The 144,000-nt window shown below is 42.3% G+C and overlaps 1 protein-coding gene across 1 annotated transcript; it reads right to left on the reverse strand.

Annotated features, from left to right (window-relative positions):
* Positions 1-26,758: 26,758 nt before the first annotated feature.
* Positions 26,759-117,715, reverse strand: MYH15 (myosin heavy chain 15). Its single transcript, XM_063953636.1, has 42 exons — positions 117,593-117,715; positions 116,224-116,327; positions 115,236-115,379; positions 113,606-113,762; positions 112,323-112,350; positions 100,332-100,428; positions 94,678-94,698; positions 92,038-92,130; positions 91,231-91,294; positions 89,188-89,286; positions 87,961-88,064; positions 87,709-87,847; positions 86,466-86,584; positions 85,606-85,755; positions 84,722-84,892; positions 84,428-84,607; positions 84,209-84,341; positions 83,584-83,651; positions 73,925-74,012; positions 72,099-72,216; positions 71,626-71,749; positions 69,848-69,984; positions 68,429-68,684; positions 67,783-68,025; positions 65,556-65,732; positions 65,319-65,464; positions 62,974-63,064; positions 62,140-62,529; positions 61,463-61,589; positions 59,914-60,032; positions 52,197-52,393; positions 50,689-51,038; positions 50,306-50,430; positions 48,944-49,059; positions 46,819-47,011; positions 44,554-44,757; positions 44,042-44,167; positions 42,002-42,172; positions 41,327-41,431; positions 29,014-29,109; positions 27,654-27,785; positions 26,759-26,896 (listed from the first exon to the last, which is right to left on the reverse strand). The coding sequence occupies exons 1-42, from the start codon at positions 117,681-117,683 to the stop codon at positions 26,879-26,881; spliced, it is 5,811 nt and encodes a 1,936-aa protein (XP_063809706.1). The 5' UTR covers positions 117,684-117,715; the 3' UTR covers positions 26,759-26,878.
* Positions 117,716-144,000: the final 26,285 nt, after the last annotated feature.

The following is a 144,000-nucleotide window of genomic DNA, read 5'->3' on the forward strand; positions in this document are numbered from 1 at the left end:
GTATCTCTGATAATTTGGTTCAAACTGAGATTGAGATCACCAAAATGGCGGTAGAGTTTTAGAACAGGGGCTATGACTGCTCTATGCTGATGGCTACCAAGGAAAAGGTACTAGGTATGGATAGAAGGGAGGCCTTACAGCCTGTACGGCCTAAGAATTCTTCTATGATACAGAAAATTCCTTTTGTGCAAAAATATAGTTCGAGTAGCAGTGAAATCAATAAAATTGTGAAGCAAAGTTGGTCCATCATAGCCACAGACAAGGATTTACCAATGTTCAAGAAGGAAACCATATTGCCCTCTTATACACGCAATAGAAATCTCAAGGATTGGTTGGTCCACAATGATATTTCAGGATATAAACCGGGACCCCCCTTGACATTTTTATCTAGAAAACCAGGGTGTTATATTATAAATGCATGGGCTGCACTACGTGCAGTTACATGGAGACAGGTATTGGTTTCCCACACCCACATACAGGTAAAATTATCAAGATTATCAAGATTGATAAAATTCTCACGTGCACCACCACTATTATGTTGGAAAGACCTCCAGGCAGTTCCGGGAGAGGATGGCGATGCATAGATCCGCCATTCGGGCTGCCCTGGAGGGTGACCAACAGTCTCAACCCGTAGCTCGTCATTTTAAAACCTTCAAACACAATTTAGCTTCTCTTAGATATAAAATTATTGATCAGCAACCCTTAAACATTAGGGGTGGAGATAGGAATCAGGCATTGTTGAGAAGAGAGGCTAAATGGATCTACCGTCTCAATACCCTTGTCCCTGCAGGTTTAAATGAACAATTGGGTCTGCATTGTTATTTATAATTGTGTTGGTAACTAACGATTATATACAACAAGTGTTTACTTAAGATCTATATGTGTTGCTGTGTTAACTATATCGATTTAATCGTGAATGTGGATCCCTATGAATTCCTGATGCTCATTTTTAATTCATTTCACTATGGTGATTGTCTGTTATGTTTATATGTTTCCCAGGTAACCGGCGCTAGGAGGGGCGAAGGAGCGCGTCTGACGAGTGAATGGGTGACGTCATCCAGACCCGCCGCGCTGCTGAACCAGGGAAGCGGAGAGGAGACTGGCACCGTGACGGGGAATGGAGCGCGCCGTATGCCCAGCAGACGCCGTCATCCGGACCTGCCTAGCAGCCGCACCTGAGACGCAGAAAGGTGATTGGTGATGGTATAAAGGTATGTTTATGTCTTTTGTATGTTTGTTCTGATGAAAGTTGAAAAACTGAAACGTTAACAACTGACAGGGGCGTCCGTCTCTTCATTTTTGCGTTGGTAAAAGGTCTCAAGGAGTGCCGCCGTTTGGAGTAACATATTGCATGCCTAATTGGTTGGATGGCACCTGGGGCAATCTTTTCTACAAAGGTGGAGTGCCGGTGGTAATTGGTTGCATATATATATATATATATATATATATATCGTCAAAATGTATAAGTGTGCGCTCATGTGGATCAAATATAATCTGTAGTAAAATATTAAAATATTTTCTTATAGTTTAAAATATTTACACATGCATTCCTCACAAACGTGGGTGGCAGCTGATAACAAATTATGGCGATTAGAATGTGTAAAAAATAGAAGTAATCAGCGCCTAATAATGCCCAGAAAATGACGGTGGGGACATAGAATGAAATTTAGTGAAACAAATGGGACAAGCACTTATCTCAAATAGGAATCTTCGGTCCTCAGACCAATATCATCACAGTGATATGCAAAAGAGAAAAAGAAACTACCAATAGTGTGTACTGTTTAAACCTATATGTACTTATAGCATTTTTCTGCTTAGTGTGTGTTAATTGGAAACGCTCCCAGAATATCACACTCCACAATAGCGTAGTAGAAAGATAATTTTTCACATTTAATTAAGTACATAAAATATATCCACGGTTTAAAATGAGCAAGTATCGCACGTACAAGAAACAAATGATATAGAAGCTTATCTGTCCATAAATATAGGGTCCAGGATATCTCCCTTCACATTTACTTTAGTACATAAATTAAACCCACGGTTTAAAACGAGCAGGTATCACATGTACAAGAAACAATTGATATAAAAGCTTATCTGTCCATCAAAAGAGGGTCCAGGGTAACTACCGACGCGTTTCGTCCCAATGCAAAGGACTTCTGCACTCCTGAGAATATATATATAACTTAATATATGTTATCCCTATTTTGTATTTAGGGTGCAGGAAACAATCTCCTTTGTAAGTGTATGTGCGTAGGGACTGTAAAGGAGGGGCACAAGCTAACTTAGCCCACTCTTGGTTAATAACACCCCTGAAGTTCCAGCTTCTCCCATCAGAAAATGAGAAGTGTTCTGTTTCATCCCCAAACACTCCAACATTTTAATTCCAGGCACTTTGCTTACAAATCATAGTAACATAGTAACATACTGTAGTTAATGAGGTTGAAAAGAGCAACCTTCGGGTTCAACCTGTATTCTGTATTAAGCTGAGGTCATTATAATGTCCCTGCTGAAGTATTGTTTTATGACTAATTACCAAATATAAATCATGTTCCTCCCAGATTATCAATGTCAATATTTTAAATGCTATAACCTTGAATATCTTTTTCAGTCAGAAATGTATCCAATCCATTTTTAAATGCATTTACAGAGTCCGCCATTACCACCTTCTCTAGCAGGAAATTCCAAATCCTTATTGCCCTAACTTTGAAGAACCCTTTCCTATGTTGTGTACGAAATTTTCTCTCCTCCAGCCTCAGCGAGTGCCCACGTGTCCTATAAAGAGTTCTTTTAATAAACAATTCCTCTGATACCTCTTTGTAATGTCCCTTTACATATTTGAAGATATTAATAATGTCTCCTCTTAGACTCCTCTTTCCAGTGTATACATATTCAACCTAGTAAGCCTTTCCTTGTAATCCAGTCCCTCTAGCCCTTTGATCAATTTAGTAGCACGCCTTTGAACCCTTTCGAATTCCAATTCCCAGATATCTTTTTTATAATGCGGTGCCCAAAATTTAACACAATATTCCAGGTATACTGTTATTAAGCCTATTATCAATGAGCACCCTCAAATCTTTTTCCAATACTGTTAACCCTAGATTTTCCCCATTTAATGTGTAGGATGCAAGTTTGTTTTTAGACATAAAATGCATAACTTTGCATTTTTCTATATTGAACCTCATTCTCCATTTAGATGCCCAGATTTCAAGTTTAGATAAGTCATTTTGTAGACTCCACATCTATTTCCGAATTAATTACCTACGCAGTTTAGTATAATTTGCAAAGATTGACACTGTGCTTTCCAGGCCTATTTCTAGGTCATTGATAAATAATGGCCCGAGTTTGGAACCTTGTGGTATTCCGCTGACTACTGATGCCCAGCTGGAGGACATCCCCTTGACCACTACTCGCCGTACCCTGTTATCCAGCCAGTTACCTATCCATGTACAAATAGTTTTTCCTATGCCAAGCTCCTTTAATTTGATGATCAGTCTCCTGTAAGGCATTGTATCAAAGGCTTTTGCAAAATCTAAGTAGACCACATCCACTGCTTTTTTCTAGTCAAGATTGTCGCTCACTTCCTCATAGAAGCTAGCTAAGTTAGTTTGACATGATCTTTCCCTCACAAACCCATGCTGGTTCCTGCTAATAATCTTAGCAGTCTGCAGATACTCCTGTATGCTATCCCTTAAAATTCCTTCCAATATTCCCCCCACTGTATATATCAAACTAACCGGTCTTTAGTTACCAGAATGATTTTTAGCTCCCTTTTTAAATAATCGCACTACCTCAGCTATACGCCAATCCTTTGGTACCATGAAACTATTGAAAATCATGTATAGGGGTCTTGCTAGTTGTGACCTAAGCTCCATAAGAACTCTCGGGTGAAGTCCATCTGGGCCAGGTGATTTATTAATCTTAATTTTGCTTAGTCTCTTCAGGACTAGTTCCTCACTTAAACAAGTATCTAGCCACAAATCATTACTGTCACTGTCATTATGCACTACTCCCACCGTCAGTTCTTCTCTGGTGAAGACTGATGAAAAAAATGTGCTTAGTATTTCCGCTTTTATTTCGTCTTCATTTATCAATACTCCCAGTTCAGCTTTTATTGGACCTACATTCTCCTTTTTTAACCTTTTACTGTTTATGTATTTAAAAAACTTTTTAGGATTGGTTTTACTCTCTATAGCGATTTGGTTTTCAATTTTAGCTGATCTTATTGCTTTTTTTCATCTTTTATTGCATTCCTTGTAGTACTGGAATGATTCCTCCTTTCCATTAGATTTAAATGCTCTGAAAGCACATTTCCTTTTATCCATTTCTTCCTTGACCTTCTTATTAAGCCACATCGGTTTGAGTTTAGTGCTCCTGCGTTTACTGCCCATGGGAATGAATTTGTGAATATTGCTATCTAGCAACCCTTTTAAAGTATCCCACATTTCCGTAGTGTTTTTTCCATGAAACAAAACTTCCCAGTCTATGTCATTTTGTGCACGTCTCAGCATATTGAAGTTAGCCTTTCTAAAGTTAAATGTTTTGGTTGATCTCTTATAGCTGTGTTTCTTGAAACTGTTGTCGAATGTGATCATATAGCGATCACTGTATCCCAAGATCTCCCCAACTTTAGTGTTTGATATAATGTCCACTTATTGGTAATTACTAGATCCAGAATAGTTTTACCTCTAGTTAGGTCCTCGACTAATTGAGACAAGTAGTGATCATTTAACGTATTTAAGAACCTGTTGCCCCTAGCTTTAACACATGAATTGTTTCTCCAATTTATATCAGGATAATTAAAATCCCCAATTACTAGAATGTCCCCCAATCCCGCAGCCCTTTCGATTTGCTGAAAGAGTTGTTCTTCCTCATGTATACTAATATCCAAATGTTTGTAGCACGTGCCTACTAGTTTTTTTGCATCAATACCCCCACTTGAGATTTCAACCCATAGTGACTTCACATTATCTCCAGTACCCTCATAAATAACCGCCTTTAAATCAAGAACATTAATGCAGAATAGAACCACAACTTCAGAAATATTTTCCCTATGGGCCGACAATACTTACATAAATGACTCATACTGACATAATAGAATCTGATATTGGTGAATTAGCCCTTTCTGGTAAGGTTGGTCATCTGTCATCAATGTATAGCAAATATCAATGGTTGGAGTTCAAGAAATATGCACTTTACATCTACAGCAGAAATCTTATATATATATATATATATATATATATTAGTGATGAGCGGGTTCGGTTCCTTGGGATCCGAACCCCCCGAACTTCACCCATTTTACATGGTTCCGAGGCAGACTCGAATCTTCCCGCCTTGCTTGGTTAACCCGAGCGCGCCCGAACGTCATCATCCCGCTGTCGGATTCTCGCGAGATTCGTATTCTATAAAAGGAGCCGCGCGTCTCCGCCATTTTCACTCGTGCTTTGGAGATGATAGCGAGAGGACGTGGCTGCGTTCTCTCAGTTTCTGTGTTCAGTGTGCTGCAAATATCTGTGCTCAGTGTGCTGCAAATATCTGTGCTCAGTGTGCTTGCAAATATCTGTGCTCAGTGTGCTGAAAATATCTACGTTCTCTTCCTGAAAAACGCTCCATATCTGTGCTGCATTGTAGTATATAGTAGGAGGACAGTGCAGAATTTTGCTGTGACCACCAGTATATATATAGCAGTACGGTACAGTAGTCCACTGCTCTACCTCTGTGTCATCAAGTATACTATGCATCCATACCTGTGCTGCATTTTAGTTGTGCGCAGTATATAGTAGGAGGACAGTGCAGAATTTTGCTGACCACCAGTATATATATAGCAGTACGGTACAGTAGTCCACTGCTCTACCTCTGTGTCGTCAAGTATACTATGCATCCATACCTGTGCTGCATTTTAGGTGTGCGCAGTATATAGTAGGAGGACAGTGCAGAATTTTGCTGACCACCAGTATATATATAGCAGTACGGTACAGTAGTCCACTGCTCTACCTACCTCTGTGTCGTCAAGTATACTATGCATCCATACCTGTGCTGCATTTTAGTTGTGCGCAGTATATAGTAGGACAGTGCAGAATTTTGCTGACCACCAGTGTATATATATATATATATATATATATATATAAATAGAGGAAATCCACGGCACTCACAATGTCCAAAAATTGGTATGCATATATACGTGCCGGTGCCCTCCCTGGTAACAGCATGCGCTGTGTCCAATATAAAAGTGTAACAATGGGCGGCACTCACGGCATGGAAAAAAAGACAGACAAGCTGGTCTGATGTTAAATACAGTAGTCCATTGCTCTACCTCTGTGTCGTCAAGTATACTACAAAAGTTCAGTAAAATGACCCAAAAATCTAAATTAAAAGCGTCTGATGAGAAGCGTAAACTTGCCAATATGCCATTTACGACACGGAGTGGCAAGGAACGGCTGAGGCCCTGGCCTATGTTCATGGCTAGTGGTTCAGATTCGCATGAGGATGGAAGCACTCATCCTCTCACTAGAAAACTGCACTGCCACTCCTAGATGGGCCAGCTGTTTGTGTCGGCCACTTGGGTCGCTTAGCTTAGCCATCCAGCAACTTTGGTGCACCTCTTTTTTTCTTTGCATCATGTGCTGTTTGGGGAATATTTTTTAAATCGGCCATCCTGTCTGACACTGCAGTGCCACTCCTAGATGGGCCAGGTGTTTGTGTCGGCCACTTGTGTCGCTTAGCTTAGTCATCCAGCGACCTTGGTGCACCTCTTTTTTTCTTTGCATCGTGTGCTGTTTGGGGACTATTTTTTAAATCGGCCATCCTGTCTGACACTGCAGTGCCACTCCTAGATGGGCCAGGTGTTTGTGTCGGCCACTTGGGTCGCTTAGCTTAGTCATCCAGCGAACTTTGTGCACCTCTTTTTTTCTTTGCATCATGTGCTGTTTGGGGACTATTTTTTTAAGTGCCATCCTGTCTGACACTGCAGTGCCACTCCTAGATGGGCCAGGTGTTTGTGTCGGCCACTTGGGTCGCTTAGCTTAGTCATCCAGCGACCTCGGTGCAAATTTTAGGACTAAAAATAATATTGTGAGGTGTTCAGAATAGACTAGAAATGAGTGGAAATTATGGTTATTGAGGTTAATAATACTATGGGATCAAAATGACCCCCAAATTCTATGATTTAAGCTGTTTTTGAGGGTTTTTAGTAAAAAAACACCCGAATCCAAAACACACCCGAATTCGACAAAAAATTTTCAGGGAGGCTTTGCCAAAACGCGTCCGAATCCAAAACACGGCCGCGGAACCGAATCCAATACCAAAACACAAAACCCGAAAAATTTCCGGTGCACAACACACACACACACATACACACACACACACACAAGGAGCGGTCCTTGGTGCGGACAAGCAGTGCCTTTGCCCGGGACGCTGCGGCCTGGGGGCGCGGCCGCAGTCACCCCGGAGGCACCGCCGCCTGCCCGCACTCCGCTCCCCGCTCCACGGCTGCAGCAGACGCCGTGGGCTGTGTGGGCGTCCGCTGCAGCCGGCTCCAGGCACAGACACTAGAGGTCGTTATTGACCTCTAGTGTCTGTGCGGCGCTATGGGAGAGACGTCATTGACGTCTCTCCCATAGAGAGGAGCGGGCGGCCAGACTGACGGAGCAGCAGCAGCAGCAGCAGAAGAAGCAGGAGCGGGGCAGTGGTAAGTATTGTTTTTATTATTTTGTGTGTGTGTGTGTGTGTGTAGAAAACAAACAAATACCAGGTCGGCGCTTGAAAATCCAATAATACTGCCAAATATAATAAAACAATTTATTTAGCTAGCAAAAAAATATATAAAACACAAAAAGAAACATAGAAAAATAAAAACTAATAATGGACCACAATAATATATAACACATAAAACTTGGGTGTAATTACACCTCAGATAATAGCATATATATGCCTATAATAAAAACATATAGGAGTGGGTCACCGGTTTTCACCTATATAGCTTTCAATATACTGGATTCTAAGTTGTTCAGTCTCTCACAGTTCAGAAAGAATATGTCCTCCGGCTAATAAATTCAGCCTCTGTAACCATATATGTAAAGTATAATTTTCCACGTGATGGATATGATATGAAAGAACCGTACGGTTTCAATTACTCACTGAATCGCTGTCCTTGCTTTCCTATGCACGGTGGGTAATGCAAAGCCGCTCTCTATCACCCTTTGCACGGGTGAGACATCCGTCGGCGGCGCCCGCAGGGATGGATGTTTTCTTTAACACAGCACAGAGTTGGTAAGCTAAACTGCCGTGTATTATTCCTGATTGGAAATAGCCATGCTCAGCAAGACAGGCTGATGGTGTGAAAAATTGTGAAGAAATGAAGAGTCCGGTCTCTTCACAAGCAGGCTGATTGCCGGCAACAGGTTACAGACAACTTGATATTATAGAACAGCAGGTGTATTTCTCCTGTGAGCACTTGGATGGTCTCGGTGATATTCTCAGTGACCCGTCCTCTCTGTGTCCTCAACGCGTTTCTCCGCACCCCAGGCGGCTTCTTCAAGAGGCAAAGTATTCCCTTCTGAGCACTTTCTATCTTTTATACCCTGTGCTTTGTAATTAGTGAGAATAGGTGTGTACAAAATCACAGCAGGTGCCTCATTTATCAATCTCTTACAAGGCTAGGGGTTAGCTCAGGGAATCAGTTAATAAGGTCCATTACATAAATTATTATAGTTCTACCTATAATAATAATATATATAACCTAATACAATTTAATCATAATAATTAATATAAAAGAAAAAATGTGTTGCTAAGCGGACAGAACAAAATACTACATAACTCCATCAGTCTGTAGAAATCCATAGTGCCACCTGTTTAAAAGCACATATATCTCATAAAGGATAGAAATATATTCATTACATTACTTTAATCACAGTAATGGCATAACCATAAAGTAGTGAAGCACCTAGAATACTTAAGGTGTTATTTAATAAATGTTATATTAATATAGAAAAACCTTTAGAATCAAAATAATTAGCCAAAACACAACATAATATTATAAAAAAATATTATAAAAAAATTATAAAAATATATATACACACACCCGCCCTTTAATAGTATAATGCCTATAGATCTATATAGCGGGGCCACAAATTAACCATATAGTAATATAATTATTTGAATTCATTAAAAGAATACTTTATAATCCGGAACCAGAGATCTCAAATTGGAAATGTTCTATAGCTGAGCAACCAAAAACGCGATCAGACCTGATAAATGACATGCCTCTAGCTATATAGAGGCAATGCCAAGTAAGATCGCGGTTATGGGAGCCAGCAATATACATTGGATTAGCCACATCAATCAAACCATATAGCAGAAGCCAGTGAACTATCGTTTAATCAGTGCACAGGCATGGTCCGCTCTCACCCACATGTGGGATCGGGACTGAGAAGATGAATCTAACCAACATGAGAAATAATAATAAACATAGATAAAAATGAATCTAAATGAATTCTAGATCGATTGTTTCATTCAGCCCTTGTGGTTTCAGTGTCTGTAATTTCCAAATCCATGCAGCTTCTTGACGACAGAGTGTTCTAAATCTATCTCCACCTCTGGGGGTAACCTTAATTTGTTCAAGCCCAATTATTTGGAGACAGGCAGGATCATTAGCATGAGCTTCTGCATAGTGACGAGAGACACTATGATTCATAAAGCCCCTGAGAATATTTCTCCTATGCTCCATAAAACGTAATTTAAGTGCCCTAGTTGTTCGCCCAACATAATAAAGCTGGCACGAGCACCGCAATAAATACACTACAAAATGCGTACTACAATTAATAAAGGTTTCTATTTTAAATTCCTTTTTTGAAGCAGACGAGGAGATATATTTGGTTTTATTAGCAACGTGAGTACATGTTGTACACCTGTTGTGATTACACCTAAAGAAACCGACTACCTGTGAACCCACTAATGTTTGTTGCTTACTCGTCTCAGTATCATCACGCGACCTCTTAAAAAAGCTAGGAGCCAGTATGTTTCTAAGATTCTTTGCCTTTTTAAATATAATCGTAGGATTTGTAGGAAGAGAAGTACTCAAAACCGGATCAGTTAACAGTAACTTATAATTACGTTTAATTATGCAAGAAATTTTATTTGCTTTTACATTATATTTGGATTTAAAAGCCAATTTATATTCATTGATTTTATGAGTTTTTTTCTTATCATTTTTGGATCTAGAGTTCTCAATAGGTTTTTTTATTATTATAGGGAGATCTTGTGCCCTTATATTACATGAATTTTCATTCACATCTCCAACCTCATTATCTAGTGATATATTATTTATCTTAAGAATATTCTCCCTATTCAATGTTTGTGAATAAGCAATAGCCTCTTCTAATATGCCTTCAGGATAGTCACGTTCCCTTAAGGAAGTAATAAGTTCTTCAGCTTGTTCAGCAAATGTACAATCTAGTGTACAATTACGTCTAATCCTATACAGTTGACTTTTGGGTACATTATTTAACCAGCTTTTCTTGTGATTACTCGTATATGGAATATAGCTGCAGGTGTCAACAGTTTTTTTATAAGATGACACTAACAATTTTTCCTCCACCACCTCCACCGTAACGTCCAGAAAATTAATACGTGTGGGATTGTGTGTACAAGTGAAGGATAAACCATATTTATTATTATTAAGAAATTCAACAAAATTAGTAACTGTGTCAACATCCCCTTTCCAAATAAAAAACAGGTCGTCGATATAGCGACAGTAAAGGACCAGGTTCGCAGAGTAGGGGCCTTCCCAGATAAGTGTCTGTTCAAGGTCACCCATGTAGATATTTGCGAAACTCGGTGCGAACCTGGTCCCCATCGCTGTACCGAGTACCTGTAGATAGTGACAGTGATCAAACAAAAAGTGATTGTGTGTTAAAATAAAATAAATGGCAGAAGTGATAAAATTGCGTTTCATCTCTGAGTCCATTCCGGTTTTAATAAGTGCAGTATCCACAGCTTGTACTCCTTGAGCATGTGGAATATTAGTGTACAAAGCTTGCACATCACAGGTGATTAGTATATAATCAGAGGTCCATTTGTGACCTTCAACTAATCGAATAAATTCAGTGGTATCCCGGATATGAGACCTCAGAGATGTTGCGCAAGGTTGTAAAAAGTGATCAACATAATAGGATAAATTAGACGTAAGACCCCCAATCCCAGAAATAATAGGTCGCCCTGGGGGATCGTGAAGTGTTTTGTGAATTTTGGGGAGGTGATAATAAGTCGGGACGATAGGGTGGAGGGGGTAGAGGAAATTAAACTCATCCTGAGTAATCACACCCTCAGATTTAGCATTTTCTAATAACTTTTTTAATTCTAGCTGATATTTACGGGAGGGGTCTGCAGTTAATGCTTGATAAAAATTTTTATCCGATAATTGGCGTTTAGCCTCCTTTAGATAATCACATGTATCCTGGACCACTAGTCCCCCCCCTTTATCTGCTGGTTTGATTGTAAGTGTCATATCATTAGCTAATGATTTAAGGACTCTCCGTTCCTCACTATTTAGATTATATAGACACGAATGTGTCTTAGTGTCACATAAAGCTCGAAAATCATTCAAAGATTGAATATAAAAAGTTTCTATAGCACTAGTCCTATGTTGTAAAGGATAAAATTGAGATTTATTTTTAAACACAGGTTCTGAGGTGTTATTAATGTCAAAAATCAAAGTTTCTGATATAGTCTGGGTTTCACAAGCTGCACTCTCTATAAGTAACTCATTAAGTATCGTCAGACCTGATTGGTCATCTCGATCTAGTATTACTTGTGTTTCAGGTTTTGATATATTATTAGTGCATGCAAAAAACCTTTTTCTACATAGACTCCTAACGTACCTATTGAGTTCTATAAATAATTCAAAAAAATTGGGCTTTGTAGTTGGGGCAAAATTCATACCCTTAGCTAATACCTTGGTTTCCAATTGATTAAGGGGTTTGGAGGAGAGATTAAAAACCGTATCGGCACCTAATGGAATCGTTGGTTCTTTCTTCCTCCTCCTCTGTCCCCCTCGTCTTCCTCTTCTGGTTCCCTTGCTCTTTTTGGGGTTCCTGCTAGGGGTTCGTATCTGTTGTGATGTTGAAAATGAGGGGAGGGGACTAGATCCCCTAATCTCCTGTTTGGATCTAAAAAAGACTCCTGTCGGTTTCTAGACTCATAATTTGATTTAGTATAATAATTATTATGGGGATGTTTTTTCTCCCATTTATTATAACGAACTTCCCTCCACCCCGGTGATCCTGATGGATAAGGATGAGATTTTCTCATCTGATTCCTTCCACGGTTTTGATATTGAACAGTGGACCTAGGGGAATAGTATTCATCTCTTCCCCCATGTTCTGTTCTCCTATCATATTGAAGCTTTTCTTGATTGGAATTCAGAGGATTGAGTGGTTTTTCCCGTTTCCGATTTTTGGAAAAACTTCTTACACAATCAGACTGATAATCCAATAAATCTCTGGCAAATTTCTTTTCTTTCCTCTCAATCGTCTCTCTCTCATACTCTTCTATTCTCTTGTTGACTATTATTTCTCTTTCTTTATAATATGGCTCCTCCTTATGTTTAACCAATTGTTCTTGTACCACCTTAATCTCTTTTTCAATCTCTATAAGTTTGGATTCCCTATAATCAATTAATAATTGCATTAATGCCATAGAACATTTATCCAAAACATTCTCCCACTGTATTCTCAGTTCCGGATTATCCTGAAATGATAGACTCTTAAAGATCCGCAGACCTCGAGGAATTTTGTTATTTTCAATATATTTAGTAAGGGTGGTTTTATCCCACCAATGTCTACATTCTGCTTTCAATAATTCCTCGAGTCTGCTAGAATCCTGAAAGAATCCATCATACACTGGATTATCTTTTTTCTTATTAACATTCTCAGAAGTGTATTTCTTAAGTACTTCATGTCTACGTTGTATTCTGTCCGCATAGCAAGCAACATTCATTTTGTATAAACACAGTGCTGTGTTTTGTGTGTGTGTGTTTGTAAGCGGGGGCACAGCGACAGGGGGCAAATAAAGAGGGGGCACAACAACTGGGGGCAAATAAGGAGGAGGCACAAATACTGGGGGCAAATAAAGAGAGGGCACAATTACTGGGGGCACAATTACTGGGGGCAAATAAAGAGGAGGCACAAATACTGGGGACACAACTACTGGGGGCAAATAAAGAGGAGGCACAAATACTGGGAGCAAATAAAGAGGGGGAACAACTACTGGGGGCAAATAAAGAGGGGGCAAATCAACTGGGGGGCACAGCTACTGTGAGCATAACTGGCCACGCCCCTCCCCTATGAAGCCATGCCCCCGCACACTAACTGTTTTGCCACGGAGAGGGGGGGGGGGCGCCAGTGGAAACTCTCGCACTGGGCGCCACAAGGGGTAGAACCGGCCCTGACACACACACACACACACACACACACACACACACACACACACACACACACACACACACACATATATATATATATCACACCTCTACCAATGGTTTTGCTACAATGTTCATATAGATTGGTAAATGCTCAATTAGCTTAGTGATATCATTCAGGTGCTCGAAAGGAAGGGGTATTTCTGAGCAAGAAAAAAAGCAATTGGTTTCCCCAGCACCCTGAATGATAACAGTAACCAGATATAAATCCCACATGATAATAGAATTCAGAGATCTTCGTTACACATATTTGCGCAAATGTGTGGTTAAGCCCCAAAGCCGCATCAAGGCCTCTCTGTATATTTGGGGTCCCTAGCGCTATATCTAGGTGCAGGGTGTGGCACCCCAAAACACCAGAATGAGCCAGAAAGCCCAGCGTGGCATACCAGTGTAAAAAACTATAGTGGTAATAAATTAGTATTTAGGAAGCCGAAGCTATAGAGAGGGTGATACAAACATGAAATGTAATTAAAATAGAGAAATAGTGTTAGAAAATTAATAAGTGAAAAGTGTTAATAGAATGTAAAGGTATGCCACACTAAAGCCATCCAGCTCAGCCAGTCCAGAGGCACCACACCTCACACCTCCATTACCCCAATCTGGGTCTAATATTAACCAGCAAGGAGCCACATGATAATGGCTCCTTACTAAAATATGTCTAAGCTAAGAGCTACCTACCTTGGAGCAACCCCATAATGCTCCATGTGGCATGTCAGGGCCTGCACCTCCTCCTAATGCAGGAACCTCTCTGCCTCTTACAACAGACATATAGACTGGTAAATGCTCAATTAGCTTAGTGATATCATTCAGGTGCTCAAAAGGAAGGGGTATTTCTGAGCAAGAAAAAAAGCAATTGGTTTCCCCAGCACCCTGAATGATAACAGTAACCAGATATAAATCCCACATGATAATAGAATTCAGAGATGCTATTTGCTATTTGCCACAATGTTAACATCAATACTTTTTATTCCCTATCTTAAACCAGGTTGGTCCCTGACAAGCATGTGGAAGTTCTGGCTGACTTGGTTCAGGATGGGGTGATCTTTAGTTCTTTCTAGATGCAGAAGTACAGTGTCTGTTGAGTTACTAGTATACATATATTTCCCAGGCATGTGGTGTGTCTTTCCTTTCAACAGTGACAGGGTTTATAATCTTTCGGGTTGACCCCTTCAGCATGCAGATTAAACTAGTTATAGTTAGCAAAGTCAGGCCCATCTACTAGTAACAGTGTGACAATGTAATCCCCTACTCTGGGACTGAGGGGATGCTGGCAGTGTGGTTACTGCCTGAGTGTAATAATTTGCTGTGCTGCATACACATGTCACTGTGAGCCTTGGTGTGCATTCATGTTTTTTAGCTTGTATGTGCTGTCTGTGACCAGAGGATTGGCTGGCTAATAATAAGCTGGTAGCTATACCATCTCCATAAGTGCCACCCAACCCGTCTTCTCACATTACTACTTCTGTCTGTTAGTGGAGAGAAGCAGTCTCCTGTGTGTATGTGTGGACCATCAGTGTTCCTAAAATATTGATGGGCTTTATCGTTGTCAAACCTAATTTGAGGAACTGGAACATTACTGTCCATGTCCAATCTACTGTGTACAGGATCCTATTCAGAGTCGTCCACTAATGCGGGTGCATCATTGTTTGCTGTACATCGACAAAATCGTTGTTGGGGGGGTGTTGGCAGCATTTTCAGGGGTTACCGCATGATGTCACATGCAGCCGCTCTAAGGTAAAAAAATGGCGCCAGACTGCGCAGGCAGGGGACAACCTCAAATCAATGCATTTGAAATTAAATTGCAAACGCATCGCAGGGTGGGTTATCATATGGACCCACCCCCACATGACAGGCAGCCCACCACACTCAGTACACTGCATTGTCCTCTTTTCATTCTGTTGTTCCATCTCTGCAGTACAGCAGCGCTGCCATCCAATGATACATGGTATGTTATACCTCTTGGGCTGCTTACAAAATTTTACAGAGCCATTTTTAGTTCCCAATCTGCCCCTGGACACAACTGCAGCAAAAGACGCAAGGAAGGCCGCAATTGCGTACAATCAAGCCCTATGAGGAGGGATGCCGTCCCCCTCAACAGACCCCACTCCTTCTTTAGACCACACCCCCATTAGTGCTGCTTCCATAAATTTTCCGGGCTGGTTCTCCATTCCAATCCGCTCCTGCAGTCACATTTACTTCAGATTGGCATTAAACTTTAATGCGTCCATCTCTGCACAAGCTACAACTATGTGATCATTAAAGTAATGCTTATGTTGCAGAGCACACAAATCTCCCAGAGGGTAAAGATGAAAGAAGGGCAAGTATGGTCTTGAGGAAGTCCCGAGAATTCATGGGACGAAACGCGTTAACGTCACTATTTGGAGTACCGCCCGATTCAAACGCTCTTGCCACTCCTGCCACCTACACTGCTGATCATGGCCTCTAGCCGTTCCTGCTGCCGCATTGGTAATTGTGGTCTCCAGCCGCTCCTGCCGCCGAGCTGTCTATTGTGGTTTCCTACCACCTTTGATGCTGTGCTGCACATTGAGGTGATCAGCTGTATATGCTGCCTACTGCTCACGGTGGTCCATAGCTGCTCCGACAATCGTGCCGCCCACCGTTTGGAAGCTTGCCAATACACCCGCCAGTATAAGATCTTTGCACTAGTGATAAGTGCCGGTGGAGGAAACACATATTCAGAGGGGTAAATATCAACTCCCTAACCAAAATCCCGCTTGAGCAGGTAAAAGTATACTGGAAATTATCCTGTACTGGGACGCCAGTGACAGGTTGATCTGAGACTGTATTACCTCTGTGGCTGTGAGACTTTACCATTTCCTATTACAGGCATCAATATACGTAATACAGGTTGAGTATCCCTTATCCAAAATGCTTGGGACCAGAGTTATTTTGGATATCGGATTTTTCCGTATTTTGGAATAATTGCATACCATAATGAGATATCATGGTGATGGGACCTAAATATAAGCACAGAATACATTTATGTTACATATACACCTTATATACACAGCCTGAAGGTTATTTTAGACAATATTTTTTATAACTTTGTGCATTAAACAAAGTGTGTATACATTCACACAATTAATTTATGTTTCATATACACCTTATACACACAGCCTAAGGTCATTTAATACAATATTTTTAATAACTTTGTGTATTAAACAAAGTTTGTGTACATTGAGCCATCAAAAAACAAAGGTTTCACTATCTCACTCTCACTCAAAAAAGTCCGTATTTCGGAATATTCCGTATTTCGGAATATTTGGATATGGGATACTCAACCTGTAATAATTAACGGTTATTCTAAATGGTATTGAGCATTTTTACAAAGAGCTATTCACTTTTATAATCTGATTATTATTGGCTTAATTATTTGCCAAATTTATTGGTATTTTATCAGTTTTTATTTGTGGCACAAATGTACTAAATGTATGTGCTGACATCAGTGTGATAAATGTTATCAATTGTGGCTGCTACAACTGTTTCAGAATCTTATTTAATTGTAACTATGTATGTGTTATAGTAAACATTTTGTACTTTAAAGTCTCTTGGAATTTATGAGTGAATGCAAACACCTGATAATTATTTACTCTGGTCTGATCCGCTTAGCGCACTTACTCCTTATATATAAAGCACACTTTGCCTACCTGACCCTCTCCATGAGGGAGAAAATGCTGTGTTCCTGGACTTTCCTGGTAATGTATGATTGCCATCACCTGTGGTGAAACACCTTTCTTATCAATTAACTAGCTCACCACAGGTGATGGCAATCATACATTACCAGGAAAGTCCAGGAACAGAGCAATTTCTCCCTCACGGAGAGGGTCAGGTAGGCAAGTATGATAAGTATGGCCTATTTATCAAGACTCCCTTGACTGTGATGACTATCGCTGCTTGTAGCCTTCGCTGGGCCTCCTTTAATGCTTCCCCCTGCAAGCAAGACAAAGCTTATTTAGCATCAATAACCCATAGGCATATCTACAATAAGCAGGATGTGTGGTGCAGACAGGCCCCTGAGTCCACACTCTGCAATCAGAGCATACCTAACTAGTATACATACATTTCCCAGGAATAACATTTGAACATAGTGATGTCAAGTGGTCCCCCTCCTACAATAGTTTCATTGTGGCGAAGCATAAATGGGCAATAATAAAATCTAGCAGTGATTTGCTTTAAAGCAAAATACAATTAATTTTAGTTTCAATTTTAGCAAGTGTGTTTTTTTGTTTTGTTTTCCAGGATAACCTATATAAATAAAAAAGAAAAGTGGCACACTGCTTGGACACGTCAGTGAGATTACTTTCATAAATTTATTTCTGTAATTAATGTCACTAAAATCACATCAAACTTTAACTTTGTAATGCATACGGCTATACATGAATGTACCTCTTATCTTCTTCTTAATATAATTGTGTTTAAAAAAAAACACAAAAAAAACTTTAACCTTGAGCTTTCAACTAACTTTATTTCACTCAGTAATGACACATTACTAGTCACAGCGTAGTCGAAGCAGGAACAGGAACAGTGCGGGGTTGACTACTGCGCAGGTACAGCTGTTCCCTCTTTGCTGCCTGCCCTGACCTTGCAGTGTTTAAATGTTATACTTTCTCCAGCCTTTAATCTTGGTTGTACTGTTGGATCTGTTTGAATATGGGCCTAATTCTGAGTTGATCGCAGCAGCAATTTTGTTAGCAGTTGGGCAAAACCATGGAGGTCATTCCGAGTTGTTCGCTCGCAAGGCGATTTTAGCAGAGTTGCTCACGCTAAGTCGCCGCCTACTGGGAGTGAATCTTAGCATCTTAAAATTGCAAACGAAGTAATCGCAATATTGCGATTACACACCTCGTAGCAGTTTCTGAGTAGCTTCAGACTTACTCGGCATCTGCGATCAGTTCAGTGCTTGTCGTTCCTGGTTTGACGTCACAAACACTCCCAGCGTTCGCCCAGACACTCCTCCGTTTCTCCGGCCACTCCTGCGTTTTTTCCGGAAACGGTAGCGTTTTTTCCCACACGCCCATAAAACGCAGTGTTTCCGCCCAGAAACACCCATTTCCTGTCAATCACACTACGATCGCCTGAGCGAAGAAAAAGCCGTGAGTAAAAATCCTAACTTCATAGCAAATTTACTTGGCGCAGTCGCAGTGCGGACATTGCGCATGCGCACTAAGCGGAAAATCGCTGCGATGCGATGAAATTTACCGAGCGAACAACTCGGAATGAGGGCCCATGTGCACTGCAGGTGTGGCAGATATAACATTTGCACAGAGAGTTAGATTTGGGTGGGGTGTGTTCAAACTGAAATCTAAATTGCAGTGTAAAAATAAAGCAGCCAGTATTTACTCTGCACAGAAACAAAATAATCCACCCAAATCTAACTCTCTCTGCAAATGTTATATCTGCCCCCCCTGCAGTGCACATGGTTTTGCCCAATTGCTAACAAACTTGCTGCTGCGATCAACTCAGAATTAGGCCCATCATCCGTATGCACTTGGAAATCTAGTATTTTATGTTATCTGCACTCAAACATTGGGCAGGATGCACTGAAGTCCATGTTTGGCATCCATGTGGGATGCCTGCTGAACTCGGACATTTTTTTAAAGGGGCAATCATTTACAAGGCTAAATCATGCCTTGTAAATGATTCTGGTCCTGATTGGTAGACCTTTATATTATCATTATACAGGGCTGTTGAGAGCCATTCCAGGCCCCAGTAAAAACCTAGAGGTGTGGCTTATTAAGTGGGCGTGACTATGCTCTTTAGTTTAAAATTATTTGAATTATAAAATAATTGCGGGGCCGCATGGCGCCCCCACGTGCTCCACATCAGAGGGCACCATTTTAACATAGGGGGGCACCATTTTAACATAGGGGGGCAGCGGGGAAAGCACCCGCTTCCTACCTTACTTGATCTGGAAGCGGATCCCTCTTCCCCGTCCAGCTCCACCTTCCCAGTGATATTTGGGAAGATGATGCTGGCCACTAGAGAGCAAAGACTTTCTATGCTTTCTATGTACGGCGTTATCTTCTGAAGATATCACCAGGTGGATGTGACCATTGCCGGCCACAGTACAGGTATCCTTGGGGGTGTGGTTAGCGCCCCCCCCCCCCCCCCCCCCCCCCTGGGCCCCACCAGCAGCCTGGGCCTGGTTAATTTGTACCTGCTCCCCCTGCCTCTCGGCTCCACGATATACAGCTAAATACCACCAAAGGTGGGTTTTCAAATATAAAGGCCAGTACTTATGAGTTTAATCACTCAACTGTTTTCCACCGTACAGATGTGTCCTCATATACCATTGCCGGAGTCGCTCCAAACACCCTCTCTTGGCACGTCCTGACCCATGTGACTGAACCTCGCAGAACATCTTATTAGCTCAAAATGCATGATTTATTGCTCTATAATAACAACCAGAAGCAACAGAACTACTTTGCTAGATTACAGTAATCACTGTGCAACATTTATACATGTGTGTGCACCTTAGTCTATGTAATTTATTTACTAAGTGTTGGGTTCTAAAATCTGGCACTTCCGATTATGTTCATGCCTGAATTTTTAAAGGGCAATGATATTACTAGCAAACAAGGCTAGTAAAAGCATTTACCTTTTAAATTTTGGGCATAAACATGATTGGAAGAGCAGGGTTTTAGAACCCGACGCTTAATAAATAAACCACTGAATCTGTAAACAAAGTGTTATGTACAAAGCGGCAATCACAGTTTTTTGCTATGTCAAGTTCTCTTGTGTCTTATCTGCGACTTTGTACAAATGTAAACGAATTTCTGTGTGGTTAAAGTCACACTGTGTGGCGTATTGAGGCTTGGCATATGAGAACACATCTGTACAGCTATACACTGACTGCTGCATTATCATTTGCCATATGTGCATTAATAGATATTAGTACATTTTGATAATGTCCATTCTTATTCTTAAATTCTTTACCTGTGCTGATTTAGGTCTGATACATCTCAGTACATACATTAAAACTTGTATATTGCCATGTCTAGATATAGGGCCCAATGCAGCATGGGTTGTAGTTGTGCGACAAATCAAACAACTACTACCCTTTACTCTAACATGCCGGGTCCTGCCCCCCCTCCCAGCTAACATGCGAGCACATTGCTATACAGCGATGTGCTCACATGATAAGGGTTGCCCCCTGCGCGAAGGCAGATGGAGGACCGCCATTTTTTGGGTCTCAGCGGCTGCATGTGACGTCATGTAGCCACTGCGGCCCGCCCCACAATTGGTCCAGACGTGCCCCAAACTGTGCGTCAATAATTGCCTCCACTACCTAGAAATGAAGTCATGTACGTACTGCTCAGCCTTAAGGGGATGGTGGCTGATTTTAGTGGTTCTAGAGGTCTTATCAGTTCTTTTCAGTGTTACCATAACACAGGTTGATAAAGGTTATGCCAATAAATGTTATGTGAATGTGCTAACAAGATGGGCTTTATTATGATTTTCTGTGTAAACCTTCAGTATTGTTATATTGCTACTTGAAATGCTAAGAGGATAAAGGTGGTCATTCCGAGTTGATCGCTCGCTAGCTGCTTTTAGCAGCATTGCACACGCTAGGACGCCGCCCTCTGGGAGTGTATGTTAGCTTAGCAGAATAGCGAACGAAATATTAGCAGAACTGCTACTAAATATTTTGCTGCAGTTTATGAGTAGCTCCAGACCTACTCCTAGACTGCGATCACCTCAGTCCGTTTAGTTCCTGGTTGACGTCACAAACACGCCCTGCGTTCAGCCAGCCTCTCCCCCGTTTCCCCAGCCACTCCTGCGTTTTTACCTGGCACGCCTGCGTTTTTTAGCACACTCCCTGAAAACGGCCAGTTTCCGCCCAGAAGCACCCACTTCCTGTCAATCACACTACGACCACTCGAGTGATGAAAAAACGTCGCTCGAGCTTGTGTAAATCTACAAAGTTTTGTGTGAAAGTACTTAGCGCATGCGCGCTGCATACCATGCGCATGCGCATTTTTGCAGTTTTTTTACTTAATCGCTGCACTGCGAAAATCGGCAGCGAGCGATCAACTCGGAATGACCACCAAAGTCAGGCATTTATTGAGGAATCAATTGATCATGCCGTTGCTTTATATTTTTTGTGTCTTCTCACCACAACTGGGCCGTCTTGCCGAAAATACTACCGTCCTGCAGAGAAACTGATTCATTGGAGGTCATTCACTATCATACTTAATATGTGTAGTTCAAAATGCTTTGGTGTTGCTTTGCTGTGTCTGGACATTTCTCCCAGCACACATCAATGTGCATGCCTGTTCTTTGCTTTCAGAACACATCTGCAAACTAGAAGTGTTACTAGTGGGGGAATTCAGTTGTGGTTGAAGAGGGCGGCTTGCCACAGGAGCCCGATTCGCACCCTTCGCCCGGCCCAATTCGCAGTCTTTCCCATGATCCCATAAAGTGTAGTGGGTGTTGTGTGAAGTCGGTCGGCCAAACAAGTCACCAGCAACTGAATTGACCCTTAGGTATGTACAGTGGTTAAAAATTTGGGATCAGTATGAAATACCTACAATCAAAATCCAGACAGTCAAAATCCCGACAACAATTGACGAACGATCAAAATCCCGACAAGGGCAAAATACTGACACGGTCAAAATACCGACATTTAAAATGTCGACAGGTCAAAAAGTTGACAAATGTTTTCATATTTTTTTGGTGTGTATGTCGACATAGGTTGACATGGACACCGTATAAGTGTACTGAGTCCCCTCACACCCTCGGCACACTATTATATTCCCCCTCCAGGTCCACTGGGATGGTAAAGTATGAACAAGTCAGTTTCAATAAAAAAAAAATCATGAAAAACTCATGTCGACTTTTTGACCTGTCGACTTTTTAAATGGCGGGATTTTGAGCATGTCGGGATTTTGACCGTCGGTCAATGGTTGTCGAGATTTTGACCGTCGGGATTTTGATTGCAAGTAAATTGACTGTATCCTGAAAATTTGCCAGGTGTGCACTGTGCAGAAGAGTAAACAGCACAACACCCTGCCTCCTGCCATTTTAGTACCAACTTTTCAATAGAATGAGGTTTTCAGTTTTTGTAAAATACTGAAACTGGCATATGAAGACTGTTTGTTGTGTGCACGTCAAAATTTTTGTTACATTACTCGGAGTGTGCCTGGAAATGTTCTTGTGCATCAAAGTCGAACACAAACATGCAACACAGGTCCTATTAAAAGTATTAATCGAAGAAAAGTAGCTCAATATTCCTGGTGCAAATTACTGTGCATCGCTCTACACAGCAGGGAATAACCATAAAATCAGCCCTCTTCTTCCCTTTTTCACATTTTAATCACCTTCCTCCTCAAAATGAATTGTCTTTATAGCAGTACTATGTATAATTGGGTGCAGTGTCTGACTACTCCGTACTTTGCAAGGATCACCCTAACTCCACCCATGCCCCACCGAGCTTGTTTAAAACTTTTGCTCCTCCTCAAATCCTGCCATCTCTGCAAACCCAGCGCTTTATAGGTCCAAAGCTGATTATTCTTTGTGCCAATTGTTTTATGCTTCATAGAATGAGGTTTGGAGAGAGATAAAGCATCGACCAACTGGCTCCTGTCATTTTTCAAACACAGCCTGTAACATTGCAGGTTGGTACTTTGTCTTCATCCACTTTATTTCTCTCCAAGGGGTCTATTCATGAAGCAGTGAAAAGTATGGAGAAGTGAGCCAGTGGAGAAGTTGCCATGGCAACCAATCAGCATTAAAGTAACATTTATAATTTGCGTACTATACAATTGTACGGAGCATCTGATTGGTTTCCATGGTCAACTTCTCCACTGGCTCACTTCTCCACACTTTTCACTGCTTCATGAATAGACCCCCTAGGCTTAGTGCAGAGACCCTTAAATAAATTATCAGTAATGGGTCAGAATTCAAACTGTTAAGGTGGGTACACACTAGGATGAGATCCCCAGATACCGGACTGTTCAGAACGATATCACCTAGTGCGTGCAGACTATGGGGGTCATTCCGAGTTGATCACTCGCTGCCGTTTTTCGCAGCACAGCCAACAGGTTACTACTGCGCATGCGTATTCACCGCAATGAGCAGGCGCGTCGTACGGCTACAAAGCGGATCGTTGCTGGGTGATGGATTTAACGAAGAATCCATTCGCACAGCCGATCGCAAGGATATTGACAGGAAGAGAGCGTTTGTGGGTGTCAACTGACTGTTTTCTGGCAGTGATGCGGCGAACACAGGCGTGTCGAAGCGTTTGGAGGGCGGATGTCTGATGTCAATTCCGGGACCTGCAACGCTAGATTGATCGCACAGGGTAAGTAACTCTTACCCTGCTCTTGTTCTACACAAAACATTTTTTGCATAGCAGGGCTGCACAAGCGATTGCAGCCTTGCTATGCAAAAATACACTCCCCCATAGGCGGCGTCTAGTTGATCGCACAGGCTGCAAAAAGTCGGAATGACCCCCTTTATATGTCGCTTGACGTGCCTTCCGCAGGTCGTCTGCTACGGGCTTCGGGCACAGACGAGGGCCATGCTGCCACATGCAGCATGGCTGCCCCCATCGCACCCGACATCGACAAGTGTGTATGGACTTGCTGATGCCAGGGGCCCATCGTAAACGATGTTGCATCGAGCGCATATCGTTTTAATGTGTACATAGCTTTAGAGATGGTTACAGATGACTGCATGCTTGATCAGCTCCGTCTCATAAATGTAAAACATTTAAATATTTGTGAAGGCCGTGGAAATTACATAGTAGTACCAAGGAGTTATCATACTAAGGTAGATCTACCACCTCAATTCAGCTGCTGGACCCAGTGAGTTCAACTGTCATTGAGGCAGATGAAATAAACCTGGAGAAGGGAAAAAGCAGTGATAAGTGCAAGGTGATAACGCACCAGCTAGTCAGCCCCTAACTGTCATTTTTCAAATCCATAATGATTGGCTGGTGCGTATAACCTTGCGCTTATCACTGCTTTGTCACTTCTTTATCCCTTCTCCAGGTTAATACATTTGTCCCATTGTTTTCTATGGTCATTGGGGGTCATTCCGATCCGTTCGCACGCAGCGGTTTCTCGCTGCGGTGCGAACGGGTGCGGAATGCGAATGCTCGGTGCCCGCATTGCGCGGGCGCGACGTTGCCCGGCGACAGGGGTCGCCGGCTTACGATGCGTCCAAAGAACAAAGCGGTCGCAGAGTGGACCGCTAAGAAGATTGACAGGAAGAAGGCGGTCCTGGGCGTCTCCACAGCATTGGCGGTCGTTTTTGGGGGAGTGGATCGAAAAACGCAGGCGCGTCCAGACCAACAGAGGGCGGATGTCTGACGTCAGAAGCAGCTTCAGCATCGAAGGGAGCATCGCACAGGGTAAGTATGTCCAGGGCTACTCTGACACTGCTTGAATTTTTTTTCGCTTAGCAGGGCTGCACAAGCGATCGCAGCCCTACTAAGCTAAAATACACTCCCCCATAGGTGTGGACTATTGATCGCAGCAGCAGCTAAAAGTTGCTGGCTGCGATCAACTCGGAATGACCACCATTGTTTTGCCATCTCTATGGCTACTTTAAGGAACTTTACTTTTTCCTTGGTGACAGCAGCTGCTACCAGACATTGGGGGTTATTCAGAGATGGACATAGATTGCTGCATATACAGCAAGATTTACGTCCCTGTCCTCACTTGCTGGGGGCTGCCCAGCTCAGGACAAGGCATGTGTGGCGCCAACTACCGATTGCGGATGCACCGAATTAAAGTTGACCCCTGCCAGCACAGCCTGGCTGCGCTGTCAGGCAGTGTGCCACCATTTTTTTAATTGGAGCAGCTGAATGTGGCATCACCCGCAGCTGTCCCAAAAAAGCTCCCGGCATGCCCCCATTCGGCCCACCACGCCCACGAAATGCCGCATCTCTGCCCACCCAACGCCCGCCGCTGTCAATCACATTTTTCTTTTTTCCTCATTTTGTATTTAACCACATTTACACCAATATTTTCTGGACCAATATTTTCTGGACTGTTGAATGTACTGGACTGGGGGAATTCAATTGTTTTAAAAGTAGGTTGGGTGTCTGTTTTTTTCCTGTCTATTAGATAGACAGACAACCAACCAACTGACTTTTCAAACAATTGAATATCGCCCTCTGTTTCATTATCTGTTCTCACTCATGGGTAATTAATCTATATGAAATATTATTTAAATAGAAATGAATGCACCCTTGTCCATCAAACACCTTATGTAGTACTCCAAGGTCCACTTAGGCATAATTGCATAGCAATTGAAAGATGTACCCACCCAGCACCATGGTGTACTTGCAAAAAAAGTATATTATGCTGCTCATGGCTGGATCACCTGTAGGCAATATAGGGCAGGACCAGATCACACATATATGTGTCTAGAAACTGCACAGTAGAGAACTGCAGGAAGGGATATTGCTATTTGATGACCACACTAGCTGGCGACCCGAAGACAGCTCTGTGGGAACTGTAAGTGCTTGACACCCAACATTTCTGCTGCCGTAGCCGCAAATCATATCTGTGCATGCCATTTTTTTTTAGACATATGAGAAGTAGGAGGTAACGCAAGCACACCCAGTCATTTTGAAAAGTGGCTTTGGGCAACTCACACAGTTTAGTTGAGCCTGGATGTGTTTATTTAGTGCCAGGGCTGGCTGGAAGGAAATGAGACTATATATTAAATGCAATTTTTTTTTAAATTTAATTGGGTTGGTTATGTGTCAATGGGATCTCGGCAATTAGATGGCCGGTGGGGGTGGGGGGCTCGCCACAGGTTCTATTCCCACTCTATGGGTGTTGTGGACACGCAGGAGTGGGAATAATCCCTGTTGGTTGGCATGCCGACCGTCGGGATAGTGAGGGGTCGGGCTGTAGATGCTGGTAATGTGACCGGTGGTAACTACATCCCATTTAATGTTGGGGTTAGTTGGGAGGAAATTGCTATATTAATTACATGTGGTTGCTGTTAATTTAACACAAGCTGGTTAGTGGGAAGGAGTCCTGTATATTGAATATAACTGCTATTCATTACATGTTGGAACTTGCTGGGAGTATGAGGCATAATTATTAAATGTGTTTGCTACTGATTTAATGTTTTAACTTGTTGGAAAACAAATGATTTAGGGCTGGGTTGGACTCTACTGAATTGTATGCTAGTGAATTAGTTTAATTGCTTTAGTAAAACGAGTCCATCTCCAACTATATAACCTATCCAGAAGAATTTATCAATACAGTTTTGATTCTGAAGTGTTTAATTGAAATAATAGATAACACAAATACAAAGCTACTGTAGATTATATGAGTTGTATGCCCCACAGTTAGCAGCTAGCAGTTGCAGTACAGTTTCCGGGAGTGTATTCCTCTGAGTCCAGTAAAGTCTTCTGACTGTTTATTCTTCTTCACGAACCTATATGTAAAATATACACCATGAAAAACACATTATCCTTACAGCACCTTTACACATGTCCACTAAAGGGGTGTCCCTGCTGGTGTGGACAGGAAGGAACAGTCAGTGGCGGACAGGGACATGAAGGGCCCACCAGGGAATTCAGTGGTATGGGCCCAAGAGATGACACCAGAGGGGGTGTGGCCAGCCACTACAGAGGGACTTGGCCAATCATTAGAGAGGTCATGCAAACAACAGGGCCCCATTATAAAGGAGGGGGCAGAGATGTGTCAGGGCCATACATTTTTATTGATATGAGAGCTAGTTTTGGTGATGTTGCCATAGAAACAAATCAAGCACCCAAGTTCATACATGATCATGTTCCACCAAGTTACTGACCTCTAGATGGGGGGTGGGGGTGGGGGGGGGGATTTCCTTGTACACCTATGGGCCTGTCCGACCCTGGGAACAGTCCTCTCTAGCAGTGCCCCTTCTTGCATAAAAACACATGCTTCAGTGATCACAGTCTGTGGTAGCACACATTAATACATGATTTTAAGGGTGTACTACATTTTAATGTGTACAGTTCTAAAGTTAGTATTTTAGAACACAGTGGTGGGAATTTCCTTAAAGAAATACAGTTGAAATACAATTTCCATGCATTCATTAACACATGGAAGGCGAAATAGAAGTGAATAGATGTAAATGAGCTACAGTAAAGTCCCTTTACAGTGTGATAGTATGCTGAAGTATACTGGGACACGTCATGCTGTCTCACCTTTCCTCCATCTCTTGTTTTGCTCCTTAACTTATTCACTTGAGATTCAGCAATATCGGCCCTTTCATTGGCATCATCAAGTTCATGCTGCAGTTTCTTGTATTTTGTTAGATACTGATTGGCTTGTTCCTCCTGTGGAAGACAGCAGATTATTTTTTAGGGTAATTTACTAAGCATGCATAAACCATATCTACATAATTCTGGACCAAGATGAACACCAAGGGATAAAGAATTACTAGAGGGGGGTATCCAAATGCTTGATTTTAGAGCGAATGTGGCCAGCCCATGAAATTGTCATAATTAGACCTTAACAATCTACAGCCTGCCCCAGCAGTCATAATAAGCCCCTAGATGCGGCAGCAGAGCCAGCAAGCTTCAGCTGAATGGGGTTTTGTTTTCAGGATGTGGGTGCCATTCTGCACTACAAATCCCCTGCTCTGCAGAGCATTGGAGCAAGTCCGGGAGTCTCAGAGAGCGGTAAAATAACTTAGCACCAGCTCTGGACATATATGTATATATGAGGGGGGCCTGGGGGGGGGGGGGGGGATTTGGGCCACACACAGACTTGTAGTCCCACACAAAAATAAAATGCAGATGCACACTCTGAGCACTAAGAACACTGGTTATCAGAACAATTATAATAAACTATGCATTTTAAGATGGAGTAATATTGAGGTTCATAAACTTGCCAAAAATATGAACCCACTTATGGTGGCCAGGTGACCGTATCAGGTGGGTCCCACTCCCTAAAATTCCTAAGGTTCAAGTACATAAAATCCAACCACCCCAAGGCATCACACTAGTAAGAAGTAACAGTTTAAGTGGGATATTCAATTACCCTAACAGCAAATCGGGTACAATGTATCACCACCGGGGGCTATCTAATTAGCAGCACGCGCCGGCTTATCTGGGATTTTGTTTCACCTGCCTCCGGCAGGCGAAGCAAAATCCCCGATAACAGCCCCGTTTTCATCTGTGTAAATGCACTTGTTACCGGCCGAGCTAATCAAATAGCCCGACCACAGCACCCGAAGAAACATCGGGGGGTTTTACTCCCGATGTCTCTTCAGGGCAAACTGAATATCCCTTTAAAAGTTCTACATAGGTAAGAAGTAGCAATTCCAATGTTAAAAAGTGTTACCCATCTGTCCCAACAACGCCTATCAGAAGCGAACACAATGCTGTTTCACCTGACAAAACACAATGTAGTGCTAGTGCAGGAGGCCTGACTATGGTATAATCACAATTCTGCTAGAAGGGGTATATAATGTAGATGTTAGTCAACCGTGTATTTATTTTATTCCTCCCGTGCATGAATTTGGTTATATATAATAGAAAGCTTAAAACACTTAACACTTACAGTTTCTTCAGATTGATGCTTATAACTCTTAACTTTCAGTTGTAGCTTATCGATCAAGTCTTGCATTCGGATAAGATTTTTCTTGTCTTCTTCTGCCTTCAGAAACCAAAGAAAAATAGCATTTTGCAGAAAATCCTTAAATGTTTCTAGATAGTCCTGAACAATTAACACAAGTTTGCAAAATTTCATTTCACAATTATATATATATATATATATATATATAAAAGCAGAAAAGGAGATTGACTCACTGATTGACTCATCACAAAATCTCTTAAACCACAAGGCCTACAATCTTGAAACTTGTCAGGTAGCTTCTCCTTAGGTCCCAGGTGCTTGCTAAAAACTGGTTTTACAAATGTCACTGTCCATCCACGAAAATCGACGATAATGGATGTGTGTGTGTTTGTATGTATGTATGTAAGTGTGTGTGTGTGTGTGTGTGTGTGTGTGTATGTATGTATGTACTGTATGTGTATATGTGTGTTCCAGCATAACTCTGGAATGCCTGCAGAAATTTACACCAAACTTGGTACACATATGACTTGCAATCTGGGAACAAACACTGTGGGGTAACACACCCCTAGTACCCCTGGGGGGGACAGCGACACAGAGTATATCAGGAGACAGCATAAAACCCGAATGCCTGGACCAATTTACACCAAACTTGGTACACATATGACTTACAATCTGGAAACAAACATTGTGGGGGTAAGACTCAATATTAGATTTAATTCTTACAAATGGTGATAGGATATCCAACATATATGTGGGTGAGCACCTGGGATCCAGTGTTCATCAAGTAGTATGGTTTAGTATAAAAACAGGATCCAACTCCTGTCACACAAAAACAAAGGTGTTGGATTTTAGAAATGCTGACTTTGCAAAAATGGGGAGATGTTTAAGTGATTAATTGGCGGACTGGAGGAACTTGGAATGAGTGCAGAAGAGGTGGGAAAATCTAAAAAGTGCAATACTAAGTGCAACAGACCTTTGTATCAAAAGGGTTAGGAAAAGCACCAGGAAAAGGAAGCCAGTGTGGTTCACAAAAGAAGTATCAACTAGTGTGAAAGCAAAAAAGATGGCTTTTAGGAAATACAAACAGACTCAAAATAATAACAACAAAGAGGTGTATCTTGACAGATGTAAGGATGCTAAGAAAGTGATCAGACGTGCAAAGGCAGAAGCTGAGGAGAAAATGGCTCAGTCAGTAGATAAAGGGGGCAAAACTTTTTTTAAGTATATAAGTGAAAGGAGAAAATCAAATGGAGGAATAATAAGACTTAAGACAGAGAGTGAGCATTTGGTGGAGGGAGACAAGGCAATAGCAGATCACCTAAATAATAATTTTTGCTCAGTATTTACTACAGAAGAAGGGATGGGGCCACAGTTAAGTTGCAAGGACATTCATAAAAATAAGGTAGATGAAAGTACATTTACAGAGGAGAAGGTCCTAACAACTTTCAAACCTAAAAGTGGATAAATCAATGGGACCAGATGGGATACACCCAAGGATACTCAAAGAGCTAAAAGATGTGCTGGTTACACCTTTAACAGAATTATTTACCAGTCACTAAATACAGGTGCCATTCCAGAGGACTGGAAAAGAACAAATGTAGTTCCACTGCACAAAAGTGGAAGCAAGGAAGAAGCAAGTAACTACAGACCAGTAAGCCTTACATCAGTAGTAGGGTAAGTAATGGAAAAACTATTAAAAGAAAGAGTTGTGGAACATCTTAAATCAAACAACTTACAGGATCCAAAACAGCATGGATTTACTGGTGGGAGATCATGCCAAACAAATCTTATTGACTTTTTTGACTCTGTTACGAAAATAATAGATCAAGGGAGAGCTGTAGATGTAGCATATCTAGACTTTAGTAAGGCATTTGACACTGTCCCACATCGCAGATTGCTAAATAAATTTGAAAGCGTGGGGGTGGATAATAAAACAGTTAAATGGATAAGAACCTGGTTGCAGGATAGGAAACAGACAGTTGTAGTTAATGGAGTACAATCTATGGAGGGAAATGTTACCAGTAGAGTACCCCAGGGATCTGTACTTGGTCCAGTTCTCTTTGATATCTTTGTTGGTGACATTGCAAATGGTATTGAAGGGAAGGTATGCCTTTTTGCAGATGATACAAAGATATGCAATAGGGTAGACACACCGGGAGGGGTTAAACAAATGATTGATGACCTAGGTAGGCTTGAGAAATGGTCAAGAACATGGCAACTACAGTTTAATGCTAAAAAATGCAAAATCATGCACTTGGGTCTCAAAAACCCAAAGGCTAAATATAGTATCACGGGTACTATAATGGAAACTACTGAGGAGGAAAGAGATTTAGGAGTCACTATTTCAAGTGACTTGAAGGCAGGAAAGCAATGCAACAAAGCAATGAGAAAGGCAAGTCAGATGCTTGGTTGCATAGGGAGAGGAATCAGTAGCAGGAAAAAAGAAGTGATAATGCCACTGTATAGGTCATTGGTACGGCCCCATCTGGAATACTGTGTCCAGTTCTGGAGACCATATCTCCAGAAGGATATAAATACATTAGAGAGTGTACAAAGAAGGGCAACTAAAATGGTGCATGGCCTACATCACAAAACATACCCGGAAAGGCTAAAAGATCTTAACATGTATAGTTTGGAAGAGAGAAGGGAAAGGAGGGACATGATAGAAACTTTCAAATATCAAGGTTCTTAAAGTTCAGGAGGGAAACATTCTTCAAAGGAAGAGAAGTATTAGAACTCGAGGACATACACTGAGACTGGAGGGGTGGGGGGAGGTTCACGGGAAATTTAAGGAAAAATTACTTCACAGAAAGGGTAGTGGATAAGTGGAATAGCCTCCCATCAGAGGTGGTAGAGGCTAAAACTGTACAGCAATTTAAACATGCTTGGGATAGGCATATGAATATCCTTACAAAGAATTCAGGTTCAAAAAGGGTTGAGATTGCCTAAAGGATAAAAAAAAGGAGCAGACTAGATGGGCCAAGTGCTTCTTGTCTGCCGTCAAATTATATGTTTCTATGTTTAAGACACCCCTAGCACCCCTGGGGGGGACAGCGGCAAAGAGTATTTAAATGGACAGCATAACTCTAGAATGACTGCAGCAATTTACACCAAACTTGGTACTCAGATGACTTATAATCTGGGAACAAACACTGTGGGGGTAAGTCACCCCTAGTACCACTAGGGGTGAGGCAACAGCACAGAGTATTTAAGGAGATAGCATAACTCCGGAATGCCTGGACCAATTTACACCAAACTTGGTACACATATGACTTACAATCTGGGAATAAAAGCTGTGGGGGTAAGACACTGCTAGCACCCCTAGGGGTGAGGCAGCAGCACAGAGTATTTCAGCAGACAGCATAACTCTGGAATGCCAGGAGCAATTTACACTAAACTTGGTACACATATGACTTACAATCTGGGAACAAACACTGTGGGGGTAATACACCCCTAGCAACCCTAGGGGTGGGCCAGCAGCACAGACTATATCAGAACAAACATGACCTGTCAGTGACGACAGGGCTGCGTGTGACAGTGGTGACATGATGTGAAGAGGGGAATGGAGGTAGCAGGAAGCCACACACTGAGAGTTATATAGTGGGGGAGCAGGGTCCCTAGCAGAACATAGTATATTAGGAGATGCATAATATGTCAGACAGGACAGGGCTGCATGTGACAGAGGCATTGACAAGATGTGAGGAGGGGAATGGAAGTAGCACGAACCCACACACTGAGAGTTATATAGTGGAAGTAGCAGGGTCCACCAGCAGCACAGAGAATTCCAGGAGGTGCATAATGTGCTGCGCTATATAAGAAACTGTAAATAAATTGATAATTTCACAGGGGCACTGACATGATGTGAGGAGGGGAATGGAGGCAGCAGAAAGCCACAGACAGAGAGTTGTATAGTGGTAAGAACAGGGTCCCTTGGGGGACCAAAAAGGGGTCCGGACACTACACAAAGTGGGTCAGGGAAGCAAGATATGCCTATATACTAGATCTCCAACCAACGTAAATTAACGAACAACTATAATTCTAATTTACCATCCTCACCCCGTAGCTAAGCATGGGTATTCGGCTAATATATATATATATATATATCACACACAGAACGCCGGCACTCGGTCCGCCCCCTGGGCTAACTTGCTGCTGGTGCTTTCCACTAGGGTGTTACCCCCATATTCATCCATAAAAAACGAGGCGGCACTCAGAGACTTCAAGCAGCAAACGAATTTAGTGCAAAAACTGCAGTGAAACAATCAACGTTTCGGGGTATTTACCCCTTCATCTCTGAGTGCTGCCTCGTTTTTTATGGATATATATATATATATATATATATATATATATATATATATATATGTATATATACACACCGTATATAGTTATGTATTTTATATTTAATTTACAAGACCGTGGGCACTTGCCAATCTTTAAAATGTACTGTATTTCAAAATCTCACTTTAGGAGTAAATGCTGGTCTCCTTTCCAGGAAATTGATACTTAGCGTGACAGCCGAGCAAAGAAGCCCTCACCCACATCATGTATATATATAAGATATGATACTTTTCCTGAATTTGCTTATGATTGTTGCAACATAATTATAATAATAATTATTACTATTATTTATGCATTAGCATATTACATTATTAAATATGTGTTTCAAAGTATTATTTACAGTATTTACTTGTCAATTATCTGTTTTAATTACTTTCACTTGCAGCTTTCCCCCTCTTTAAAGCCCAACATTTCCTAACTACCGCTGTCTCCTACCCTGACCCCTTCTGTCACTAATACCTATACAACATTCATCAACTCAACTTGAGATAAGTCTAACTATTTGAAGCTTACCTTCTACTTTGCGACAAAATGATCAGCATTGCAGCTGAGCAGATCTTTGTGTGGCTGCAAGGGACTGGATGTGCGCCTGCACACTACATACATTTGCCCAATTGCAATGCTGATTAAGTACCAGTAGCTTCATATAGTGTTCATAGTTTTTATGCAGGATCAAATAGCTCAATGAGTAGGGTGTCTGATTACAATTCAAAAGGTTATAGGTTTAAATCGGGTATGGGTCATTAGGTCGACCACACTTAGGTCGACAGTCATTAGGTCGACCCCTATTGGTCGACATGCATTAGGTCGACGTGGTCATTAGGTAGACATGAACAAGGTCGACATGGGCAAAGGTCGACATGAGTTTTTTTACTTTTTTTGGTGTTGTTTTCTTCGTAAAGTAACAGGGAACCCCAATTGGTGCACCGTGTCCCCTCGCCATGCTTTGGGCAAGGTGCCTCGCTCCACTACCGCTGTGCTCGGCACAGGTTGCTATTCCCAATCGTAGTCCACATAGATCGGAAAGTAGAAAAAAGTGAAAAAAAGTGAAAAACTCACGTCGACCTTGTTCATGTCGATCTAATGACCATGTCGATCTAATGACCATGTCGACCTAATGACTGTCGACCTAAATGTGGCCATATCCCGTGTGAATCCTGGGTATGGCAGTATATTGAAATGTGTTATTTAATCAAGGGTACTGTAACTGAATAACAATGAGCTTTCAAGTTAAGTGCATGAATGTGGTATAAAGAGGGTGTGTGCCCAAATACATTTTCTTAAAGTAGTCTATAAGTGTGTGTGTGTGTGTGTGTGTGTGTGTGTGTGTGTGTGTGTGTGTGTGTGTGTGTGTGTGTGTGTGTGTGTGTGTAATATATATATATATATATATATATAGAGAGAGAGAGAGAGAAACAAACAGAAGGGGCGCTCCATAGTGCAGAATCACTTTAATTAATTAAGAAGCATGGCATTGCTCTCAACATCAAGACCACAATGCTAGTGCTCGTACCAAATGACAACATGCTGTGGGCTCAATACCACATGGCTTAACAGTAATTATCCCCGGCAAACCTCCACTCCTCAGATGCACATCTCGGACGGGACCACGGACCCGAGCTGCTAAGCTACCTCAATAGACGCCTACGGGACACCTTCACTAGCTGGCAACCAAAGGAAGCAGGATGGGGATCAGACACGCACGCCAGCAGGCCAAGCCCCTACGCATTTCGTCACAGACTTCATCAGAGTGCTGGCCTGCTGAACGTGGCTCACACCTTTTATGACGGCTGATCACCATTCCGCTATATCTTTAAACATACAGTACATATATTTGTAATGAATCCATAGTAAGCTGTTTTTATCATCACCAATAAATTCATATATTCAGATGCACATTAAAATATTGTTAAAAAATTGTTAATATTAATTAATCAATAGATATATATATATTTTAAACATTTTGTTACAAGACTATATAATTTAATATTACATGGAATTATATCAGTCGGGATAGAAAACCCAGAAGCAATATGTATATAAATATATAATATCATTTAGTATAACATACAGACCAGCGCTAGGATCTTGTGAGTACACTTCCCCCCAAACCAAAGAGTTTGGCTGGTGACCTGTGCACATGTACATATTAGAGTCTGTACAAACTTCCTAGTGGATTATAGTAAGAAAAGTCAGTAGTAAGAAATTTTATCACCTATATTTGGGCATTTTTAGATGCCATATATTATTTTCCCTTAGGGACTTTTTATCCAGTGGATTATGCAACTTCATACCAAATGAACCTATGCTAAGCCTCCAAAATTAAATCTGAGGAATGACTGCTCTTACATAACCTTTTTAGGATCTTATTGACTTATGCCCCTGATGAAGTCATAGAGACAAAACGCGTAGGGTTCACTAACTCATGTCCGTTATTCATTGCAATTATAATCTCCACCTAAAGCTCACACCTTTGCTAAGGTGAGGGGAGATATATACCACCTATTGTACTGTGGCATTTATATGGATTTGTTTGGTATTATACATTTTATCACATTTTCACAAAATCATTGAATAAAATATCATTGTTTGATATTAATTGCCATTATCTTTTGGGTGATACTTCTTGGTGAGAAGGTATTCTCTTAGGGTGTTACGCATCAAAGAAAGACCTCGAGTATACTGAACACACGAATGGCCAATTGAGGTGGATCCATTCTTAATCATACCATACACTGAATCTACAGTTTTATATGTATTAGCAGACTGGGATATTTTTCTTGTTATGTGATTATTTAAGGTCCTGACTAACAGAGGTCCTATCCATAGTGATGCTTCTTAGCGCAAACTCAGGTGTACTTTTTTTGTCATTTGATATATATAAATATAGAGGGGACGGCACTCTGAGGATTTTTCAAAAGTTGTATTCAGACAAAAAACTTGATAATATCCATCATGATGGATAATATCAAGATTTTTGTCTGAATACAACTTTTGAAAAATCCTCAGAGTGCCGCCCCCCTCTATATTTCTAAATTGGTGGGTACCTGCGTTGGACAAGGTCACCGGGGTAAGAACATTTATTGATTGAGTGCCGGATCACGCAAAGGCGTGACCAGCAGGACTTGTGACGTGGACCCAGTGCCCAGATTAGCGGCGTGTGAGGTCCGTTTGTTGTCCGTGCGGCTGGATGTCCAGAGCGGCTATTGGTATTCCTAGAGCAACGTTACACATCGGTGTATGCCATCCGGAGGCTACACGAGCTGTCTACACTGCGCTGATTACCTTTTACTTTCAATGTATGTGAGTGAATACTTTGCCAGTAAAGCACTTCTGATGATTACACTCACCATTGCGCCCTCCATTGTTTTCTCTTTTTTCACATATGCTGAGGAGTACAGGTTTACTCCTGAAGGAGGATTGCAGCAATAATACATTTGGACGGATATATCTGGGAGACTATATTGTTCTAAATGCGCGACTTTATCTTTTTCATTCGTATATATATATATATATATAAATATAAATGCGAAAGACCTCACTGACTCATCACTAAAGGTCCATACACACTGGGCGTTTTTGCCCAGCGTGTATGCACAGCGATGATCGCTGACATCGCTGGGCTGAAAAGCACTCAGTGCATACACACTGAGCGCTTTTCCGTCCTGCCCAGCAATGTCAGCGGGGGTGAGCGGCTTTCCATAGCAGGACGCTATGGAAAGCCGCTCACCCCGCCGTTCATCTACTGGTAATACCAGTAGATGAACGGCGGCCACTGGCGATGAAGCGGGAGTGCGCATCAGCGCTCACCGCTCATCGCTTGAACATACACACTGGGCGGCTTTGAGCTGAAAGCAGCTCAACACACCAAAAGTGAGCTGCTTTCAGCTGAAAATCGCCCATTGTGTATGGGCCTTAATTCTCTTACTTTCTGATATCTTGGGAAGCTGAAATTCAACATAGGTATTCTACAGGTTGGAAATAGGAAAACTACATAATTAGAATTTTAATAAACATCCCCTAAGGGGATGAAAATGGGGTTGACATAATGACATCATTACCGATGCGTGGCTTGCGTAGCGTAACGATAATGCCCAAATGGACAATCGGATGAAAATTTGGATTGCACCTCCAGTGTGTACAATTTCATTAACTACAGAAATTGTCCTGTCACTTTTTACTGTATCTCTCACTCAGTCACTGACTGACTCATCACTAATTCTCTTACTTCCCGATATTATAGATGCTGAAATTTAACATAGGTACTGTATTCTTCAGGTGGGAAATAAGAAAAGTATGTATCAGAATTTTAATAAACCTCCCTAAGGGGATGAAAAGGAGGTTGACATAATGACGTCATCACTGATGCATGGATTGTGTTGCGTGAACGATAACACCCAAATGGACAATTGGATCAAAGTTTGGATTGCACCTCTAGTGGGTAGAATTTAATAAACTACAAAAATGGTCCTGTCACTTTTTACCATATCTGCTACGGGTGCTCCTCGGGTAATGCCAAGAACCATGGATAAATATTTACTTACATTAAGACGTCTCAAATTTACATCTCTATAGATTTTCCAAATTTTTAACACAATCAGAAACTCCCATGCGAAGAACGGGTAGAACAGCTAGTCTCTAATATAAATGCATTTTGTCCGCATTGAGTTACTCTGCTTCGCAAGAGGATTGATTTACAAGAGAGTTTAAAAGGCCATCTTCTGTATGCTGCTGCACCTCTGTATCAAGCTGCAGGTGTGGGGATATCACAGCACCACACTCCCACACTGTTATATATATGGAGAATCAGCACTCTGGGTCTATTTACTAAGCATTGGGGAAAGATAAAGTGGATGGAGATAAAGTACCAACCACCCAGCTCTGAATTGCTATGAACTGCCTTGAGTGGTAAAGCTATCGGACAGGTAAACAGGTGAATGCAGGTTATAAGCAGCCAGCGGACTCTTCAAAATGCAAATGATTCCAGCCAGACAATCTCTGATATGCGAGTTGTTTTTAATTGAATGTATGCTCATTTTTTATTGTTTATTATATGTATTGTGATTGTACTTCACTATTGTTCTTCCTTTTTATATTTTTATGCAGATACAACTGTTACATTGAGGAATGGAGAATGGAGGGGCGCTGCCTAAAGGATTATTCTGCTAACATGCATATTGGACTAACTCTGCCCATGGTGATATCTACAACATGACTGCAGCTGCAAGTCAGGTGAGAGTGAGTGAATGAGTGAGTGAGTGAGTGAGTAAGTGAGTGAGTGAATGTGTGTGTGTATATATGGACGTATATGTGTGCAATCATGTATGCAGGCATGGCCAACCCATGGCACTCCAGCTGTTGAAAAACTACACATCCCAACATTTCCTGCCACAGTTTAAGCATTCTACAATAGCAAAACTGTGGTAAATCATGCTGGCATTTGTAGTTTCACCACAGGTTGGCCAATCCTAATGTCTGTGTGACTCTGTATGTAATGTATGTGTGACTTACACATGTGTGTTTTTTTTTTTTTTTTTTTAGAAAATGTTATTGGACATACTTTTAAATGTTCTTAACGTAATTCAATTCTAAAAAAAAAGGACAATTTCTGAGCAGTTTTTGGAAAAAATATGAATCAGTTAAGTGGTTAATGAACTGTAATAACTGACAGAAATAACCATTTTTTCAGTGACCTGAAATTACTTGATAGAAATGGAGGTGGGAAAACACAAAATATTGTCTACCCAAAAGCCTTGGAATAGTAACATTGATTACAGTAGGAAAACCCATCTCGCAATGTAAAAGTGATTATAAAACTGAACAGAAATGAAAACTGGGGATTAGGGCTCCTGGCGATACCCCAGAAACAAAAACGACACTGGGCAGCCACCTCATGGGTGTGTTGGAAGAGCTGCTAATAATTTTTAGCTGTTGACAGGTACATCCAACTCATTGATTATTTAATTCTCTGGGTGAATCTTGTCATGTAGCATGCACCTTATGTCCCTATTAAAATAAATGGGGGGAGGGGCGACACCAATGCTCCCTCTGGCACAGGGCACTAAAAAGTCTAGTTACAGCTCTGCTCACATGTATCAGTGTAAAGATGAAGGATGAGTAAAGATCATAGTACTGTTTTAAGGATGAAATTGAAGCTGACACAAAGCAGCAGTTGCAGGGAACAGCCTGGTACAGTATATGCATCACTTGCAAACAGATAAATGTCATATGTTTCTAAGGAGGGTGCTGTGTGTAGCACCCCCAGGTAGGGGTCTAGCCCAGGGCAGCCATCAGGGGGGACTGCGGGGACTGGTGTCATGGGCCCGTAAAGAGAGAGGGGCCCTGGCTCCTACTGCCGATACTTTGAGAGCAGCACCAGGTGTGTACACACCTCTCTGCAGCAGTTGTAAATTGTGTGCCCCATAATAGTGCCCTAGTTCATTTTCTGAAGCATATTAGTGTCCTTGTTAATGTTTTGCCCCATAGTAGTTGCCTATGTCACATAATGTCATATTGTAGGCACACATTATACAACACAATACCCTCAACTCACATTATGACATACAGTGTCCTCAGTTCATATTATGTAACATTATAATGTTCTGCAGTTCATTTTATACCACATTGCAATCAGCAGGTCAAGGGGCATTAATGGATAGTGGTAGTAGTCTGCAAAGTGGACTTGAGGGCAACTCTGAATCAGGCCCTTTGTGTCCATGTGTCGGCTTCAGGTATTATTTTACTAGTGATAGCATTTTTATTGTATACTAGTCCACACCAAGCACAGTAATATGGGATGAGTCTGGGTGACTCTTGGGTGGTGGAGTGAGACATCTAGAGGAGGAGAGGTCAAGAGGGGGACCTGCATGTATGCGGATTACTAGCATGGAGTTCTGTATAGTGTACACATCACCAGAAAGAAGCATAATGGTACACTAGCCATAATGTGGGGCTCTCTATTTGTGTACTGGTCATTACTGGTCTCTAGGCATCCGGTCTTTAGGTCGACACTCATTAGGTCGACCACTATTGGGCAACATGCATTAGGTCGATATGGTCATTAGGTCGACATGGTCACTAGGTCAACATGGCAAAGGTCGGCACATGAAAATGTTGGCTTGAGTTTTTACAAAAAAAAATCTAATTTTTTGAACTTTTTCATACTTTACGATCCACGTGGACTACGATTGGGAATAGTAACCTGTGCCTAGCGCAGTGGTAGCTGAGCGAGGCACCTTACCCGAAGCATGGCGATGGAAGCGAGCCATGCGAGGGGACACTGTGCACTAATTGGGGTTCCCGGTTACTTTCCGAAGAAAACGACACAAAAAAAATGTAAAACTCTCATGTCAACCTTTTTCCATGTCGACCTTTTCTATGTCGATCTAATGACCGTGTTGACCTATTTCAGGTGTCGATCTAGTCACTGTCGACCAATAGTGGTCGACCTAATGTTTGTCGACCTAGTTACTGTCGACCCAGTGATCCACACCCGGTCTCTATGCTAACATTCAGGGGTATGGTCTGATATATTGACATTCAGATTGTTGTGAATGTCAACATTTAACATGTCAACAGGCACAATGCTGACACTGATATTATATCCTAAAACGAACCCTAATCCTAATTGCGTGTGTCAGCATTCACAATGTTGGCATTTTAAACATGTTAATATTATGTCAGTACATTAACTGTATATTCTAAATATATCAACATTATGAACATGTTGACATCCTGACTGGAACCTGAGCTCCAGAATAGGACTAGATCTGATTTTTGTTTGATGTACCCGTCTCTACTGCACCTAACTAAATACAGCATTAAGAAGAAAACAAAAATGAAGGCCTTTAACAGTTGATCCTCCTCCTTACTGTCCTTTAGCATCTGATATTTCAGAGATAAGCCTAATAGTGGCATATTTAGTCTCTTACCCCATGTTTCTAATACTTTCCCATAATACCTGATATGATAGCTCCTTGATACGCCGTTCAAACTTGCGGACTCCCTTCAGCGAGTCTGAACTGCGACGCTGCTCTCCTTCCAATTCATTTTCTAGCTCACGCACCTACAGCCATGGATAAGGATTGTCAGTGAAAACAGAATACTGACTTTATAATTAATAGACGCTTGAATATATAGATTTTGTACGATATGGGTATAAGCAGGGCTTGCTTTCACATTTACAGCATATACAAAATAGTGTGTGGAATGGGACATCTCAAGTAAGGGGTGCTTTTATTGCTGTGGCTGGCAGTGATTTCAGTGTGGGGATAAGGACAGGGCTCCTGTGAGAGGATGCATGGGATGGGGTCTGGTTCATAAGATAGAGCCTGAGTGGTACAAAGTAAATTGTGTCACTGGTAGTCAGCGACTTCAATACAAACATAGTGAAATGACCCCTTGTATGTGTAATATGCGTCTGTAAACAAAAACAGCTGGAAGAGGTTACATCAAAATTCCTGTCCGTGTTGTGTTCGCTGCACAAGTGGACCGTTCACCACAAAGGATGGTGATATTGATAAGTGTCCTGGTCATATTACAACCAGTTTTGTCTGTGACTCCCTTGTATTGATCTACATTTCCCAGAAATGCAATATATCCGTTAAACATTTATTAAATAGCTAAGATACTGTACCCGGGACTCCAACTTTTGAATCTGCTTTTTGCCTCCTTTTAGTGCAATTTGCTCTGCTTCATCCAGTCTCTTCTGTAGGTCTTTAATGGTCTGCTCCATATTCTTCTTCATTCTCTCCAGGTGAGAACTGGTATCTTGTTCTTTCTTTAGCTCTTCTGCCATCATGGCAGCCTTTAATATAAATAATCTGTCATTGCCAATGGAACACGTGCGCTATAAGCAGTATAGCAGTTCCCACAATAATTTCAGAAAAACTTAGTTGTCTGTAAAATTATTTTTGCTGAATATTTTAGAAAACATGGGGTAACAATTCCACTAAATTGTAAATTGTATTGTTTGCAAAAGTAATTCAAAAACAGTTATATATTTATTGCTGATGAAAATCATCCAAAAATAATATAAAACATGTCTTATTACTTGTAAATGAGCTGTCTTAAGAGGTACCAATTCCCTTCATATGGCTATGCAATGTATGCATGCATATGTGAAAATAAACCACTACTGTCAGTTAAAGCTCCTATTGTAGTAAATTGGGTGATTGAGGGGTTCATCCTGCAGTATGCAGTTTTAGAGCATTTGGGATATATTTACTAATTCAGAGGTTTTACATTTTCAACAGTATTCTAGCGGGTTACTGGCAGGATTGCATCCCACTGATTTACTATAGGCCAAACCACCATAAAACCACAGCGAATCCAGATTTAAGAACACAACAGAACATCAAAGCACCTTCAATGTTGTTTCTGTTACACAAATAGGAACCCCAGATTTATTAGGTGGAGGATTTTAAACTGCCACAAAACTGCCACTAATCTCACCCAAATAAACAAACTGCCTCTGGTAGGCATGTCTATAGAAAGCATTGTACAGAGCTCTATGATATTGGGGATCTGTGCAGGCTTTCAAAGAATAGAGGGTTTGGCTGTGGCTTTTTTTTGTGTGTCAGGATAGAACTTTAGAAATTGATGGGGATTGATGGCAGGTTTTGTTGAGACAGTCAAACTGACACGTATTATTCCTTCATGTAGGATTAATTTTACTTGTGATTTTATGTTATTTAACTCATGCTGCAATACAGTAGCTCAGATTGTATTTTTCCCTCATTTACTTGAGCTGTGTTAATAATTTGTCTATAAATCAACTCAAGTGTAAAATGCTTTTTATGAGTTATTCAAAGCAAATATATGGCCTGATTCATATCTGTTTGGTATTGCTGGTATGGAACTGACTGTGTAATACTGCACAATAAATCTTTTAACATTGTAGGAGGTGTCTGTATGAAATAGTCGCCTCCTGTCTACATCTGTGAGTGCAGCATCCAAAGATAGACCATTGCAAAAATCGTTGGAGCTCCTGTACCAGGTATAGGCAGTCTGCGTCCTGTGATATAGACCATGGACTCTGGATGCCTACAAAGCGGGAGCGACATGTTGCCACCCCGCTGCGGCTAAGGGGGACTGCGAGCAATCATGCAGAACCTGTTCTGCATATTCACAGAACGGGTCATGCGCATGTTCAGACACCCAAACATCGGATTTGTACGTAAACCATCGGGATTGCATATAAATCTGAATCAGGCCCATTGTCCCCATCTAGAATTCACTACTTAGTGAAATCACAAAGAACATGGTTTAGTGTGATAATTATAAGATTCAATCGGACGTAAAAAAAATTGTGTGCTCTTAGTATGAACTATATGAAAGAAACGTGTACAGAAAAGATGGAGACAGAAAGAATATATGAAGTATGGTCTGCTGACACTACTCTAGTTGAATTAAGTAACAAATTGTATTTTACTGATTCATTTGCATTTCTAAAATGTAGTTAATTGAACCATTATGTATAATGCAGTTCTCATAACAGCATATGAAAACACTGTTAGTATTATTAATACTAATCTACAGGGTTGAAGTACTGTCTCATAAACACTAATCACAGTGAACTAATGTCTGTTAAGCAAGTGACGTGGTCATAAACAATGCAAAAGATGTCTCCAATCTTGGAATATACGAGTATGTCTTGGATGTGGCCGAGACTCACATCAGTGATGGCTTTCTTGGCTTTATCTTCTGCATTTCGGCATTCCTGAATGGCCTCCTCTACTTCATTCTGCATGTGAGACAAATCACTCTCCAACTTCTTCTTCTGGTTAATCAGGCTTGTGTTCTGTGCATGGATGGAGACCGAAATGTATTAGACCAGTGCAGTAGTTTGTGAGTTCTACAAAGGTAATGTTTTACAAATACATGTAATGGTAGTCAATCTACTAAACATTATTGCCTAATATCTAAGGTCCTTCAAAAGTGGAAACAAGTAACAACATAAGCTAAAAGCCAACAGGTTCAGCTTTTGTTAAAATGATTCAGTGTGCATGGATACTCATTCCTAGTGGAAAAGTGTGACATAAGTTTCTTGACTAAGACTCAAGCTAAGGGAAAGCGTGTCCTAAAACCCATCCTGAGCCTTGAAATTTGGTTTATTGACAGATATCAAAGTAAATTTGTCCTGTAATGTATATATATTATGTTGATAGAAAAACACTTATTGTAAACCTGTGAATGAAGCAAGTTGACCCTTTCTGTAGCTTCTAGGAGCTCATGCTCTGCCAGTTTCCGTGCACGTTCTGTTTGATCCAATGCTCCCCTCAGTTCTTCAAGCTCAGATTGAAGCAAACTGCTCCTCCTCTCATTGACTGCAGACTGTTCCTTCAGGTCCTCAGTAAGGTGAATAGAATCATCCAGTTGGACTTGCAGATCCTACATACAAGAAATGGCATATCAAAAGAAAAAAAGCACTGAAAATTACAGCCAATACCTGAAACAACTTGAATTGTGTATTTATAAAGAGACTGAGTGATCCACACAGCTGTAACGTGGAGGCTTCCCAGTGGTGCAAGTAGAAATATTTTCTTAGTGGAACTGAGTGCCGAAAAATGGGCGTGGTCCAGTGCTGTGAGGGGGCGTGGTCACATGCTGCTAGTGGGAGTGGCTACATGACACTAGCGGCTTGGCCACACGACAGCCCCTATTTTTTTGGGAATCTGGAGGCAAGGCTAAAAATATATACTAATGCCTCCAATATAATAGAAATATATAGTAATGCCCCCAATTTAATAGCAATATAATGCCTCCATTATAACAGGAAAATACAGCCAATGTCGCACTGACAGAGGGGAGGAGCCGACATGCTGCCAAGCACCATTGTCTTGTTGCTTTGTGGCACATTATAACTGTGGTAATGGCAAAGTGTGTGGCAGGTGGTACTGCGTACCCGCTGCCAAATTCTTAAGGGTACTCCGTACTCGAGCGTACCCGCATACTTGCACCGCTGAGGCTTCCTTAAATTGAAGCTAAAGGGTCCACAGAAGAACCATTGTACTTAATATATGTGGATTATTTAGCAACAAATGGTATATCTCTATGACAAATATAATCAGGAAAACATATAAATAGGAATGGCTTTTTGCAGCATATCTAGTGTTTTTTTTTTTGTTTTTTTTACTATTTATATATTTTATAAATATTTATATTTATACATTATTTATATATTTTATGAGCTCTTTCAATGGAGTACTGTCTTTTGCATTTGCGAAAGATGGCACTAACAGGCATCAATGTTGCATCTGCGCAGTGCAGCCGTGTGACGCACCTCTTGTGACATCACACAGCAATACTCCCAGTGGATTTTTGGAGAAATCGAGAAGAGATCATTATCCGCAGTACCGGCGAGTGAGTACACATAATGCCATCTTCAGATGGCGTCATTTAAAAAAAAAGGTTGCAATGCGATACTATGCTTTATTTTTTAGATTGCATAAAAGCCTGGATCCCATTATCATCTATAGTGCCAGCAATTGCAATCTGTGTAATGTGAAACAGCGGTGAAATGACTTTCACCACTGTTTCTTCACAATTAAAATTAAGAGAAGCCCTTTTTCCTGATAATAAGCAGGATAAAAGCTCCCCTTTACTTTTCTAAACAGACCCCTAAATGTAAGTTGTTTATGTTCTCAGTAATTAATTAAATTGCTGTCTAGTAATTTGTCTATTTGAGAACATCAGAAAAGAAGCCAAAGTAATACAAATATATAGAGAACTGCAGTACAGCAACATTGTGCCACTTTAAATGTACAGTATGAAGATCTGTTGTTGAGACATTAATGCAGGGCCAGATGAACAATGGGGCAGATAGAGCTCCAGCTCTCCACATAAACATAGGACCATCATAAGGGCAGCATGATGATGACTAGCCACCCAGGTGGACACACAGTCAGCCATAAATCATTTAAAAGTGTAAAATAGTTTTTCTAGTTTTCACAGAAATTATGCAATTTTTGCATTTGATGTACTTAGGGAAACAGGCTGATAGTGTAGGGGGTGACCACACCCACACAGCACGGGTCACAGCTCCTCCCCTTCTCACAGTAGGCCCTTGAACATTTTCAAATCCAGGCCCAAATGGCTTTTAATCTGGCCCTGGATTAATGAACTATTAAAAACATAAATTACCCAATGCCACATGAGGCGGCATACATTATAGAGCATAGTGTCATGTGGTAAGAAACACATCACGCATCAGCTAGCTTGCATTGGGCAGCTGAAGACCCTCCTTAAATTGGAGAAGCCACTGATATGATAAACAGGAATAATGACTGCTTTTGCTCCCTTAACCTCAGCATTTATTCTCTGGAATGTATTTCTTATTCTTATTTGCTCTGGAAACTAAATAAAAATATGTGTATTGATGGTCCATTCACTTAACCAGTCAGATGTCTACCTGCACTCAATGCACTACCTGCCAATCAATGTAATCAATACCTTGGTCTGTGCCTGTAAGTTCCGCATGGCTTTAGTTGCCTCAGTAGCCTGTCGAGTAGCATGGCTTAATTGAATTTCCATTTCATTTAGGTCTCCTTCCATTTTTTTCTTCAATCGAATGGCCTCATTTCTGCTTTTGGCTTCAGAGTCCAGGTTAGATTGCAGTGACTCAATGATACGCTGTTGGTTTCTCCTAATAATTAACAAATAATAAAAACAGTATAGTGCATATAGCTGCACAATAAATGTAACGCTTACTATATAGCTTCTGTACATAGAGCTAACATTTGTATCCATGTACACTATGTCTCTGACAAATATATTAATTTCACCACCAAGTATCAGTGTTACATTATCTGTATTAGTAGGTCCTATATCAGTTGTAAATATCCAATATCAGTCCCAAATATGAGATGAACCTCCTATCACTTCATATTTCTGATCAATAACCAACATTTGCATCTGCTATAGGACCTTATTATGCAGCTGTATTAAACACTAAGACATGGGGGGTAATTCCAAGGTGATCGCAGCAGGAATTTTGTTAGCAGTTGGGCAAAACCATGTGCACTGCAGGGGAGGCAGATTTAACATGTGCAGAGAGAATTAGATTTGGGTGGGGTGTGTTCAATCTGCAATCTAATTTGCAGTGTAAAAATAAAGCAGCCAGTATTTACCCTGCACAGAAACAAAATAACCCACCCAAATCTAACTCTCTCTGCAAATGTTATATCTGCCCCCCCTGCAGTGCACATGGTTTTGGCCAACTGCTAAAAAATTTCCTGCTGCGATCAACTTGGAATTACCCCCTTGGTGTTAAGATTAATTTATTTGTAAGAGATGTACTGTGGATACACACATTTGCTGTGCACCATATGTTGATAATGTCTTTTTGTTTAAACATATTCATTGAAGTGTTGCGGCACCTCACTCATAGGTTTCAGTCTGTGTGTTTGAAGTACTTGATGAGCGCATTCCTTGTTTACATATATATAAAGCTAACATTGTAGCTTTGGCATATGCTAATAGGCAGAACTGCCATATGTAAGAGCAGAAGGGAATAGCATTGTAGAGGCAGGGGGTCTAACTCAGATCTGATCTCAGCAGCAATTTTGTTAGCTAATGGACAAAACCATGTGCACTGCAGGGGGGGGGGGGGGGGAGGAGCAGATATAACATGTGCTGAGAGAGTTACATTTTGGTGGGTTATTTTGTTTCTGTGCAGGGTTACTACTGGCTGCTTTATTTGTACACTGCAATTTAGATTTCAGTTTGAACACACCCCACACAAATCTAACTCTCTCTGCACATGTTATATCTGCCCCCCCCCCTGCAGTGCACATGGTTTTGCCCATTAGTTAACAAATTTGCTGCTGCGATCAGATCTGAGGGGCTAATTCAGACCTGATCGGTAGGCTGAGTTTCCATACAGCGGGTGATCAGGTCTAAATTGCACATGCGTGCACCGCAATGCGCAGGCGTGTCGCACGGGTACAAAGCAGATTGCCGCACAGCGTTGGGTTTGTGCAAAGGATCCGTTCGCACAGGTGTTCGGAAGGAGATTGATAGGAAGAAGGCGTTAGTGGGTGTCAACTGACCATTTTCTGGGAGTGTTTGGAAAAACACAGGCGTGTCCAAGCATTTGCAGGGAGGGTTCCTGATGTCAGTTCCGTTCCCGGACAGGCTGAAGTGATCGCAGCGCCTGAGTAAGTCCTGGGCTACACAGAGACTGCACAAAATCGGTTTGTACAGCTCTGCTACACATGCGTTCGCACACTTGCAAAGTGAAAATACACTCCCTTATGGGCGGCAACTATGTGAACGCAGGACTGCAAAAAACCCCTAGCGAGCGAACAGGTCTGAATTCGCCCCTATATTAGGCCCCGAGACTGTGCAAGGATTCAGCAGTCTAGCAGTGTCATATAGCTCTATCAGCCATGCTTCAACCAGAGAAAACTCATATTAAGGATAACACCTGAATCCTGGCACATTGTAAAACAAGATTTGCCGTTAAAACTGATTGACAGTGATTTAGTAATAACGCAATACAAATAAAAAAAATGACATACAATTACTCATAATCCAATTATTAATTATTAAATACAATACTTTGAACAGATAATACCTTATATTTTCTGTCTCTTCCTCTTTTTCAGACAGTTTTCTTTCAAATTCTGCTTTTATTTGAGATAGTTCCAGCTGAAATCTGAGAGTTTTGCTTTCTTCATGCTCAAGGGCACCCTTAAGAAGAAGGTAAATAAAAGTATTATAATCTCATTTGTTAACGTGCTGTTTTTTATACAGTATATTGTCAAAGTAATGTGAAACTAGAAAGCATATCATCCAATAGTGTAATAAAAGTAATGCGAGTAACAAACGCATTTTCTATTTTCAGTTTAAACATCTATTCTGTTTAGTGGTATAAGTCATTGTTAACTTATGTGAAACTATGCTGCCCTGTCAGAGAGATCATCAAAATGGAAGACCACAACATTATACAGCTTAACTGTACTTCATGAGTACTAAGAAGGTGATGGCTGCATGATGCTGTGACGTACAGCCTGTGCGCCATAACATTTTAACATAAAGGGGCAGATTTAACTACGAGTGAAGATCTTGTTATCACTCATTACGAATGATAAATGCTCCAGCCAATCAGCTTCTATCATTTTTCAAACACATGACAGGAGCTGGAGCACCATTTACCATATGTAAAGAGTGATAACAGGAATATCACTCGTTGTTAAATCTGCCCCTAAATATTACAGAGCAACGGAAAATATTGGTTTGGTTGTGAGATACTGTATTTGTGAAACATGCTTTGGGCACCAGCTTACTGTACCTGAAGCTACTCAAGGTACTGTGCTGATGATATGCTGTACTGAGTTCTGTACTGTGCTGATGTACTGTACTGTATTTTCACGACTACAAGATGCAGCATTATTTTAAAAGCTTCACAAAAATTAGTTTATGTTTGATAATAAGATGTGATGAAATGATAAATTCAATAGTTAAGAATTGACGATCAGGTCTGTAAACTGGGATGCAGTCAGCATGTAGAAGGGTACAATGTTGACCTTTATAATGTTGATAGTACAATGTCGACCGTTATGATGTTGACATAGTTGAAATGTCAACATCTGCAAAATGTTGACATGTTCACAAAGTGGACATCGCACATGTCGACAAGTGAAATGCTGCCATTTTGTGAAATGCCAACATTGGGTTTAGGGATAGGGTCATACTGCTGCAACCGCAAGTTGCAGATCTAGTTGCAGGTTGCAGGACGGGACCTGCGCGTGCGCACTAGCATCGACAACGGGGTTATTGCGGTAATATCATTTAGTGATGCGACCTGAATAACCCCCATCATTTTATTGACTTCATATTAGTACAGTAATTTATTCTTGATGTGTAATGCGCTATCTAGTGAATATTGTATGCATTCTATATTAGTTATTATTTGTCAGTTATGTGATGTCCTCACCTCAGCTTCCTCCAGGGCCATCTGCACCTCTGACTTTTCCTGTTCCACTTGTTTCTTCACCTTCTCTATTTCATGTAAATTCTTATTGCCCTCACTGACCTGGTCTGTCAGATCTGAAATCTCCTCTGAAAAGCAATATATATTTAGTTATATCCTTGGTACCTGGTCAACCTATTGCAATACAACAGAATGCATGTATTGTAGACAGTTCTATTTGAAACTTGCCAGTTAAAGCACCAGTAACATGTCTGCAAAATGTGTTCTAGGTGCAAATGTCATTTCATGTAAACTCTGAACACTGCTTTTCATGTGATTTTCTTTATGTATATTGCCATCACCATCTATTTCCTGTCCGCTAGAATTCCTTCCTGTAAGCCATATACCTTGCAGGTTCTTGTTCTCCCTTTTTAAAGTTTCTAAAATATCCAACACTTCTTCATAGGCATTCCTCAACTTGAACAGCTCTGTGCTCAGGCCACGGGCCTCCTTCTGTGAGGCCTCCAGTTCAGCCTGGGCCTCCTCATACTTCTGCTTCCAGTCAGCTATAACTTTGTCAAAGTTGCGCTGCTTCTTGTCCATGGCAGCAGAGGCAGCATTAGATCTCTCCAGATCAATCATAATGTCCTCTAGCTCACTCTGCAGACGGTGCTTGGTCTTCTCCAGGGAGGCGCACTTAGCATTAGCTGCCTCAACCGCTTCTTCAGCCTCCTGAAGACGTATAGCTAGCTTTTTCCTATGGACGTAGGATCGAAATAAGTAAAATAAAAATTTCAAATGTATCAATTCTATTTTTCAGTTCACTATTGTTATATTATACCGTATATTAAAGTTGAACTATATGACTATGGGGGAGATTTATCAAAGCTTATAGAGAAATAAAGTGGAGAGACATAAAGTACCAATCAGCTCCTGTCATTTTTCAACTCAGCCTGTAAAGAGACAGTTAGGAATTGATTCATGAGTACTTTATCTCTCTCCAAGTTTTGATATCTTCCACTATATCATCAGTATAGAGTAATGTGCAGTTTCTATAGTCAGGTAGTTAAATGTGGTTAGGGTAAGAGGCCAATAGAACCCATTTCCTCTCAATCGGTTAATCTATCAGCAGTAACCAAGACATATACTGTAATTCAAAGTTCTACTGTCCTCCTTCAGCGAAGAAATGCCTGTTACAAAATTGCAGAAGGTCAGCACCTCAGAACATGGTGGTAGCTGTATGGGCAGAGTAAATGGCTATTGTGACTGGAATTCTACTTTAGTCAGACATATGTTACCACTGAATAATACATCAGTTGCTGATACCTGACATATTGCTGAAGTGCACATTGGGTGATAAATATCTATATGCAAGTGTATTCAGTATGATATCCCGATGTGCGGGATGCCGGTGGTCAGAATAGTGGCATCCCGACCATCAGAATCCCGCTAGCCCCCCAGAAATTACCGTAACTCTCACCTGTTCCCTACCCTAACCCTCCTTTATGGGTGCCTAACCCTCCCTGATGATGCCTAACCCTAACCCTCCCCAGTGGTGCCTAACTCTAACCCTCCCTTCCCCGCTGCCTAAACCTAACCCTCCCCGCTTGGTACCTAACCATGCCCTTCCTTGCACCCTAACCCCCCTTCTGATGCCTAAACCTAACCTCCCACCACCTGCGGCAGGACACGAGTGCGTCGCGCTGAAAGAACAATCGGGATTCCGGGCATTGTTATTTTGACACCAGCATCTTGATCTCCGTTGGGATTTAGATGCCGGTCTAATGGCGCCCTTTGGATTTTGGTGTCGGTATTTTGAGCACCGGGATCCCGTCCTTTGGAAAATTAACTATATCCCATGTAAGATACTGTAGTGAGCATGACTTTATTGCTACAGGTAAAATAGACAGCATACTTTGCTTCCTCTAATTCCTCTGTCCTCTGAATTGCGTCCGTTTCGTATTTGTTTCTCCATTGTGCCACCTCAGCATTGCACTTGGACAGACACCTCTGGAGTTCAGCTTTAGCTTCCTGTTCTTCATCAAATTGCTCACGCAGGAGCTCACAGTCATGTCTGGAAGACTGCAGAGCATGAGCCAGTGCATTCTTGGCCTGTGGGAAAAACAACAGTAGCTAACTGTACATGCCTTCCATTTTGCAGTCTGCCAAATGGACATTCTCATTCTTTACAGCCGCATCAGCATATAATGGGATCCGGTCAAGATCCAGGCACAGTATCCGGTTGATAGATAGACAGTGTCTAGTTAGACAGTCAATAGATAGAAACCATATGTTAGACAGACATTAGGTCGACAGGGTCAAAAGGTCAACATGAAAAAGGTAGACAGTACAAAAGTCGATGTGGTCAAAATGTCGACATGGTCAAAGGGTCGACAGGAAAATGGTCGCTATAAAAAAGATAGACAAATGTTTTTGTTTTTTTAAATGAACATGTTTTTGGACTATTTCATACCTTCTCTATCCATGTCGGCATAGAGTTGGTTATAAACCTTGCGGTGAGCACAGCGAGCCACCGAGCCTGAAGCGTGGCGAGCGAAGTCTTTCTACAATTGGGGGCCCCAGATGACAAAACTATCCACACAAGCCACAAAAATGCAAAAAACATGGGGGTATATTTACATAGATTCGTGTTTTGGCCGTTTTGAAGGGTGTTTGAACTCGAATGGTATCGGGTGCATTTTACTGCAACTTTTTGAATCCTGATACGATCATTCACTAAGCTGCCGAGTTTTGCACATTCGTTTTTTCCGATGTCGATGTGATTCGTAATATCAGGCAGTGTTTTACGGGAGTGATGAGTAAAACACTGCCTGACAAAACACAAGGAATCCCGGCCGGATCTGTGAGATCCATGCAGGGCTTCATTGTGTACCTTAAAAAGTTGTTTTAAGTCTTAAAAAATCTGGAAAAAATTGCGTGTGGTCCCCCCTCCTAAGCACAACCAGCTTCGGGCTCTTTGAGCCGGTCCTGGTTGAAAAAATATGGGGGGAAAAAATGTCAGGGGTTCCCCCATATTTAATCAACCAGCACCGGGCTCTGCGCCTGGTCCTGGTTCCAAAAATACGGGGGACAAAAAGCGTAGGGGTCCCCCATATTTTTTAAACCAGCACCGGGCTCCACTAGCCAGGTACATAATGCCACAGCCGGGGGACACTTTTATACTGGTCCCTGCGGCCCTGGCATTACATACCTAACTAGTCACCCCTGGCCGGGGTACCCTGGAGGAGTGGGAACCCCTTAAATCAAGGGGTCCCCCCCTCCAGCCACCCAAGGGCCAGCGGTGAAGCCCGAGGCTGTCCCCCCCATCCAAGGGCGGAGGATGGGGGGCTGATAGCCTTTTGAAAAAATGTGAATATTGTTTTTAGTAGCAGTACTACAAGTCCCAGCAAGCCTCCCCCACAAGCTGGTACTTGGAGAACCACAAGTACCAGCATGCGTTGGAAAACCGGGGCCGCTGGTACCTGTAGTACTACTACTTAAAAAATACCCCCAAAAAAACAGGACACACACACACCGTGAAAGTATAATTTTATTACATACATTGCCACCTCCAAACATACATACTTACCTATGTTCACACGAGGCTCTGTCCTCTTGTCCCTGTAGAATCCTTGGGGTACCTGTGAAAAAAATTATACTCACATAATCCAGTGTAGAATCAGACCTTTGTATAATCCACGTACTTGGCAAAATAATAAAACGGAAACCCGACCACGCACTGAAAGGGGCCCCATGTTTACACATGGGACCCCTTTCCCCGACTGCCAGGACCCCCCCTGACTCCTGTCAAAGAGGGTCCCTTCAGCCAATCAGGGAGCGCCACGTCGTGGCACTCTCCTGATTGGCTGTGTGCTCCTGTAGTGTCAGTCAGGCTGCACACGGCAGAGATACAATGTAGCGCCTATGCGCTCCATTGTAGCCAATGGTGGGAACTTTGCGGTCAGCGGTTGACCGAAAGTAACCTCACCGCTGACCGCAAAGTTCCCACCATTGGCTACAATGAAGCGCATAGGCGCTACATTGTATCTCTGCCGTGTGCAGCCTGACAGACACTACAGGAGCACACAGCCAATCAGGAGAGTGCCACGACGTGGCGCTACCTGATTGGCTGAAGGGACCCTCTTTGACAGGAGTCAGGGGGGGTCCTGGCAGTCGGGGAAAGGGGTCCCATGTGTAAACATGGGGCCCCTTTCAGTGTGTGGTCGGGTTTCCGTTTTATTATTTTGCCAAGTACGTGGATTATACAAAGGTCTGATTCTACACTGGATTATGTGAGTATAATTTTTTTCACAGGTACCCCAAGGATTCTACAGGGACAAGAGGACAGAGCCTCGTGTGAACATAGGTAAGTATGTATGTTTGGAGGTGTAGATGCAAGAATAAGGTAAAATGTACCCAAGGGTATTCAGGCGCTGTGAGATGAGATGGTTCGCTAAGCGGCAGCCAATATTACAGGGGAGTCACTCCCAAGAAGACAACACAAAAAAGAAAAATGGAGGCTGCGCTATATAGAGGAAAGAACAGTATAAACACTCAATAAGTATTAAAAGAATTTATTATAAAACATGGATTTCTTTAAAAGCAGGAATTCTGTGCAAGATAATGTGCCAAATATATGCAGAAAAAAATAGATTTGCCAATATTATGCAAAAGTTGGATTTTACCCAAATGCTGGTACAGGATTAGTAGGAATTGTTCTCTAGGATCCGTTCCATATTTTGCCCATCAATATAGTGTCCAGTTATAATCCGGTATGGAAGGTACCTTTTAATATTGCTGAAGAGAGTCCATAGAAGACTTCCATATGCCGCTAGAGGATTAATGCAATGTCTCTTTGATGTAGAGTACCTCATGCAATGCGGAAATAGGCTGGTGCTTCTCTCGGGCTCTTTCGGATTACTGGTCAGCAGAATGGGCTGGTTCGGGTCCAATTCAGAGATGTCCTGTTCCAACGGGTGAATACCTGACGCGTTTCGCTGCATAAACCCTGCAGCTTTTTCAAAGGTGTATTCTGATGTCTGGGTTTATGGCTTTATATACCCTAGACAAGATGGTGGCTTAATTGGCACCTGGATGCACATTTCCTGTTTGGCACTATTATTTCTCTTTCTAATCTTTAAAACAATAAAAAAATGTATGTATATATATAGGAGACAGACCTACTTATATAAAACGGTATATGAATTATATAAAGCTTTTGTTTTGACTGTTTAAATAAACATTTCATTTCCTTATAATTTTAACATGGAATACATTGGTCCAATCAGAGGATTTGTATATGGCTCTGTAGTCATGGAGACCTCTGAAAGAGCCCATTTCATAGGTTGAGTTACAAATCATGTGATCAATGTCAGTCATGTGACCTAGGTCACCTGATGAATAAGGTATTTAGCCTAAAACAGTGTATACTGGGTGAAGAAACTATTTACATTTCCAAGTAACAATATAACCTCATTAGTGGCATCAGTCTCAGATTCCTAATTAATTTATTTTATTTGTTAAGAAGGGAGCTCCGTGGATGTAACGTCCCGGACCGTTGCCTTGGCAACCGTGGCCGGAAGTGACGTATTAGATCAAGGACACAGTGGAAGTGCCCGGGCCGTAAATTTCTAAATGACAATATAACCTCATTGTTGACGTTGGACTCAGATTCCTGGTTAGTTTATTTCATTTATTATTAGAGAGGGAGCCCCGGAGATGCGGCGTCAACTGCCGGACCGTTGCCTTAGCAACCGCGACCGGAGGTGACGTAATGGATTAAGGAGCCAGTGAGAGTGTCCGGGCCGTCGTCATGGAAACGCGGCTTGTAGTGGGCGGATTGTTGTCCCCACATGATTGGAGGTTTAAACCCTCCTCCCTCTATTGTCATGACGACGCGGTTTTCGGCCGCGTCCTCCTATTCATAGAAACCATTGTTCCCATGGGATATTTACATGAATTTTCAGCCGGTAGCCATGGAGACCCTATTGAATTTGTACTTTATTAGCTGGTCTCGGCATACAGGCAAATGAGTTGAGATTAATTGCAAATATTATATTATATCTGGTTTCCATGGAAACCGGGCTGAATAAACTTTCACCAGTCTTATTGTAATTAGCTAAGCTACCAACTTTGTATACATTTATTTCCATAACCTTAAGCAATTATGTGCCAAACAGGAAATGTGCATCCAGGTGCCAATTAAGCCACCATCTTGTCTAGGGTATATAAAGCCATAAACCCAGACATCAGAATACACCTTTGAAAAAGCTGCAGGGTTTATGCAGCGAAACGCGTCAGGTATTCACCCGTTGGAACAGGACATCTCTGAATTGGACCCGAACCAGCCCATTCTGCTGACCAGTAATCCGAAAGAGCCCGAGAGAAGCACCAGCCTATTTCCGCATTGCATGAGGTACTCTACATCAAAGAGACATTGCATTAATCCTCTAGCGGCATATGGAAGTCTTCTATGGACTCTCTTCAGCAATATTAAAAGGTACCTTCCATACCGGATTATAACTGGACACTATATTGATGGGCAAAATATGGAACGGATCCTAGAGAACAATTCCTACTAATCCTGTACCAGCATTTGGGTAAAATCCAACTTTTGCATAATATTGGCAAATCTATTTTTTTCTGCATATATTTGGCACATTATCTTGCACAGAATTCCTGCTTTTAAAGAAATCCATGTTTTATAATAAATTCTTTTAATACTTATTGAGTGTTTATACTGTTCTTTCCTCTATATAGCGCAGCCTCCATTTTTCTTTTTTATGTTTGGAGGTGTGCATGTATGTAATAAAATTATACTTTCACGGTGTGTGTGTCCTGTTTTTTTGGGGGGTATTTTTTAAGTAGTAGTACTACAGGTACCAGCGGGCCCGGTTTTCCACCGCATGCTGGTACTTGTGGTTCTCCAAGTACCAACTTGCGGGGGAAGCTTGCTGGGACTTGTAGTACTGCTACTAAAAACAATATTCACATTTTTTCAAAAGGCTATTAGCCCCCCATCCGCCGCCCTTGGATGGGGGGGACAGCCTCGGGCTTCACCCCACCCCTGGCCCTTGGGTGGCTGGAGGGGGGGGCCCCTTGATTTAAGGGGTTCCCACTCCTCCAGGGTACCCCGGGCAGGGGTGACTAGTTGGGTATGTAATGCCAGGGCCGCAGGGACCAGTATAAAAGTGTCCCCCAGCTGTGGCATTATGTACCTGGCTAGTGGAGCCCGGTGCTGGTTTCAAAAATACGGGGGACCCCTACGCTTTTTGTCCCCCGTACGTTTGGAACCAGGACCAGGCGCAGAGCCCGGTGCTTGTTGATTAAATATGGGGGAACCCCTGTCATTTTTTTACCCATATTTTTTCAACCAGGACCGGCTCAAAGAGCCCGAGGCTGGTTATGCTTAGGAGGGGGGACCCCACGCAATTTTTTTCCAGTTTTTACACTAAACAGACCCTTTCCCATAGATAACCATGCACAAATCTCACTGATCCGTGCATGGTTATCCAATCTCGACTGGAAAAAGCAGGTCTATTTTTTTGCTACTTTTTTTAACGATTCTGAAAAAAACAGACCCGCACTTGAGCACTCAGAAACTAACACCCAAATACGAATGAATAGTGAATGCCCGTATTGTATGAAATAACAGCCGCGTTTGACCGATGGTCTATTCATTCGTATTTCTGAACTTTGCAAATCAAACCATTACGAATAGTCCAAACACTGCCGAGATTGGTGCTTAGTGAATTCCCGGATTGGGACTTAGAAAAAAAAACACAAAACGGAAAAACTCGAATTCTTAGTAAATATTGGCCATGGTGTCTACCTTTTTCATGTCGACCATTTTCATGTCGACTTTTTGACCCTGGTGACCTTTTGACCATGTCGACCTTTTGTACTGTTTACTTTTTCCATGTCGACCTTTTGACCTAATGTCTGTCTAACATATGGGGGTATATTTACTAAGGTCCCGATTTTGACCGAGATGCCGTTTTTTCTTCAAAGTGTCATCTCGGTAATTTACTAAGCAAAAATCACGGCAGTGATGAGGGCATTCGTAATATTTTGGAAGTGCTAGGAAAAAATCACGAATAAATACGCCTGCAATTTGGTAGAAATCGGTCATTTACTAAAAAGTGCAAAACACAAACACTGCCGACAATAGCCAAACACTGCCGTGCTAAAATACAAATCGTGAAAAGGTGCTAAAAAAAACCAGACCTGCTTTTTTATCCCGTGTTTGTATAGGCATGCACGGATCCATGAGATCCGTGCATGTTTTTCAGTGGGAAGGGGTGGGAAATGTTATATTTAAAAAAAAAAAAAATGCGTGGGGTCCCCCCTCCTAAACCAAACCAGCCTCGGGCTCTTTGAGCCGGCCCTGGTTGCAAAAATATGGGGAAAAAATTGACAGGGGTTCCCCCATATTTAAGCAACCAGCACCGGGCTCTGCGCCTGGTCCTGGTTCCAAAAATACGGGGGACAAAAAGCTTAGGGGTCCCCCGTATTTTTTAAACCAGCACCGGGCTCCACTAGCTGGACAGATAATGCCACAGCCGGGGGTCACTTTTATACAGTTCCATGCGGCCGTGGCATCAACAATCCAACTAGTCACCCATGGCCGGGGTACCCTGGGGGAGTGGGGACCCCTTCAATCAAGGGGTCCCCCCCCAGCCACCCATGGGCCAGGGGTGAAGCCCGAGGCTGTCCCCCCCATCCAATGGGCTGCGGATGGGGGGCTGATAGCCTAGCAGTACTACAAGTCCCAGCAAGCCTCCCCCGCAAGCTGGTACTTGGAGAACCACAAGTACCAGCATGCGGTGGAAAACCGGGCCCGCTGGTACCTGTAGTACTACTACTAAAAAAAATACCCCAATAAAGACATTACACACACACCTTGAAAGTATAACTTTAATGCATACATACACACCACCATATACACATACTTACCTTATGTTCACACGAAGGTCGGTCCTCTTCTCCAGTAGAATCCATGGTGTACCTGTTGAAAAAATCCTACTCACCAAATCCAGTGTAGAGGGCTCCTCGGATACTCCATTTGTAATCCACGTACTTGTAAAAATAAAAACACGGGACACCCGACCACGAACTGAAAGGGGACCCATGTCTTCACATGGGACCCTTTTCCCCGAATGCCAGAAACCCCCTCTGACTGATGTCTAAGTGGGTTTCTTCAGCCAATCAGGGAGTGCCACGTTGAGGCACCCTCCTGATCGGCTGTGTGCTCCTGTACTGTCTGACAGGCGGCACACGGCAGTGTTACAATGTAGCGCCTATGCGCTCCATTGTAACCAATGGTGGGAACTTTGTGGTCAGCGGTGAGGTCACTTTCGGTCAACCGCTGACTACAAAGTTCCCACCATTGGTTGCATATTTACACTTTCGATGTCATTCGTGATTGAACTTTGACCTCAAACGGGAAAATACGAATCTTAGTAAATTTACCCCATGGTGTCTATCTATTGACACTATCTATCTTCTATACCACACCCTCCAGGCACACGGGATCCCGGCAGACGGAATCTTGATGCCGGAATCCCGATGCCAAAATCCCGACATGGCATGTTTGTGCTGTAAGAAAATAAATACTGTTCTACATATATTACTTTTGTTTCTTCATCAAGTTGTCTTCTCAGTTCCTCAATTTGCTGAGTAAATGAAGATTTTCCTCGGGATAGTTGGCTTATTAAAGATTCCTTCTCTTCAAGAAGTCTGGCAAATTCTCCTATTTTGTACATTTCCAAAAAAGAGTTCATTAAGTTTCTGTAACAATAGTCTAAAAAATATGAATGTATTAAAACGTAGGATAGATGCGTTATTGCAGATCATGATGTGACGTGTCCGCTCATCCCTTACAGTGAACATTCAGTAAGGTCATGGCACCGCAGTCTAGGCAGTGAGAAGAGGACTGGCTGCATGCAGTAGGTACCACTGCTTCAGGGGATATATTTACTGTTAATACTTCACTAGGCAGAAGATGTCATTTGTAATTGTGCACTCCACATACTCATGTTACTGTGTCAAAGTCAAACATCACTTATTTCATTATTTTTATTGAGTAAACATGTATTTGGTAAAACTCAAACGTCTCAGTAAAGGAAAAGAAAAAAGATAAATAAATATCACATTATGTAGTTTTACATAAATGAACTGCAAATTCTTTGTGCCTAGAACTCTGAGCCATCTTTGGGCTAATATATAATGGGTGTAATGGGTGCAGGGTGTGCAGTGCACACACCCTGCTTCCATAGACTTTACTCACCTCTCTGCTAATGCTCCAGAATTCATTGGAAAAATGTTGCAGTCACCATTTTATCTGAGATCGGCACAGGAGCAGTAGAGCACAGTGCCAGTGTCTACTTAGTGCACTAACGAGAGAGCGGGGCCCGCATAGAGACTGCATATGGGCCCCCTCCTCTCTTAAACTGTCCTGAGCACAACTTTATCCATCCTACACCACACCCAGTTCGTTACTTTTATATATATATATATATATATATATATATATATATATTTAATTATTCTCACTATGGGGCTGATTCTGAGTCAGACGCAATTGTCTGAGTTTTTGCATGCAGCACATTTGCAGGAACATATATACGCATTTTTGCTTACAACCATTCTATGTCTATGGAACTTGGCCAGATATGTCTTTCCATGAATTTGTATGGCAACAATGCGAACGCTTACCACCCTGACTTGTGGGAGTGTATCTAAAGCTCTGTGTGATTGAGTTGTGCGTATAGGGAAGGGAAGCATTTTTCTGACTGATCTCAAGTCGCAGTATTAATGGTGATGATTGTGGCGGCTGACGTTAAAACAGTGGGGATGGCACATGTTTCCACTTGCAGATGCACGGATATTCAGCAGATGCGTTCTACTCAGAATCAGCTCCATAGTTGTAGTAAGCAGAAGACACTGTGTGATTATGACTTGTGTATGACGTTACCACTGAACATCAGCAAATATGTACTATTTGTTTCTGGTTTTCAGAACCCTCTGTACAATGGGTCCACAATAATTCATCCCATATCTTTACTTACATCTAATCAAGTAATTATACACATATGCGTTTTATATAAATCTTCACTTTAGAATTATTACAAATTATACAATGATTACAGAACACAAATATATTTATTACAGCTCTCTCACCATTTTCAGTCTGAAGTCTTCCTTTGATAGTGGTGAGGTCAATTACTTGACGGGTCATCTCGTCCACTTTGGCCTTGGCTTCATTAAGCTGGTCTTCATATGTGCGGCAGAGTTTCTCTGATATGGCCTGTAACAAATCAAGAGGTTCACAGTAAAATGGGACATATTTCCTATTCAACCTTTGAAGTCACTGTTAAAATCCAGTTACAGTATTACTGTCCATCCTCTCACCACCAGACATTATAGTACTCATGCTCAGTGATCTGTTGGATTCATATTAAAGGGCATTTTTGCATGTGTTATTAAATACAGCAGCAGGCGTTTGCAAAATTCAGATAAAGTTTAATTAAATCATTGATTCCACATTATTCCTAAAAAAAACAAAACTATTTTCTTGAATGATTCATGAAGGGGGTAAAACAAAAACACACCAACCATAATCTAGGCTAAAGAGCCCCATAACCAACTGATTTGTAGGACACTGGAAAAAGAACTGAGGAGGAGCATTGTAGCAGTGGGGTTTTATGTGGAGGGGAAAATGTTGCCACCAGTAGTGTCCGCTTCTAATAGAGACACATATGTTCTGTTTTGTTTTTGTAAAACAAATCTTTTCATAATATAGCCGCTAAAACAAATATGACAGTGACATCATGCGGTTGCCACTAAATGTACATTACCTTGGATTTGGCCAACTGTTCTATATTTGATGCCAGATCATCTGCCTCCAACTTGAGTTCACTCTTCTCCTTCTCTAGTTTCTGTTTGACCCTTTGGAGATTGTCAATCTGCTCACCAAGCTCTGACACACTGTCTGCATGCTTCTTCCTCAGTGCTGCGGCAGTGGCCTCATGATGTAAAGTGGCTTCTTCTAGATCTCTGCGCATCTTCAAGTACTCTGCTTCCCGTTTCTTGTTCATTTCCAGCTGGGCAGATGTTGCTCCCCCTGCCTCTTCCAGCCTCTCGCTTAATTCTTCTAACTCTCTGGAGAGATCTGACCTCTGTTTCTCTACCTTGGCTCGTGCGGCTCGTTCTGCTTCCAGCTCTTCTTCTAACTCTTCTATACGAGCCTAAAAGGAAATACAAGCAACATTATAGATAAGCAATAAAATAACAAACATAGATGCATATATATGGAAAATGTTTTAAAATACTTTTTTTGGGTGGACGGGCGAGGGGTGCGAGATTCGGTGCTGTTGCTTGTATTCAAATGTCGCTGCATCAGCAATTCACACACTTCACCTACAATTGAATTCCATCCTATATCTATTGATTAAAATATTCATATGAGTTTGCACAATACTGAGTGCCAATTGTAAGATATAAGGAATGTATATTGACTATTGGCAATTGTATACAACTCAAACTGCACACAAAGCATATGTGTACTGCATATGTGTTTTACTGATTGATATAGTAATAAATATGGATCCTTTACATGTTCACAGACCAGTTTATTTAAGAATGAATTTATTACAATACATTACAGTCCGCTTTAGTTTAATTCTGCTTACTTGAAGCTCCTTTATTTTTTTCTGGAGCTGAATGACAATGGATTGTTCATCTTCAATTTTGGATGTCAACTGGTTGATTTCAAATTCCTTCCTGTTCGGTTGAGAAAGGAAAAACTATAGTCAGCAAGAGTTTTACCACTTTCAGCAATAAAGTAAAATAAATAAAATTGAATTACAATACTGTAATGGTTAATAGTACAATTAATATTATATTTTTTCACAGGTGGACTACAGGGGTAAATGTAATAGGGTCCAAGTTGCCAGAGGTGCAGGATTTCAGCTGAGAATGCCCAGATTTTTAAAGCGCCAATCATTTACAAGGCAAAACCATTTACCACCAGATTATCAACAGGCCCATGATACCCGGGCATACTGGCATTTTTTATTCTCCATGTGCCATCATGGCAGTCATGCTGGAGCCAGTAATCCACTGCTAAGAAACAACATTAATTATCCCATTAACCATACTTGCCTACTTTTGAAAAAGCATTTCAGGGAGATGTGAAAGTAACACCTATCAGTGCGGGCATGTACTGCTACATCTGAGAGGCATGTCATAAACATGCTTTACATCCAAATGTAAATGAGCCCCAAAGTGAGTAAGATCTACTTGTTGAAGAAAAGACACTGATATTTTGCAGGATTTGTTAGTGTATTGTGTTTTATAAGAGGTTCCAAATACTGTAAGTGGCCACGAGAATCCTTATTTATAATGCATGTAGCCATAGGGATCATTGTGTATTATTATAACCAATGCAGGGAAATTGGGCTGATGATCCCATTTTAATGTATGTATCTGATTTATTTTTCCCCCAAGAATGTAACAGCTACAGTAAAAATGCTGGACCATTCAGTGAGTCAGGGAGATTGCTACTATTTCAGGGAGTCTCCTGCAGAATGTGGGAGGGTAGGCAACTATGCTATTAACCATTACCTCTGTATCCAAAGTACCAGGAGTATAGAAACAAGCCCTAGCACTATTGTCACTACTGTAGGGCTTATTGTAAGTTGGTCCTGTACATTCCCCGCTCCCATGGGGAAAACAGCCCTGGTGTCAACTGGCCTAGGACTGGTGGAATGATGGTGGGGGGACCGCCACACTGCAGGGTCATCTCTATGGCTCCACTAGCCCTGGCTGGTCAAGCCTAGTGCTAGTAATTGAAAAATTACAGAGATGCCAAACACTCCTTACCTCCACAATATTTTCCAATACCAGCCTAGGCGCAAGTTCTGGTTATGCTTAGATGGGTGGAACCTTATGCTTTTTTTTTTTCTTAAATAAAAAGCATGTTTCCAGCAAACATTCTGGAAACACACTTGAATGCCAACTAATGTAGTTCCTTAATCTGGCAAACATTGCTGAACAATTGCTGAATTAGCCTGAAACTTGCAATTTATCACATTTGGTGAGTTTACACTCAAATTTGGCAAACTATGCTGCAAACTCTGGTGAGATTAATTTAATTTAATCAGTCAATTTGAATTAATCTTGCAACCAATTACATTTCCTCCATAATATTGAACTTCAAAGAGTGGATGGTGCCTGTGTATTTTCAGAGGCATTTATAGATGAACAAATTTCTGAAGAGTGTTTTTAGTTAGCAGAATGAGTTTTGTATGTGCTCTGGGGAGACAGTAATGAACTGGTGGTCAATAATTTCAATAGGGATACTTTTGCATTATTTTGGTGCATTAAATGTGGGAAAGTGCATTGGTAATCACATACTTAAACATAAAAATATGTGACACTTGGAAAGGAAAGCCATAGTGGCTCCTTACACTAATCAAATGACTAAGAAATACATGATGTTTCATTGAGTAGAACTGAAGGAGCGGGTGTAGTACGGTATGCCGGCGCTCGGGCTCCCACGACCAGCATACCGGTGCTGGGAGCCCGACCGCCGGCATACTGACAGCGTGGCGAGCGCTAAGGAGCCCCTTGCGGGCACGGGGGCTTTTATTCTCCCTCCAGGGGGGTCTTGGATTCCGGGATCCCGACATTCGGCATACAGAAGACCACCCGAAGGAGCAATAGAAGCTATAACTAAATGAATAGGTTGTCAAAAAACAATGGTAGTCTGGACTTTGAAGTGATATTTTCACTGAAGTCATATGCACAATTTTATCCTGGACCTCAAGTTCCCAAAATGTAGCACAAAACACCTGTGTGACCAAACATCCAGAAGTGGCATTTGGATATTCACCTATTTGAGCAGATGGTGGCCAAACAGGTTAATATTTACATAACACTTATGTGCTGACTCCTGTTTCTTCCTTTTAACATGTAAACAAAATCAATCAATTTTTTTTAGTATGCCAGTTTCATCCTGGAATAATATTCTTACTTCTTTAGCTTCTCATCCATCTGCTGCTTATCATTTTCTGCATCCATTAGACTCTCTTGTGTAAGCTTCAGATCCCCCTCCAGCTTACGTTTTGCCCTTTCAAGATCCATCCTGACCTTCTTTTCTTGTTCTAGAGAACCCTCAAGCTGACAAATAAGGAGAAAAACTTAATGACTAATTGCACTTGGTACAGCAATAAAATCACACAGTTAATCACAAGTATTTTTGAAATCTTACATCATCCACTTGTTGTTCCAGTTTTGTTTTTAGTTTGGTTAGAGTGTTGACTTTGTCTTCTTCTGCCTGAAGGTCATCCAGTGTTTGCTGATGCGCCTCCTGTAAAGCTTTCTTCTCTCTTGTTAACTTAGTAATTGTCTCATCAAGAGCTACCATTTCTTCAGTCAAGTTTTTGACCTGTAGGTAAGTTGAGGAGTTAAGTATATTGACAATATGGCTATGTGGATGCACAAACATATACCTACAGTGTACAGTAAACTGAATAAAAACAATAAAATATATTAGAGAGGCACATTAAACAAATAGTTACCTAAACTGTATGTAAATAACTTCATTTTATTAAACACAAAATTTAGCTTGCATTTAGGCTATTATTAAAAATATTATATTCAATATGAAATACAGATTTATAACTTTCTTAATACTTAATATAGAGCAGGTGGCCCTTTCTGTGACTATATAGAATAGGTGTCTCTTTCTATGACTATATAGAGTAGGTAGACCAGTGCCGGATTAAACTCTGTGGAGGCCCCTAGGCAGCCAAACTCTCAGGGCCCCCCTCACAAATTATCTCATAATACATTTTTAATTTTACTGTCATGTGAATCTGTCTACGGCCTACATACTTTAAGTTGTTAATGGGCCTACTCTGTCTATTTGGTAATCCGGCACCGAGATAAACCTCTCGGTGACTATATAGAGCAGGTGGCCCTTTCTGTGACTGTATAGAGAAGGCTGCCCTTTCTGTGACTATGTAGAGAAGATGGCCCTTTCTATGACTATATAGAGTAAGTTGTCCTTTCTGTGACTGTGTAGAGCAGGTTCAGTTTCTGTGATTGTGTAGAGCAGGTGCCCTTGCTGTGACTATAAAGAGCAGATGGTCCTTTCTATGACCATGTAGAGCAGGTAGACCTTTCTGTGACTAGATATTGTAGGTGGCTCTTTCTGTGACTACTGTATGTCATGCAGGTGGCCCTTTCTGTTACTGTGCAGAGCAGGTGGCCCTTTCTGTGACTATATAGAGCTGGCAGCTCTTTATATGACTATGTAGTGCAAGTAGACCTTTCTGTGACTGTGTAGAGCAGGTTCCCTTTCTGTGACTGTGCTTCTGTGAACTATACTTTAAGTTGTTAATGGGTATATTACATGAATACACTGTTTTTCTCTATATAGTCTTTAGGTAAAGTTTGCATTCCTTAGAGTTGATTCATTTTTTTCTTCCTATCGTTTGGAAACAATTTAAGAAACCTTGATTGTAATTTTCTTTCAAGATCAAATCAATATTATTTTGATCCCTTGTCTCAGGGCCCCTAAAAGGAGCCCATAGGCCGGGGCGTACTCTGCCTATTTAGTAATCCGGCACCGAGATAGAGCTTTCAGTGACTATATAGAGCAGGTGGCCGTTTCTGTGACTATATAGAGAAGGCTGCCCTTTCTGTGACTATGTAGAGAAGATGGCTCTTTCTGTGACTATATAGAAAAGGCTGCCCCTTCTGTGACTATGTAGAGAAGATGGCCCTTTCTGTGACTATATAGAGTAAGTGGCCCTTTCTGTGACTGTATAGAGCAGGTGCCCTTTCTGTGACTGTATAGAGCAGGTGCCCTTTCTGTGACTGTGTAGTGCAGGTTACCTTTCTGTAACTGTGTAGAGCAGGTGGCACTTTCCATGACTAAGTAGTTCAGGTCGACCTTTCTGTGACTATGTAGATCAGGTAGACCTTTCTGTGACTATATACAGCAGATGGCCCTTTCTATGACTATGTAGAGCAGGTAGACCTTTCTGTGACTATATACAGCAGATGGCCCTTTCTATGACTATGTAGAGCAGGTGGCCCTTTCTATGACTATGTAGAGCAGGAGGTCCTTTCTGTGATTATGTAGAGCAGGTAGACCTTTATGTGACTATGTAGAGCAGGTAGACCTTTATGTGACTATGAAGAAGAGCAGGTGGTCCTTTTCCAGTGACAGACACTAATTACTTATTAGAGCATGACCAGAATATCATCCCCATTGGTCTCCTTTTAGTGGATCTGGTCAGTTAGAACAGACCATAATGTCATTTTATGCTTCTCTGAAGCTATAATGTGCAGCCACATACTCCTCCTTGTAGGAGTAACAGTAGTGAGGTCCCTGCATAATAAGTGGTGCCTACACTACTGGTCTACTGACAGAAATGTTATGCTGTATTGTAAACAAAATCCCCATTGTTGGCATTGGAATACAGTACCTTATTTTCAGTCGCATGCTTTTCTTTCTCTGCTTTTGCTAATGTGATCTCCAGATCATCAATGTCCTTCTTCAGTTCTGCACACTCGTCCTCAAGTTTTCTTTTCTTAGAAGTCAGCTCTGAGTTCATTTCCTCCTCATCCTCTATGCGCTCTGTGAGGTCTTTAATTTTAGATTCCATTTGGATCTTAGATTTAATTAATAGATCACATCGCTCCTCTGCATCAGCCAGGGTATCTTGCTCCTGTGAAAGTTCACAAACTCTGTTTAAGCATTTTTCTACTAGTCACTGTACATTATTTGTTTATATAATGTGTGATTGTGTGATCTATTACAATTTGCTCTACTTAGAGCGATGATATAAAGTGTAATTTTATACTACAATTTGGTTGTATTCTTTATACCTGTATTTTCAAATGCAAATGATTAATGTAAGCATGTTGAGTGGGACATACAGTCAGATCTTATTAGTCTCATGTTCACCACTTGACCCCTCCCTCCCGCATTCTATATCTCTAAGTGTAAGGAGTCATAAGTGCAGAATGTGACAGACTCTATGCAGGGATGGAAGGACAGTGCAAATATGTGTATTTTACAGAACAAAACAGATCATCAGCTACACTGTGTGCAGGATCTAGGTGTCTTACTGCTTGTAACTGAAGAGTCAGATCATTTTTCTCTTGCACCAAGGTGACTTGCTTTTCCTCAAGTTCTTTCCTTCTGGCTTCTGATTTTTCAAGTGCTTCTTTAAGCTTCAGGAACTCATCTTTCATGTTTGCCATTTCTTTCTCAGTTTCTGCTGACTTTAACAAAGGCTTAATCTTGAAGTAAAGCTTCATCCATGGCCAATTTTTGACAGCCATAAAAGCACGAATGTTCCACTGGATAACCAACAGTGCATCCCTAACAAAGAGCACAGTAAGAGACAAACAGTGTTATTTCTGGACACTATCGGGAACGTTAACATGCACATTTACTTAATTGGATATTGAAAAAAATTACCAGCAACAATGGCTTGCTACAGTTTCATTTAAAAACAAAAGTTTCTTATGCACAGTTCCTAAGTTGCTCTTCAATTGAATCCAAATGAGTTTACTAAAGGAGTTAATACTCATGAGACTGCAGACTGATAATTCCCTAAGAATAGTGGCAGCACTGAGATACATCATAAATGGTATTAATGTTAGTTTCTTTTCCTAGTGAATTATTTAGTTGCATTCTTATGAATATTGGTTTAGCTTATTAAAATGGCTGCTTCCTTTATGTGTAGAAGACAAGAAAGCAGCTGTCGTAGCGTTGGATGGTAATGCAGCAGGAGGTGTCTATTACAAGCAGACGCCTTCAGCTGCAATAGTGGTCTGACCTGCGTCCTAGGAGCAGCATCGGATCTCTTGCCCTCTATTGGGTGGCTTGTGGCACCCATGGTGCCGAGCAAGCCATCCATCGCAGAGGCCAGGAAATCTCTGTTGTACTCAGAGATCCCTGGCCTTTTCCCTCCACCTAAACGGCAGTGACACACCTCCATTTTCACAAACGGAGGCCCCCCAGACGGCAGCAGACTGATAATCACTTACAATCTGTTGCTATCCTGCTACCTTCACCGTAGAACCTGTTTAAGCATGCGCCGAATGGGTGCTGTGCATGCGCAAAGTACCAATAAAGAAGCAACTCCAACCACATATTAATAACCGCCAAGGACTATGTGCTGGAGGTGCTGTACAAGCAGTTTGGGTATTACCTGTCCTTGAGTTTGTCATTTAATAGTTTAAAATATATTTCGTGATTCAAATGATTTGTTTGGCTAAACATTAAAGGCAGTGTCAGTATGCACAAGTGTTGATTACATAGTTATCCACCGCATGTTTACATGTTCATCATGCCAGTGTATAGCCAAACATTGTGGTATAAATAACAAATATCTGCTGTGCCCCATACTAGCCAGTCACATAAAGTATTTCATTACATGTCTACTGTTTGCCACCTGTTACTAAAGAAGCCCACGCATTACTAATTAGTGGTGAACAGATCTAATTGTGATTGCATGTAGTGTTTCAGTGCTTTTTTACCTTCTTTCTAAAATCTTTTGGAATTCAATTCTCATTAGCTTTCCCCGGGCTCTTGCTTGGATCAGTGTGAGAATCTTAGATAATCTTTCATCTCTCATTTCTTCCAGATGTCCTAAGAGTCCAGCCTTGAAAAACACCTATTACATACCACGCACACTTTATAACATGGAAAGGAATGTACTATCATTATCTGAATTTATTTATAAGGTGCCACAAAGTTCTGCTGTGCCATGCACAGAGCAAAGATACAAATGGGGTAAGCAAAGTAACAAAATTCCATATATACATGTGCAGGCATACTGTACTAGTTACAACATATACTTATTGACTGAGTTAGTGAGCCTAATACAAGGGATGCATTTGCATTACGGGTCCTGCGTCGTTGGAAGCAGAATGGCTGCAGACATCAGTTGATTGACAGTCTGCAGCTGTTTGGGGGTGGAAGTGGCCTTCATTTTCCAAAACAGATGCATCTCACCTCCATTTTGGGGGATTGCCAAGGCTAGGATCTCCATTTCTTGGCCTCCTGGTAGGCAGTGGCGGCTGCCCTCATGGGTTGCTCAGATGGCAAATGGAGTCGCATGTGATCCAGTGCTGCACTCTAGTATGCAGCACTGGGTCACAATTGCTTGCTAGAGGCATCTAATTATAGCAGACGCCTCCTGCTCCATTAACATATCTGTGCATTGCTGCTTCTTCCAAGCAATCAGTAGCAATGCAGCTTTCAACCACATATGAATCAGGCCCAAGATGTTAATAGCAAAAGCATTACCTGAAATTTAAACAAGAGAGTGCAGAAAAGATATAGAAATGTTAAGTTGATGTATATTTGCCACTTGCACACAGTGAGTCATTTTCAGAGGTTGGGTATGATATGACGGCGGCCAGGATGCCCTCGGTCAAAAGACTGACTGCGGCATCCCAATGGTGCGAATCCCAACAGGGGCTGGGTAAGTACAGCCTATACCTAACCTTCCCCCCCCCCCACGCCAACCCTAACCCTCAGTGGTGCCTAAACCTAACTCCGCCTTCCCGCAGCCTAAATCTATCTCTCCCTGCCCCGCAGCCTAACCCTAACCCTTCCTGGGTGTGCCTAAACCTAACCTCCCCCCTTCCTGCAGCCTAAATCTAACTCTCCCTGTGCCACAGCCTAATCCTAACCCTTCCTGGGTGTGCCTAAACTTACCCCTTCTCCCCGCAGCCTAACCCTAACCCTCCCTTTCCCAGGGCCTAACCCTAACACTCCCCTCACTGCCTATACCTACCCCCCTTCCCACTGCGGTTTGCCTGTCCGCAGTCCTGGCAAGCCCTTTACCTGGATCCCGGCAGTCCGGGATTGTGATCCTTGACAGGATGCAGAGGAGTGCCGGGATTCCCAACATCTGTGTTTCAACTGCCGGGATCCTTACTGGATTCCATTTTGAAAACTGAACTATTGCTCATTAGAATGCAGCATTTCACATCAGATAATTGTTGTAATACCATTCAGCAAATGGGCTGCAGTTACATACAGTCATTGGTGTATGTTAGTGAGATAATACATCACTTTTTTAAAAATATTTGTGAATAAAATCTATAATGAGTTCTCTGCTATAACTAATCTTAACATACATATAAAAAGAATATCATTTGGTAAAACATATCTGACACTTTAATTAAAAGTTGCACTGAAAAACATAAATTGCTTTGAGAATGACCAAAACATTTTTTATCTTTCGATGTGCACATATATGAGTAAGCTGGATGATCTAATCACTATTAACGTAAATGATAAATACCTTTGTATGCCCAAATCGATACTGAGTTTGATCAATGTCCAAAGTCCCCAAGAGTTTTTCAGACGCTTTTCTGCTGTCTACAAACTTGTCCTCTGGGATAGCGCTGGGATTCAGAATACGATATCTGCCAAAACCAATCAGGATAGTAGTAGACAGATGTGATTAAACATGATGGATGGATATTCGTTTTCCTTCCATTTACAATTATTTATGATAAGTGGATAACAACCAAAGTGTTGATGTGAAGGTTATTTCTTAGTACTGCTAACATAATAACTATGTTTCAAGCTAATAAATATAAAGTTACTTTGTTCATTGGCATTACCCTCTTGTTTAAACTGAATATTTTTGTTTGCCATATGCAACTGTATTTTGTTACATTAAGATTGTCTTTGTGACCACAAAAGTGTCTCCCACGAATGTTAACAGCTAACCGGATAACATAGGTAAATTCAATTCATATGTTTTATTACCTCTGTTTGAAGTCAGCATACATAACCCTATTTGGAAAACCTTTGCGGCAAATACGAATTCCCTCTAAGACGCCATTGCAACGTAGCTGATGAAGAACCAGGAAAGGATCCATTGCACCTAAAATCCACAAGCCATACAATATAACCACTATATACAATATAACTAGTCTTGGAAGATTAACATATACTAAACTAGGAAACATCTATATTGCTTTCCAACTCATGCGAGCTAATAATATTTAATACATTGTCAGAAAGCATCAAAACTTACTCATTAACTTAAATAGAATAGCATAATTATATGTCTAACTTGACACGCTCTGTGTAAGTTGGGGTTCCGACAACCGAGTTTTAGCTGAAGGGACAGCTACCAGTGAGGAGAGTAAACGAGGTGGCTTAATGTAATTCCTCCGCATGGGGTGGAAGCCAAACTAAGTGTTAATGGTGGCCGGAGGGCGTAAAGAAAAGGAGGACTTCATAGGAAGATAACTGTAGTTTTAATGAATAATCAGGCTGTACACGAATATTGGAAAAATAGAATAAACTGGAAGAATTAGAGTCTATGGTTAAATGACTTGAAGAGTGAAGCTGAAGAACTCCGGTAAAGAAGAACTGAAGACTGTGTTTTATGATTAAAAGACGAGGCTGAAGTACTTGGACTTTGAAGAAATGCAGATGTGGTTTGTGATTGAAAGATGAGGCTGAAGAACTTGGACTTTGAAGAAATGAAGACTGGTTTGTGATTGAAAGACAAGGCTGAAGAACTTGGACTTTGAAGAAATGAAGACTGTGGTTTGTGATTGAAAGACAAGGCTGAAGAACTTGGACTTTGAAGAAATGAAGATGTCTGTGGGAACCGCCGTTAGCACCTGGAGCTCCTCTACGACCTGGGACCCCGTGAGCGCTTCCACGAGTGGCAACAGACTTAGACAGCAGGACTGCAGCAGTGTTCAGGTAACCGATAGATGAGAGCAACCAGGACCAGGGAACCAGAAGTAACCTGGGAGCACAGAGCTGGAGAACCTTTCACAAGGAGGTAACTTGAAGCACTGGCACTCTCCCTCTGAGCCAGCCCCCTTTTGTAAGGGGAGAACACGCAGGATTGGCTGAACACAGATTGGGAACTTCATTGGCAATACACTGGTCTCCAATATGGCTGCCCCCAGCACAGGAGACATACTTAGCTGTTAGCACACAGCTTTAGCCAGCTTCTGTCTCTGACACACTATACTGTGTCACCACTAGAGGACCTTACCGCAGCGATCCCCTCCGCAGCGCCTGGCTTTCCAGACCCTCGGCCCCCGGCCCTTGGCAACCGCCCATCCGTCCAGGAGGACCCGCCGCCGCAGCCACGCCAACCAGCAGGACAGTAACCCGTGGGAGCATCCGCCGGAGGTAAGGCTCTGGAGCCTCACATAACATAGGCAACACTAAGTACTTGATACAATTAGCTTTGAATCCGTATGAGGTTATAGTGCCTCTAAAGGTTAGAATACATACGGTGGGATGTAATGGAGTCCAAGATTGCTGGATGTGCAGGATGCCGGATGATCTCTGACTTTGTTTTTAAAGGGGAAATCACTTACAATGCATGGTATTGCCTTGTAAGTGCTTGCCCTTTTAAAATAAATGTCACGGATCAGCCGGCATCCAGCAACTACGGCGATCTTGGGCTCCATTACATCCTGACGGTTGTGTTTTAAAAGTTTATTTGCAATATTATAGCAAATATTGGGTTCCTAGCCGTTCTTGAGAACCTTCACATGTCTCTGATGCTGATATATTAAATGAAATACACAAAGCTTGATTAGATAAGGAATAATTACCTGGAGTCTTTGTTTCATTAGGAATAATGCAGCGTACAAAGTGAGGTGATGTTGCTCTAAGATTAGTCATTAATTTATTCAGATTTTCCTGAAAAAAAATAATGTACATAATATTAAGAAAGAAAAATGAGCAAAATTATAAGGCCAGTATGTCCTAATACAATTTACTTTTTGGGATAGAAGTTTCATAAATAGACTTTAACAATTATCCTACCTGGAAAATATAATTAAACAGAGTAACAGAGGTGTGAATGGTGGAGTAATCCTGATAATGATTCTCAGGGTACTCTAATACTGTGCCACCAGGTAAAATGTATAAACAGACCACCAAATGCATTGCCTGCTGAGTCCTGAACTTTATCAGGATGCTTGCTAACAAAAGTAATAAAACTAGTGATGAGCGGGTTCGGTTCCTCGGAATCCGAACCCGCCCGAACTTCAGCTTTTTTTACACGGATCCGAGCGACTCGGATCTTCCCGCCTTGCTCGGTTAACCCGAGCGCGCCCGAACGTCATCATGACGCTGTCGGATTCTCGCGAGGCTCGGATTCTATCGCGAGACTCGGATTCTATATAAGGAGCCGCGCGTCGCCGCCATTTTACACGTGCATTGAGATTGATAGTGAGAGGACGTGGCTGGCGTCCTCTCCGTTTAGAGAAGAAATAGATAGGAGAGTGAGAGTGAGACAGTGACACTTCATTTACTGGAGCTTAGGAGGAGTACTCAGACAGAGAGTGCAGAATTTTGCTGATAGTATTAGTTAGTTATACTAGTGACAGAGTGAGACAGTGACACTTCATTTACTGGAGCTTAGGAGGAGTACTCAGACAGAGAGTGCAGAATTTTGCTGATAGTATTAGTTAGTTATACTAGTGACTGACCAGTGACCACCAGTGCAGTTTTATATTATTTAATATAATCCGTTCTCTGCCTGAAAAAACGATACACAGTGACTCAGTCACATACCATATCTGTGCTCAGCCCAGTGTGCTGCTGCATCATCTATGTATAATATCTGACTGTGCTCACACAGCTTAATTGTGGGGGAGACTGGGGAGCAGTTAGGTTATAGCAGGAGCCAGGAGTACATATTAAAATTAAACAGTGCACACTTTTTTTCTGCAGGAGTGCCACTGCCAGTGTGACTGACCAGTGACCTGACCACCAGTATATAGTATACTATATTGTATTGTGAATGTCTGCCTGTAAAAGTTAAACACACGTCGTGTGACTTGTGTGGTGTTTTTTTATTCTATAAAATAAAAAACTCATTCTGCTGACAGACAGTGTCCAGCAGGTCCGTCATTATATAATATATACCTGTCCGGCTGCAGTAGTGATATATATATATTTTTTATATCATTATTTATCATCCAGTCGCAGCAGACACAGTACGGTAGTTCACGGCTGTAGCTACCTCTGTGTCGGCACTCGGCAGTCCATCCATAATTGTATACCACCTACCCGTGGTTTTTTTTTCTTTCTTCTTTATACATACTACATCTCATTATCATCCAGTCTATATTAGCAGCAGACACAGTACAGTACGGTAGTCCACGGCTGTAGCTACCTCTGTGTCGGCACTCGGCAGTCCGTCCATAATTGTATACCACCTACCCGTGGTTTTTTTTTTCTTTCTTCTTTATACATACTACATCTCATTATCAACCAGTCTATATTAGCAGCAGACACAGTACGGTAGTCCACGGCTGTAGCTACCTCTGTGTCGGCACTCGGCAGTCCATCCATAATTGTATACCACCTACCCGTGGTTTTTTTTTCTTTCTTCTTTATACATACTACATCTCATTATCATCCAGTCTATATTAGCAGCAGACACAGTACAGTACGGTAGTCCACGGCTGTAGCTACCTCTGTGTCGGCACTCGGCAGTCCATCCATAATTGTATACCACCTACCCGTGGTTTTTTTTTCTTTCTTCTTTATACATGCATACTACATCTCTTTATCAACCAGTCTATATTAGCAGCAGACACAGTACGGTAGTCCACGGCTGTAGCTACCTCTGTGTCGGCACTCGGCAGTCCATCCATAATTGTATACCACCTACCCGTGGTTTTTTTTTCTTTCTTCTTTATACATACATACTACATCTCTTTATCAACCAGTCTATATTAGCAGCAGACACAGTACGGTAGTCCACGGCTGTAGCTACCTCTGTGTCGGCACTCGGCAGTCCGTCCATAATTGTATACCACCTACCCGTGGTTTTTTTTTCTTTCTTCTTTATACATACATACTACATCTCTTTATCAACCAGTCTATATTAGCAGCAGACACAGTACGGTAGTCCACGGCTGTAGCTACCTCTGTGTCGGCACTCGGCAGTCCATCCATAATTGTATACCACCTACCCGTGGTTTTTTTTTTCTTTCTTCTTTATACATACTACATCTCATTATCATCCAGTCTATATTAGCAGCAGACACAGTACAGTACGGTAGTCCACGGCTGTAGCTACCTCTGTGTCGGCACTCGGCAGTCCATCCATAATTGTATACCACCTACCCGTGTTTTTTTTTTCTTTCTTCTTTATACATACATACTACATCTCTTTATCAACCAGTCTATATTAGCAGCAGACACAGTACGGTAGTCCACGGCTGTAGCTACCTCTGTGTCGGCACTCGGCAGTCCATCCATAATTGTATACCACCTACCCGTGTTTTTTTTTCTTCTTTCTTCTTTATACATACTACATCTCATTATCATCCAGTCTATATTAGCAGCAGACACAGTACAGTACGGTAGTCCACGGCTGTAGCTACCTCTGTGTCGGCACTCGGCAGTCCATCCATAATTGTATACCACCTACCCGTGGTTTTTTTTTCTTTCTTCTTTATACATACATACTACATCTCATTATCAACCAGTCTATATTAGCAGCAGACACAGTACGGTAGTCCACGGCTGTAGCTACCTCTGTGTCGGCACTCGGCAGTCCATCCATAATTGTATACCACCTACCCGTGGTTTTTTTTTCTTTCTTCTTTATACATACATACTACATCTCTTTATCAACCAGTCTATATTAGCAGCAGACACAGTACGGTAGTCCACGGCTGTAGCTACCTCTGTGTCGGCACTCGGCAGTCCGTCCATAATTGTATACCACCTACCCGTGGTTTTTTTTTCTTTCTTCTTTATACATACATACTACATCTCTTTATCAACCAGTCTATATTAGCAGCAGACACAGTACGGTAGTCCACGGCTGTAGCTACCTCTGTGTCGGCACTCGGCAGTCCATCCATAATTGTATACCACCTACCCGTGGTTTTTTTTTCTTTCTTCTTTATACATACTACATCTCATTATCATCCAGTCTATATTAGCAGCAGACACAGTACAGTACGGTAGTCCACGGCTGTAGCTACCTCTGTGTCGGCACTCGGCAGTCCATCCATAATTGTATACCACCTACCCGTGGTTTTTTTTTCTTTCTTCTTTATACATACATACTACATCTCTTTATCAACCAGTCTATATTAGCAGCAGACACAGTACGGTAGTCCACGGCTGTAGCTACCTCTGTGTCGGCACTCGGCAGTCCATCCATAATTGTATACCACCTACCCGTGGTTTTTTTTCTTCTTTCTTCTTTATACATACTACATCTCATTATCATCCAGTCTATATTAGCAGCAGACACAGTACAGTACGGTAGTCCACGGCTGTAGCTACCTCTGTGTCGGCACTCGGCAGTCCATCCATAATTGTATACCACCTACCCGTGGTTTTTTTTTCTTTCTTCTTTATACATACTACATCTCATTATCATCCAGTCTATATTAGCAGCAGACACAGTACAGTACGGTAGTCCACGGCTGTAGCTACCTCTGTGTCGGCACTCGGCAGTCCATCCATAATTGTATACCACCTACCCGTGGTTTTTTTTTTCTTTCTTCTTTATACATACATACTACATCTCTTTATCAACCAGTCTATATTAGCAGCAGACACAGTACGGTAGTCCACGGCTGTAGCTACCTCTGTGTCGGCACTCGGCAGTCCGTCCATAATTGTATACCACCTACCCGTGGTTTTTTTTTCTTTCTTCTTTATAGATACATACTACATCTCTTTATCAACCAGTCTATATTAGCAGCAGACACAGTACGGTAGTCCACGGCTGTAGCTACCTCTGTGTCGGCACTCGGCAGTCCATCCATAATTGTATACCACCTACCCGTGGTTTTTTTTTTCTTTCTTCTTTATACATACTACATCTCATTATCATCCAGTCTATATTAGCAGCAGACACAGTACAGTACGGTAGTCCACGGCTGTAGCTACCTCTGTGTCGGCACTCGGCAGTCCATCCATAATTGTATACTAGTATCCATCCATCTCCATTGTTTACCTGAGGTGCCTTTTAGTTGTGCCTATTAAAATATGGAGAACAAAAATGTTGAGGTTCCAAAATTAGGGAAAGATCAAGATCCACTTCCACCTCGTGCTGAAGCTGCTGCCACTAGTCATGGCCGAGACGATGAAATGCCAGCAACGTCGTCTGCCAAGGCCAATGCCCAATGGCATAGTACAGAGCATGTCAAATCCAAAACACCAAATATCAGTAAAAAAAGGACACCAAAACCTAAAATAAAATTGTCGGAGGAGAAGCGTAAACTTGCCAATATGCCATTTACCACACGGAGTGGCAAGGAACGGCTGAGGCCCTGGCCTATGTTCATGGCTAGTGGTTCAGCTTCACATGAGGATGGAGGCACTCAGCCTCTCGCTAGAAAAATGAAAAGACTCAAACTGGCAAAAGCAGTAGCACCGCAAAGAACTGTGCGTTCTTCGAAATCCCAAATCCACAAGGAGAGTCCAATTGTGTCGGTTGCGATGCCTGACCTTCCCAACACTGGACGTGAAGAGCATGCGCCTTCCACCATTTGCACGCCCCCTGCAAGTGCTGGACGGAGCACCCGCAGTCCAGTTCCTGATAGTCAGATTGAAGATGTCAGTGTTGAAGTACACCAGGATGAGGAGGATATGGGTGTTGCTGGCGCTGGGGAGGAAATTGACCAGGAGGATTCTGATGGTGAGGTGGTTTGTTTAAGTCAGGCACCCGGGGAGACACCTGTTGTCCGTGGGAGGAATATGGCCGTTGACATGCCTGGTGAAAATACCAAAAAAATCAGCTCTTCGGTGTGGAAGTATTTCACCAGAAATGCGGACAACATTTGTCAAGCCGTGTGTTCCCTTTGTCAAGCTGTAATAAGTAGGGGTAAGGACGTTAACCACCTCGGAACATCCTCCCTTATACGTCACCTGCAGCGCATTCATAATAAGTCAGTGACAAGTTCAAAAACTTTGGCCGACAGCGGAAGCAGTCCACTGACCAGTAAATCCCTTCCTCTTGTAACCAAGCTCACGCAAACCACCCCACCAACTCCCTCAGTGTCAATTTCCTCCTTCCCCAGGAATGCCAATAGTCCTGCAGGCCATGTCACTGGCAATTCTGACGAGTCCTCTCCTGCCTGGGATTCCTCCGATGCATCCTTGCGTGTAACGCCTACTGCTGCTGGCGCTGCTGTTGTTGCTGCTGGGAGTCGATGGTCATCCCAGAGGGGAAGTCGTAAGCCCACTTGTACTACTTCCAGTAAGCAATTGACTGTCCAACAGTCCTTTGCGAGGAAGATGAAATATCACAGCAGTCATCCTGCTGCAAAGCGGATAACTGAGGCCTTGACAACTATGTTGGTGTTAGACGTGCGTCCGGTATCCGCCGTTAGATCACAGGGAACTAGACAATTTATTGAGGCAGTGTGCCCCCGTTACCAAATACCATCTAGGTTCCACTTCTCTAGGCAGGCGATACCGAGAATGTACACGGACGTCAGAAAAAGACTCACCAGTGTCCTAAAAAATGCAGTTGTACCCAATGTCCACTTAACCACGGACATGTGGACAAGTGGAGCAGGGCAGGGTCAGGACTATATGACTGTGACAGCCCACTGGGTAGATGTATGGACTCCCGCCGCAAGAACAGCAGCGGCGGCACCAGTAGCAGCATCTCGCAAACGCCAACTCTTTCCTAGGCAGGCTACGCTTTGTATCACCGCTTTCCAGAATACGCACACAGCTGAAAACCTCTTACGGCAACTGAGGAAGATCATCGCGGAATGGCTTACCCCAATTGGACTCTCCTGTGGATTTGTGGCATCGGACAACGCCAGCAATATTGTGTGTGCATTAAATATGGGCAAATTCCAGCACGTCCCATGTTTTGCACATACCTTGAATTTGGTGGTGCAGAATTTTTAAAAAAACGACAGGGGCGTGCAAGAGATGCTGTCGGTGGCCAGAAGAATTGCGGGACACTTTCGGCGTACAGGCACCACGTACAGAAGACTGGAGCACCACCAAAAACTACTGAACCTGCCCTGCCATCATCTGAAGCAAGAAGTGGTAACGAGGTGGAATTCAACCCTCTATATGCTTCAGAGGTTGGAGGAGCAGCAAAAGGCCATTCAAGCCTCTACAATTGAGCACGATATAGGAGGTGGAATGCACCTGTCTCAAGTGCAGTGGAGAATGATTTCAAAGTTGTGCAAGGTTCTGATGCCCTTTGAACTTGCCACACGTGAAGTCAGTTCAGACACTGCCAGCCTGAGTCAGGTCATTCCCCTCATCAGGCTTTTGCAGAAGAAGCTGGAGACATTGAAGGAGGAGCTAACACGGAGCGATTCCGCTAGGCATGTGGGACTTGTGGATGGAGCCCTTAATTCGCTTAACAAGGATTCACGGGTGGTCAATCTGTTGAAATCAGAGCACTACATTTTGGCCACCGTGCTCGATCCTAGATTTAAAACCTACCTTGGATCTCTCTTTCCGGCAGACACAAGTCTGCTGGGGTTGAAAGACCTGCTGGTGAGAAAATTGTCAAGTCAAGCGGAACGCGACCTGTCAACATCTCCTCCTTCACATTCTCCCGCAACTGGGGGTGCGAGGAAAAGGCTCAGAATTCCGAGCCCACCCGCTGGCGGTGATGCAGGGCAGTCTGGAGCGACTGCTGATGCTGACATCTGGTCCGGACTGAAGGACCTGACAACGATTACGGACATGTCGTCTACTGTCACTGCATATGATTCTCTCAACATTGAAAGAATGGTGGAGGATTATATGAGTGACCGCATCCAAGTAGGCACGTCACACAGTCCGTACTTATACTGGCAGGAAAAAGAGGCAATTTGGAGGCCCTTGCACAAACTGGCTTTATTCTACCGAAGTTGCCCTCCCACAAGTGTGTACTCCGAAAGAGTGTTTAGTGCCGCCGCTCACCTTGTCAGCAATCGGCGTACGAGGTTACATCCAGAAAATGTGGAGAAGATGATGTTCATTAAAATGAATTATAATCAATTCCTCCGCGGAGACATTGACCAGCAGCAATTGCCTCCACAAAGTACACAGGGAGCTGAGATGGTGGATTCCAGTGGGGACGAATTGATAATCTGTGAGGAGGGGGATGTACACGGTGATATATCGGAGGATGATGATGAGGTGGACATCTTGCCTCTGTAGAGCCAGTTTGTGCAAGGAGAGATTAATTGCTTCTTTTTTGGGGGGGGTCCAAACCAACCCGTCATATCAGTCACAGTCGTGTGGCAGACCCTGTCACTGAAATGATGGGTTGGTTAAAGTGTGCATGTCCTGTTTATACAACATAAGGGTGGGTGGGAGGGCCCAAGGACAATTCCATCTTGCACCTCTTTTTTCTTTTATTTTTCTTTGCGTCATGTGCTGTTTGGGGAGGGTTTTTTGGAAGGGCCATCCTGCGTGACACTGCAGTGCCACTCCTAGATGGGCCCGGTGTTTGTGTCGGCCACTAGGGTCGCTTATCTTACTCACACAGTCAGCTACCTCATTGCGCCTCTTTTTTTCTTTGCGTCATGTGCTGTTTGGGGAGGGTTTTTTGGAAGGGACATCCTGCGTGACACTGCAGTGCCACTCCTAGATGGGCCCGGTGTTTGTGTCGGCCACTAGGGTCGCTTATCTTACTCACACAGTCAGCTACCTCATTGCGCCTCTTTTTTTCTTTGCGTCATGTGCTGTTTGGGGAGGGTTTTTTGGAAGGGACATCCTGCGTGACACTGCAGTGCCACTCCTAGATGGGCCCGGTGTTTGTGTCGGCCACTAGGGTCGCTTATCTTACTCACACAGTCAGCTACCTCATTGCGCCTCTTTTTTTCTTTGCGTCATGTGCTGTTTGGGGAGGGTTTTTTGGAAGGGACATCCTGCGTGACACTGCAGTGCCACTCCTAGATGGGCCCGGTGTTTGTGTCGGCCACTAGGGTCGCTTATCTTACTCACACAGTCAGCTACCTCATTGCGCCTCTTTTTTTCTTTGCGTCATGTGCTGTTTGGGGAGGGTTTTTTGGAAGGGCCATCCTGCGTGACACTGCAGTGCCACTCCTAGATGGGCCCGGTGTTTGTGTCGGCCACTAGGGTCGCTTATCTTATTCACACAGTCAGCTACCTCATTGCGCCTCTTTTTTTCTTTGCGTCATGTGCTGTTTGGGGAGGGTTTTTTGGAAGGGCCATCCTGCGTGACACTGCAGTGCCACTCCTAGATGGGCCCGGTGTTTGTGTCGGCCACTAGGGTCGCTTATCTTACTCACACAGTCAGCTACCTCATTGCGCCTCTTTTTTTCTTTGCGTCATGTGCTGTTTGGGGAGGGTTTTTTGGAAGGGACATCCTGCGTGACACTGCAGTGCCACTCCTAGATGGGCCCGGTGTTTGTGTCGGCCACTAGGGTCGCTTATCTTACTCACACAGCGACCTCGGTGCAAATTTTAGGACTAAAAATAATATTGTGAGGTGTGAGGTATTCAGAATAGACTGAAAATGAGTGTAAATTATGGTTTTTGAGGTTAATAATACTTTGGGATCAAAATGACCCCCAAATTCTATGATTTAAGCTGTTTTTTAGGGTTTTTTGAAAAAAACACCCGAATCCAAAACACACCCGAATCCGACAAAAAAAATTCGGTGAGGTTTTGCCAAAACGCGGTCGAACCCAAAACACGGCCGCGGAACCGAACCCAAAACCAAAACACAAAACCCGAAAAATTTCCGGCGCTCATCTCTAAATAAAACTCATTATACAGGAAGTTCATAACAAGCAGAAATAAATGTTGCAGCTGCTCAGTGAGACTGTTATAGCTGCTGAAATGATCACTATGGCAGTCTAGTTACATTTATTTATTAACAGTTTCTTATATAGCGCAGCATATTCACTGTGAGGAGTGCTGCCTTAGACTATAATGTGAGGAACACTGCTGTACAATTCCTGTTGTTGAATAATTTAGTATACTACATGTATGGTGCTCCAAACTATGGCAAAATGTAATCATGAAAGCCACAAGTTCCACGAATTCCAGATAATAGATATTATGTGCCAATTGTATGTAGAAGTTACTCAGAATGCTGATAATTTTGTGTTACGTGATCAATAAAGTTCACAGGAAGTACACAAGACACTTGATTTCACCTTATGCTGAGAGATAGAAAGCAATTCATTTCAGTTAACAATTTGAGGGGTTTATGTGTCTGTGTGTAGTTTACAGCACCAGCTAAATTATACCCAGGATAGTACATTTAAGTAGAAAGAACAAAGTAAAATGTGACCTTGTGCATAGACGACACAGTCTGGAATGAAGCTCCTTTCTTGCGCTTTTTTTCTCCACCTTGGTCAGCTGTCGACAAGAAACATTTGATCAAACAGTGAATGAGCCACTATCTGATGTGATGCGATTGCCTAATTGGACCATACGTATAATTCATAAATGCCTTCCCATTTCTACTGATTCTTCAGTTTTGACAATCTATTTTTTTGAGTTCTTGATATTCAGGTTTTCATATTTCAGCCCTCCCTACACTGTAAGGGATATTTTACATAATATCAGGCTAAAAGGATAAAGAGCATAGCAATTTGTTGCGAGTATCTCCGTTTGTCAATCTCTCATAATATATTTATGCATGATAGTTTAACTTACTACAATATGTACAGTAAATGAGCTGTGCACTCTAAATATAAATGGGAGGAAACTATGGAACAGGACTAAAGATTAGGAAAGTACCAAACTTTGATCTAAATAGCTTGGACACATTCATGAGCTAAGATGTAGTTCTTACTGATGGTTAAATAATAATAATAATAATAATAATAATAATAATAATAATAATAATAATAATAATAATAATCTATGTATCTTTTCTTTCAGTACTGCAAAAATATCATAATTGTACTGACCACTGTCTGAACTGATGTAGTTTTCAAACAAGCAAGCCAGAAGTTTGTTGGATGACTTTTGGAAGAGTCCGACGACTGTTTCATTAAGTGGATCCTTGTTCTTCTCTAACCAGCCCATAATGTTGTATGGAACCTAAAGTAGCAAGCGTAGAGAGAAAACATTGCTGCACTGAAAGCATGTTAACAATGGGCCCTATTATTTATCACTGGGTCACTTACCACTCCAGCATAGTGGACAAGTTCAAAATGAGCTTCATATTTTCTCTTCTTGTCAATTCTTGGTTTTTGGAGGTTGGGTGATTTTCCAAGGTGGTTGTCATAAAGCTTTGACTTGAAGGTCATGTCTGTAGCCTTAGGAAACATGCACTCCTCTTCAAGTATTGACAAAATTCCCATAGGCTAATGGACAAAATATATGCAACGTAAAATATATATAACACAATATAGTAGCATAACAGTGAACTCATAATATTCAATAAGCAATACGGAGATATAAGAAATTAAACATATTACCTTTTCAATCAGGTCAATGCAAGCCTGTAAATCTAGGCCAAAGTCAATGAACTCCCAGTCAATTCCTTCCTTCTTATATTCTTCTTGTTCTAGCACAAACATGTGATGATTGAAAAATTGTTGCAATTTTTCATTTGTGAAATTGATGCAGAGTTGTTCAAAGCTGTTAAACTAGATAGAACATAATATTTGTGATTCAAATGAAATTAATATATCTCATATTCATGTACAAAAATTGGATCTATTTATATATTTTTTTTATTAATTAACAGTCAGATTTATGCAAATATCATACACATTTCCACACTCGATTTGGAAGGAAAATACCTCACTATTGTTTTTTTGTCAACCAATAAACCACTAATTGTAATTATCCAAATACTGAAATGCAGTTATTTTAGTCTATAGAAAGTTTTATATTTAGAATATCTAAAGTAACATACGGGTTTATGTACTAAGCCTTGGAGAGAGGTAAAGAAGACGGAGATAAAGTACCAGCCAATCAGCTCGTAACTGCCATGTTACATGCTGTGTTTGGAAAATGACAGGAGCTGGTTGGTTGGTTGGTACTTTATTTCCATCCACTTCATCCCTCTCCAAGGCTTAGTACATAGGTCCCATAGTTATCCAGTGGTTTTTAACAATCTATGCTGGATACTACAATGGAAAACTTTACATTGGCATACAATTTCATCTATAGTAAATTATTTAAACTGAAGATGCATTATTATTATTGATTAATCCAGTGGAAATGCAGTTGATTTTTGTTATCTCTTCATTTAACCTATGAAAATTGCATATAAATTATGAGTCATGATATTTTATTATCACACACTCTCTGTACTTGTTATAATTGCTGAGTATCTCCGGAAAATAGGACTTACATCAAAAATTTCAAATCCAGCGATATCAAGTACACCAATAAAGAACTGTCTGGGTAACTTTGTATCCAGTGTCTTGTTAATACGAACCACAAGCCATTTAAACATTCGGTCATAAATGCCTTTGGCCAATGCTCCGACTGCATATACAACCTAGAGACATAAAGCATAAAAAAAGTATCAGAACATCACATCCCATTATTGTATTATGAGCAGTTTCTATTGGTTGCCAGCACATGAATATGTCCTCAAGCAATTGGCTACTGAAATGACTTATTACTTCAACTGGCCTAAGCATTCTCATAAAGGAGACACAAATATATACAGTAGCTACCAAGAGGGAAACATTTGGTTGTGATTTTAAATGCAAAGTATATCAATAATAACAGGTCTAATGTACAAACAAAAAAATTTGGTTAACTATGCAATATATAATATTAAATTGCTTTGAATACATACATAGATCTAATCTCACTTATCATTGCAATGTAGCAATGGATTCCAAGATTTGTCTAGATCAGAGGAGGTGTGCAACCTGTAGGTCAGGACATATAATATAGTTCTAGTATCAATCTGCCGCTGAGTGTGAAAAGAATTGTAATATTGCACTTTTTATAGTTTTCATAAATGTAAATTAAAGATGACATGAAGATAAATAACTAATGTGCTAAAGGTGGGTATAAAATTGGCTATTATATGATAAGAGTAGCTTATTTTTAGCTATTAATTATAAACCATGTATTATACCTTAGAAGTAAACTTTAAAGAAATGTATTTTACAAAAGGCTAGTGAGATGATCGCTGCTTGCGTATTTACCAAGTCTAGAAAGATTACATAGTGTCTGCATTTCTAATAGTCTCACCTGTTCTACGGATTGACCTTTGGTCACGTACTCATTGCCCACTTTCACTCTGGGATGCATCAGACCTTTCACCAACTCAGAGGAGCTGACCCCCATCAAATAAGCAGCTTTATCTGTGCCTGATAAAACAGAAAACAAAGTTGGTACTCAAACTCCTACTTAATAATATTCAAAGTACACGAATACAATATAAAACCTTAATAATAGTACTGAAACAAAATTGCTCTCTTGATTTGTAATACACCGTAGATTTGCAGAGTGACCACTTTACTGACAATTTAAAAATAAAAGTTTTGTTTTTTTATTTAAAGTAAAAAATATAATTTTAAAAGTATATGTAAATGTCTATAGGTCTCTACTGAAAGATTAACTTTGATATGCTCAGTGGCAATAGATTCCCTATAGTAATAGATCCCCAATGACATTGCCCCCACCACCTTAGTGTCTGTAGTTCACTATAGAAGTGCCGTCTGCACAATCCTCCCCCAGTGGCAAAATCTTAGGTATTATTAGTAACCCCCCATGATCTCGGTGGCAATAAATCACCTTGCGGCACGAAACACCCCCCCCCCCCCCACCACCACCACCACCTGTATCTAATAATCTTCCTGTGGCTATGGATAACCGCCCCCATATCACTTACTCGTCCCCCTCATGTAGAGTGCAGCAGACTGGCTCACGGGTCACTCATCACTCTAAGTGCAGAGACCAGCTCATTTTTTATATATATAGTTTACTGAATAACTGATAAATACATAATACAATTAACTAAACTAGGAACTGTGTTTGTTACATAAGAGACTACAAGCCCTAAAAAGCATTAGTACAATCTATATGATAAGCCAGATTCACTTTACATGAAGTCAGTGTATCCTGGCTTCCTATTATACTCTAATAACTAAAGCTTTGTTCCCATTCTACTCTCTATAGGGGGGTACTCACAGAGCGATCGCTGCTTAAAATCTAAGCAATCTGACTAGATTGCTTAGATTTTAAGCAGTGATCTCTCTGTGTGTACCCCCACAGCGATAGCTATGCGCAGCCCCGCGCATCGCTATCGCTGGTGCTAGATGGGCCTGCTGGGTGAAATGAGCCCCCCCGCACGCTCAGCACACATCACGCTGTGCTGAGCGGGGGGGGGGGGGAGATGTGTGCTGATTCGCTCAGAACACATCCGTGAATACGGCCCTTAACTCTACACAGTGACAACATAACACATACGGTTAGTAGATGACTGACTTACTTTCAGTGCCATCAGGCTCTGCTTGTTCTTCCCTTTGTTTTTGTTTAAATTTCATGTTTCCAAAATGCATTATTGCACCTGTCAATTTGTAAGCACCATATTTTTCATCAGAGATAAACCCCAATATGTCAAACGCTTGCTGTGGAAAAGAGGGTGAAAACATCTGGTCAAATACCAAGCTGTCTGTATCTTTTGCTGGTTAGCCCTGTGTTATTTCAGGGGGGTTGCCTCTACCAGACAGTCAGTACTTACGTCAGTTGCAAGTAATTCTTCACTATCATCTAAGTTGTCTACCGTTACAACTCCTTGTGAGCTAAAGTGGAAATCATAAGGGTTTGTGGTCACTAAGAGCATATCTGCAAAACAACAAAACAGAAATGACATTAAATTAGCATTTATATAAAGGTAATGAATGAACAACAGGGCAGAATGGGCAGTTACCAGGGACCCACACACAAGGAGGGCCCCCACACACGGGTATATCACAAGCATGGGAGGGGGCACTGAAGCATAATGTGCACAGGGATTTCTGTGTGCTATGAACTGAACTGGGTTCACTACAGTGTGTTTAACACAATTGCAGTGCTGGAAGTATTCACACTTTTATACCTGTTATTAAACATTTGAATAATAGCAAATCATATTGATCATTTTATTGGTAAAGGCCACGACAAGTTAGTTGCCTTGGGTCTCCCACAAACCTTAACGCAGCCTTGTATACAAGTTAAGGGATAGGAAAAATCAGGCAGTGGCTACAGGAACTCCATATTACAAAGTATAGCTGGGATTTCCTGGTAATCTTGAATGAGCATGCTCAAAATTCAACCTACATTGTAAGATCACTGTATCCAATCCAATAGACTAGGCTGTCTAACTTTCAGACTGTGGCTACATATTGTTTTCCAGGCTTTTTTTGTGTTACCATGACAACCTCTGTATACTCTATTGTATGATAGTCTTTTAAAAAAAATAAATAAATAATAATAATAATAATAATAATAATAATAATATTCAACCCTTTAGCCTAGTAATAACATATGTAATATGTTACCCTTTTCATATGGCTGCTTGCCCAGAACTACCATAAATACCAATTTATCAATGAATAGCTACTACAAACAATGCAGAACACTTGGAGAGTGACAAGTTGTCCAGGCTGCCATATGCTATTCCTGTACAAGATCTATAGGCAAATAACACCACTTAGAGCACATATTATTTGCTACGCATAAGATAGCCAAGGTTTTAGAATATCACTTTAAGGTATGTACATTACATGTTGCCATTGTGTCCCATACAGGACACAAAGGCAACATGGCAAGATGTATGTACAGCTTGTATGTTGCCAAGAATGTTATTCAGTCATAATTATTCTTTAATGACCCTTATTATTTGTAACATCCCCATAAGTCACTTATGGTTAAAGACAGAAAACAGAGATAATGAGGTGCGATTATAATGTATTTTATGGTGTCTCACCGATTAGCTCACTCTTTTTCCCAGTTGTTATCTGATAGAAAATATGGTAACTTCGTTCTCCAGGTTGTTGAAAAATTACTCTGGATTTTTCCAGTAAGTCTGTCAATGAAACAAAGAGGAATGTATGAAATCATTCATTTTAGTCAATTGAAAATCAGTTTGTGCTTGTGTCCAGGCATATTGTGTTCAAGTCTATTTATACTGTCTAATAAATATACTGTATACTATGGTGCAGAAAATATATCATTTGTAATATAAGGGGCCTATGTATTAATAAACGCGACACTGTTGTGATTACTAAAAATCCATTTTGCGGCGGATATTTTAATTGTTAATGAAAATATCCCCACTATGCACTAAAGGGCCCCATGCACTACAGCGACTTGTCCGTCTGACATGTCACAGGCGATCACCCAAGGCAGTCTCCCGGGGGGCAGGATCACCCAAGATACATCGTATGCTGTCCTTTTGCATATGATGTATTTTGAGCGATCCTGGCCGATCCCAGCCATGCCTGCAGCACATTCAGTCTGGAGGATCTGATCCGATGCTTACGGGAACGCGCATCGGATCGGAAACACCTCCAAAATGCCCGATTTCATCCGGTATATCGGGCCGAATGCCCAAAATCGGATGAAATCGGGCATTATCATCCTAGTGTATGGGGCCCTTTAGTGAAACCCACAGAGACAGCTGTAGCAATAACCACTGTCCATGCAAGTTACTTCCCCTATGTTTTTCAAAAGACTCCTCCGGGGAAAATGTGGCACTGTGCATGTGCACAGTGTCAGTTTCCAAAGACGGCGCCTGGCGAAGGCTGCGATCCAATGATGGTGTAAACTAATGTAGGCAAACTCTGAAAAGCTTTGCTTTGCAGAGTTTGGTACATAGGGATCAGATCACAGTCCCCATTGATAATAATAGGGACTACGATCTGTAGTGCTAATTAGCATTCTGCTGGAGATTTCTGTGAAATCTCCTACATTAGGCTATTAGCCACTTGCCTGGTGTGGTCGCTTCAGATGCGACCACTCAGAAACACCCACAAGATAATCTTCCAGCAACTCTCAAAGGGACCTCCTGGTCCCTCTGCTTCCTTGTTCCCTCCTCCAGCACCTGCCATGCTGCTGGTCACTGATCTGGCAGCTCGTGGCTGCCTAGGTTAACAGCTACCGGGGAGCTGTAAAGAAAATTAAACATCTCCCACATTCCCTATGTACACTGGGTGGCTGCAGAGAGGATACGTTTTAAATAGATGTACTTAACCTAGTGGTTCTCAAACTGTGTGCCGCGGCACCCTGGGGTGCCTCAGGACACTTGCAGGGGCGCCGTGGATCGGTACTGCAGGACCAATTCAAATTATTTATGGCCACTGTAATAGGCAAAACCAGTGCTGGTGGCTGCCAATCATAAAATATGTGGACAAACAGAAGCAAATCTTGTCACTCACCACATAACTGAAACTAAGGATGACATATAAACACAATTTGCTTAATGTAATATTTATTTACTAATTTCTTAATAAGAAACTTTTGACCTAGGGGTGCCGTGAAAAAAATCTGATTCTCTAGGGCGCCGTGATTCAAAAAAAGGTTGGGAACCTGGTCTTAACCCAATTCAATCATAAGCAAAAAAAACGTCAACTTCTGAGCAGTTTTTGGAAAAAATATTAGGCAGGTAAGTGGTTAGCACATAGCATCAATTCATAAAATTATGCAGAAAGTGCAGTTTCTACATAAGATTATGAAAAAAGTAGACACATAGGCGTGATTGATAATAAATGATAAATGATAAAACAAAATAAGAGTATTATGGCAGATACATGTGTGGATAGTAAAGTGCACAACAAGGCTTTCTTATATTTGTTTCTGGTTCCTCATATGCTGAGTATAATTTTGTTATTAGCCTCGAAGATGATTAAAAATGAATGTTAACAGCAACATAAGAGAATATACAGGGCACAGCGACACTCAGGTGATGGCTAGACATTGTAATTACAGCAAATATGAACATAAGGGCAAACTCATAGATATGCAAACTTACATATTTCAATATCAGCAGAAGACAACTTGCCAGTGGTACCAAAGTGAATTCGTATGAATTTACCCTGTAGATAACAAAAGTGAGTAATACATATAATAAACATTTTATATATATATATATATATATATATATATATATTGTGCTATATATATGGTAACGGAAACATATTTAACATCTTTAAAATATACTAAAATATGAAAATGAACACAGAAACACTATTTTGAAAGCTGTAATATATAGCATAATGTTTTATTTCACCAATAAAATGTTTATATAAATATCTAGAGAACACAGCATAAATGAGTATAGAGCAATAAGAATCCTGAGATGAATAATAACCATTATCTTTGCATAAAGATTCTGTGAAAGTGTTTCTATGGCACAAGTAGAGACAATCTTATATCATAAACAAGTTACAAAAGAACAATCAATCATGAAAGGCAATTTCTTCTTGTCACTTAAATGAAAAAATATGTTACACGCAATTGTAGCAAACTGATAGATTATCTTCAGTTCAGGTATACAGAGCTTCCTTAATTCACTAAAATAGTCCTGTTTAAAACTCATGTATAATTTATGTTACATGGCCTAATTCGGAGTTGATCGCAGCAGCAAATTTGTTAACTAATGGGCAAAACCATGTACACTGCATGGGGGGGGGGGCAGATATAACGTGTGCAGAGAGAGTTAGATTTGGGTGGGGTGTGTTCAAACTAGAGATGAGCGAGTTCGGTTTCACTCTGATTTACTCGGATTTACTCTGAATTACCCCCACAGTCTGGAAACAGAAACTTAAGAAAAACTTACAAAACGGGAAGAATTGTCATTTCTCAGAGTTTTGGCATTTCCAAAGGCTTCTAGGGCAGGGTTTGCCTGGATGATTTGATCTTCCAGGGTTCCCTACAACAAAGACAAACACTTCAATACATAATATACATGTATATTTGCATTGAAATACAGACAGTAGATGTTGCAAGTATTTGTTATGGTGAACATGAAATCTGAACATTGTAACTGGTAACGTCTGCCTCGTCCACCACACTGTCACTACATTAGACTCTCCCACGCTCTTCTCTTGCCAATGTTCTGTCTTTAACTTAGCGACTCCCATATCCCTCTTTTGGACCCCCAACTTCTTTCCTTCAACATCTCCAATCCTTCTCGCTTAAAGACTGTCTTATCTCCCCCCATCACCACTCTCTCCTCTCCTAATCTGCTGTGTACCTCTACAACTGCACTCTCACCACTGTCCTGGACTCTCCTGACCCAGTTGCCACTATAAGCTTACAATAGGCCTCCCCACCAAACTTGGAACTCCACTCTGTAACGTAGGTTCTATAAATGATCTAAGCACCTTGGGAGGAAAACACGCTCACTCACGGACTTCCACCATTTTAAATTAATTCACTCCTCTTATAGCCCTTTCACTTTTACAGCCTCTTCACCACTTTCAATTCCTTCCCCTCTTCCTCTTCTCTCTCTGCACTTGACTTTACAATTTAAATTTCATTTTAAATCCACCCTCCCTTCTGGGTCAGGATATAATGAAGTCTAAGTATGGCGGCCTTGCGGGATGCCTGCCGAACTCGGACATGATTGCCCCTTTAAAAAACATGCAAGTTTGGCCGGCATTCCGCACGGCTGGCAAACTCGGACTTCATTACATCCCGGCCCTCATCTCTAAACCCGCCTCCACCACCTCTACATTGTCACTCTCCAAGGTTCTGTCTTTTACCCCCCTTCTCTTCCCCTTCTACACTAATTAGCTCCTTCAGCCTTCAATACCACTAGTACTATCTGTCACTAAATTATTCTGAGAACAGTAAAGAATACTTTTCAAGGGTGGACAACATTAAAGTACTAGTGCATAGTGCATGTCTTAGTAGAATGGTCAGTTAATACACAACAAAATACAAAATTGCAGAAAATAATTTTTTGGGGAAATTCGTTGGCGCTCCTGTTCAACTCTCTGCTGCCTCCCACTTTTAGTCTGGATCTATCCCAGAAGATCCAGAGAACATACAGGAAAGTGATAAAAGGTGGAAAAAGAGGGTTGGCGCTGAGGGTGAAAAATGAGAGATTGATACTTATCTAAATGACGGGGTGTGTCGACTTTATGATATCTCTTCTTTACCCTTTATGTTCTTAGTGGTATTCCTCCAGAGAATTTCAGACGATGCATGTAAAATAAAGATTGCAATGATTGTAGATTATATGTTCAACCCACTTATGAATGAGTTATTCCTGTTTGATTATTTCTTATATGTAGTTTATCTTAGTCGATGTACTTAGCTTACATAGTAAATGGTATAATGAAACCCATAGCGGTTTCTTTTCGGAAGACTTAAGAACCACACATATTTCAATAGGGTATTCTCATGAGGTAGATGCGTACCTCAACTTACACAATGTAAATTGATTGCAGACTTATCAAGGTATCTTTTAGACAAAACCACGCTCCAATACAATACAGAAAAGAAAAACAATGCACGAAGTTGGTTCCTACAGTGCGTACCTAACTTACACTAGTTAGGTGTAATATCCTCATATAAAGGTATCTTTTAAGTACAAAAAGGGCGTACCAGTACTCACAGGAGTTCTTATATATTCCAGTCACATCAAGGTATCTTTGTCTTTCTCCCAAAAACGAGCGGTGTATTGTCCAACATACAATGGTCCCCACCCAACGCGTTTCGAGTTTACCACTCTTTATTAAGGCTGATAAAGAGTGGTAAACTCGAAACGCGTTGGATGGGGACCATTGTATGTTGGACAATACACCGCTCGTTTTTGGGAGAAAGACAAAGATACCTTAATGTGACTGGAATATATAAGAACTCCTGTGAGTACTGGTACGCCCTTTTTGTACTTAAAAGATACCTTTATATGAGGATATTACACCTAACTAGTGTAAGTTAGGTACGCACTGTAGGAACCAACTTCGTGCATTGTTTTTCTTTTCTGTACTATATTGGAGCGTGGTTTTGTCTTAAAGATACCTTGATAAGTCTGCAATCAATTTAAATTGTGTAAGTTGAGGTACGCATCTACCTCATGAGAATACCCTATTGAAATATGTGTGGTTCTTAAGTCTTCCGAAAAGAAACCGCTATGGGATTCATTATACCATTTACTATGTAAGCTAGGTACATCGACTAAGATAAACTACATATAAGAAATAATCAAACAGGAATAACTCATTCATAAGTGGGTTGAACATATAATCACAATCATTGCAATCTTTATTTTACATGCATCGTCTGAAATTCTCTGGAGGAATACCACTAAGAACATAAAGGGGAAAGAAGAGATATCATAAAGTCGACACACCCCGTCATTTAGATAAGTATCAATCTCTCATTTTTCACCCTCAGCACCAACCCTCTTTTCCACCTTTTATCACAACAAAATACAAGGTTAAAAGTTGCATAAATTTGGAGCACGTACCCCAGTCTTTGTTGCTGGTTGCTGTAAAAAAGAAAAAAATATCAAGCCAGATTTTCATTACGTTACCATCCTCTTATTCCATATACATGTTCCAAATTTTAAATATATCTTACAAGCAAAATATAAATTAATACAAAGAAATAAGAACGGCACCTGGGCGCAAATAATTAGAAGTTCTGGGATGTTTAGAAACAATTCACCTGATCAAGGATTGCTGCTTCACCTAAGAGGTCACTGTTACCTCCCAAAAATGCAGAAACAACAAAAAAAATAAATGAAGCGCTGTCCTGATCAGTATAGCTTTAAAACATAAAACATTTATTAGACATTACACAGACAACATTAATCTCACGGCTAGTATATTAAAAAATACTTTTTTAAAATACTCTTTTAAAATATAATTAACCCCGTGGCCACTTATCAATTGATCAACTTAATTACTGCAGTATTAATCAGCAAAGTTCCTCACATTTGTATTTGCCAAAATGGAATCAGAACCAAGCTTAAAGATGTTAGAAGCTGTCACCTAGTCATAGAGCAATAATTGACTGCCAGTTCGTAACTTTTGCCAGATGGAAACAAGCTCAGAGCTGTTAAAGATGCTCAATTAGTGTCATGTAACAATCTTCAGCTGTTAGTTCATAACTTATGAGATGGTTTAAATTCAAAGCATGCATGCAGATGGTTAGTAGAAAAACTGATTAGTAATTAGTACTCAGGGATTTCTGTCCAGAGAATATTTCAACTCCACAGTCCAGCGTGGCCACGCTAATAATTAAAATCAACACAACGTGTCTTCAGACCAGGAAAGCAATTAATGGAGTGACGTCTCACTCTTGATAGTTACCACTCCGGTCCTCACGTACAAGTGTTGAATGCAACTGATCATCGCCGTGATTAGCACTCCTCTTACGCGTTTCTCCGCCTGTGTGCAGATCGGCGGCTTCTTCCAAAGAATAATGAATGAATGATGGTACCTTCTATCCGTCTGCTATTTATACGGAGACCGGTACTATTACCACTTCCTGGTTCCGTAGTACGCGCATGCGCACTGCATGCGTTCCACTCATGCGGGTCATCTCTTCAATTTTAATCGTTATCAGATGATTAGTCCCGTTTGTACACAAGCGCTGTGCGCCTTCCGTCCATGCGTTCAACTTTGTAACATTATAGGAATACTTCCTAATTACATTACTGAAGTATATACAGATCCAACTTTTAATTGTACCTTTCATCATTAATCAAAATAATGTGCATATGTATATTAAAATATAATTTAAAAACTTAAACATATATTGTATCCATCCCAGAACCTTTTTTCTATACCGCTGATAGCCATTTAAATTCTTAGTCAATTTAATTCAATGATCTATTAACAATGCATTTATATATCAACCTGGAATTATATAACCTGAGCATAAATATTCAGTTCAGATATCTCAAAAACAATTAAAAAATAATTAATAATTAATATAGAACCCCATATTTACCTCCTGTCATATATTATTCAATTCAACTGTGTCATTCAATCCCTGTGGTTTCAAAGTGCATAATCTAAAAATCCAGAAGGCTTCACGCCTACATAACCTGTTAAAACGATCACCCACCCTTTGTGTACCACTAATCTGTTCAATGCCTTTAATTTTAATTTTCTCACATGTACCATGAGGACAACTAGATATATGGTTTGATAAGCAATGTGATTTAACCTTATTATTAATATTACGTTTATGTTCCATAAACCTTATATGCAGTGTCCTTGTGGTGCGTCCTACATATTGTTTTCCGCAACCACAAGTCAGCACGTATATAACATAGCTGGAACTACAATTAAGAAAATCCTTAATATCATACCTCTCCTTTGTAACAAAAGATGTTATATCAACTGACTTCTTGTCCATATATTTACAAGTCTCACACCTCTCTTTCCCACATCTGTGGAATCCAACAGGTAATTTAGTGGGTAACCAATTCCCTCCTTTGGTCTCGTTTTTAGAGTGAGTAATTGTTCTCCTAAAGTGACTAGGTGCTAGTTTGCCCTTCAAGTTATCTGCTCTGCGAAACGTGACTCCCCCCTCTAATAGTCTAATAAATGATACTTAATGCACCTCTGCAAGATAAAAGGAATACATAGCAAAAGTGCACAAAAAGATAAAGGATAGTGCATTAAGAGAGGAGAGAGCAGAAGAAGGAAAATAAATAATGTTTTCTATATGTTCACACTTGCAAACATTATGCTGTATTTGACTGGGTTTGTTGATTGTTTGTGTGTATATGGCACTTGTACTGTACATCCTTGTGACTAGAGAGGCAGAATGGGGGAGGGGAGGGTCTGACGTAGGGCATACAGCAGTAAGATGTTCACACCAATTTATTAAGACCTGCAGAAAACCACATATACACCTGCTCGGAGGCATATCTTTGGCAGTGCAAGATTGGGTTAAACTAGGTGCATGTGCTGATGCAGATATGGACTGGTCTGAACTCGTCTGGAGATCTGTGCGACGTGGCATATGGGCGGAAATACACTATTTCTGTATTCACTTTTGCATGCTTATTTTGGGTATAACTCTGCACTAGACCCTTAGAGTCTTTCCTATCCAGGGACAGAATACAGCGCCGTAACTAGGTGTGTACTAGTGGTGCCTTGCACACAGCGCAGATGCGCTGGAGGCACAGGACCACTAGCAACACCCGCCGGGCCACTCCGCCGCCGCTATCGCCGCTGCCGCACTGAGGTGTCCTAGCGGCGTCTCCCTGCCTGTCACCGGCCGGCCCCAAGCTCAGCTGCATTGCCCGGCTACCACTCACACAGGTAGCCGGGCAGCGCTACAGCTCCCCCTCCGCTCCCCCTGTGACCCGTGTGCTGGGAGAGATGACGTCGCTCCCAGCCCGCCCCCAGCCCATTCACAATGCCCTGCGCTGCCAAGAGCGCAACGCAGCGCAGGAAGACGGAAGAGGTGTGGAGAGGAGAAGCGGCGGCACAGGTGATGAGTATAACTAACTAACTCTATCTCTCTCCCTCCTTCCTTTCCCTCCCCACCCATAATGTGTAAAGAGGGAGACTGCCTGCAGTAATATGTAAAAAAGGGGGACTGCCTGCAGTAATGCGTAAAAAAGGGGGACTGCCTGCCGTAATGTGTAAAAAGGGTGACTGCCTGCCGTAATGTGTAAAAAGGGGGACTGCCTGCCGTAATGTGTAAAAAAGGGGGACTTCCTGCCGTAATGTGTAAAAAAAGGGAACTCTGCTGCCATAATGTGTAAAAAAGGGGGTCTCTCTTGCTGTAACGTGTAAAAAGGGGACTCTGCATTTTTTTCACTGGCCCTGCTATGTATATCGGGAAGGGAAGGGGCGCCGATGCTGTTTCTTGCACATAGCGCTAAAATGCCTAGTTACGGACCTGACAGAATGGCAATCTTGCACTTCTGGAAAATGCCTAGCTGAGCAGCACTGGCATGCAGAGAGATGCCCCCATGAATTGTGGCATATATCTGTGAGGTGTGACCACACTCCTTTTCCGCATACACAATTGATGTTGGGGGCAATTCGCAGCCACAGTCTGTTACATTATTAAGAACTCAAAACATCCTTATAATAGTTTCCCTGGGGTGTGTTATATATTTGGTTAGTACATAAAAAGACACCAACAGGATAATAGAATGAAGCATAGTTATAATATATAAGTTATCTATATATATATATACAAACAAATATAGAAAACCACAGCAATCGCCACCCCAGAAGTGGGGTGCAGTGTCTGCACTCACCACTCATAGGGTGGGGTGCATGCAGCCCATGGCCACCTACCCAAATACATACAAAATAGAGAATTCAGCACCCCTGTGTAATCTTAATTGTTCTAAACCTGTGTCAGCTGCTCCTTAGTAATTTATCGGCTGTGTCAGGTGACTAGTATGCCTTTAAAAGCCACTAGATATGTGGCAGGCATACATTAAACCTAGTGGGCATATTTGCAGTTATATTATATGTGATACAGTTGCCAGGTTTTAATTCTTTAGGCTTTGTGATAGTGTAGGACCTGCATGAAGGTGGGGTACCTTGAAAATCGGTATGCAGGCTTCCGTGCATTGGCCAATCCACCAACTAAACCCCCATCATTTATTTATTGATGTTGTGAGGACAAGTGAGCTTGCTATGGTGAGTGCTGAATTCTCTATTTTGTATGTATTTGGGTAGGTGGCCATGGGCTGCATGCACCCCACCCTATGAGTGGTGAGTGCAGACACTGCACCCCGCTTCTGGGGTGGCGAGTGCTGTGGTTTTCTATATTTGTTTGTATATTTTGGGGTTAATCTTTGGTTAACTCTTATTAACCTTGGTCACAGGCCTTTTCATGCACCCCTGTGTAATCTTAATTGTTCTAAACCTGTGTCAGCTGCTCCTTAGTAATTTATCGGCTGTGTCAGGTGACTAGTATGCCTTTAAAAGCCACTAGATATGTGGCAGGCATACATTAAACCTAGTGGGCATATTTGCAGTTATATTATATGTGATACAGTTGCCAGGTTTTAATTCTTTAGGCTTTGTGATAGTGTAGGACCTGCATGAAGGTGGGGTACCTTGAAAATCGGTATGCAGGCTTCCGTGCATTGGCCAATCCACCAACTAAACCCCCATCATTTATTTATTGATGTTGTGAGGACAAGTGAGCTTGCTATGGTGAGTGCTGAATTCTCTATTTTGTATATATATATATATATATATATATATATACAGTATATATATATGAAAGCCCTCAGTCACTCACTGACTGACTCATCACTAATTCTCTTACTTCCCGATATCTTAGGAAGATGAAATTAAACATAGGTGTTCTGCAGGTGGGAAATAGAAACACTATGGGGCAGATGTATTAACCTGGAGAAGGCATAAGGAATTGATAAACCAGTGATAAGTGCATGGTGATAAACGCACCAGCCAATCAGCTCCAATATGTAAATTGACAGTTAGGAGCTGACTGGCTGATGTGTTTATCACCTTGCGCTTATCACTGCTTTATCACTTCATTATGCCTTCTACAGGTTAATACATCTGCCCCTATGTTATTAGAATTTAAAAATACCTCCCGTAAGGGGATTAAAAGGGGGTTGACATAATGACGTCATTACAGATGCGTGGCTTGCATTGCGTGAACGATAACGCCCAAACGGACAATCGGATCAAAGTTTGGATTGTACCTCCAGTGTGTAAAATGTAATAAACTACAAATGGTCCTGTCATTTTTTATCGTATCTGCTATGGGTGCTGTGCTCCTCGGGTAGCACCAAGGGGTTAATTCAGATCTGATCGCTGCTATGCATTTTCGCACAGCGAGTGATCAGATCCGAACTGCACATGCGTATGCACCGTAATGCGCAAGTGCGACGTACAGCTGCAAATTTTTAACACTGATTTATATTTACAACCGTGAAAATGAGAAACTCCGGTGCGAAAAACAGTTAGCAAAATATAATTGTGCTGCATCAGCTACCTTCTGTAAAAGTACTCCATTTATTGATGAGTAAGCAGGTAAGTGGCAAAGTATGCTTACCGATTTATCCTAACAATGCTACAAGTCAACCCTGGGCTACTGAGTTTCAGATATACCAAATTATTCAATGAGAGAGGTCACAATATCTACAACAGTACTTACATTCTTTTTACCAGTGGGGTCACCAATTGCAGCAACTGTTGCAAAGTACTGAATAACGCGTTTTGTGTTGACAGTCTTGCCAGCACCAGATTCTCCGCTAAGAATAAGTTAGAATAAACAGATTCATCACTTTAAATTGCAATGGTCCATAATGGAAAAATAGGATTTTAATTACCTACCGGTAAATCCTTTTCTGGTAGTCCATAAGGGATATTGGGGAGTCTAGTACGATGGGGTATAGACGGGGTCCAAAGTAACCAATGCACTTTAAATTTCTTCACTGGATGTGCTGGCTCCTCCCCTCTATGCCCCCTCCCACAGGCAGTTATAGGTAAAACAGTGCCCAAAGGAGAAAGGACATATATGAGAGAAGGAAACATGATAACAAAGAGTGGTGAGATTTATATACCAGCACACCACTAACATATAACAACCAGCAATGGCTGGTAACAACAACAGCAACAGCTGAACAGGTAACCACATAAAAGAGAACCTGCAGAAAAGTCAACGCACTGAGGCGGGCGCCCAATGTCCCTTACGGACTACGAGAATAGGATTTACCAATAGGTAATTAAAATCCTATTTCTCTAACGTCCTAAGTGGATGCTGGGGACTCCGTAAGGACCATGGGGGAATAGCGGCTCCGCAGGAGACTGGGCACATCTAAAGAAAGCTTTAGGACTATCTGGTGTGCACTGGCTCCTCCCCCTATGACCCTCCTCCAAGCCTCAGTTAGATCTCTGTGCCCGAACGAGAAGGGTGCACACTAGGGGCTCTCCTGAGCTTCTTAGTGAAAGTTTTAGTTTAGGTTTTTTATTTTCAGTGAGACCTGCTGGCAACAGGCTCACTGCATCGAGGGACTAAGGGGAGAAGAAGCGAACTCACCTGCGTGCAGAGTGGATTGGGCTTCTTAGGCTACTGGACATTAGCTCCAGAGGGACGATCACAGGCCCAGCTTGGATGGGTCCCAGAGCCGCGCCGCCGGCCCCCTTACAGAGCCAGAAGGCAGAAGAGGTCCGGAAAATCGGCGGCAGAAGACGTCCTGTCTTCAACAAGGTAGCGCACAGCACTGCAGCTGTGCGCCATTGCTCTCAGCACACTTCACACTCCGGTCACTGAGGGTGCAGGGCGCTGGGGGGGGCGTCCTGAGACGCAATAATAAACACCTTGGATGCAAAAAATGCATCACATATAGCTCCTGGGCTATATGGATGCATTTAACCCCTGCCAAAATACATAAAAAAACGGGAGATAAGGCCGCCGATAAGGGGGCGGAGCCTATCTCCTCAGCACACTGGCGCCATTTTCCCTCACAGCTCCGTTGGAGGGAAGCTCCCTGGCTCTCCCCTGCAGTCACTACACTACAGAAAGGGTTAAAAAAGAGAGGGGGGCACAAATTAGGCGCAGTATTAACTATACAGCAGCTATAAGGGGAAAAACACTTATATAAGGTTATCCCTGTATATATATAGCGCTCTGGTGTGTGCTGGCAAACTCTCCCTCTGTCTCCCCAAAGGGCTAGTGGGGTCCTGTCCTCTATCAGAGCATTCCCTGTGTGTGTGCTGTATGTCGGTACTTTTGTGTCGACATGTATGAGGAGAAAAATGATGTGGAGACGGAGCAGATTGCCTGTAATAGTGATGTCACCCCCTAGGAGGTCGACACCTGAGTGGATGAACTGTTGGAAGAAATTACGTGACAGTGTCAGCTCTGTATAAAAGACAGTGGTTGACATGAGACAGCCGGCTACTCAGCTTGTGCCTGTCCAGACGTCTCATAGGCCGTCAGGGGCTATAAAGCGCCCGTTACCTCAGATGGCATATATAGACGCCGACACGGATACTGACTCCAGTGTCGACGGTGAAGAGACAAATGTGACTTCCAGTAGGGCCACATGTTACATGATTTAGGCAATGAAAAATGTTTTACACATTTCTGATAATACGAGTACCACCAAAAAAAGGGGTATTATGTTCGGTGAGGAAAAACTACCTGTAGTTTTCCTGAATCTGAGAAATTAAATGAGGTGTGTGATGATGCGTGGGTTTCCCCCGATAACAACTGATAATTTCTAAAATGTTATTGGCATTATATCCTTTCCCGCCAGAGGTTAGGGTGCGTTGGGAAACACCCCCTAGGGTGGATAAAGCGCTCACACGCTTGTAAGGGCTCTATCCTCTCCTGAGATGGCCGCCCTTAAGGATCCTGCTGATAGAAAGCAGGAGGGTATCCTAAAATGTATTTACACACATACTGGTGTTATACTGCGACCAGCAATCGCCTCAGCCTGGATGTGCAGTGCTGGGTTGGCGTGGTCGGATTCCCTGACTGAAAATATTGATACCCCAGATAGGGACAGTATATTTTTGCCTATAGAGCATTTGAAAGATGCATTTCTATATATGCGTGATGCACAGCGGAATATTTGCCGACTGGCATCAAGTCTAAGTGCGTTGTCCATTTCTACCAGTAGAGGGTTATGGACACGTCAGTGGTCAGGTGATGCGTATTCCAAACGGCATTTGGAAGTATTGCCTTATTAAGGGGAGGAGTTATTTGGGGTCGGTCTTTCAGACCTGGTGGCCACGGCAACAGCTGGGAAATCCACGTTTGTACCCCAGGTCGCCTCTCAACATGAGAAGACGCCGTATTATCAGGCGCAGTCTTTTCGTGGATAAGCGGGCAAAAGGTTCCTCATTTCTGCCCCGTGACAGAGGGAGAGGAAAAAGGCTGCAGAAATCAGCCAGTTCCCAGGAACAGAAACCCTCTCCCGCCTCTGCCAAGCCCTCAGTATACGCTGGGGCTTTACAAGCAGAATCAGGCACGGTGGGGGGCCCGTCTCAATGAATTTCAGCGCGCAGTGGGCTCACTCGCAAGTAGACCCCTGGATCCTTCAGGTGATATCTCAGGGGTACAAATTAGAATTCGAGACGTCTCCCCCTCGCCGTTTCCTAAAGTCGGCTTTACCGATGTCTCCTTCTGACAGGGAGACAGTTTTGGAAGCCATTCACAAGCTGTATTCCCAGCAGGTGATAATCAAGATACCCCTCCTGCAACAGGGAACGGGGTATTATTCCACACTGTTGTGATACCGAAGCCGGACGGCTCGGTGAGACCGATTCTAAATCTAAAATCTTTGAACACTTACATACAGAGGTTCAAATTCAAGATTGAGTCACTCAGAGCAGTGATTGCGAACCTGGAAGAAGGGGACTACATGATGTCTCGGGACATCAAGGATGCTTACCTTCATGTCAAAATTTACCCTTCTCACCAAGGGTACCTCAGGTTTATGGTACAGAACTGTCACTATCAGTTCAGACGCTGCCGTATGGATGGTCCACGGCACCCCGGGTCTTTACCAAGGTAATGGCCGAAATGATGATATTCCTTCAAAGGAAGGGAATTTTAGTTATCCCTTACTTGGACAATTCCCTGATAAGGGTAAGATCCAGGGAACAGTTGGAGGTCGGTGTAGCACTATCTCAGGTAGTGTTGCTGCAGCACGGTTGGATTCTCAATATTCCAAAATCGCAGCTGGTTCCGACGACTTGTCTTCTGTTCCTAGGGATGATCCTGGACACAGTCCAGAAAAAGGTGTTTCTCCCGGAGGAGAAAGCCAGGGAGTTATCCGAGCTAGTCAGGAACCTCCTAAAACCGAGCCAAGTCTCAGTGCATCAATGCACAAGGGTTCTGGGTAAAATGGTGGCTTCCTACGAAGCAATCCCATTCGGCAGATTCCACGCAAGAACTTTCCAGTGGGACCTGCTGGACAAATGGTCCGGGTCGCATCTTCAGATGCATCAGCGGATAACCCTGTCACCAAGGACAAGGGTGTCCCTCCTGTGGTGGTTGCAGAGTGCTCATCTTCTAGAGGGCCGCAGATTCGGCATTCAGGACTGGGTCCTGGTAACCACGGATGCCAGCCTGCGAGGCTGGGGAGCAGTCACACAGGTAAGGAATATCCAGGACTTATGGTCTAGCCTGGAGACATCACTTCACATAAATATCCTGAAGCTAAGGGACATTTACAATGCTCTAAGCTTAGCAAGACCTCTGCTTCAAGGTCAGCCGGTGTTGATCCAGTCGGACAACATCACGGCAGTCACCCATGTAAACAGACAGGGTGGCACAAGAAGCAGGAGGGCAATGGCAGAAGCTGCAAGGATTCTTCGCTGGGCGGAAAATCATGTGATAGCACTGTCAGCAGTATTCATTCCGGGAGTGGACAACTGGGAAGCAGACTTCCTCAGCACGACCTCCACCCGGGAGAGTGGGGACTTCACCCAGAAGTCTTCCACATGATTATAAACCGTTGGGAAAAACTCGACAGGTATTGCGCCAGGTCCAGGGACCCTCAGGCAATAGCTGTAGACGCTCTGGTAACACCGTGGGTGTACCAGTCAGGGTATGTGTTCCCTCCTCTGCCTCTCATACCCAAGGTACTGAGTTTGATAAGATGGTGAGGAGTAAGCACTATATTCGTGGCTCCGGATTGGCCAAGAAGGACTTGGTAACCGGAACTTCAAGAGATGCTCACGGAGGATCCGTGGCCTCTACCTCTAAGAAGGGACCTGCTCCAGCAAGGACCCTGTCTGTTCCAAGACTTACCGCGGCTGCGTTTGACGGCATGGCGGTTGAACGCCGGATCCTGAAGGAAAAAGGGCATTCCGGATGAAGTCATCCCTATCCTGATCAAAGCCAGGAAGGATGTAACCGCAAAAACATTATCACCGCAATTGGCGAAAATATGTTGCGTGGTGCGAGGCCAGTAAGGCCCGACGGTGGAAATTCAACTGGGTCGATTCCTACATTTCCTGCAAACAGGAGTGTCTATGGGCCTGAAATTGGGGTCCATTAAGTTTCAAATTTCGGCCCTGTCAATTTTCTTCCAAAAAGAACTAGCTTCAGTCCCTGAAGTTCAGACGTTTGTAAAAGGGGTACTGCATATACAGCCTCCTTTTGTGCCTCCAGTGGCACTTTGGGATCTCAATGTAGTTTTGGGTTCAAAAAGTCACATTGGTTTGAACCACTTAAATCTGTGGAGTTAAAATATCTCACATGGAAAGTGGTCATGCTGTTGGCCCTGGCCTGGGCCAGGCGCGTGTCAGAATTGGCGGCTTTATCCTGAAAAAGCCCTTATCTGATGTTCCATTCGGACAGGGCGAAATTGAGGACTCGTCCTCAGTTTCTCCCTAAGGTGGTTTCAGCGTTTCACCTGAACCAACCTATTTTGTGGTGCCTGCGGCTACTAGGGACTTGGAGGACTCCAAGTTGCTAGACGTTGTCAGGGCCCTGAAAATATATGTTTCCAGGAGGGCTGGAGTCAAGAAATCTGACTCGCTGTTTATCCTGTATGCACCCAACAAGCTGGGTGCTCCTGCTTCTAAGCAGACTATTGCTCGTTGGATTTGTAGTACAATTCAGCTTGCACATTCTGTGGCAGGCCTGCCACAGCCAAAAATCTGTAAATGCCCACTCCACACGGAAGGTGGGCTCATCTTGGGCGGCTGCCCGAGGAGTCTCGGCTTTACAACTTTGCCGAGCAGCTACTTGGTCAGGAGCAAATACGTTTGTAAAATTCTACAAAATTGATATCCTGGCTGAGGAGGACATGGAGTTCTCTCATTTGGTGCTGCAGAATCATCCGCACTCTCCCGCCCGTTTGGGAGCTTTGGTATAATCCCCATGGTCCTTACGGAGTCCCCAGCATCCACTTAGGACGTTAGAGAAAATAAGAATTTACTTACCGATAATTCTATTTCTCATAGTCCGTAGTGGATGCTGGGCGCACATCCCAAGTGCGGATTGTCTGCAATACTTGTACATAGTTATTGTTACAAAAATCGGGTTATTACTGTTGTGAGCCATCTTTCAGAGGCTCCTCTGTTATCATGCTGTTAACTGGGTTCAGATCACAGGTTATACGGTGTGATTGGTGTGGCTGTTATGAGTCTTACCCGGGATTCAGAATCCTTCCTTATTGTGTACGCTCGTCCGGGCACAGTATCCTAACTGAGGCTTGGAGGAGGGTCATAGGGGGAGGAGCCAGTGCACACCAGATAGTCCTAAAGCTTTCTTTAGATGTGCCCAGTCTCCTGCGGAGCCACTATTCCCCCATGGTCCTTACGGAGTCCCCAGCATCCACTACGGACTATGAGAAATAGAATTATCGGTAAGTAAATTCTTATTTTTCTTTAGCATCCATAAGGGATATTGGGGAATCTAGTACGATGGGGACATCCCAAAGCTTCCTGAATGGGTGGAAACGTGCGGAGACTGCTGTAGCACCGCCTGCCCAAACTGGGTATCCTCTTTGGCCAGGGTATCAAACTTGTAGAACTTAACAAAAGTGTTCTTCCCTGACCAGGTAGCAGCTCGGCACAGTTGCAACGCCGAGGCTCCACGGTCAGCCGCCCAGGAAGAGCCCACCAATCTAGTAGAGTGGGCCTTCAGACACTTAGGAACAGATAAGGCTGCCAACACAGGCCTGTTGGATAGTAAGCCTGAGCCAATGAGCAATGGACTGCTTCAAAGCAGGACAACCCTTTTTCTGCGCATCATAGAGCACGTACAAGGAATCCGTCTTTCTGATCCGAGCCATTCACTTGATATAGATCTTCAAGGCTCGCACAGCATCTAACGCCTCCGGAGGAGCAGAAGAGCCAGAACTTGACGGAACCACAATAGGTTGATTCAGGTGAAATGTGGAGACAACCTTTGGCAGGAACTGCTGTCTGGTACGGAGCTCCGCTCTGTCTTCATAAAAGACCAAGAAGGGACTCTTACACGATAAGGCCCCCACTTCTGAGACACGTCGAGCAGAAGCCAGGGCCAGTAACATCACCGTCTTCCACGTGAGGTACTTGTCTTCAGCCATCATCAGAGGTTCAAACCAGGAGGATTGTAGAAATTCCAACACTACATTCAAATCCCAGGGTGCCGTAGGCGGTACAAAAGGAGGTTAGATGTGGAGTGCTCCTTACAAGAAGGCCTGAACTTCTGGCAACACTGCCAAATTCTTCTGGAAGAAAATGGAAAGAGTGGAAATCCAGACCTTAATGAAACCCAGACGTAAGCCCTTATCAACACCAGACTGCAGGAAACGTAAGAAACGTCCCAAGTGGAACTCTGCAGGTGGATACGTGCGTTCCTCGCATCTTCCAGATATGATGATAATGTTTTGATGTCACAGGTTTCCTGGCCTAAACCATGGTAGCAATAAACTTTTTGGAAAGGCCCTTGTGAGCTAGAATGTTCCGCTCAACCTCAATGCCACCATCAAACGAAGATACTGTAAGTCCAGGTAGACGAACGGTCCCTGTTGAAGAAGATCTCTTCTTAGTGGGAGAGGCCAAGGGTCTTCAATGGACATGTCCAGAAGATCCACGTACCACGACCTCCGAGGCCAATCTGGGACAATCAGAATTGCCTGGACTCATTGATTCCTGATTCGCTTGAGCACACTTGGGAGAACTGAATCGGGGGAAACAGGTAGACCAGCCGGTAAGGCCAAGGTGATGTCAGTGCATCCACTGCCCTTGCCTGAGGGTCCCTGGTTCGTGAGCAATACCAGTGATGATTCTTGTTGAGTCGAGAAGCCATCATGTCTGTCTGTGGAGAGCTCCACCAGTTGATGACCTGCTGGAACACCTGCTGGTGGAGTCCCCACTCCCCCGGGTGGAGATCGTGATGACTTAGGAAATCCACTTCCCAGTTGTCCACACCCGGAATGAAGATTGCAGACATTGCTCTTGCATTTCTTTATGCCCAGAGGAGTATTTTTGACACTTCTCGCATGCAAGCTCTGCTTTTTGTCCCTCCTTGCTGATTGATGTATGCCACTGCTGTGAGTTGTCCGACTGTACTTGGATCGCGTGATCCCTGAGAAGAGGAGAGGCCTGAAGCAGAGCATTGTAGATCTCCCGAAGTTCCAGAATGTTGATCGGAAGGAGGCTTTCGAGAGGCTGACCACCTGCCATGGAACTGCACTCTTGGGTGACAACTCCCCATCCTCTTCGACTTGCATCTGTCATGAGGAGGGTCCAATCCTGAATCACGAAACTCCAGCCCTCCAGTAGATTGGAAGACTGCAGCCACCACAGGAGGAAAATCCTGGCCTGAGGTGACAGCCGAATCATCCGATGCATCTGTAGATGTGATCCGGACCACTAGCTCAGGAGATCCAACTTAAATGTTCTGGCATGGAACCTCCCATATTGGATCGCCTCGTATGAAGCGACCATCTTTCCCAACAATCTTATGCAAAGATGGATGGACACTCGAGTAGTTCGGAGCACCATGCGGACCATCTCCTGTAGTGTTCTCGCCTTGTCCTCTGGTAGGAACACCTTCTGGGCTACAGTATCCGGCAACATCCCCAGGAACAGGAGCCTCTGATTTGGCTCCAGGCGAGACTTCTGTAAGTTGAGGATCCACCCATGGTGTGACAGAAGGTGGATAGTGCGGTCAATATGGAGCAATAAAAGCTCCCTGGATCTTGCTTTTATCAGAAGATCGTCCAGGTAAGGGACAACATTGACCTCCTGGACCCGGAGTTGGAACATAATCTCTGCCATCATCTTTGTGAATACCCTTGGAGCTGTGGACAGGACAAAGGGCAGGGCCTGGAACTGGTAGTGATCATCCAGCAGGGCAAACGTCAGGTACACTTGATGAGGTGGCCAAATCGGAATATGAAGGAAAGCATCCTTGATATCCAAGGTGACCATGAATTCCTGTTCCTCCAGGCCCGCAATCACTGCTCGCAAGGATTCCATTTTGAACTTGAAAACCTTCAAATAAGGATTCAAGGACTTTAGATTAAAAATTGGCCTTACCGAACCGTCCGGTTTCGGTACCACAAACAGGTTGGAGTAATAACCCATGCCTCATTGTGGTATTGGTACTGGAACAATGATGTGGGACTGGACCAACTTTTGGATGGCCTGTTGCAACGTAACCTGCATATCCTCCAAAGCTGGTAAGCTTGATTTGAAAAATAGTTGGGGAGGAGCACCGTAGAACTCCAGTTTGTAGCCCTGAGAAATGAGATCCCTGACCCAGGTATCCTGGCAGAAAGCCTCCCAGACGTAGCTGCAGTGATGCAGTCGAGCTCCCACCTCGAGATCCCCTCGGGGTGGGTGGGCACCGTGATGCTGAGGTCTTAGTGGAAGCAGAACTGGTGGTCTGTTCCTGAGAGCTGGTGCTTGCAGGTTTTCTTGACCTACCTCTGATGCCTCTAGTCGCATTTGAGGCACCTCTTGCCTTATATTGAAATCTGTTAGACCGAAAGGACTGCACAAACTGCCCCGTGTAGGAGCGTCTCGCTGGCGGGGCCCCAGAGGGGAGAACCGTGGATTTCCCAGCCGTAACTTTGGAAATCCACATATCCAACTCAACCCCAAAGAGCCATTCCCTTGAAAAGGGGAGGGATTGCACACTGCGCTTTGATTCCGCATCCGCTATCCACTGATGCAATCATGGCAGAAGTCCTAGCATTAACATTTCCCATCTCCTTGAGCGAGTCACACAGGACGCGTGTAGTGTCCTGAATGTGCTTGAGAAGAGTCACCCTAGTGACCAGGGGCATAGCCCCAGAGAGGCCCTCCTGAATCTGAGTAGCCCACGTATGAATGGCATAGGTCATCCAGCATCCAACTATGTGATACACCTGCTGCCATGTAAATAGATTTTAACGTAGCCTCTATTTTCCGGTTCCCAGGATGTAAAGGAGCCTGAGGCAGGCAGCACCTCTTTTTTAGACAGTCGAGAGACTGATACGTCAACCCCTGGGGTTTCCTCCCAAAACTTCCTGCCTTCAGGAGCAAATGGGAAAGTGCGCAAAAACTGTGTCATTTTTGTCTGGATTTTTCCAGGCTAACTTGAATAGGTCATCTAACTCTGCAGAATCAGGGAAAGTGACATTAGGCTTGTTTTGTGTAAAGAAAAATGACTGCTGTCATGCAGCGTCCTCTAGAGGGAGCTCTAATACGTCCCGTATAGCCAAAATTAGGGGTTCAATACCCTGAGCAGAATCTGAATCCCCACTAATGGGATCCCAGTCCTCCCCATCCTCCTGTATATCCTCATCTGTATCAGAGAAAAGAGCAGGTAAACCACCCTTTTGTGGTCCTGCATGAGGGGGGGGGGGGGGGCTGAGTAACATCCGCCCTAGCAGCTAAGTCTGCAACAGCCTGTTGTAGTAGCTGAGTTTTCTGTACATTAGCAGTGAGCTGGGATGACATATCAGACATCATATTTTTAAGAGACCCTAGCCAGTGGGGCTCTGGACCCTCTCCCCCAACCCCTTCACTGATTTGTGAAGATTGGCTGCATTTTTCACAAGAAACAGAATCAGATGACAATGGAGAGAATCTGGTGTGGCATACACTGCATAATTTGTGTTTACCAATGTTTCACAGTAAGCACAATGACATACACATACACACAGACAGTAATACTTTGCAAGCCTGCTCTTACTGTATGTGAGAGGAGACACAGAGAGAGAGAGAAACACCAGCACACGCCTAGCTGCACTGCCCCAGTGAGGCGACAGCTAACTATAATACAGCAAATACTAGTAAATTCTGTCCTGCAGAGGACACGGACCGTGTAAAATAGCAGCTCTCCCCCTTTGCTACACCCTGTACCAGATTTCCAGCGTGTCTTATGAGGCAGGAAGCGCTGTGTGTGCTGTCCATGGCTGCATTAAGCAGAGGAAGGCGCCAAAATACCTCTGGTCCCGCTCTGAGTTTGCTTCGCCCCCTCCAGAGCTATAATGATTTTTATACTGGCAAAGTCTCCTGTGTGGCTTAAAAACATTGCACAAGTGCTAGTTCAAGCTAATATAAGCCAGTCTACACGAGGGGCTCTAGCGGACCCAAGGAGGGTCCCATATGCTGTGTCCGCATTCAGCCGCACTTTGAACCAGGGGACCCCCCTAGCGGGGACCCCGGTTAATACTCACCACATATGGCAGCTTCAGAATAGTGTTAGGGGTGTGTGGTGTGCTGCGATTGTGACAGCCAAGGCGCAGTGCCCCTCTGAACAAACAACCTCTCAGGATGGTGGTCCAGCAGCGGGGAAGCGGCTGTGCACCTCGCAATGCTGGTGACCGCCCCCCTCTAACATTGACGGTGCAGGTATGCTGTTGCCCAAACAGCATACCGGAAATAATAAAAGTTTAAAAGAAATTGAAGAAAACTCTCTGGAGCTGCAGAGATGTGCATCCTCTCCTGAGGGCACTTTTTTCTAAACTGCCTGTGGGAGGGGGCATAGAGGGGAGGAGCCAGCACACCCAGTGAAGAAATTTAAAGTGCACCGGCTCCTTTGGACCCCGTCTATACCCAATCGTACTAAATTTCCCAATATCCCTTATGGATGCTAGAGAAATAATAATAATAATAATAATAATAATATTACCAACACGATGTTAATAAAGACAAAACAAAATAAATAAATAAAACAAAGTGCAGAAACTCAGTAGAGGAAAATCCCAATTATCTTAAGTTATCTTCTAATTAAATGAGAACATGAAAAATTAATGCAAGTTTGCCAATTACAATTAAAAAACCTCACAGATTTGTGACATGTCTAATCTGTGCTATAGAGAACTCATGTGAATACAGCTGCTCCTTCTTAACTCACAATGAGTGTCACAGTCCAGAAGCAGCTGTATATACGTGCTTCTCAGTGTGTAAGGTCATTTATATTTCATGTTCACTTTAGAAAAGAAAAACAATGATAGGAACAATATAGAGTACTGTGAATAAAACTACTGTTACTATAATTGTTTCATGTGAATAAATATTGCCGCAAAAAGATACTTTACACTTAATGTTTACAATAGTCATAGCAAACTGCATCTTTTATTTTGTGATTTAGATAACTTTGGAAATAAATGTAGTGGTTATTAGTAAAGAGTAAAAGTAGTATAGGCATATTACTGAACAGATACATTCTACAAAGTTTTTTTAAAACATTACTCACGTGATTAACATTGATTGGTTTTCTCGATCTAACAAGTAAAGTTAATCAGAATTACAATTAGAATCTCACATTTGTTACACATAAGGCTAGAAAAATATCCTGAAACACACTATTGTTGATAATTTCTGGATAATATTTACATTTTTTAAATTGAATGTGTAATTTTACCCTAGTAATTTGTCACAAACTAGTCACAATCACGCAGATGTATGTTATTTTATAGTCTAAAATAAGATGCATTGTATGTTGTGCAGGTTGAGACTCCCATATGCAAAATATTTGTGACCAGAAGTTTTTGGATTTTGGATGTTTTCGTGTTTTGGAATATTTGCACACCACAATGAGGATTTGACCCAAGTCTAAGCATGAAATACATTTATGAGTCATATAGACCTTATACACATAAACCAGTATCCTATTAGCTGCAGTTAATTACCGCACTGATTAGCGCGCTGGGCCTATCCTATTAGTCCCAACTGCAATTATCAGAGGTTTGGTTCGCACTAAACCAAATACCCGATAAGTGCACTGAAAAGCCTTGATAAGTGCCAAAAAAATACATAGGTCTGGGGCTTTTCATGGACCCTAGGGATTTTCAGACAAAATTTATTTATTTATTTATTTTTTGCACAAGACAATAGGATACAAAATTGCTAAAAAAAATAATTTCTCGAGTTGTACACCATCGGTGCTAATAGGATACCAGCCATAGCCCGACGGTCATTTTAGACAATATTTTTAATAATTTTATGCATGAAACAAAGTTTGTGTACAGTATATTGCACAATCAGAAAGCAAAGGCGTCACTATCTCAGTCATGTTTAATAATTATTTGATTTTGGCGTATTTTGAATTTTGGATATGGGAGACTCAAATTTTTAATAAGGTTTGTCAGGTTATTTTAGATGAAGTTGAACGAAAGAGAAAGAGATAAAATCATTCTTGAAGCAATTTTATAATATGATCTGTCTGATAGATTTAATATATGTGAAAATGAACACATAAAAGAGTATCAATATATTTACAGTCTGACTGAAGCAAAATCTGCATTCACAGAGATAAACATGTCATGATAAATACGGTAATCACTTCTCATGAAATCCTTTTTGATAATTTTTTGTTTTCTTCAGCAATAAAGCAATGAAAACAAACTAGTATTAGCATAGTTTAAGTAATCAATGCATAAAGCAATCATAATACCCACACTCAATAACCAATTTCATATTTATAGAACTGACCTGTGCATAGTTTGCAAGGTGGCAGTGATGTAAATATATACTTACTTCGCAACATGTCATGGTAAGCATTGTCAGCAATGGAAAAGATATGAGGAGGTGCCTCAGATCGTCTCTTGCCCTTATAGGCAGTAACCACTTCAGTCTTGTAGACTGGTAGCCACTTGTAGGGATTCACGGTTACACAGAAAAGCCCAGAATAGGTCTGAAGTGTAGGAAACAAATGATATAATCTGAATCAGTAAGTGGCAGATAACTGGTCAAGTTAGTACCAGTCCTTTCATTATTTACTCATCATTATTATTATTATTATTATTATTATTATTATTATTATACATCCTTTTAAAGAACATTTTGATTGACAAAATAATATCCAAATTAATCTAAAGCTTGAAAGATAAAATTAATGACATTTGCCCAGGGCCTGATTAAGAGATGTATGCAAATGCCTTCGCAGCTGCAAATTTGTATGCTGCAGCTGTGCGAAAATATTCAACTGTTGCAGCGACAGGGATCTGTATTGAGATGGACCATTGGACGCACATTGGTTTATAATCAACCTTCTAAATAAGCCTATGGCTACACAGAATAGCCAACAGAGCTGAGATGCCGGAGTCAATTTGACTGTGTATGGGATCGCAGTTGCAGGCTGTTACATGCCCCATAATGGTTGCTACATGCCTGCGTTTTAGTAGCCACTCCCTGTTACTGCCCATAAACGGTGCCTGTCAATAATTTTGCAAATAAATCCTCAGTGCGAAGGTCATTACAAGACTATTGCAGCACTTGCACAGTGGCAAAAGATCCCTTTACTGGGCATAACTTCAACATTGTGTCCATCTCTGGATCAGGTCCATAGTACAGAAAGCCACACCACAAAGCTCTCTCATATAGAAACTGGCACTATTTGCCATAAGCACAGGGAATGTAATTATCATTTTAAACAAGCACACAGCAATAGTTGCACTGTACATGTGTAGCCAGCTATAGGGTGATGAATCCATAGCACAAATTCCCAGAAGAACTGGCCCTGGGTAACATAAGACATGCAAAATGAAGTAACAAAGGACTGTTATATATTGTAAAAGAAATACACTATTACTACAAAAGTGACTGGACACTGGCAGCAAATAGATCAACAAGATTTTAGTAACATCAGTACTTTGTAGGTCCACCGCGTGCAGTGATTACTGCAGACACCCTTCTTGGCAAACTGTCCACAAATTCCTGGACAACAGCAGGCGTTATATTTTGCCATTCCTCCTTAAGTACAATGACGAACTGCGACACTGAAGAAGGTTGAGTCACCCTAGAATGTACCCGTCACTCCAATTTGTCCCACAGGTTCTCAGTGTGGCTCAAATCTGGACTCTGAGCTGGCCAGCCCATCCGGGTTACCAAATGTTCTGTATATCAGTCCAGTGTCGCTCTGGATACATTACATAACACAGCCTACGATGATCCCCTTTTCAAATTCGGTTAGCTTCTTCCGGCAACCCATTACATTAGCAAATGATCTAATCTGTGCCCCTCTACCCGTTTTATACCTTCGTGAACACATGTCTGCTGCAGGAGCACACCATTTTGCTTGCAGGGGTGTCCAATCTCTTTTGTCTACATAGTGTATACATTGCAGCAACTGGACAATACTGTATAAGGAATGATCCGCCTTACTTACATATATCATCCAGTTTGAGTAACGTCTGCGGAGATTAGAAAGCACAGAGGCTTCATTCAGATGAGTTAACATGGCCATATCTTCAATCATATCAAACTTTGGAGGGTTCATCTGTTGGACATCTGCGTCTTTTACTATAACAGTCTGAAGACAAGGGTACAAATAGCCAATATTTTACAGGGGCTGGACATTATACACCAGTAATAAGTGTAATACAAGTATAGAAATAGAGAATTTGACAGCAGATAACAACCACTTGGCTAATCTAGTCTGTCCTAAACACATGTACACATACACACTAGGGTTAATTTTTTTGTTGGGAGCCAATTAACCTACTAGTATATTTTTGGATTGGAAACCAGAGTACCCGGAGGAAACCCACACAAGCACGGGGAGAATATACAAACTCCACACAGTTAGGGCCTTGGTAGGAATCAAAGCCATGACCACAGTGCTGTGAAGTAGTAATGCTAACCATTACACCATCCGTACTGCCCATTACATTATCCGTACTGTAATCAGTTGCATTTGTTCCTAGCAGTGTTTCAGTTCTAACATGAATAATGAAACCATGGAAATGAGTTTGGCAGGATTACCTTAAACAAAATGTGCTGCTAATGCTGCTCTGAAGCAAAGTCAGATGGTTTGATTACTTTACAACTATTTGCCATATATTTTATAAATGTAGTCTTGCAAAATGGCTTCAGCCTGCAGGTTTATTTTATTGGTGTTTGAATACACTGTGTGAGCAAATGTGATATAAAGCCATTTGCAGCTTGTATATTCACAAGCTTATGTAATTACAAATATGCAAACATAAAATGAGTGTTGTAAAGGTCAAGTATGTGAGAATAAACTGTCTTAAAAACATTTCCGCTGCAGACAGCCGTAAGTGTATTACCTGGTCTGTTCCTATTAGCTATTGTATCTTTCTATTTGTACCACACTGCTAAATAAACCCTTTGATAGTGAACCATGTATATTTCACCTTTCCACCAGCAACTTCAACGGTGACTTTTCCTCCACCCGTCTCCTTAATCTCAGCTTCCAGATAAGCTTCTTTGTCATCAGGTATCCAACACTTTTTCTTTCCTGTTCAGTAAACCATATATTTGACATTGTAAAATATTATATCTAGCATCATGTTATCAACATTTAAATATGTTTGTGGCTTTTACTGTAAAATTATATTTATTAGCAAATCTTCCAAAATTTTAAGAAACTGATCAGTACGCTGGCATTATATATGTGTGTATATTATATATATTGCTTTTTTCTGGTGGTACATAGCATTACAATTCTAATCCTTATGCCTAGTACTGGAAATAGGACTGCATCCTCGACTGGAAACCTCAAAATAAGGCAACACTTAAGTGCACTTGTCCACAAAACTAGTAATTTAAGTTATGAATAATATATAAATTAAATACTAAAATATAAGTTGCTATTATTAAATGGATAAGTCAATTCTTATTTAAAAACAATATATTTAATTATAAAATTCATACATGAATAAAATACATAGAAGATTAATCTAAATTTGATTTAGCTGTATAATCATCACTTAGTAGATCGGTCAAAGCAGCAAGTTTATTTAGATGATCATTCATATCAATATAGCTGGTATACAGTTGCACACTTGTCTGGAGGAAGAATGTAACAGTTCAATATTCCATCTTTTTAGGAATTTTTCCCAGATCTCGTCAGTAGTGGGAAAGCCCCACTCAAGTTCTACCAGTCTCCCTTCCTAAAGAAAGTGATGGGTATAACTTAATGCAATTCTGCTACATTTAAATTATGCTTCTATTCATTGCTTTATAAAATTAAAATTAATGAATTGTTAATATTAAACATATTTATATTTATATAGATAGATAGATAGATAGATAGATAGATAGATAGATAGATAGATATACACACACATTTATATATATATATATATAAAACTCTCTCTCTCTCTCTCTCTCTCTCTCTCTATATATATATATATATATATATATAAGTATATGTCCATGTATCCTTGTGCCTCTAACAGGTACAAAAAAACATGGCTAGACAGCACACCGTACAGATCCAAAAATAGAAGAACAATTTTTTAATCGTGCCTCAAAGTATTTTCAACCAGGATAGTATACAAATGTAGTGAATAGTAACTGTAAAAAATAACATTATCCCAGAATGTGAAAAACAAGTGTCTATGAAGATACAAGTGTCACTGTAGCACAACTACTGTACTACCCTGCTATCCCTTTGAAAAAAAAAAAAGGCTTCAATCACTTTTCATATACAGACAGAACAGTTGTAACACAAACAATAAACCCATAATAAATGTAAGTAAAATAAAAGAGTTAACTTGCCATCAAAAGCCACCGTCTGCTGTATCATTAACTCTTTGTCAGTCTTCCTCAGGAAGGACGCTGCCTCCCCGAAATCTGACATGTCCATCATTTTGACAGATTGTAATGATTTACAATATCAGTCACTGTGAAACAAACATATTCACAACGTCAAATAATAATATATCTAATTATCTATGGGATACAAATTCTAATATACGTACAAATATGTGGATAGAAGTTCTAAGGACCTATACATACACTGTCAAGACAATGATTCAATAACCTGTTCTTGGTGAGTCCTGTCTTTTATATGAGGTCTCCAAGGTCAGCAAGTCCCGGTACCTTTTGGTTGATTCTAAATTAGTCTGTCGGGTGCTGGTAGATTGGTGACATTAAACATACAGTTCTGGGGGGAGTGGTTTATCAGGCTCTTGTTTGTTTCCCACTTCATTGTTGGTACATAGTTGATAAATGACCTAATGGAACAGAGAAATTGTTTTCCTAATCACATGTCACAAAAACGTGATAAAATATGTACATCATAGCTCTGAAAATATTTTCTTATCACAAAATTCATTTCAATGTTAATGGCAAACTAAAGGGTTGGAATATTTGTTTGCTGAGAAGGTCTGTACTAATATACAATCAAATAATATATGAGTTATCTAAAAACAACAAAATCAGAGCATCATAAGCTAATAAAAATGATAAGCTGGAGGACTATAACTGAATAATGACCACATTCATGTTAGCTATATGCATACTCCTTAGAAGAAAAGCTACAGTTTGTTCTTTTGTGGCTGGGTCATTGCTAAAAACTTGTATTTGCACATAATTTCCTATTAGATTGTAAGCTCTTGCACCCAATCCATATATAAGAATACTTGACACTATGGGTGAAATTATATAATAAACTCTAAATAGACTTTTAAATAGAATATGGTGAAAAATGATATAGTTATTCCACTGAAGACATTTTAGTAGTACTTCTTCAACTTTTTTTCTATGATACTATCTATTAATTATAATTAATTCTTCTCACATACTGTACACATATGTAGCAATCCATTAGCTTCAAGCTATTATTTTATAGACTGTACTTTATAAATGATAGCTAGAAACTGATTTGATACAAAGTTTGATACATATACCCCTATGTATAGATATGTACTGTAATTTAATCATATGTCCCATTTTATGATAACGTTGACCCTACGCAGACAGAATTCACATCTAGTTGAATATTTTTGAAAAAAGAACCCAAAAACTTAGATTCCTGAGAAAACAATTCCATTGAACAGGAATGTCATTCTCTTGCTACTTCCGTATACTGTATAGGAAGGAATTAGGTTATAAAATCTTAATGTCTGTGTACCGCTAGTGTATTAATGCAAGGGCATAGCTACCATAGGTGCAGGCAGTGCAGCTGCTATGGGGCCCAGAGTTGTAAGGGTCCCACCTTCCCTGTCACAGTTACATGTCTTATATAGAAGGGCATAGCTACCATAAGTGCAGCTTTCACAGTTACATGTGTTATATATTGTTCATTAGTAGATACAAAGGGGCCCTTACAAAATTTTGCGTTTGGGCCTACAATATATCTAGTTATGTCCCTGGTCTTGATCATTGTGATGTGGTATAAAATGAACTGGAGGGCATTATAATGTTACATAATATGAACCGTGGCACTGTAATGTGGCATAATATGAACTGGAGCACTATATGTCATACTAAGAATTGGGGTTACTGTGTTACGTAATGTGTACTGGCAGCCCTACAATGGGACATAATGTGAACTAGGGCATTACTATGGTTCATAAAATAAATTAGCGCACTACTATCGGGCATAACATTAATTAAGGCACTACTTTGACTCAGAAAATCAACTAGGGCACTATTACGGTGTATACAATTTGCAACTGCTACAGAGAGGTGTATCTCTAGAAGCATTAGGACAGGGGCCCCTTCAAAATATTGCTATGGGGCCCACAAATTTCTGGCAACGCCCCTGGATAAATGGGTTGACCTGAAAAAGGTAAATTAGTGCACCGCATCCCCTTGCATGGCTCGAGGTGCGGGCAAGGTGCCTCGCTCCGCTGCCACTGTGCTAGGCACAGGTACTATTCCCAATCATAGTTCACATGGATGGTATAGTATGAAAAATGACATAGATGAAAATTACATTTTTTTTGGTAAAAAAACGCATGTCGACCTTTCCTGTGTCAACTATTGCCATATCGACCTTTTGTCCAGTCAACCTAATGCATGTCGACCAACAGTGGTCGAACAATTGACTGTCGACCTTAGTACTGTCGACCTATCATCAGGATTCCCTGTGTACCAAAGAAGTAATTTGCTGCATCTTCTATTACAGAATACAGTAACTATTGTGTATTTCCCTGAAAAGAGAGTGATCAGTTCTGCAATACATAAAAAAGTGTATGGAGAAAAGTAAATGGAGAGTACAATTTTTTCTCCAAACACAAAGCACTGTACACATAGCATTTCATGTACCATGAAAGTAGACTTATACAGCTACCATCAGACACAACTTTTAAGTACAGATAAGTGGTCATTTAACCGCTGAGACAATTTATTTTTTAAAAGAACTGATGACAGTTTTATCTTGGATGAAGTCACACTATTAAGAAGTTTTGAATAACTTTGAAAGACTTCACCAGAACAGCCTGTTATTGACATACATTGAGCAACACTGCCTCAAATACTGTACTGTACTGTAGAAGCATGTCAGGCAATACCAGAATTAACAACAGAATAAATGTTTACATTTCATGCATATAATGTGGCAAACGCAGGCTTTCCAGAGGGGGTTTCAAAATGCAGTCCACAATCTCCCACTCTGCGGAACATTGGAGCAAGTGCAGGAGTCTAGGGGAGCAGTAGAATAGTAATGACCTTGGACAGTAATGTAAACATTGGTCTTTTAACAGTATATACTCGATACTGTATGGAATACAGTATTTATATTTAACACTATAGATGGTCTATAGCAGGGGTGGGGAATCTCCAGCCCGCGGGCCATATAAGGAATGCAAAGCCGCTTGTTCCGGTCCACCCGCTGCTGTATGTCAGCAAGACACACCGCCGCTCAGTCCAGCAGCAGCGTGTCTCAGCTGTCAGGGCAGGGAGGAGAGTGCAGCTATGTCCGGCGGCGGGTTCGTAAGCTAATCCGAGCTCGCAGACCAGCAGCCAATCAGGAGCTGCCACTGCCGGTCTGGGAGCTCTAATTGTCTCACGAACCGGTGGCTGGTTTGAGATCCTACACGCCGCCTGACATAGCTGCGCTCTCCTCCCTGCCCTGACCCATGACACATGCTGCCGCCGGACGGAGCACTAAGGGGCAGGAGAGGCACACACTGCGCTCTCCTCCCCTCCCCTGACACACAGCAGCGGTGAACAGCACAGTGGGATGGGGGGGGGGGGGGGGGCATGTGTGGGGCAATGTATATCTGCCACTGTGGGGCATTTGTATATCTGGCACTGTGGGGCATTTGTGTATCTGGCACTGTGGGGCATTTGTGTATCTGGCACTGTGGGGCATTTGTGTATCTGGCACTGTGGGGCATTTGTGTATCTGGCACTGTGGGGCATTTGTGTATCTGGCACTATGGGGCATTTGTGTATCTGGCACTATGGGGCAATGTGTATCTGGCACTGTGGGGCATTTGTGTATCTGGCACTGTGGGGCAATTGTGTATCTGGCACTGTGGGACATTTGTGTATCTGGCACTGTGGCACCATATGTGTATCTGGCACTGCACTGGCATATGTGTATCTGGCACTGCACTATTGGCGGCATATGTGTATCACATCCCATTTTAATTGGCTACATCCATTTTTTGGCACGCTCACCTTCGGTGCGCGCACCCAGCACCACTAAGGGGCATAACTACTGGGGGGCAGGCTAATTTTTAAGTTGATAATTTTTGTATGGCCCACGAAAGATTTTATAAATATCCAAATGGCCCTTGCTAGAAAAAAAGGTTCTCCACCCCTATATAGTGTAGGCTGTAACAAACATTTAAATAATATAAATAAATGGTCAGGAAAAGGTTAAACAAACCATAATAAATAAATACACAAATATAATAGAACTAGTACTGCACTTTCTAAGCACACATTCTCCCACCTCTTGGAAAGGCTACCGTCTCTTCTTCATGGTAGCTACTCTTAGGTCCAGTGCACTGATTGAGGACTAAGATCCACACACACAGCAAACTTGGTAGAAGAAGCTGCTACCACTAGGCATGTGCAGCGGCTCTGCTCTGTCCCTTAAACTGCATGATGTGGCGGCAGCTCTAGTAATAGTATTATATACCATTGCTATTGTTGTCATAATTTGAGCCACTTGCCCATTTTTTGCCTATGGGGTCATTAAAACCTAGTTTTATTATGAAGAGTACATGAATCTGGTGAATATATGAATATAGTGATAGATATTCCAATTACAGGTCTACTATGGCAGTGCTGCACACAATATTTTTTCTGTTGCACCAACATTGCTGAATGAGTGTAATAGGGGTCATACACCTAAAAGGCGATGCAAAATACATCTTAAAAATCTCAGACTTGCCAATTACGATAATTTTTGTGTCAGAATCAGCAAATCCGATATTATGCATTATGTTGTATTTTGCCAATCACCCAACCCAGGAATTGGCAGAACAGGGAATTGCCCCAATAGACGCTTGATGTATGGGCCCCTTAAGTTGTAACAACAAGCATCCAGTGGCCTGGATTTTTATCATAGAGGTTATCTAAAGATTTGGCCTCCCTCCCTCCCCTCCCAAAAAAGTATTCCCACTCCTTTGTTAATTCAGTCTGATCTTATCTGACTTTATTATGGAAGATTCTAGATGTCAAATGAGATATATTTTGAAAGGAGCAATAAATGAAGTACTAGACCAAAAAAGACCACTGGTTCCCTTGTACTGTGGTCAGCAATCCACCAAACTACTAGGTATGACAGGGAGGTATAATAGCTGTGTACTGTACATCTCCATATATTATGTGTAGAGCTCTATTGTGTCTTTCGACCAGATGATTTATGGTATTATATACCCTTTTGTTATGCTGGGTACACATTAGACGATATGTCGTTCGATCCGGCAGATCGGACCGACATATTGGGTACAGCGTCTAGGGTGTACCTGCTATGTCATTGACGATGTGCGCTCCCGTCCTCCGTCGCTTCTGCATGCAAGGCCAACAGAAGACGTCCCTAGCAGGGCTGACGGAAGACATCGCTGCTGTCGCTCCATCACTGCTGGCATCGGCAAGTCTAATGCCTGGTCCCGTCTCCACCGATATTGTGCAGGGTACACATCGTTAACAGCAAAACGGCAGGCAAATTAAATATTACTTAGCTTATGTGAGTACAAAGGGCCTGATACAGACCTGATCGCTGCTGTGTGTTTTTGCAGCAGTCTGTGATCAGATAGCCGCCACCCATAGAGAGTGAAAACCCGCCCCGTGCAAGTGTGCGAATGAATGTCTACACCGTGCGAAAATTCTGCCAGACAGCGGACAGCTGCAAATCTGTTTGCAACTCACTCGCTATCGAATGATTCTTCCAGTCTGTGCAGCCTGTGCATAGCCCAGGACTTACTCCTTCAGTGCGATACAAACAGGCTGTTCGGGTCCAGAGCTGACGTCACACACCCGCCCTGAAAACGCTTGGGCATGCCTGCGTTTTCCCTGACACTCCCAGAAAATGGGCAGTTACCACCCAGAAATGCCCGCTTCCGGTCAATAACCTTGCGAACGCCCGCACAATCAAAATTTTCACACCACCCTGTCGCTGTTTGGAGATGCGCCTGCACATTGCGGTGCATACGCATGCGCAGTCATTCGATAATTGCCCGCTGTGTGATTTCGCACAACAGCGATCAGGTCTGAATTGGAATCAATAGGTAGAGGTTAAATCAGATACAAATCTTACAAGTCAAGGAGCCCGCACTGGGATTTGAATTGCAGCTACTAGTTAGTGGTTAAAACATCAGGCACCCACTGTGTGGATTCTATGACTGAAACCAGTAGGCCCTGGGCAGAGAAATGCACCGGGGCCCCTACCTACCGATTCACAGGAATAAATAATAAAAAATAATAACTTACCCTGCCTGCAGTGAAAGGCTGTCAGCACTGTGATTGGTTGATAGCCAGTGGTGCAAGTATAAAAAATGTCTTCTGGGTACTGTGTAAAATGGGTGTGGCCAAATGTCACATGGGGTGTGGCCAATGAAAATGGGGGCGTGATACACATATGGGGGGAGGGGCAGATACACGTATGACCCCAATAGTGCCGGATACACGTTGCCCCCACAGTGCCAGATATACATTGCCCCACAGTGCCAGATACACATTGCCTCACTGTGCCAGATACACAAATGCCCCCAGAGTGCCAGATACACAAATGTCCCCAGAGTGCCAGATACACATTGCCTCACAGTGCCAGATACACATTGCCCCACAGTGCCAGATACAGAAATGCCCCCAGAGTGCCAGATATACATTGCCTCACAGTGTCAGATACACATTGCCCCACAGTGCCAGATACACAAATGCCCCCACTGTGTCAGATATACATTGCCCCCCAGTACCAGATACAGAAATGCTCCACAGTGCCAGATATACATTGCCCCACAGTGCCAGATACACATTGCCTCACTGTGCCAGATACACAAATGCCCCCAGAGTGCTAGATACACAAATGTCCCCAGAGTGCCAGATACACATTGCCTCACAGTGCCAGATACACATTGCCCCACAGTGCCAGATACAGAAATGCCCCCAGAGTGCCAGATATACATTGCCTCACAGTGTCAGATACACATTGCCCCACAGTGCCAGATACACAAATGCCCCCACTGTGTCAGATATACATTGCCTCCCAGTACCAGATACAGAAATGCCCCTACAGTGCCAGATATGCCCCCAGTGCCAGATACAGAAATGCCCCAGTGCCAGATACACAAGTATGCCCCCAGTGCCAGATATGCCCACAGTGCCAGATATGCCCCCAGTGCCAGATACACATGTCCCCGCAGTGCCAGATATGGCCACAGTGCCAGATACACATGTTCCCCCAGTGCCAGATATGCCCCCAGTGCCAGATATGCCCCCAGTGCCAGATACACATGTCCTTCCAGTGCCAGATATGCCCCCAGTGCCAGATATCCCCCAGTGCCAGGTACACAAGTCCCCCCCAGTGCCAGATATGCTCCCAGTGCCAGGTATACATGCCCCCCCCAGTGCCAGATATGCTCCCAGTGCCAGGTATACATGCCCCCCCAGTGCCAGATATCCCCCAGTGCCAGGTATAAATGCCCCCCCCCCCTGTGCCAGATATCCCCCAGTGCCAGGTATACATGCCCCCCCAGTGCCAGATATCCCCCAGTGCCAGGTATACATGCCCCCCCAGTGCCAGATATCCCCCAGTGCCAGGTATACATGACCCCCAGTGCCAGATATCCCCCAGTGCCAGGTATATATGCCCCCCTGTGCCAGATATCCCCCAGTGCCAGGTATACATGCCCCCCCAGTGCCAGATATCCCCCAGTGCCAGGTATACATGCCCCCCCAGTGCCAGATATCCCCCAGTGCCAGGTATACATGCCCCCTCCAGTGCCAGATATCCCCCAGTGCCAGGTATAACATGCCCCCCCAGTGCCAGATATCCCCCAGTGTCAGGTATACGTGTCCCCCCCTCCTCCCCTGCTCACCGCTGCCGCCTGTCTGTGTGAGGGGAGGAGAGCGTACCCTGCGCCTCTCCTTCCCCTCAGTCTCCGGCGGGTGTCTCAGTTTAATTCAGCGCCGATCCGTGAGCCAATCAGAGCTCGCAGTGCGCGCTCTGATTGGCTCACGGATCGGTGCTGAATTAAACTGAGAAACCCGCCGGAGACTGAGGGGAAGGAGAGGCGCAGGGTGCGCTCTCCTCCCCTCACATCAGCGGCGGTGTGGCGGGTGCGGCGGGGAACAGCAGAGGGAGGGAGGGAAGAGGAGCGGCGGCCCGTCGGTGTGGGTACGGCTTTACCACGGCTAAATTCTTACGGGTACGCCGTACCCACACACTTGCACCACTGTTGATAGCTCCAGTCATCCACTCATCAGCATGCTGGGAAGCAGGTAGAGAAGGCAGTTTGCAATTCACAATCACAACTGCCAGGCAGCATTTTCTGCCTGCCTATCAAGGCGCTTGGGAGGCACCATCATGGGGGACCAGTCTGCTACGGTATCCAGTCCCTAGGTCGACAGTCACTAGGTCGACCACTATTGGTCGACATGCATTAGGTAGGCAGGGTTTCTAGGTTGACATGACAAAAGGTTGACATGAGTTTTTCACGATTTTTTTCATTTTTTTCTATCCTCACAGAGGTCTATGAGGAGGGCATTAAACTGTGGAAATTATTTAGCAGTTATTGATATAACAGAATACTTCAGTCATTCACATCAGACCTTGCGTCAGTGGTCCTGGTGTTTCTTTAGCCACCACCATTAGTGCACCATTGACACTTGCACCAGCTATATGGTTTCTCCATCTGACTCTGGCTTCCTATAGCTGCACCTGTGCATCTGTAATTACAGCCACATTCACTGACGCACCCACGACACTCCCATTTCACACTCATGAGACTTATTATTTTTGTATACAATTCTACCAACCTCGCAGGAACGCACATCCCTTTTCTACCCCACGTATGAAACCGTCCATCCCATTCACAACAGCACTTTGTGTGTATACGCTGTAACGCGTGCACCGTAGATTTCAGAAATGTTCCTTCATGCACAGTTGCAAAAAAAAATCGCTAAACTACGTGAACATCGGCATTGCATGTGACTCAGGCCAATGGTGAGCTATTGTACAGAGCCACATTAGCTGAAGTAACGCTCATTTGTCCACTGTCTTACAGGGAACCTACTGTACAGCTATCAGCGATGAACGCTGGGAGTGTAACTGCACATTTACTCTACCCGTTTCAGCAGCAGTGAACTTATATCAGTAATCTGTTCATTCTCCATAGTAGCCACAAAGATTTGATCACAGCTGGGGGCAACATGTTACCCGCCATATGCCTGTGACTATGCTAATGCTGCAATGAGCCCTTCCCATATCTACATCCGTGTGTACGAGTGTGCAAGGACTGAGACTCCCATTTAGACTGTCTGTAGATTCCACCACCAACTTGCACCAGCCCTAAGCTAGATGCAGATTGGCCTAAAATATGAGCGATTAAACACTTAGTGACCCTCCCATAATGAACCCATAAAACGGACCATCTGCGTGCTTCTGAAATTCACCTCCAAGTCACTGCCCAATTCATATTCAATACACCTCTGCCTTCTATCTGAAACTGCAACTTTGTACAAACACAATCGCGATGCACGCATGGTGTAAAAAGAAAACAAAATACTGAACTACATCGACATAGCGTGTCCCTAGAGGTTTTTATGCACATTAGGCCTGATTTAGGTCCCGTTGCTGTAGCAGCGCATTCCGCATAGCAACGATGTTCAGTACTTTGCGCATGCGCCAGGCCCGTACTATACATGTGCACTATGGCATCAGACTGTCAGTGATTGACAGTCTGATGCCGTTTTGGGTGGCGATTTTGGGGGAGGGGCGAGGCCAGGATCTCTGTCAGAGGATCTTTTTAGGTCTTGCGGCACCTGGCTTGCATGACCATGGGTCACGCAGCGGTCCGATGGTGTTGGATATGATCTGATACAGCACGAATCAGTAATGCATGCAGGAGGCATGATGCTTCCTGCTGCATTATCATATTAGAGCTATTGCTGCTGCTACCATGTAAGCAGCAGCAATAACTCCTCCAACCACATCTGAATCAGGCCCCTTGTATTAATCTTAATATCTGTTAATACATTTTGTAAGATTATCCTGGTATAGATTTTATTTTATTTTATTTCACTTTGACATTTTTTTTTTTTGTAAGTAGACTAAACACTGCACCGCAAATTAATTTTTCTAAAGAGACCCAATGCATGCATATTCTCATGTTGGAAGAGGTGGGGTTACATTAAGTATATGGGAAGGGAATTAGAATGGTTGGGCAATTACTCCTCAGATTCCTCAACTAAGGACCCTGTGATAATCAGGCAGGACCCCGTCCTCCTATTTCACAGGTCACCACAAGATCTCAGCTGGATCCTACACCCTCAAACACAATCCAAAGCGAGAAAAATGTAATAAACACAAACCCCAGAAGAACACATGTAGTCGATAATAAATATCTCCTCCTATGATATGAGCATTAATGAAAAATCAGTATTCTATAAAGGTCCAATGTTTGTTCTGTTTTGTTCATATGTTTGTAAATCCAGTCATAAGGATACAGAGACATGTGAGTTCACTGCTGTGCTGTTTTATTCCATCACCAACTCCAGGCACACAGCACACTGGACCACCCACTTTCCAGCATCCCCCTGGTCCCAGGGACCATCACTGAAGATTCACGCTTACACATATTAGTAAGGGAGTGTCTACAAATATTAAGCATTCTAATACACTAACATCACATCCTCTTTTCTTTAAAGATAAGCCCTGTACGCTTCAATGCAACAATTAGCAACGTCATATTGAGAACATCATCTAACACGTTTCAATGAGTCTCTCAGGTCTGCGTATTTCCCTTTTGGGTCTTTCATACACAGTCTGTGTTTCATCGACCATGTTGGACCTTTCTAGAATCGTGGTTTGTTCACCATTATCAGGATCATCATACATGTCAGATGAAGGGTATTCTTCAGTCATGTTGTCTTCATTATGGTTAGGTTGAGATCTTAAATTTCTTCTTACTTCCGTTCCACGCTCTGTACGTATAGTATAAGATCTTGGTGCTACTTGTGCTTGCACAATACCTTTCTGCACCCAAATACCTTTCTCGTGATCTCTGAGACGGACTTGGTCACCCGATTTTAGATCAGATAAGCTTTTTGCTCGCTGTCATGGAACAGTTTCTGTTTCGCCTGTTGACGTTCTTTACTCAGTCTGACCAACGCTGAGTTGTGTGTATTAAGCAGTTCATCATGTATCGGGAGATTTGCTCTAATCCTCCTTCCCATCAGCATTTGTGCAGGAGAAAGTCCATTCTGTAAAGGTGTACTGCAGTAGATTAAAAGACTTTTGTAGAAATCTTTTTTTACCTTCTTGAGCTTTTTTTCATGAGACTCTTTACAGTTTTTACTGAACTTATCACCAACCCATTTGAGCGTGGATAGTGGGGACTTGACGTAGTATGGACAAATTCCCACTCACCAGCAAATTGTCTAAATTCAGCACTGGAAAACAGAGGACCATTGTCAGTGAACACTTCCATAGGAACACCATGCCTTGCAAAGATTGACTTCACACAATTGATTACGGCTTTACTAGTAGTTGTATGTAGTGTCTTCACCTCAAGGTAGTAAGAGTAATAATCAGTCACGACAATGTACGTTTTCCCATTACAATCAAACAAATCTGCGCCAACTTTCTGGTACGGTCTCTCTGGCACTGCGTGAGGACTTAGTGGCTCGACTTCTTGTTTCGGTCTATACGTAAGACATAATTCACATGTACAGTAGCTGTAGTCTGTGCTATGTCTTGGTTCATTCTTGGCCAATACATAACTTCACGCGCTCTCCGCTTACATTTTTCTTCTCCTAAGTGGCCTTCATGTATCTTGCACAGCATAGTTTTTCTTAGTCGTACAGGTATGACAAACCTATTGCCTTTGTAAATAATACCATCGACAACTGTAAGGTCACTGCAGTACATCCAATAATCATGAATAAACAGCGGGCATGCATGTTTTTCTGCTGGCCAACCTTTCAGAATGGTATCTTTCAACACTTTCATTGTGTCATCTGTCTCAGTTTCTTTCCTAATCTGTTCTTGTCTTGCAAGAGACACTGGTAGAGAAGCTACGATCAAATTAACATAGGCTTCTATCTCTTCATCCATCAGACTTTTGGAACTTTCACTTTTGTCCACAGCACGATAAAGTGTATCAGCAATGTACATGTATTTGCCGGGACAGTACAGCAAGTGTACATCATATTTCTGTAGTCTGATAAGCATTCATTGAATTCTCATGGGACAGTCATGTAATGATTTAGTCATGATAGCTACCAATGGCTTGTGGTCAGTTTCCACTGTAAATGTTTGACCATACACAAACTGATGAAATCGCTCACATGCATATGTGATCGCTAGAAGTTCTTTTTCTATCTGAGCATACCTTGTTTCAGCACTTGTCAGTGCTCTTGATGCATAGATTACTGGTTACCATGTATCCTCATGTTCTTGTAACAGCACTGAGCTGAGGCCAAATTGCGAAGCACCTGCTGAAATTTTTATTCTTTTCGCAGGATCAAAGAATTTTAGCACTGGTTGCTCTGTAATGATCTGTTTCAAGTTTTGCCAACTTTCTTCTTGTTCATGTGACCACATCCACTCGTTATCTTTGTCCAACAACCATCTAAGAGAGACTGTTCGTTCAGAGAGTTGAGAAATAAACTTTCCTAAGTAAGTAATCATTCCTAGGAATCTTCTGACGTCGTCTTTGTTGTTAGAACGTTCCATGGGGGGTAATTCCAAGTTGATCGCAGCAGGATTTTTGATAGCAATTGGGCAAAACCATGTGCACTGCAGGGGAAGCAGATATAACATGTGTAGAGAGAGTAAGATTTGGGTGGGTTATTTTGTTTCTGTGCAGGGTAAATACTGGCTGCTTTATTTTTACACTGCAAATTAGATTGCAGATTGAACACACCCGACCCAAATCTAACTCTCTCTGCACATGTTATATCTGTCTCCCCTGCAGTGCACATGGTTTTGCCCAACTGCTAACAAAAATCCTGCTGCGATCAACTTGGAATTACCCCCCATGTTCACTATGGCTGATATTTTCCTTGGGTCTGGTTTTACACCTTGATCCGAGACCACGTCGCCCATAAAGGTAAGTGTATTCACGCCAAATTCACATTTGTCCTTGTTTAGCTTTAGATTCACTTTCTTGACAAGTTCCATTACTTGTCTCAATCTAGAATCATGTTCTTCCTTTGTAGATCCCCAGACAATAATGTCATCCATCATTGTTTCAACACCTGGAATATGTTCAAAAATCATGTGTATCTTTTTGTGATATACTTCTGGAGCAGACAATATTCCATATGGTAGTCGAAGAAATCTGTATCGACCTTCTAGTGTATTAAATGTACAAAGCTTTGAGCTGGCCTCATCTAGCTTCATTTGCCAGAATCCTGAAGATGCGTCCAATTTACTGAACCATTTTGCTCCCGCAAATTGCGACATGATTTCATCTCTGGTTGGTAGTTTGAAATGTTCTCGTTTAATAGCTTTGTTTAAATCTCTGGGGTCTAGACATATTCTGAGTTGTCCATTTTTCTTTTCAACAATTACTAAGGAGCTTACCCATTCAGTAGGCTCATCAGCTTTCTGTATCACACCCAAGGCTTCCATGCGATTTAACTCTTGTTTCAGTTTTTCTCTCAGCGCAAATGGCACTTTTCTACAGGGGTGTATCACTGAAGAAACTTGCGTGTCTATATTTATTTTATGCTCTCCAGGCAAACAACCTAGACCTTCAAACAAGTCTCTGTATTCTGTAAACATCGATTTGCAGTCATCCTTTACTTGTGATGCCACCATAAAAACTTTCTTTAGCAAGCTTAGTTTCTCACAGGAACTTAATCCTAGAATCGGTTGCATATTTTTATCCACAATCAGTAGAGATGTTTTAAACTGTTGTCCCTTATATTTCAGTGTCACTAAGCATGTACCTTTCACAGGAATTTCCTCCCCAGTGTACCCTGTAACTTTCACTTTGGCTGAATGAATTTTAGGTTTTACTCTAAAAGTCTTATAGTCTTGAAACAATATTAAATTCACCTGCGCGCCAGTATCAAGCTTAAAGGGAATGACAATCTTGTTCACAGTTAAAGGGACAATCCATTCTTTCTTATCTGCACTGCAAAGTTCAATGCAATCCACAAAGAATTCCTCTGTTTGTTTAACAGCATGCACATTGGTTGTTTCACTTTTCATTTTACAGCATTTGGCAAAGTGATTAAGTCTACCACATTTCATGCAGGTTTTACCATAAGCCGGGCACATTTTAGGATTGTGAGCATTTCCACATCTACTACACATTTCCTTATTAGACTGTGGCTTAGACTGCTTCATTCTTGAGAATGGAGGTTTGCTTGGCTCTGTTTTCTGCACTACATCAGCTTCCTTGTGTAACTTTTTGGCTTGAAATCTAGTTATTTCTGCAGATCTGCACATAGTCACTGCCTTGTCTAGTGTTAGGTCTTGCTCTCTCAGCAGTCTCTCTCTGAGTCCATTATCAGGTATTCCACAGACAATATGATCTCTAATCAGTGAATCCTTTAAATGACCAAACTCACAGGTTTTACTGAGTGATTGCAGCTCTGTAACATACTGATCAAATCCATCTCCAGACTTCTGATCACATGTGAAAAACTTATATCTGTCATATGTCACATTTTTCCTTGGCACAAAGTAATCTTCAAACTTTTGCATTATAGAAGATAGCACCATATTCTGCCCCTCAGCAAACTGAAAACTATTATAAATGTCCAGCACATCCTCTCCTATCACATGGAGGAAAATTGATGCCTTAGTTTTGTCAGCCTCTGTATCAGCTCCACATGCAGCAAGATATATATAACCTTTGCTTAAATCTTTTCCAGTTTTCAGACAAGTTACCAGACATCAGCATGCCGGTTGGAGGAGCCAGTTTATCCATGGTTACTCACGGTTTGAAGAGAGGAGCACACGGCAGGCTTTGCAGACTCTGAGTATCACAGCCTCACAGACTTCTGCAAGATTCTTTCACACTCTGAGAGCACTAGCAGTCCAAGTTAAACTTCTTCTGACACCATGTTTTGTTCATATGTTTGTAAATCCAGTCGTAAGGATACAGAGACATGTGAGTTCACTGCTGTGCTGTTTTATTCCATCACCAACTCCAGGCACACTGCACACTGGACCACCCACTTCCCAGCATCCCCCTGGTCCCAGGGACCATCACTGAAGATTCAGGCTTACACATATTAGTAAGGGAGTGTCTACAAATATTAAGCATTCTAATACACTAACATCACATGTTCCAACTGTTAAATTCAGTAGATTAAGGGGGAACATAGATAATTATAATATGGCACAAAATAAACCTTAAGAAAAGTTCCAGTAGAGTCCAAGTACTTTAAAAAAAATAGAGCAATCCCCATTGTCATGCCAGGATAAAAACTTTTTCCAGGATGACTGACCAATCAAAGGAGTCACTCAAAAGATAAACATTCTAGGTATAACTTGGCTGCTTTAGAAATAAAAGCCATACGTTTTCTAAAAATCCACTTTTTTTACAATAAGTGCAACAGATAAAGGTGGGTTCGTGGTGACAAAATATACCTGGGTTGGAAAAAAAAAGTTTTTTGTGTGTGTGTGTGTGGGGGGGGGGGGGGGGGGAAATGACACTATTTTTGAACAGCAAGGACCACAACAATAAGAGGGGGTCATTCAGGTGTGGTTGAATGTGCGCTAACATGCCCAAAGTACCGGTTTGGTACTTCACGAATGTCCATGGGTTTTGCGATGTCCGAAGCAAAAAGGCAGCATACTGTCAGTGATTGATAGTCTGCTGCCATTGGGGGGACAGGGAGGAGGCACCGTCAACCTCCGTTTGTGTAAATGAAGGTGTGTCACTGCCATTTAGCGGGTGGGAAGAGGTCAGGGATCTCATTTGTAATCCCAGACAAACTCAATGATGTTGAGATGAGGGCTCTGTGGGAGGCCATATCATCACTTCCAGGACTCCTTGTTCTTCTTTACGCTGAAGATAGTTCTTAATAACATTTGCTGTATGTTTGGGGTCATTGTTTTACTGCAGAATAAATTTGGAGCCAATTAGACACCTCCCTGATGGTATTGCATGATGGAAGAGACAGAAGGATTTGAGAAAGTCTACATCCACAGAAGATCTGTGGTTAGTTCTTGAATATGTTTGGAACAACCTCCCTGCAGAGTTCCTTCAAAAACTGTGTGCAAGTGTACCTAGAAGAATTGATGCTGTTTTGAATGCAAAGGGTGGTCACACCAAATATTAATTTGATTTAGATTTCTCTTCTGTTCATTCACTTTGCATTTTGTTTATTGATAAAACATAAACTATTAACACTTCTATTTTTTGAAGCATTCTTACTTTGCAGTATTTTTTCCACACCTGCCTAAACATTTTGCACAGACTCTGTAGGTCAGCCGTGGGAGCCTTATTTACACTTATGGCAACTATGAGCCTCAGACAGACCAACATGAAAATGTCTTTTGGGAGATAAGTAGGATTTGTGAAATAGGTTGTTGAGCATTTATGTATAAATTATTGCAGTGATAGTGTGGGAAGAGTGAACAATGAATGTAAAAATGTATCAATTGTTGTTACATGAGGAACCCAAGCAGTTCCAATTTTCCAGTTCTCCTCACAGATTTGCAAGTGAAATAATCAACTCCACCTGTCGATCTTTTAAAATGTATCAGTGAGTAATGAATATACCTGTGTACCTGCTAGGTGATCTAGAAAATTTAAACTGGGTGGGGTCCTGAAGGGACGCGGTTAATATACTGCCGGTCAAGATTCCAACCCCAGAATACTGACAGCCGAGGAAAATGCCAGCAGTCAGAATCCCGACCGCAGCCCGGTATTCCCACTCGGGTGGTGGGTCCACACCACCACCCGAGTGGGAATATAACCTGTGGTGAGCGCAGCGACCCCACAAGGGAACTTGCTGCCGGGATGCCGCTGTCGGTATAGTGACAGCCGACATCCTGTTTGCTGTTCTTCAGTATGTATTCTGTCCTGTGGACAGAGTTTGAGAACCACTGTTTTAGAGTAATCTAATGGGGAATGTAACAAGTTCTAATGTATGGAAATGGCTTTTTCGAGATTGGAGCAGTTGTTGTAGCAGCTGGTCCAGAGGATTGGACAGATCCACTGGCGTTAATCAACGGTCAATGGAGCTAGCATAATGTTGAATCTGTAAGAATGACAGGTCATGCGCACTTTTGCAAAGGCTGTACATGGAACTAGCCTTTCTAAAAGAAAGCGGCCTGCCAGTGGATCTGTCTAAAAGGTGGCCAACACTGCAAATCCCTTCTGAATGCCAAAGGGTGAATGGGTAAGCTGCCACACAACTCTGGAAAAATAATAGGGGCAAAAATGTAGATATATTCACCTTAAATCTTTTACGTAATAATAACAACCATAACGTCCTGGTGGACATACTGTAAGTATGGGGTTGTTAAAAATTAAAATTAGGGTCAAGTTCCGCATCATGTAAGTGCAAAAATGCTACAAGATGGGTGCCAAGAATCCCTGTTCCAAAGTTGTATCCATGTAAACATGGGAATGCTAAAGCCAATCCCTAAGATGTCAGAGAAGAGCTGCCTGGTTGTACCACATCGCAGTGGGGAAATTAATGCCACCATGGGCCTTTCACTGTTGTAATTTAATCTGTTTGATTGTGTTTTTTTTATTTTGCCAAATAAAAGTGTGACAATGCCTCTTCATTCTAAAGTGTCCCTATTAGGTAACAACAAAGAGAGGGGTTAGAGGAGATAAAGAAATCTGGGAAAATACACCAGTCTAATTAAATTAGCTCTGTGGGTTTTTTTTTTTTTTTGTAAAAACCATATGGTTTAAACCAGCCAATCCTGAAACACACAAACCTTTATTGTAAGGCAATGAGACCGCTAGCGGATGTTAAAACTTATTGAAAGGTCATCATATGAAGGGTTTCTAAAATAAATTTGATAGCTCATTTAATGATGTGGCATTGAGAAATAATTGGATTTCGGAACAAGTACTATATGAAAATATTTACAAGCCAATTAATTGTCTACCAGGTAGACCGATAATCTCTACCTGTTAATCACTCTTCCAGCCAGTGGCTAAATATCTTGACAGCTATTTACAACTTTGCATTAAGAAAATTATCATCTATCTCAAGGATATGGGTGATTTTATTCAGGGGATCTCCGAAATCAGTATAACTACTGATACCTGTACATTAAGAACTGTGGATTCGCCTTCATTGTATATGTTTATCCCACATGAAGCTTGCAGTAACTCAGTGACAATGGCTTTACTTACATAAAAATCATAAGGGTAAATACCAATTGAGTTGGTTTGATATACAGTACTTGATGACTTGGTACTGCAGCTACTTCAAATTTGGTGATCAAACCAAACCTCAGATACAGCGATGGACTATATCATTCCCTGGCATATTCCAATCTTTGCATAGATTCCTATGAACAGGAACAGATTGTTCCCAGGTTTGGAGATCGAATTGTTCACTAAAAACAAGATTGCTTGATAATGTATTTCTCTTGTGAACAGGTTTGACAGACTCATTATTCAAATTCACTAGATTCATCAATTACATTTAAGGGATTTAGGGAATTCAATTACCCAAGGTCAGTGACTGCGGGTAATTGTAATGCCCGGGGCTATTCAATTATCCTTAATAAACCAGCGTGAGACATGTCTTATTTGGGATTATGTTTCTCCTGCCTCAGGCAAGAAAAACAAATCCCTAAAAACAGCTGTTTCTCTCGAAAACACACAGGTTTCACTGAACCTGTGTTTTTAGTAGATTTTTTATTTTTTTTTGAGCGGCCAAATTGGATCGTCCGATAAAATATACAGGAGAAATATTGGGAGCAAAAAAATAGGACTTTAATTACCTACCGGTAAATCCTTTTCTCGTAGTTCATAAGGGATATTGGGGAATTAGTACGATGGGGTATAGACGGGGTCCAAAGGAGCCAGTGCACTTTAAATTTCTTCAACTGGGTGTGCTGGCTCCTCCCCTCTATTCCCCCTCCCACAGGCAGTTATAGGTGAAATAGGAGAAAGGACATACTTGAGAGAAGGAACATAACAACAATGAGTGGTGAGATTTACACACCAGCACACCACTAACATAAAACGACCAGCAACGGCTGGTAACAAAACAGCAACAGCTGAACTGGTAACCATATAAGAGACAACCTGCAGAAAAGTCAACGCACTGAGGCGGGCGCCCAATATCCCTTATGGACTACGAGAAAAGGATTTACCGGTAGGTAATTAAAATCTTATTTTCTCCAGCATCCATGAGGGATATTGGGGAAATAGTTTGATGGGGAAGTCCCAAAGCTTCCAGAACGGGCGGGAATGTGAGGAGACTGCTGCAGCACTGCCTGCCCAACTGGGTATCCTCTTTGGCCAGGGTATCAAACCTGTAGAACTTCACAAAGGTGTTCTTCCCCGACCAGGTAGCAGCTCGGCATAGTTGCAAGGCCGAGACTCCACGGGCAGCCGCCCAGGAAGAACCCACAGATCTTGTAGATTGGGCTTTCAGAGACTGTGGAACAGGTAAGGCTGCCGGCACATAGGCCTGTTGGATAGTAAGCCTAATCCAACAAGCAATGGACTGCTTTGAAGCAGGGCAACCCTTTTTCTGCGCATCATAAAGCACGAATAAGGAATCCATCTTTCTGATCCGAGCCGTTCTTTTGACATAGATCTTCAAGGCTCGCACAGCATCCAATGCCTCCGGAGGAGCAGAAGTGCCAGAACCTGACGGAACCACAATAGGTTGATTCAAGTGGAACGTAGAGACGACCTTCGGCAGGAACTGCTGCTTAGTCCTGAGCTCCGCTTTGTCCTCGTAAAAGACCAAGTAGGGACTTTTACACGATAAGACCCCCAATTCAGAGACACGCCTAGCAGAAGCCAGGGCCAATAACATCACAGTTTTCCACGTGAGGTACTTGTCTTCTACCATCATCAGAGGTTCAAACCAGGAGGACTGTAAAAATTCCAACACTACACTCAAATCCCAGGGTGCCATGGGCGGCACAAAAGGAGTTTGTATGTGAAGTACCCCTTGCAAAAAGGTCTGAACTTCCGGCAACACTGCCAATTTCTTCTGGAAGAAAATTGAGAGAGCTGAAATCTAGACCTTAATGGAACCCAGATGTAAGTCCTTATCCACACCAGCCTGCAGGAAACAGAGGAAACGTCCCAAGTGGAACTCTGCAAGCGGATACGCACCAAAAGACATATCTTCTCCAGACATGATGATAGTGTTTTGACGTCACAGGTTTCCTGGCCTGAACCATGGTAGCAGTAACTGCTTTGGAAAGGCCCTTTTGAGCTAGGATGTTCCGCTCAACCTCCATGCAGTCAAACGAAGTCGCCGTAAGTCCAGGTAGACAAACGGTCCTGTTGAAGAAGATCTCTTCTCAATAACAGGGACCAAAGGTCTTTGACGGACATGTCCAGAAGATCTGTGTACCACGACCTCTGAGGCCAATCCAGGGCAATCAGAATTGCCTGGACTCCTTGATTCCTGATTCGCTTTAGCACCCTTGGGAGCAATGGAATCAGAGGAACCAGGTAGACCAGCCAGTAAGGTCAGGGCAACGTCAGTGCATCTACTGCCCTCACCTGAGGGTCCTTGGTTCATGAGCAGTACCAACGAATCTTCTTGTTGAGTCGAGAAGCCATCATGTCTATTTGTGGGCAGCCCCACTGGTCGATGATCTGCTGAAACACCTGGTAGTGGAGCCCCCACTCTCCCAGGTGGAGATCGTGATGACTCAGGAAGTCCGCTTCCCAGTTGTCCACTCCCGGAATGAAGATTGCGGACATTGCTCTTGCATTTCTTTCTGCCCAGAGGAGTATCTTTCACAGCTCTCGCATGCATGCCCTTTATGTCCCTCCTTGCCGATTGACGTGGCGTTGTCCGACTGAACCTGGATCGCGTGATCTCTGAGTAGAGGAGAAGCCTGAATCAGAGCATTGTAGATTGCCTGAAGTTCCAGAATGTTGATTGGAAGTAGGGCTTCATGGGCTGACCACCTGCCCTGGAACTGAATCCCGAAACTTCTACCTTCCAGGAGGTTGGAGGACTGCAGCCACCACAGGAAGGAAATCCTGGCCTGAGGTGACAGCTGTATCATCCAGTGCATCTGAAGATGTGATCCGGACCACTGTCTCAGGAGAGCCAATTGAAATGTTCTGGCATGGAACCTTCCATACTGGATCACCTTGTTTGAGGCTACCATCTTCCCCAACAATCTTATGCAAAGATGGATGGATAGCCGAGTAGGCCGTAGAACCATTTGGACCATCTCCTGAACTGTTCTCGCTTTGTCCTCTGGGAGGAATACTTTCTGGGCCACAGTATCCAGCAACATTCCTAGGAACAGGAGCCGCTGAGTTGGCTCCAGGTGGGTCTTCTGTAAATTGAGGATCCATCCATGGTGTGACAGAAGTTGGATAGTGTGGTCTATATGGAGCAATAAAAGTTCCCTGGATCTCGCTTTTATCAAGAGATCATCCAGATAAGGGACAATATTGACCGCCTGGACCCGGAGTTGGAACATCATATCCGCCATCACCTTCGTGAACACCCTCGGAGCTGTGGACAGGCCAAAGGGTAGCGCCTGGAACTGGTAGTGATCGTTCAGCAGGGCAACCTCAGGTAAGCCTGGTGAGGTGGCCAAATCGGGATATGGAGATAGGCGTGTCCTTTATATCCAGGGAGTCCATGAACTCCCGTTCTTCCAGGCCTGCAATCACTGCTCGCAAGGATTCCATCTTGAACATGAAAACCTTTAGGTAAGGGTTCAAGGATTTTAGATTCAAAATGGGTCTTTACCAAACCGTCCAGTTTCGGTACCACAAACAGTTTGGAGTAGTAACCCTTTTCCTGTTGTTGCGGTGGCACTGGAACAATGACTTGGGACTGGACCAATTTTAGAATGGCCTGTTGCAGCTTAACACGCGTATCCTCCAAAGCTGGTAAACTTGATTTGAAAAATCGTTGGGGAGGAGTGCCGTTGAACAGCTGTTCCTGTAGTGACCAGGGACATATCCCTTGAGAGGCCCTCCTGAATTTGAGAAGCCCACATATGAAAGGCATGAGTCATCCAGCAACCTGCTATGACCGGTCTTTATGATATTCCTGCTGCTGTGTAGATAGACTTCAGTGTAGTCTGTATTTTTCTATCCCCGGGGTTCTTTATGGTAAAGGAGCCCTGAGCTGGCAGTACCGCCTTTTTAGATAGGCGAGAGACTGATACGTCAACAGCTGGGGGTTCTTCCCAGATTTTCCTGCCTTCAGGAGTATATGGGAAAGGGTGAAAAACCATCTTGACACTTGGTATTTTTTTTCTGGATTTTTCCAGGCTAACTTAAACAGGTCATCTAACTCTGTAGAATCAGGGTAAGTGACACTGAGTATGTTCTGTGTTAAGAAAAACGACTGCTGTGCTGCAGCATCCTCTAGAGGGAGTTTTTACACGTTCCGAATAGCTAGAATGAGGGGTACAATAACCTGTGTAGAAGGGGAATCCCCAGTAACAGGATCCAATTCCTCCCCCTCCTGCTGTGTCTCCTCATCAGAGTCAGCAGGTAACACACGCTTTTGTGGTCCTGATCTAGAGAGGGGGGCTCCTTTGCAGCTAGGTCTGCAACCACCTGCTGCAGTTGTTGAGTTTTTTGAGTATTAGCAGTGAGCTGAGATGACATATCTGACATCATGGATTTTATGGCACCTAGGCTCTTGACCCTTCCCCCCAGCCCCCTCACTGAGTTGTGAGGACTGGCTGCATTGTTCACATGATATGGAACCAGATATAGGCCCTCATTCCGAGTTGTTCGCTCGCTAGCTGCTTTTAGCAGCATTGCGAATGCTAGGCCGCCACCCTCTGGGAGTGTATCTTAGCTTAGCAGAATAGCGAACGAAAGATTAGCAGAACTGCTACTAAATAATTTGCTGCAGTTTCTGAGTAGCTCCAGACCTACTCCTAGACTGCGATCACCTCAGTACGTTTAGTTCCTAGTTTGACATCACAAACACGCCCTGCGTTCGGCCAGCCACTCCCCCGTTTCTCCAGCCACTCCTGCGTTTTTTAGCACACTCCCTGAAAACGGTCAGTTTCCACCCAGAAACACCCACTTCCTGTCAATCACACTACGATCACTCGAGCGATGGAAAAACGTTGCTTGAGCTTGTGTAAATCTACAAAGTTTTATGTGAAAGTACTTAGCGCAAGCGCGCTGCGTACCATACGCATGCACATTTTTGCAGTTTTTTTACTTAATCGCTGCACTGCGAAAATCGGCAGCGAGCGAACAATTCGGAATGACCACCATAGAGGGAGAGAATCTAGTGTGACATACACTGCATAATTGGTATTTTACCATGTTAACAGTAAACAACACTTATATACACATACACACAGACAAGTAATACAATAGCACGCCTGCCCATACTGTATGTAAGAGGGAGACAGGGAGAAGGGAACAGCACACCCAAGCTAAACAGCCCCAGTGAGGCTGCAAGCTGTTATATCACAGTGTAACACAGGAGTATTAGTCCTTTTCAGGACAGATTGTGTACAATAGCGGCTCCCCCCTTTGCTACACCCCTGTACCAGTGTTCCTGCGTATCCTGAGTGTCTGGAGGAGCTGTGTGTGTCTGCTGCTGCAGCTGTAAGCATAGGAAGGTGCCAAAACGTAGCTGGTCCCGCTCTGAGGAAGCTCCGCCCCCTGTAATAGCACCAGAGCTTCATAGATATTTATAATGGCAAAGTCTCCCTATCAGTGTAAAACATCACAGCAAGTGTTAGTTTTCACTACCGCTGCCAGTGTACGCAGGGGGACTATAGCGGGTCCCCCCGGGAGGGTCCTGTATGCCGCTCCTGCGTCTTTGCCGCACCAAGAACCGGGGGACCCCCCTAGCGGGGGCCTCGATTTGTACTCACCACTGTCGTCACCTTCAGGCAATGTTAGGGTTGTGCGACGTGCTGCGATTGTGACTGCTAAGGCGCAGTGCCCTGCTGTACAACAACCTCTCAAGACGGTGGTCCAGCAGCGGGGAACAGCTCTGACACCTTACAGAGGCTGGTGACGGTCCCCCCCCTAACTCCCACAGTGCAGGTATGCTGTTGCCCAAACAGCATACCAAAAATAATAAAGTTTTAAAAGAAACTGAAGAAAACTCTCTGGAGCTCCAGAGTGTGCATCCTCTCCTGAGGGCACTTTTTCTAAACTGCCTGTGGGAGGGGGCATAGAGTGGAGGAGCCAGCACACCCAGTTGAAGAAATGTAAAAGTGCACCTGCACCTTTGGACCCCATCTATACCCCATCGTACTAATTCCCCAATATCCCTTATGGATGCTAGAGAAATTTATGTTTTCCAAAGTTTCTTCTTCTTTAATTGAATTTCCCTCTAAAATGGAACATAGGCCCTCATTCCGAGTTGTTCGCTCGCTAGCTGCTTTTAGCAGCATTGCACACGCTAAGCCGCCGCCCTCTGGGAGTGTATCTTAGCTTAGCAGAATTGCGAACGAAAGATTCGCAGAATTGCAAACAGAAATTTCTTAGCAGTTTCTGAGTAGCTCCAGACTTACTCAGCCATTGCGATCAGTTCAGTCAGTTTCGTTCCTGGTTTGACGTCACAAACACACCCAGCGTTCGCCCAGACACTCCCCCGTTTCTTCAAACACTCCCGTGCTTTTCCCAGAAACGCCAGCGTTTTTTCACACACGCCCAGAAAACGGCCAGTTTCCGCCCAGAAACACCCACTTCCTGTCAATCACACTACGATCACCAGAACGATGAAAAATCCTCGTTATGCCGTGAGTAAAATACCTAACTTGTGTAAAATAACTAACCGCATGCGCTCTGCGAACCTTGCGCATGCGCAGTAAGCGACTAATCGCGATATAGCGAAAATCGTCAACGAGCGAATAACTCGGAATGACCACTATAATGCAATAGAAATTAATTTTCTTGATGTGACTGTATTTACTAATTTGGGTCTTGGGTACAGACTTTATAGAAAGAGTAACATTATTGAAATCTGATAGCCACCATCTATCCCACCTCAGTGGAAGCTTACAGATATCCCAATTCCTTAGAATTCTAAGGAACAATTCATATTTAAAAATAGCTGAAGAAGCTATTAACCTACAATTATTGGCAATTGTTTAATCAAAGCACATCAACTCCATGAGGACAGATGCCCTAGTAGGAGGAAGAGGAAATGACATGTCAGCTATATATTTTTTTGACTACCCATGACACGGCAAGTTTGGCTACATGGGCTACTATCAGAAAACACTGGGATATTGTAAAAGATCCAGTCTTAAAATAACATCTCCCACATAAGCCAGTGGTTGCCTTTAGGATAGGCCTAAAAGAATAAACATGTATGTCCTGATCTAACTCCTGGTGTAGAGTCCAAAGACTGGTAAAAAATAGTGTAAAATGGGCAGTTTCCGCAGTTTAAACTGCAATACGTGCAGCAGTATGTCCGTTTCTTATATCATCCCCATACAAATAGAAATTTGACAGATCATCATATACCAATGGCTTTAACCACTGGTGACTCACAAACCTGTGGCATGTCACTTTGCTGATGAGAAACACCAATTGGCATTGTTAAGATGCATGTCAGGTGCTCATACATAGAGAAGACACAATTAATGAAACACTGTTTTGATTTTAATTAACCCAAACATCTGGGTGCCTTTTTTAGGGGTGCACTTGAATATGGAAATGTTGGATATAATTCCTAACTTCTTTATTTTCATTTTTATTATTTTTCATGTATATAGTTGGTCCTACGTCTGTCAGTCTGTGACCATTAATTGGTCAATCTAGAACTTGAAAATGTCTTAACTATGTGCGTCTAATACTGAAAGTACTGAGAATCCTTTTTATTACTATACTGCTTATCTAAGTGCTAGATGGTGGCATTACATTGGTATATGCTTATGTCCTGTTTTTATTCCACTTATACTGTATGTAATGCACTGATTTTAATAGTGTGGTTTACCCATGTAGTTTTTTCTGTGACCAATACTATTACGCTGCTGTGATGTATGCACGCTACTGTGGAACGTATGTAAGGATACTGCCTACAGTGTGGCAGTACCTTGCTCGAGTGCCATCACATCCAGTCCAATGCACCCCTTAGTGGAGCGCACAGCTGGCAATTTGAGAGGATTATGATGGGAGCCATGGCTCTCTATGGATCTGTAAATTTAATTTAAGACTGTAAAATCTGTATTTTTATGTTTATATGCTTGCTGTCTATAAGTTTGATGTTATTTGTATAAGTCTGGTCTACTACAACATCGAGTGGTGCTTGGTAATTGTTGGGTGGGTCATTGGGTATAAAAGGGAGGTACAGTAAAGATGGGGTATAGTTGTGCACTGACAAAGGTCCTTGCGGTAACACAGAAATTTCAGATTGATGCAGGGCCGGCGACATGGGGGGTCAAAGGGGACACCTGTACTGGG

This window comes from Pseudophryne corroboree, chromosome 2 (assembly GCF_028390025.1).
Source record: "Pseudophryne corroboree isolate aPseCor3 chromosome 2, aPseCor3.hap2, whole genome shotgun sequence".
In the NCBI taxonomy this organism is placed as follows: domain Eukaryota; kingdom Metazoa; phylum Chordata; class Amphibia; order Anura; family Myobatrachidae; genus Pseudophryne; species Pseudophryne corroboree.

What these genes read in the sequence shown, in the direction of transcription:
- MYH15 (XM_063953636.1), bottom strand. Translation starts at nt 117,683, where the DNA reads ATGATGGACATGTCAGATTTCGGGGAGGCAGCGTCCTTCCTGAGGAAG. An exon ending in TTGAAGTTGCTGGTGGAAAG is followed by an intron (nt 115,380 to 116,223) that starts GTGAAATATACA and finishes CCTTGTCTTCAG; the next exon opens with ACTGTTATAGTAAAAGACGC. An exon ending in ATGGATGAGAAGCTAAAGAA is followed by an intron (nt 63,065 to 65,318) that starts GTAAGAATATTA and finishes TCAACCGAACAG; the next exon opens with GAAGGAATTTGAAATCAACC.